Here is a 144,179-nt window from a genome sequence, read left to right as displayed (position 1 = left end):
AATATTTCTCTATTTTAACCCTAATAGAGCCGAATAATTTGGACCTTTCTCACAGGTGGGGGGTGGGGGTAGATCCCCCCGCTTCAGATCTTGGCCACCGATAGCGAGAGCGCCTCAAAATTTGCTCAGGGGTAATGCGCGATAAAATTTACAATTTTGTTTGATTAATTTGTTCCTAAATTATACTTTTTTAGGATTTTTTAATATGAAATAATTATGATAATTTATGCATAATAAAGAATTTGCTCTAATGAACTAAATAAAGCCCCAATAGCTAATTTTCTATTCACAAACCCTATGAAGGATGCAGGCTTTATATATATATATATATAAATATACTTATTTCTTTGTTTTTAGACTTGATTGATTGATTGATTGATAGCATTTATTCCATTCATCATAAAAAACAAATACAAAGCACATACAAAGTTTACATAAATTACATAAGAAAATTTCAAATATCACAATAATAAAATCTGGAAAACAGTTGAATAAAAGAAAAGAGTGTACATAATTTATAAATGAATGAGGAGGCAACTAGAAAGGGAAAGCCTTATTAGCGTTGCCACCTTAACAAAATCTGGAAAATGAATATAATTATATGATATTGTAAAATGTAAAATGTAATAAATACTGAATACCAGAAATAAACATTGAACATAAAAGGGGAAAACACAAATTATAACACAATGACAATATACATTAATAATATATCAACGATTAAAAAAAAAAAAAAAAAAAAAAAACCTGATCATACATTATTTGAATATTTACTGATAAGTTGGGTTTTATATCTCCTTTTAAAAACATTTAAAGATGGGCTAGATTTAACAAAAATTGGTAACTTGTTCCAGATAACGGGTCCTTTGTAAAAAATACAATTCTTAGCTAAGGAGGTGCGTATTTTGGGTATATGGAAGTCTGCAGATCCTCGCGTATGATAAGAATGAACATCAGCATTGTAACAAAATATTTCTGAGATATTGTTTGGAATAAAGCTTTTGAAACATAAGTACATAAAAATTGCAATTTCATATTCAGAAAAATCATAAACATTCAACAAATTTAATTGACTAAACAGCGGCTTGGTATGGGCAAGAAAATTGGCATGTGTTATAATTCTCACTGCTCTTTTTTGTAGCCGGTATAAACGTTGCATTGAGTATGAAGTACAAGAACTCCAGGCAATATTACAATATCGAAAATACGGTGAAATAATGGAATTATAAATCATTTTGAGAATCTTTTTTGGAAAAAACTTTAACTTGTTAAGGATACCTATACTTTTCGAAATTTTCATGCAGATGACATCAATGTGTTCATTAAATGATAACCTACTATCAATAGTCACACCCAGAAATTTTAAAGAAGTACATCTATTAATAATGTTATCATTCATAGAAACAACTATATTATTATAATCAATTATCTTGTTAGAAAAAATCATGTAATGAGTTTTATTAGTGTTTAAAACCAATCTATTGGAGATCAACCATGAATTTATTTTATTGATTTCGTTATTAAAATTGAGAATTAGATTTGCGATATTGTAATCACTCAAGATTATATATATTGGACTTCTTGTTTATTATTGTCTCTTTTTCCGATGAAAATCGATGCCGACTTAATTCTGATCATAAACAAGGCAAAATTTGGCCAAAACACAATTTGCATTGGATTCGCGCACGAATTCACATTCTTGAGCAATATAGGGTCTAACATAATTTCACGTAATTTCGTAACCGCGTATCCGGGCGTCACAAATTAGGTATCAAAAGTTGAACGAGACTTGAAATTAAACGTCAGCGAGGGGCTTGGTTAAAAACGAAATTGCGAGGCGGATTTATCGCGAAAAAAATGTCGAGGGGGGCTACTGATATCACATGTTGATATGTCGCGGCCCGAGAGAGTGAACTCTCATTTCCTTAGGCAATTTTATACGAGGCTAGGCACCAATGCCTTTACCACACTCACACGTACACCCACTGTACATTGCTACTGGGTACGTTTTGACACATGTCTACTAGCATCCTGCAAATCGATTCGGGGGGAAATTAATGTGTAATCTTCGGCAATTGGAAAAGAAGCGATGCCTATATATATTGGGATATAGATGACCCAGAGTCTTGATTGGTTAACTCACATTATGTGCATTCTGCGTCTGGTGATCGAGGTGATTTTAAGTACAACAGAACATTGCTGCCCACATACCCGATCAGACTAAAGCAATTCGTATCTTCCACAAATCATCAATTTTTCAAACAGCCACGGGCCAGGCGACCTTATAAACCTCTTAAATCAATTTGCCACTACTTCCAAAATTTGGTAAGAAAGCCCGTCACACGTAGACGGGGAAAGATACGTGGGTGGCCGATCGTATTCCACTGATCCAATACTGTCACAATTGTTGCAAGTAATTCTTTTGAACCGTTCTAACACAAATCACACCATCAAGTAACGAATCAGGGAAGAGTTCAAGCCGGTGGAAAAGGAACAAGCAGCGCGGAATAAGAACAAAGCGCGCCACAAGCGGATCGAATTTCAGTATCAAGTGATGCCTAATTGACGCTCTAGCTGCGAGTCGTGGCATTCGTAAAGCGTGAATGTCGGAAGGAAATACCATTGAGGCACAACATATGGCTTGATAAAGTTTCTTCGGCTCGTGAATGCCTCTGGCGCTAGTCACTTCCAATATGACATCCTGCAGAGTGTAAATGTCTCAATGGATCTGGCATTGTTCTGCCACTTCTCATGTTGGCCTTACAACGCATCTTTGACATCACACATACACGACAAAAGATACCCAAACTATCGAGATAGAACGCAATATAATAATTACTTCGATGCAAGAGCATACTTTGCAATGTTATATCACAGTTTCCTAGAGGAAATATCTAAAGCTCAACCCTTAAAGAAAATCAAGTATTGGGTAACCCCCCCCCCCTCCCTGTGGGTTTGTAGAGTGAAGCCTCAGGACAGGGAACATGGCAGTATTTGTGCTGATCGATAAGCGGCAAAATAGAGGTCAAAGATCAAATTCAAAAGTGACCCATATTGCGGTGATTATTTTGACTTTCACGTTGGCAAACGTTGCCTACAGAGTTGGTCCACTTCTTTAAACTCGATTCAATGTATAGAAATATGCAGAGGGAATTTTATATTTATCTATCAAACCTAATCTGATAAAGAATTAACTACGTGGGGTCAAGTGGGACTTTTAATTCATAGAATGACAGGTAATTGGTAGTAATCCAATTGAAGAAATTCAGTTGTGCTCGTCTTGTGAGCACGATCTGAGGCCTGTTGCAGAAAGAGTTGCGATCAAACGCATCAAATAATCTTGCGCAACTTGATTTTCAGCCAATGAAGCACCCGTAATCGGGACTTGCGCTTGATATTTTGACTCGCGTTTAAACGCAACTCTTTCTGCAACAGGCTCTAGATCTATGCGGGTGGTACATTATCATCGTTACGATCTGAAGAAAGATTTTTATTCACACTCCCCCGGTTAAAATCTGTACGATATACGTAAATAAGCAACGTTTAACGTATATTTCTACCTTAAATCACTTCTCAAATACTGAAACCAATGGTATATTGTCTCTTTGTCATACATTATAATCCTGTAAATAACAATGCATACACACTCTTGTTGTTATTGCTTCAGGGAATACACAAAATTATATTCTAATTGCTCTTGTAGAGGATCGTCTGTAACTTTAACTTGCTGAGATTAGGTGTGGGTGTGTCTTTGTAATTAACCACTTCTGGGGACATTTTTGCAATTTACCAATCAACCGGGGTCATCTCCGATCCAGATAACCATGGCAATCAATTCCCCAATTGTAGTAAACTCATGATTTGTAAAAAGAACCCTTTTGGTCGAAGTAACTACACTTGTGTATGTAAGCAATTGGAAGCGTCCCCGGTTAGCTAACAATGCCCGGTTAGCGGATTAAATCCAAATTTCGAGTGTATGGCCCGTATCCTGAAGTCGGGTTTAACTTAAACTCAGGTTTAAAGTTGTGGTTTAAGTATGGGAAGCCAAAAGTATCAAAATTTTTATTAAGTTGTATGTTTCTTATGTTTACTGTGCTCTTTCCTGATTCATCGATGGTGAAGACAATCATCTATTTATATTTATTGATAATGGAAATGGAAAATAAAACTTGAACTTAAACTTCCTACACATTTATGAATGATTTGTGAGCCGAATGAGCTGAAAGTATGATGTCTCTACTGTTATTGATTATGTAACAATTGGCTGTCCATACTTAAACCACAACTTTAAACCTGAGTTTAAGTTAAACCCCACTTCAGATTACGGGCCTATAAGATCCGCGTTTTGGCTATTAATGATAAAAGAGTCCCCGATTGTCAAATTACAAGACTTCCCATATACGTATGTGATCTCTTAATATGACTAATAATGGGCTAATCAAGATCCTGTCCTGATTTTCTTGTCATGCCTATTTGACAATTTTTCTTCTGTTTAAATTTGCTATTTTCATTGAACCCACATCACGATTTGGATGAACATGACACGCAAGAGACATGTGAGAAATTATATGACATCTCATTGTTTTAGTAGGATCTGTACGGAATGCCCTTTATACCTCGATATAAAAAAGGTCGGTGTCCCGTAAGCTTCTTCTCTACTTACCTGTGGAGATTAACCCACTTAAAACACCAAACGTGTAGCCTACCTTCAGTTCAATGTGACTCATAAAAAGAGAACCTGCGAGAAGTGGTAGGCCTATTTATTCATAAAGGTCTATAAGGACATGAACGATATTAACATCTTAACTTGGCAATATGATATAAAGGAATATCTCATATCATGAGAAATTTTGCTTTGCATATTCTCTACCAAAATTGAGTAACTAGAAATCCGTTAAAATCAACACCGTATGATGAAAAATCCGATAATGTGTGTTTATTTTTTCATCTATTCTAGTATGTGTTAGAAAATATGTATGGATTCCTTTATTTATGTATAGTATTTAGTTATTCATTTATTTATTTTTTTTCAAAATGTTGATATGCATGTGACAACGTGCAACACATCCATCATGTCCATGATACAAGCATTTTCGAAATTATTAATAGGCGCCTATTACAACATTAAAATAAAAAAAATGTTTTTTTTAAACCAAAATGCTTATGAATAAAATGTTGAAAATGGAAGCGAATTCAAAGCCAAGAATCTCTCTAGAACATCGAGGGAGCCTTTCATAAAAGGACTTGTCGGACGTTTCATCCGACAAATCCTGATTCAGCCGACAGTTACCATAGTAACAGTGCCTCTTAGCCAATCAAAATCTAGGAAATATGTCAGATCTGACAACTTGTCGGACAATATATTGATGAAACACTCCGAATATCTACTTCAAATGTATATAGAATATTCCAATTACCATGTCTCTCCAAATTCGAAATATATTTAGTATGGACTAAAATCACCAGTGCATGAGTGCGCAACCATTAATTTTATAGTAAAATGTATCAAAAACATAATTGCGCCGATAGTTTCCGATATATGACACGGGTTCGATTCCCACTTAGTGCGCTAGCGCCATTTCGTAGCCTAATGCATTAATCCTCATTACTAGGTCCCTCGGAGAGAACCTTCAGTCATCGGTCCTCTAGTTGCTTACTCTCATGCATTCATGTTTTCTTAGCAATCAGGTAAAAAAAAATAATCACCATATTGGAGTTTAAGTTTGAATGAGGTGGTTTCGCTTTTCATGGATCGCCCTGTACCATAAGGTTCTCGATGTCGTCTGCGGGCCCTCATTGCATCGTCTCCTATCGTGACGTCACATGGTGCGGTTCATTCATAAAATTGTTCTGCCTCATTTGAGCAGCTCAGGTTCTGATCGTTCCCTTCTTAAAGACTGCCGATGCGACCTACTTTTTACCCTTCCCCAAACATTTCATGAAGCAGGCTCTTATCTTGGAATGAATAATGACAATATTTGGGTTTCGCATCAGTGCAACAATAAGTTTTTGACGTATTTAGAATGTTTGAAAATATAAAAGTAGGAGGAATTATTTTTATATCTCAAGGATAGTTAATGATTATGGAAGCCAACTATCAATGTTTTAAATAGTACACTTGTTATAGCTATTGGTAATGAGGTCATTCTAATATGTAATTAATGAAAGGGTTGTCAATCTGAGCATGCTGAGTAGGTGTGGGCTACAATATGCGATTTGATGTGCTTAATCAAAATGTATCCCCATATATTCTAAAGCGGAATATTCATTTCCTTTCCTGTAGATCAGTCAAGTAACATTCAATTTCAAATTGCATTGCAATATTTCAATTGTATATATTTGGGCACCGATGTATTATTATTCTATATTGTTTGGGGCTAAATATATAATATCTCGAAAAAAAGCCCAAATATTTGAGTTAAATTAAATTCCTTATAGACATTATCACCTTGCGAATGATTTTTTTCACAAGGCAAAATCAGAATTCCACGTAAAAAAATTGTTGGGAAAGCATAACTCTCCAAGCATGTATGGTCTGAAGAGAACACAGTTAACTGTCATTCTTTTCTTCCAACCATGAAGTTCGGTTGCCTTTAAATGAGTGCTATTGCTACCACACGCCTCGTGGTATTACAAGTATTGTTGTATCAACAAGCCGTGTTGGTATCCATGGTGGTTGGGTTACTAGCTTACGACATACCAGTGCTGTCTGGAAGCTCATCTATTACTCCTTTTTCCTATCTTAGGAGCAGACATTTAAAGAAATGATTCAGCTTTGGAAACAAGCATATAATGATTCGTAAAATTTTAGTCATCCGTTCGTTTGGAGATGTGATAGTAAGAATATTTTCCTTATTAAGAGGAGCACTCATGTCCAAAAAGCACAGAAAGGTCAGGTGTTCGATTTCCATGTCAAGACTACCTTGGGGCGTTGCGGCCCAGTGGATTAGTCTCCATCCTTTGAAACAGAGAGTCGTGGGTTCGAATCCCAACCATGGTGTAATTTCCTTCAGCAAGAAATTGATCCACAATGTGCTGCATTCAACCCAGGTGAGGTAAATGAGGACCTGGCAGGAATTTATTGCTAAAGCCAGGGTAATTATGCTGTATATACTGTAAAGCGCTTAGAGACTTCTGACAAAGTAAGTGTTAAGCGCTAAATATACAACTATTATAATTATACCTAAGCATTTTGTGTACCATCTTCATGTTTCATAAAAAAATAATATTATGCTTCAGGCATGATTAGTACACTTTGTTTGTGAGCTTGTGGGTTTAAAAACTATTTGATTATTGTTATCTTATTATGCATGAATATATATAAATAGTATCGATTACTTTATTATTCAGTGTTTGCGAAAATACTTCTGTGTAGCTCATTGCATTTGAAAAGGTAATTGTATTATATTTCTAATCTTCATCTTCTCACCACGCTTCATTGGGGGTAGGTTTCTTCAACATTTGTAGTCTGACAAGTTTTCAGACTGGACAACGTCTCTTGGTTGTGATTGGCTGAAAAACGCACTGGTTACTATGGGAACTGTCGGATAGTGACAACTTGCTAAAGGTAACAACTTTGATGAAATTATACCCCAGATGTGTACATTAGCAACATAGGAAGTCTGTCATGGAGCAATCGTCGCGGTATCTGATAAGCTAAGAGGCAGCCTGTTATCTAAAAATCACCTACAGAATAGCCCCACACAAAGTGCTCCTAAAGTATCTATGTCTTTTGTTATTTCAACATTAATATACCAACTAGGTTCCTGTGTAAGTTTAAAAACAGTATTTAAAACTAAATAAACGACATCAAGCTAGTTTTTAGCGAAAGTAATTTTGTATTAGTTTCATCTTTGGATTATCTTGATAACACTGCATAATGTCATATCTGAATGGGCGTCGACAAATCTTTATGGTAAGACTGAATCAGGTGTGTTGAATCATCGCAATTATGGCGCCGCGGTGAAGAACACTGACGTCTTCTAAGATTGTGATCTAACCATTGAAACAAATACGCCGTGCTATTAATCAGAGGTCCGGAAACTTTCTAATTAATGATGCAGTATGAAGAAGGAATGGGAACTATCAAATTTGAAGACCTGGGCCCCGTTGCATTAAAATTGCCATTATACTTTACCATGGTAACTGCCATGGTAACGCTGAACAATAGCCAATATTTACCATTGGATGGCAAAGTTACCATCCCGGTAACTTTTATGCAACGGGCTCCAGAAGTGTCGTGGTGTGTCAGTTCTGTTTCCCGGCTTGCAATTAGCAGGATGTGTGTTCGGATCCCACCGCGCGATTCAAGCGTCTATAACACGAAGTATAATATGTTGCGGTTGAATCTTCAAACTCTTGTTGGAATGCATTGTGTGCGGACAAGACAGGATCCGATTACTGGGGAAATTGTAAAGCTCTAAAAGTCCTGTTGGTGTATTAAATGCTATACCTTTTTTATATAGAGTATAAAAAATATCATTATGCGGACTGATTTTATGACGTGTCACCTTTTGTTGATGAATAGTCACTCATTTATTTATGTATAGGCTTGATCAATGTCACGTAATTAAATGTCATGATTGTGACATTGTTTTTGGTTCAGATTATGGATCTTCTTTTCAAAGTGTGAAAAACTAAAAAGGGAATGTTCATAATTGCAATCTGAATTATGTGGTTGGATCTTAAAAAAAAACAACAACTTTTAGTCATGGTGGGTTAGTTTTCATTGAGAAAAAGCTATCCTAAAGTCAGAAAAAACTGAAACGTTTAACCTGTTGGTCGGTATTAAGAATTAGAGACAGTGGTGTTTCAGGTTTTGCCAAGCATTTGTTTTGTAATGGGGGAGGGGTTGCTATCCAAGCTCAGCCTGAATCAAAGGTGTGCTAAACATAGCCAACTAATTTTAACCAACGTCTTGTCTTAGAAAGAAAATGATTCCGTTTTAGTAGTCTACAGCAACAGACACCACTTATGACTCCTCAATCCTTGGTTGATGTTGAGCTTTTTCACACGCTGAATTATGAAGATAAGTGCAGTATACAAAGCACCTACTTTCGAGTCACAAGTGAAGATGAAACCGAGCTACATTTTCTTATATTTTTTTTATTTTTGGCTGACAATAATAATGGGATCTGCACGATTAGACATTATTCGGAGTGTTTCACATTCAGATATATACGATTTCCATAATATCTATAGGCTATGGACTTTATGTCATTGTTTGGAACTTCCGTGTAGGCCTAAATTTGGTGCATGGGCCTATGAAGAGATGAACATGCACTTCTGGCATGAATGAAGCACTGTTGTATCAGAGTTCTACATAATAATGAGTAATTACCTATTTCTATCAGTACTTGACTTATTAATTTTTGCATGTTGACGAATGATGTCGCCTTCCGGGGAAAACGTATATTCTGTAACCTTTGCCACTATAATCTGCATAGGAATTACATTTCAGCCACTAATTACAAATCCCAAGCCCCCCGCAAAATTTCCCCATGCCCGTCAAATCCTGTGGGATCGAGACTAGCTGCACCTTTCTGTCTGTGATGTCATAGAATGTTGCGCATCACTCGAGTACAACACAAACAGGCCGATCGTTTACAGGCGACTTAGTCTTCGGTTTCATCGTCTGCTAATATCAAGGGGCATTGGCCGTGCGGGAAATCTGCTCTCATAATCACCACTCATCAGTAAAGGTATTTAAAGAGAAAGTCCGCCCTCGAAAAGGGAAGGAGGGGGGGGGGGGGTAAAAATCACGAATTCATTCCTTAAAAATGAAGGCTACTAGTGGATAAAAAAATGCTCTTTAATTTCTGTCGTACTAACGACATAATTTTTGTATTTCAATTCCAAAAACATTTTTGAATAATCCATTTTAGTAATCATTTATTAGAACATATTTATTCAATAACAAAAGATCAGCATAGAACTGTTTTTCATCAATGACCTGATAAAAACATGAAGAACAACAAAAATCACCATATCATACATGAAAATAAAGTCCAAATCTCAGTCAAAGATAAACAATGCTTGGTAACATAAACAAACAAATATTTTTACTTAAATGATAACTAGAATAAAACTGAAATATTCAAATTATAAAAACTGAACAGTTACTAATTATAAAACTACCAATTTCACAATTTCTCATTGATAAAAAACTCAACTAAAATAGTAGTAATGAATTAATTGTGGCATTATAGGAAATATATAGAAAATCGGATGAAACAATCGATTATAACGAGAAGTTATTTCAATTAATACGCGGAAAGAGGATTAACTGGTATGTGAAGCAACGAAACTTCACTTGCAACTAGTTTGCGGATTCTTAGAAATTGACAGTCCATTGAATCATTAAAGCTTGTGTATAGTTTTGGTAAATCCACCAAAATGCACCTATCACTATTCCAATTCATTGCTAGCTAATATGAATGGATATACCCTATAACAGTTATGATGTGGAGGATATGAAATGAAAATGTGTTTTACAGGATAAATTTTGCGATTTTACATGGAAATTTAACTTGATCGGGTTACCCGATCAAATTTTTGTCTTTCAATTAAATCCTATTCCATATCATGGAATGGGCTGAAACTTTCAGGATATGTTCTTTGTCTGTAACTTTTGGATATCTAATCACTAGATTTATAAGATAAGTGCTTGAATGCCCATTTTTTTAATTTAAAACAAGCATATATATAAGATTTGAATATTTGAAATATTCTCAGAGAAGTGCAGTTGGAAAAATATCTAACGGTCTCTACGCTTCAGTAAGACTGTCATATTAGATGATATTCGATTATCAATCACATTATTGACCCTTAATACCAAAGCTATACACAGGCTTTAACACAGGATTTTATCTATGCTTTACTTCCCTGTTCTCATTTTTATTCTGATTCTTATTAAACAAAAAAGATTTTCAGTGTAGATTTCATTTTCAATTCCTTTTGATAGGGGCATGAAGACATTCATTCATTTCCTTCTTGAAAACAATATTTTGTCAATGTGCTTTAACATGCACAAGTACAATCCGAATGGATTCTTATCAGGTGTAATATGAATTAATGTAAGCAATATGTAATGACTTACCCTTACATGACATGAAGTACGGTAGTGCAATTGGTTTTGTCAACACCAACACAACAATCTGCAAGTGTTAAAGAACGTCGATGATTCAAAAGTTTACGAAGAACTTGAATTATTGAAAAAGTTTTTGATATCCTTTCCGATAACAAAAGGAAAAACAACATTGGTGGTTTTCAAGTTGCGGGTTACGCACTTCCGGTCATATTCATCTCCAGCGCATCCTCTATTCGACCGAGTTATCAAAATGAATATACTTTTTACGATGATGTATTTTCCACGTTTTGGGAACTATTAAGGACACCACAGAGCAGTCACGGTATGAAAACAAATATTGGTGTGACATCACGATGCTTTGATGACAACTCGGTGTGTTTGATGTAGCATTAAGAGTTAACGTGGGGGTACGGTATATCCTGACGAAGGTGGTATAAGTTATGGTAAGGATGTGGCTCGGAGATTTCGGGGAAATAACCCCAGTTTAATTTCAAAGCACGTTCTAATGTTTATGTTTATAAAAGGAGTAGCAAAATACACTGAGAAATGCAATTACCATTTCTCCCCTTTTTCAGAATGTTTTCCTTTATTTCTCAGTCGCTTTGCTGGCCGTCAGTAACGTGGAATTCGTTCTGTGTATATTCCTTGCTGTAATCATATATATTTGAACGCTATGTAACTGGAAATAATTGATTGCGATTAGTGATTCGACCTTCTCGTTATGCTGATGATGAAAAGCTTTTGAATATAGCGCAAATTACATATTCGCAGACACCGAGTCTTACATTCACAAAGTTGCTTGACAAGACTGGTCTAAAATTCAGATTCGTAGGTCTTAAGATTGTACAATTACAAAGTTGGCTTTGTATGGAATTTAAAAATGTTTAGCATCATTTTACATTAAAGGAAGTAAAAGGGACGGAAAGATGCATCAAAAATGAATAAAGTGACAAAAGAAAGGAAAATGAGATTTACAGCGATGACTAATTTCTGGAAAATTGAAAGAAAAACTATGAGGCTTACTATTTAGTCAAACTTGTGTGAGTAAAATAATACTTAAGGATAAGTAAAATAAACACGAGAGAGAGATAAAGAGGGGGGGGGGGGGGAGAAAATAAACACATTTTAAAATTTGAAAAAAGAGAATTTATTGAGAACGAGCTTACGTTTTCGAGGTATACCTTTTTTCGCGATGATGAGATGACCAACGACGGCGAATCGCCACCCGCGCAAGACTTAAATTGTCTGAATTCATATCTTATGAGAAATATTGAAAAGAGCAAGTTTCAACGAAAGAAAATGTTCCAAAATGCTATTATCACTGATAAGTATCTATATGTAAGATGTTCATTTAGATAAGATTATTTTCTTTCTCCTTAGGCTTAGTACTTAATAGAGCAACAACGAACTACACACCTTTCTTAACGTGACACCAGCATGATGCTGATTACTGGGGAAAATTGGGAAAAGGGAATATCATCTCCCAGCAAGGTAGCCAATAATACAATAAAAAATAGTTCCAAACTCAAAGTAATAGTAGACATGATAAATTAGAAACAATGTAAGGCACCGTACAGAAAAGTTCAAAATCGAACGATATATTCGACCTTCCTCGAGAAGAGTAAGAAAATGTACTTCTCTCCGTGCTGTTTAAGTTTTGCTCTTTTTTTACACCTTCATTTATTGTATGGCTGCGTTCTGCTCCAAATAATTCGGATGTTTTTCTTTGTCACATTTCAGTGCTAAATGTCATATAGTACATGATAGAACAACACACGTCGGGTCTTTTGTTGCTTTGTGATCCAGCTACAAAAGACGGGCAGTAAGTAAAAGATTTTTTCTTCTTACATAAACATTCAATTTGCCGCCGACTCGGAGCCGATCGAATCACTTTTCCAAGGGTACTCCCTTTTTCGGTTAAACTTTTATGAAGGAAGGATAGGAGTAGACCAATTTGTCAAAATAATTGAAGCATTAATGATCGACGTTTTGTATTATTAAACGAATTCATATTGTCGAAATATAAATTAGCTTCACTGGAACGTTCTCTATATTTGATATTCTTTTTTTTTATTATTCGTAATCACGGTAATATGCTTATATAATTAACGTGTTTTTAAAAAGTAAAAACGTACTCACTGAACGAAATTGAAAATATTGCTTTTTAAAATGTTTTTTTACTACAAGTAGGTTTGGAATGTAACCCTTTTCCTTTATATAATCTTGTTTGAAAATAAATTTATTTACTTGAAACTGGAAGAAAGAAAGAGAGAAAGGAAGAAAGGAAGGAAGAAAGAAAGAAAGAAGAAAGAAAGAAAGAAAGAAAGAAAGAAAGAAATGAAGAAATAAAGAAAGGAAGGGAGAAAGAAAGAAAAGAAAAAGAAAGAAAGAAAGAAAGAAAGAAAGAAAGAAAAAAAAGAAAGAAAGAAAGAAAGAAGGAAAGAAAGAAGGAAAGAAAGAAAGAAAGAAAGAAAGAAAGAACAGAAAGAAAGAAAGAAAGAAAGGAGAATGGAAGGGGACGATCAATGATACAGAATAAAATAAATCACGTGTCATGTAGGGCCTGAAATGAATAAGCAAGTAAAGAAATTTTAAATTAATGTCCTATGCATTGCAAGTTTTGATATAAAACGAAAAAAATGGGCAACATTGCGAAAAAGACAGGAAAGGGAACTCGAGATAGAGAATAAAGGTCTTGCAACCCGATTATAAAACGAAGTTATTTGATGTTACGTATGCAATTTACCACTAGCCTACGATCAAACACATACAAAAGGGAGACGAAGAATGTAATAATCCGAATTATGATCTTGTGTAGAAAAAAAATTACAAACACCATAAATGAATGAATGAACACAGCATGACACGCGAATGCAAATAGAAATGTAGACGAGCACATGGACTGGCGCGCGAGCCACTTCAAGCTCCGCCGAATAAATCGTCACCTTTTTGTGACGACAACGAAGGACATAATGAAGACGCCCATTGCGTAAATGAATAGTAGTTTAATCAAGAGTCTATATAAAATCGGCAGTGTGCCATAATTTCTGAATGGGATTGATCAAGGGGGAAAAACATACTATACGTAACGGCTAAGAGTGTAGCTATATTAAAAGACAATAAGTTAACTTTAGTTGCCAAATTTTCTTTCGAATTTCGGAGGGGGAAATCAATACGAATAATTTTCACGTATTCTATACATAACCTCAATTTTTATAATGTTATAATGGAGAGAGTGAGAGTCACTTTGAAATTATACAGAAGACACAGTAAATATTCAGTTCCAATAAAATAATTCAAAATGATATTGAAATGTACTTGCCCCATTTACTCATCATTGTTTGTTTATTATTGTTTTTTCGTTGATTGCAAGTCTGTAACACTATAAAGGTAATCTAATGACTAGTGCGTTTCTTTGAAAAAAGGATTGTTTGATGAAAATATATCATTAAGTTGCGTTGGTAAAAGCCCCATAAATTCATGATTCTCATCTCGTGTGTGAATAAATTTTGAGGATATATATAGATATTGTGAGACCTGGGCCTGTTGTACAAAGAGTTACGATTGATCCGATCAATCGCAACTATGGACGGCCAGCAACGTCAACATCTATTGTGCATTTTTGTTCAAAATATTTTCTAGATGTGATGTAAATTCATGCATTCATTGTTTTCTTGAAAATTCACTGCGCTTCTCTTTGCATAAAGAGGACATTGGGCAAATTTTTCGTAGAAAAAATTATGACACTGATGGATTTCCATAGAGTTACGTTGATCGGATCAATCGTAACTCTTTGTACAACAGGGCCCAGGTCAGCTACGACACCTTGTGTATTTATCTACTGTCTCTTGTCATGCTTGTCTATGAAGGTCTGTCTGGTTCTCCCCCTCTCTGCGCCGGTCTCTCTCTCTCTCTCTCTCTCCCTTCTTTCTTGCACGTACTACTTCACCCTCACCTCGCACACACATTTCTTCTGTGTTCGCCAATCCATCCTTTATCCCGTCATGCCCATGACTTCTATCTGACTCACACGCACATTGCGCAACCTCACACCAACACGCACATTCATTTAGACCTACGCACCCATCCACCCACACACGCCCTCACCCTCTCACACACTTTTTTTTTGTTTTGAATAATGTTTTTATTCTGATATCATAAACAAAAAGTTACATAACATTTCAATTTAACATTTCAAATCATACATAATACTTTACAATTCATATTTCACTTTTTCACTTACTTAATAAAATCATGAGTCATATATATCTTAAAAAACAATGAAATTTATAGTTTTACAATGTTATAATTTCAATCAATTTTAATCTTTTTTTGAGATTGTCCAAAATTATTTTTTCTGGCTTTATTTGTTGATTATTTGTCTAGCACTAGAATTTTGATATATTGTAATCTTTTAATAATATACATGTGCATTTTTACTTTGTAAATGTGATAATATGAGTCTTCGGACTTTTGTCATGTACCATTTTCACAATAAAACCAGAATTGAATGAAATCAGTTATAAAAATGCTTAAAGACCAAACTTCCCCCTCCCCCTCCCTCCCCCCGCCCCAACACACAGACAAACACACACGTATACACACACAAACAACACACCACTGCCCAGAAGATCTGCTCACACTCATCATAAATAAATCATGTTTAAAAGTACAAAACAATTCGATGAACAATTTTGAATATAACCCGCTCACGGGAGAAGCATTACATATATTGAAAGTAAATAAAGACTTACAACTTAACCTTGTCACAATTTTACTGTTTCCCATTTTTGCAAGTGCCGCCCTAATTTCCCCATTTTAATAGCTATTTTCTTTTCTTGATCCTTATATTCTAAACACACGCTCTCACGCACCCTGACACCCACACACACAGCCTCTCGAAAACACAAATACACCCACCCTCTCACACACGCTCTCACGACCCTGACACCCCCACACTCACAGCCTCTGGAAAACACACACACATCCACTCACCCTGTCACACATCCTCACGCACACAGACACACCCACACACACTCACCCTCTCGAAAACACACCCGTCCACCCACCCTCACTATTATATTTGCACACACACCATTTTCTGTCTCTCTGCACACACCACCCCTCTCCTGCCACTATTTCTCTCTCGCACGTCATTTTCGAATTAACCCTCATGCACACTCCCCCCACTAGCATACCTACGGAGGGGGGGGGGGGTAGTCTGCCCCCCCCTGACGAGCCAAAACCCATGCAAAGGACGTATCCCAACCCCCCACCCTGACGAGCTTGAAGACCTTTATTGCCCCCCTGACGAACTTGAAGACCTTTTTTTGTTTTGTTTTTGCTTGTCAAATTTTTTGGCGGACGGTTTTGCCTCCCCTGTGGAAAATCCTATGTACGCCACTGTCCCCCTTATCATATATTAGACATGTTAGACTAGTGTATAAAATCAACGTAACTTGTTCAACTGGCATCGATTTCCCTCTACCCTGAATTTCGAAGAAAATCTCCACTTAATATAAATTTTAGCTTTACTAGATTAAAAAACTACCTACTATCTATTGATCTATTTGTACATTCAGATTTCTAGAGAACAGAGATTGGATATATCACTACTATTATTATTGTTTATATGCTATGTCTATAAACCAAAACGCAATCAAGCTATAATAAGGAAATAATGCACTTTATTAATATTGACATTTCAAATGTACTTTTTTCAAAATGTTTTATACGCTCTTTTATTACCAAGAAGATAAACCTCTGATATGGGCAACGAACTATCTTTTCAGAGGGCATTTAACAATTCAGAAGCAATCCTCATTATGTAGGCCTACACCCCGCATGTATTTCTGACAATGTCTTGATTATATCACATCTTCAAAATGCAGCATTATCTTCATAAAAAGAAAATTAGTTGACATGCAGAGGAAATTTAATCCCCAAATCCAAATACTTTGCAATATTAATTTAAAATCAAGCAGAGCGCGGCCACGCCCCGGGGGCGACGCTAAATAATCGGTAAAAAATACCCATAACGTACGCGTGGTGGCGGTAAAGCATAATCATTATTGTGATCACACAGTGATCAATCTAAAAATTTGGTTTTAACTCAGGAGTTACAGAGGAGTTGGTGGAGTACTTGGTCCCTTTTCATAAAGGACTTGCAACTCTTGTAACTTTGCCTTAATGGTAAATACCATGGCAACAGGGCTCAGCTGCCAATCAAAATCATGGTTGCCATGTCAAAGTTACAACGGTTGCGACTCTTTTGAAACGAGCCCCCTGGTCTGGTTCTTGTCGGTATCTAATTTAGGGGTGGGGGTACGTGTGCTGCAAGGGGTCAAAGGGCGACTGGCCCCATAATTTTTAAGTAGTAATAAAAAGGAGGAAAAAAAGAAATGATCGAGGATATCAAAAAGAGAAGTAAGGCTAATGGCGGGCAAATTTATGACACCATTGCAATATATGACAATTTTTAAGTAAGGTGGTTTCCCCCGCCCGTCCTGTTAAACAGACGTGACACCACCCCGTACCAGACTCGCTTTTCTTAAAATACAATGTTCAAAATTTTACGCACCAATCAGCAACATGTAAATATCCTTTCCGTCTTTCTTTCTTTCTTTCCTTCTTTCTTTCCTTCTTTTTCTTTCTTTCCTTCTTTTTTTTTTCTTTCTTTCTTTCTTTCTTTTTTCTTTCTTTCTTTCTTTCTTACTTTCTTTCTTTCTTTCCTTCCTTCCTTCCTTCCTTCCTTCCTTCCTTCCTTCCTTCCTTTCTTTCTTTCTTTCTTTCTTTCTTTCTTCCTTCTTTCCTTTCTTTCTTTTTCTTTTTTTTCTTACTTTTACTCTTTGATGATCTGATAGTGAAATATTGATCACCGTGTGAGAGGTACGTAGCCATAAAGGCATCCACGATTGGTGTTTTCGACTGACAGAGTAGTGGGTCCATGATTTGGTTGAGTGATCTAGCAACCGACATGACCGATGTCATTGTTTCAACGAATCTATGACAGGAGATATAACTAATTGTAATCATGCCATTGTCTTGAGTGTAAATATGCTAAGCAAATATCAAATTCGAGTAGTCATTATACTTGATGTTGAACGGGGCATTATCGTAAATGACGTGTCAATCAACTATGTCGGGACGATTAAACCCACTACTATAATGATTCAACTCACCCTCGATTTGATCAGATCATGGTCTATGATAGGCTATTTAGCATGCCGGTTCTCAAAGTCAATGTTGTCTTGATAAGCTCAAAATGACCAGGGGTCCCGTAACACAGGGGCAACGGAACCGCAGGGGGGGGGGGCAGGGGGTGCCCCCCAAAAAAATCCCTTTTGGAAAATAAAACCCCTTTTTCAAAATGAAAATACCCTTTTTCAAAATTAAATACCCTTTTGAAGTAAAACACAATACATTTTATGTTAGAAAATCCCACATTTTTTTTGAACGCGCTTCGCGCTGTCATCATGGTTCTGTTCATTCATGGACCTATCCACAGAGGATTAGTCTATTGTTACTGGCGGTGCTGAGCATTGTCACAGCACCGCCAGTAACAATAGATAATCATCCAAGGCCAGGTCCAGGTGTTCATTGTTAAAAAAACGCAAAAAATGTCCTGTTTTCAGGTTGGAATATCACACATTTTAAGCTCGTCTTTCGCGCTCGCATCAATTATTGTTTATTAACTAAAGGTACTCTTTCTGTTCCTGGTTCCAAAGGTTTGAGCTCATGATTCGCGCTCGTAACATTTCGCGGGGATACCATTTTAACAGTAATTAGGCCCATGTCGCCCATTGACCAAAAGGCGCGTTTTCAAACTAAAGATATATTTTTGTCCAAACCGCTCGCTTGCGAAAAAAATAAAACTTAAATATATATCGTATCAATTAAAAATCACTGAATAATCTATGCTAAAATTAATTACTACAATAAAAAACTTCTTCACACAGATGATTATCTCATGGTAGAAATGCGTTTTGGCACATAATTACAATTTTTGGCTTTTCCTCCCCCGCAAAAAAACACGAAAATACGTTCCGCCACCCCTGTCGTAACACAACGTTTTGCGATTAATCTTATGCTTGATTTTCACGATAGGTTGGACATTTTTGTCAATGCAATAAATCATTAAAAAATGTCTTTAATGATTGCTAAGCTTTCTATAGCGGGCCCCAGATCAGGGTAAGTTAATGATTAGACCGATGGAATTACTCGAAGCAACAGCACAATTAAAAACCGAGACGATAAAAGATCAGACGAGTTAGTATAATAATGGTAAATCTACTATCCATTGAAAACAATCAATGATCTGTCCCATTAAAATACTATTGTACTCTGCTACTGTACTATAAATAAATGGGCCTATAGTAAATACAACGTCCCTTGGATTTTGAATTATCCATCTATATCTCATTAACAGTGTATCAATATGCTAATTGATACAAAGTAACCACTTTAACCGAAAAACAAATAGATAAACCTGTTGTATAACAATCAAACCAGGGTAAATATCGGTGCGCAAGGATTGAAATGTGGGCATGTTAAGACTCTCAAGGCTACCAAACATACGCGCCATAATTTCTCAATGACATTGAAAGTCATTGTGCTTCGTGACAATTAACAATCAAAGCAGCAGTTTCGTCCTTGACATTGGACAAACGACATGAATTTATTTGCAATTTTTCGTCAGTTCCGAAACTTAGGATGAAAATACTTTTCCGGTTCGCCCATTTTCGACAAAGACCTCTCAGCTGTGCATTGTCATTTGACGGACTTTTTCAATACATTTACTGTAATCTTTAGGCATGGTCACACCGCCCGAGCGTTGTTGGAGCGGTCGTGGAGCGGAGAGAAAAAAATCATCACCACTCGCTACCGTTCACCATTTTCGATTTCGATTGTTTTTTTTCGATTTTTTTTCGATTTTCCCCCAATTTTGTGAGCGAAATTCGACCCTCTTTCCCTACCGCTCCACGACTGCTCCAACAACGCTCGGGTGGTGTGACCAGGCCTTTAAATACGTCGTTCGTTGTGGCTTGTGGGAGCGGAACTCCCTATTCTGTAAGATCGAACACCGATACTCCCGTATGTGATTGGTGATTCCATGTTTTAAACTTAAGTGAATTTCAAATCTCCAAATTCAAAACCACTCTAAATTAGCCATCGAGGGCGTTATAGGATTTCAATACTCTGATACCTACATCATTCAATCATCCAGTACACCCATGTAGGACTATTGAGTTTGGAACCAAAGTAACGTCAGATATAAAAATTTTTTTTGTGGGGGGGGGGTTAATTTGGGTTTTAAAACTGTCATGCAGACTTCACCAATCGAATTTCAAAATGGTCGTATACTTTCCCATGCAAGGCGAGGCATCTTAAAAGAATCTTAATCCTGTCCGATTTCTTTTTATGAATGACTTGGGGTACACATTTATTTTGGGCTTTTTGGCTAATGCCCCTTAAAATATATACGATGTAAAATGTAAAACTAAGATGTAAGTTGTAAAAGTTTCGACCATGACGAAAAATACAAATGCTTATGTAATAGTTTCCACAAAATATATGATAATTTCGGTAACATAAAGTGATCGCTTCATTTTATTCTGATTTCAAGAATCGTCAGTGTAGTTATTTGATATAAACTTTCCAATGCAGCTCTCTGACTATTATTTAGCGTTCTGAAAATGTTCAGTATTTCGTCATACACACCCAACATTACTTGACGATCACCTCTAATAATTTAGGACAAAAAAAGTATGTTTGTAACGTCAAAAGAAAGCTGTGAAATATTCTGTTGATTGCCCTGTGCAACACCCGAGGAATTCTATTGATATGGAATAAACGTGGTTAAAAGATATGTTGAAATAAATACCCCCAATAAAATGAAGTGAATGAATAACAATAAATAATTAAAGTAGATGAAGCTTTTGTCTCAAATCGCATATGAAAACCGATATCTGGAGTATTCTTTTTTTAAGTACATGAATTATTTTGATTTTCATTCTTCTATTAATTTATGACGAAACTATATGGTAAATGTTCTCCTGTCTAACTAGTCTAACAATGAAATAAACAGTAGTGTACTGAAGAATTCAAAATATTTAAAAAGTCGCAGATATCTATATGTCCAGAACATTATTATCACCTTTAAATACACATGGGTAATTTGGTTTATCGATCAACTAACGCGACACCTGGTTAAATATTTGGCCTATTCCTAATTGTGCTATCGTATATTGCTGGGTATATATTATGAGAGTGTTTAAGATTGAATTTGATGTAATTAGCAATTTGGTAAACAGCGGGCCTATATGAGCCAATTTTTTTTCACTCATTCATTTCATTATATTAGATAAAATATCAGTATTAACTTTTCATGTCTTTTTAGTGAGTGTTATTCGTTGAAGATATTGAAGTTTCATTAGAAAAAAAGCAAAATAATTTTCCTCTTAACAAAATTGCACCAATTACATTGAATGTGAACCAACTTGATTTTTATCAATATTGTATCAAGAGGGATTGTAGCCCCTCCCCCGGATACACTCGGTCATGTTTTCCACGTCGATAATTCATTATCATGATCAACGTTTTGACCATGTGTGACAAAAAATGTTTAAAATATATAATTAAAAGTAATTGAAAGATGAGTAGAGTAAAGAATTACAAAACTTGCCGCCATAGTAATAGTGCTTTTTAGCGCAGCCAGTAAAGGGCACATGAGAGTAATTCAACCGCGCGCAAAGCATGCCGGACAGGCGTAAGTAAAGATCACATGACTTTATTGATTAAAATAATTCATTAACAATAGATCAAATGTTTGTATATCAAAAGAAAAACGATAGACATAATGCTATGTTCATACTCTTTCATAATCAAGGCATTTACGAAGGCTAGACTGCATTTTTGTATTTCATTTTAATCATTATTACCCACAATGCAGTTCTGGTTTTTCTGGCGATGAACTGGCCGAAATTATGGTTAGTCTTATTTCAGGCCATTTAACTTTTGATTGAGCTGGTCAAGTACCTTATTAACATATCAAGTCTTAATGTACTGTTAATTGTGACTAATGTCAGTGAATTAAAGCAAAATCTATCGAGGGATTGATTTTTAATGATTTTTTGATGAGCTATGATATAACACGTGAGTGAATGGGGGTCTGTAATACTCATGTGTGCCCTAAATATCGAGGAAGGTGGCCTAGACCTAACAAATTGTCGGACGAAAAATATTGATGAAATGCTCCCCAGAGGTCCCAAAAGCGCTTTTCCGATTGGTTAGATAGGGTTAAGTTGCGCTCGAATGCTCGATCTCTGGCATTGCGACTGATTGCAATTCTTTCTGCTGTGATCATTTTAATTATAAATATGCAAATTCGGATAAAATAGCAGCTGCTTTTCTTTTGGTCTTATGCCAAATTCACTGTAGTGTAGAATTCGTGCATATTGTCTCGCTTCGTGACGATTTTTATGTCTATTGTCTTATACTAAATTCGTTCTATTTTAGTCTTTATCATGATCTAGATTTCACGGTGTTTTCTTTGGCTGTTTCGAATCTTCCGAGAATCTTAAATGGGAACCCAACCTTGGTCACAAAATGTTGTGTGAGAAAAGAAAAATATAAGTAAAATAGAATTTAAGAATTTGAACGAAATCGGAAAAGCAATAGGAAAGTATATCTGTTTTCAAACTTAGATCACTAAGACTACGTATACTTAAAATTGTGAAAAGTGGTAGTGAACCCTAATGTTCTCATTTGCCACGTAGTTAATGATCGAGCATTTGTGGTTTTCCTTAAGGTACCTTCTTCCTTGGGGCAGTAATCATAATGTAATTCAAGAGGGATATTTTTATTCCTCATGAAAGAAAAATGTAATTTGAAGTAAAAACGTTTGAGAAAAACAAATAAATACTAGCCCTCTTACGTATTGTAGTATAGAGTAATCCTTTTAAAAAATCATAGCTTTCTTCATGTTTGTCCAGAACGGTTAAAACTTTCACCAATCCACTTTTGTTTTTTTTTCCTCTAAAAGCAATGTTTAATTTGGGATGGATTTCCCTTTAATTCTTGATTAAATTGACAACTGCGCTGTGATATCAGGGAATAAACCTTGACAAGAAAAGATTAGCAGGAAACATTCAATTCAAAGTTTAATCAATTATCTTGTACTTATCCCTAAATTGAGGTGTCTCGGTGCTTTTCATCATTGCAAACAATGTTATGAAACTTAATCGCAAATGTCACATATCTTATCTTGTACAATTATTAAGAATACCGTCGGATAAAGACGTTGGTCAATAGAAATTTTAGCCGAAAGAGCATTACAAACGTAAATTGATTGACATTTAAGCGAGAGGAATTTTTTTGTTCTTAATTTCTTTTTGAGACATCTTGATCGCTGTGGTACTTGAAATATTTTTAAATTAAAGAGACATTTTGCTATTCTATTTGCACAACTAAGCCCCAATTTTATATACATGGGACATAATATTAACTGTATCGGTATGCACCGTTTAGAATATTTTACATCGCTGACCTGGGATAAAAGGTTCCCTGGGATTTGTTTGTTTACAACACAGTGCCCCTAGACTAAGACCTTTATAGTCATGAGGGTGTCTTAAAATTCAGATCAAAGTTGATCATGGCTGTACAAACAGCTTATGAGAGGTATATAATAGTTGTGCGACCATAAGTTGAGAAAACTGGTTGATAAATGATTTTATATCTCTACTTTAATAGTTTCAACAATAGACAAGGTATGATATGTTGATATAGTTGATATGATGTGAAGAAATATAAAAGCAAAAACATTTTTCAATTTCTGGAAATATTAAGGCAATCTTCTCATCTTTTCTGGAGGAGTGTTGTCGTATGTTTTTTACAGGGCGTCCAGATCCTATCTTTAACAGATTATTTTTTTAAAATTGTACGAAATGTTCTCACCATCATCATCGTCGTCGTATTAGTCATCATCATCATCACCACCACGATAACCATTATCATTAACATCATCATCATCATCATCATCATAATCTTCACATTCTTTACGATCATCATAATCATCAATCATCATTATCATCATCATCTTCATCATCATCATCATCATCATCAATTTGCCACTTAGTCCTGTAATGTTAACATTTTTATTCCTTTCTTTAACCCAAGTGGCGAGTTGTCACACCCTAAACGTATAAATCAACCAAATATCCAATGATACTGTTTTGCATGGAGCATGGTTGCAGCTTTTTTGTTTATGATTTAGCTCTTTAATTTCAACCACTGAGTTACTCATCCCTAGCCATTGTCATGATTTTCTTTATCGAATGAACCTGTTCCCTATTTTTCATTTGCTATGACATCTGACCACGGGTTAACTCAGAACAATAGGCTTTTGTGATCTTTAAACAACGCCGATAACAATTGAGTGGCCAGGTGGCTAAAGTATTGTCATCTCCTTTTGACTTGCGTGGGACTAACCTCTACTCTTTTGTTTTACCGAATGTCTAGTCGATAAGCCGACAGCAAGGAGAATCTATCATTAATATAAAATGAATATATAAAAGGAGTATATAGGCCCTTGGTGCAAAAATGAATTACGAAACTAAAATATAATTAAATTTTGATGATTTTCAAGCGGTTGAAGAAATGCCGATGAACTATCAAAACAAGATTTTACAGAAAAAAATCCCAGAATCATTCTGTACATTGTTTCGTGCTAAAGTTTCTCTGCAATTTAACAGATCAGGTCGATTTAGGAAAGTTACAAAAAAAGTTTTATATAACAGGAAATGTGTGAGGTTTAATACCTATACTAATTCTTATCCATTTCTACACAATGCTTTGCCCACACTGTAAAAACTGCCGTGTTAAAACTGACACCAATTGGCGTTAATAGAGGACCACACCCTAAGGTGTTAAAATTGCACCCTAGAGATTAAACATAACACCAAAGAGTGTAAATGTAACAACAAAATATGTTGTAATAACACCTATAGGTGTAAAACTAACACCACCAATTTAACACCAGTGTAAAATAACTGATGTGGTCCTGTATGTACACCGGTTAACACCACAGTTTATGCTGCGCAGTAAGATTTTGAGGTGTTCCCGGGATTCTACTCTAGCAAACTTTCATGATTTTTTTTCTTTTTTTTTTGAAATGTGAAAATTTGTAACACAGTTGTCTGTTTAGATTCTTAAATTTACAATTCATAATGGGGCTATCAGCGATGCACGCCGATAACATAACACTGCAATAGACAGGTTTTCAAAGAATAATAAGTCTACTGAAATTTTGTACGATTGACCAACTCTTTTGAGACGTTTTCCCATCATTTTTTGGAATCGTGCCATATTTTGGGCTTGTTTAGTACTTTTGGCGATTGGAAAATTCATAAAGGTTTGTTCCTTTACAATAATTTTTTATTTTATCTTTGTGTTTTACGGTGGTGCCAGATTAAGACCTCAAAGTTTATCAATACGGCTATGGCCTATGCATAAGTTATTATATTAAAATGTAATAATGAATACTGTAGTTTTCCTTGTCTCACTTTTCATCTCCACGTTGTAGTATTAATACTTGTATTTCAACACATATGCATTAATTAACAAAAATACCATTCTATTTACATAAGGACGACACAACAGATTATGATTGTACTATATGTGCATGTACAAGAGAGACATCGGTTGCCCGAGGTGGAATTAGTAATAAATTTGCAAGGAGCTGGAAGCTCCTTGATATTTGGCAGAAAATCTTATTCATCTAACGTACAGTATAACCAGAACACGGAATGATTCATGAATAAAAATAATTGTTTTCAAGATTGTCTGTTTCTATGGCATAAATCTGATTTATTAACTATATTGACACTAGATATTTTAATTTGAATTTTATATTGCCAATGATTATGAAGTCCCGTGTTGATGTATGGACACTTGAGCCTTAACATCATTCGTTTCTTTTTCAAAAGGTCCATAAAAGAGGCCATCCCTGCCCCTTCGAGAGCAGACCAAGTTTTCTTATATCACATAAGACTGCCCCCTGGAGAGCAGACCAAGTTCTCTTATATCACATAAGACTGCAAAATACATAATGTTAAATTACGAAGTTGAATAACACTTTCCATTGCATCATTCATACGTCATCTTTAGTGCATTCAACTCTCATGCAAGAAATGACAACAAATCCCACGATATGAAAAAAAATAACTGGGATTGCAAGAATTATCATCGGCATCTTCTACTAGCGGTTGGTCATGTTGGTTAACCAGTACGTTTATTGTCTATCTGAATTCGAAGAAGCGGCTTTGATTAATAGGTCTGGATTTAATTCCTCGCATTGCAAGCGAGCCTTCAGCAAATAGTGTTCTTAAATTAGACCAAGTCTTTCTAACCTATCAAAGTTAGCTCGTTAATTTCGAATTAGCTTTTAATCATGATTGTTTCACGGTGTTGTTTTTTGTTTTGTTATTACAAAGAAGAGTGAAATATTGATGGGTCAGGGTGACCTTCAAAATAATTCGGTCATTCATAGTTGTATCACTTAATTAAGTTTTCAGAAACATATACTCCATCATGATTGCAACAGTGTATTCAGATAGGAATTGTGTGTTTAATGATTATACAACAGTACTTGGTTAGTTATAAAACAACATGTTATCACAATTTTCAGCAAATAATTGGTGCAAAATTAATGTTCCGATAGAGGCGTTACGTTTTGCTTGTTTAACATTTCTTGAAACTGTTTTTTATATAAAATGAGAGTAGTCATTTAAATCAATCCGGGTAGCTTTAGCCCTTAATATGATGACCATTACCAAGACCCCTAGACTCTAACCCGCCATGCTTCTATTTTGCCATTACGCCTTCTTTCGATCTCTGATGTCTATTTGTATTAACAATTTCACTTTATTGCATTCGTCATCAAAATGCACTCAACTGAAATTAAATTACATCGAATTGAAGTAATGCAATATAATTATCATGTTTTTTGTATCCTTGTTAAGTGTTAATAGGCCTTTGGCTGACCATACAAAATGCTTATTACCAATTTGTCCAGAATGTATTGACCGAGTCATATTTTGCGCGAAATAGAGGCAAAACAACAAATTTTTTTGTATGCTTCAATGCAGATAGTACTAAAAAAGGACAAAAAATGAAATGATCGACAAACCTGCTATTTGACATTGCTGAAATCCCATAATCCTTATATAAATCCAAAGAGGTAATAGAATAAAATCACTTAATAATCAAACAATACATCGTTAATATTTCTTTGTTTGTGTTACTACGTGATGCGTCATGAGTTCGGGGCGTGCGTGACGTAACAATGCTCTCTCATCACGTAAACGTCATGGGGCGCTTTGCAGGTTTCGAGGGGCAAGATATAAACTGAGTTTCTTTCCTTTTTCTTCGGAGAAATGAGAGGGGGGGGGGGCTGTGTTACAATATTTTAAATTATTCATGGACATTCCATCTTCTCTCTCTAAAACACTATTATCCTATATATCCCATATCAGCATAAACAAATAGATGATTGTGGTGCAAATAAAAGAAGATTACTGTTTTTTTTACTAAATCATATGCCCGTATTCTGAAGTCGGGTTTAACTTAAACTCAGGTTTAAAGTTGTGGTTTAAGTATGGACAGCCACTTGTTACATAATCACTTACAGTAGAGATATCAAACTTCAGCTCATTCGGCTCTCAAATCATTCATTATTGCGAAGTTAGTAGATGATTGTCTTCATCATCGATGAATCAGGAAAGAGCGCAGTAAACAAAAGAAACATACAACTTAATAAAAAATTTGATACTTTTGGCTTCCCATACTTAAACCACAACTTAATACCTGAGTTTAAGTTAAACCCGACTTCAAAATACGGGCCATTAGGTTTTATCTTTCAAGCCTTTGTGTGCTGAGCCAATTCCAAAGGGGATGATAATGGCATTCATATTCTAATATTTCATCATTCTTTAATAGTTTTCCTTAATTTGCATTTATCATTATTTTATTCTTAGTCATAATTCATTCCCTTTTAGCAATATGCTAGTGTCAATATAGCCTTATAAAATAGATCTTGAAATTATTCTTTTCGATATCATCTAAAAAAGCTAGCACTTTTTAGCCTCCATTTCCCGTTAATGCTTATGTCATCTTCTCCCTCTGCCTCTTTTATCCTCCTCTTTTCGCTCCTTGAAAATATCATCGGGGATCTTAACCATGTTAACACTCCCGATGGATATTAGGGGGTTTTCGCTTTCACGATGCACGACGAATGCAACCACACAGTAAATGCATTTAAAATGCCCGTCAAATGACAATGAACAGCTGGGAGATCTTTTGGGGAAATTTTGAACCGGGAAAGCTGACGAAATATTGCAAAATAGAGTTTACGACGAAACTGCCTTTTTGGTTAACCGATTTTCGATGAAAACTTCTCGGTTGTTCATTGTAGTGAAGGGAATTTGAACACTTTCTATGTTGTTGAATTTGTTGTGCAACATAAAGCGAATAATAAATTAAGGGTCCCCTTCTTACAAGAGTTATGATAGATCCAATCAATCGCAAATATATGGAAATCCATCCTTGCCATAATTCTTCAGAAAATTTGCACACTCTCATTAGTTAGCAGGAGAATCACACTGAATCTTCTACAGAATGATGCATGTATGATTCATTATCTGGAAAATATTTGGAATAAATTTGCATGTTAGATGCTGATATTGCTGTCCTTCCATAGTTGTAATTAACTTGATCAATCACAACTTCTTGTAAAGCCCAGGGGCGGTATTCTGAGGTCATTTTATCTTTAAAATATTTTATTTTATCTCTTAAAATGAAATTGGTATTCTGAGATGAATCTGTCAAGTACTTGGGCGTTGAGATTTCGAGTGATCTCTCCTTTGACAGACACATTGACAACATTACCAAAAAGGGAATGAAGACACTTGGCTTCTTAAGGAGAAACTTGCCCGGTAAGTCATGCTCCAAGGAAACCAAAGCTGCCTGTTACAACACACTTGTTCGGCCTATCGTGGAGTACGCAAGTTGTGTGTGGGATCCCCACACCAGCAAAGCCATTTCCAAGGCAGAATCTGTGCAACGGAGTGCAGCTCGCTATGTGATGAACAATTACTCAAGACGATGTAGCGTCACAACCATGATTGATGCGCTTCAGTGGAAGACCCTGCAACATCGTAGAGCAGTGTCAAAGCTTACTATGATGTACCGAATCACCAACCATCTGATTGACATCCCCGACGACCAGTTGGTACCGCTCAACACTCCAACCAGAGGCCACAGCAAGAGATTTCTAATCCCACGATCACGCACATCACTACTGAAGGATACGTTCTTCCCAAACACCATCCGTTTGTGGAACGGTCTACCTGAAAATGTGGTCATCTCACCATCGATCGACATCTTCAAGACACGAGTCAGAGATGTCGTCTTAAACTAACTCAAAATATGAGAACAATTTGTATATAGTGTATATGCGTTCGTTTTTGGACTTATTTTCATTGAGCTTTGCTACGAGCAACACGTTTAATTAGCCGATAGACAACCAACTGTTGTGCGACGATACTCCGTGGAGGTTTATGCACACTACTGGAAGAAGAAGAAGAAGAGATGACATTTTATCTCTCAGATAAAATCTAAAATTTTATTTTGCGTACAAATTTTATCTTGCGTATCTATGATGATACGCAACAGAGCAGTGGCAGCGCGCGTAGACATACCCATCGCGTATCTGGACATTGCAACCGGGATGATGTGCTTGCGCCCAAGTTTCTGATGGTGATATGCAAAATATAATCACGAAGGTTCTGATGGCCATACAACCGGTTATCATCCAGGCAGTGACTCAGGCTGTCAAGGTGGCTGTGACAACTGCGATAGAGCAGATGAGACCAACGCCGTTGCCATCTCACCCATCTCAACAAGTGAAGCTGGAAAATGATATCGATCGTCTAGAGCAATATGGTCGGCGGGAAAATGTACGAGTTTACGGCGTGCCGGAAACAGATGGAGAGAACACCACCGAGAAGGTAGTAGCTTTGGCGAGGAGGATCAATGTCAACATCACCGCAGACGACATCAGTGTGAGTCATCGTCTGCCCACATCAAAGCGGCGAGGACCCTCTACTCCCAGCAAGCAAGAACGACATAGGCCCATCATCGTGAAGTTTGTCAGACGGGAGCGGAAAGTTGAGCTAATGAGGAGTAAGCGACGCTTAAGAGAGAACGACCAACTCAGAGGGATCTACATCGAGGAAGACCTGACTGCCCAAAGAGCCAAGCTTTTCCACGCAATTCGAAGAGCAGAAAGCACCAAGAAAATCTGGACGATCGATGGCCGCATTCATTGCGTTGTTGCAAAGAATGGGAAGGAGGATAAATACATAGTGGAGACAGGTGATGATCTCTTCCGCCTTGGATGGACTGAAGATCAGTTAAAGAAATTCTCACTGTCAAAATAGGAATTAGCAGGTACCATTTTATCTGATGATTTGGATTTGGGTTTGAATAATAACTTCAAGATATTAGGGCTAAATGTATGTGGTCTAAAGAAAAAACTTGATCTTGGTATACTAGAGTGCTATATAAAAGATTTTGATTTTATATGTTTATCTGAAACTAGATCTCAATACATTGACCTGCCACTGATTGACTATACGATGATTTGTAAAGAGAATAATGACAAATCTTCCCCACGTCTTGGTGGACACCATGGCTTATGTATCATTTTCAAACAATGTTTGAGAAATTGTGTTGAACAACTAGATGTAAATGTTTTCAAAAGTGATTCTGTCCTTTGGCTCAAAGTGAATAAAGGTGCTTATGGCTTTGCTTTTATAATTGGTGCGGTATATATGCCACATGAAAATTCTAAATACTACGATGATGATTTATTTGAAGATATTATATATGATTTAATGAAAATTAATGGTACCCTGGGGTTGCCAGTTTGTTTGATAGGAGATTTCAATGCAAGATCAGGATCACTAATAGATTATATTGAAGATGATGACTCTACCTTTTCTGTTAATGTCATTTTGTCGGCAGATAATGCAGACATGCCCTCAACTTGTTCTTATCCACCAAGATCTAACGAAGACAAGTTTGTAAATGCTAACGGTCGCAAACTGATTAATCTATGTCAAGCTACTGACATGCACATTGTAAATGGCCGCTTTGGGCAAGATTTTGGTAAGGGTGCATTAACCTGCGCCGACGCAAGCACAGTTGACTATTGTATTGTCTCTGCAAATTTCATTGATCATATTGAAGACTTTACTGTTGATAACTTTGAAAAATGTCTGTCAGATAAACACAGTCCAATATTTGTTTCCATGAAATATGTTAAGAAAAAAATATTTCCAGAAGAGAAGAGTCATTACACCAATAACGATAATGATTCTCACTTGAAAAAGAAATATTATAAATGGAATTCAGAATTAACTCACACATTTGCAAACTCCTTAGATGAAGATGAAATAAACAAAATATTAGAAATGATAGAGGTTACTAGAAATATGCCCCAAACTAGTATTCAATCTGTCAATGATATAGTAAATCAAATAAAACAAGTATATTTTAAGGCTGCAACTCTATGTGGTATGTCACGGCAGAAAAAAACTGGCACGACTGTTACCACTGCATCTCCGAAAATGAAGCCTTGGTTTGATAAAGAATGTAAGAACTTGAGAAAGAATTTCTTAACATTAAGAAATAGAATTAAAAAATGTAGAAATGAAAATATGAAAATGGAAATGGAATTAGTTTTGAATACCTTACGCAAACAATACAAAACAGTTTTGAAGAAGAAAAAGTCAAAATATGTTTCTGACCTTCAGGACAATTTGAGGAAAGTAAAAAATAATAACATTGGCGACCTTTGGAAATATCTTAGCAAGGCGAATTCCAAGCCCAAGAATCGTTCAAATGTATCAATTGATTCTTTCAAAGATTTTTTTGAATTACTGAATAAAGGAGACGATGTTAAAAACAGACGAACTATAGATGAGGAATCAACACCTAATGAAGCAAATTGTTTCAGCCTTGAACTAAATTATCCAATTTTGGAAGAGGAGATAGAAAATCAATTAAAGAAGCTTAAAAATAACAAATCATCCGGTGATGATTTAGTATTAAATGAAATGATAAAGTATAGCAGCAAACCTATGATGAAACTGCTCACAAAGCTGTTTAACTTAATACTGGATTGTGGCAAAGTTCCCACAGACTGGACAATAGGTATCCTTTGCCCAATATACAAAAAGAAGGGTTCAGTGAATGAACCAGATAACTATCGTCCAATTACATTGTTAAGTTGCTTAGGTAAACTGTTCACATCTATTTTGAATAACCGAATTTCTTTATATTTTGATATTTGCAACCTGATGGGTGAAGAACAGGCAGGATTTCGTGAGGATTATTGTACTCTAGATCATATATTTACTCTTTACAGTCTGATAGATATTTATCTATCTCAAAAGAAAAGAATTTATTGCGCATTCATTGATTATAAGAAAGCATTCGATTCTGTAAAAAGACATTTATTGTGGTCTAAAATACTTAAGTATAACATCAATGGCAAAATTCTCAAGGTGATCCAAAATATGTATGAAAACGCAAAATCTTATGTTATGAGCAATGGACAACGGTCTGAGTTCTTTGAATGTAATATAGGAGTAAGACAGGGAGATAATCTATCTCCATTATTATTTGCAATCTTTATCAATGATTTTGACAATACATTGAGAAAAAATTGCAATGGTGTTAATTTACTTACGAATGGCCTGAAAGAAAAACTCCTCGAGAGAAATATATGTGTATATCTTAAGTTATTTACCCTATTATACGCTGATGACACCATTGTATTAGCAGAATCTGAAAATGATCTCCAAGAAGCATTAAATGCTGTCTACAAATACTGTGAAGATTGGTCGTTGAATGTAAATATACAAAAAACAAAAATTGTCGTATTCTCTCGTGGTAAGATCCGCAATTTACCCATCATTACTTTCAATAATCAACAGCTAGAGGTTGTTGATGAGTATACATATCTTGGAACAGTTTTGAATTATAATAACCGCTTTTCGAAAGCTCGGAAAAAACAAATAAGTCAAGCACAAAAAGCATTGTTCAGTTTACGTTCCAAATCAATAAAGTTGAGTTTACCAGTTGATATTGAATTAGAATTGTTTGAAAAATTGGTACTTCCGATTTTGTTATATGGAAGTGAGTTGTGGGGTCTTGAAAGTAATCTTCAAGATGTTGAAATGTTTCAAAGTCGTTATTATAAACGTCTTCTTCATGTGAGTAAATTTACTGCAAATTGCATGACATATGGAGAGGTCGGTAAACACAGTATCAAGAAACTAATTGAGTGCAGAATGTTAAACTTTTGGATTAAAATAATCGAGAGCAAAACATCAAAATTGTCCCATACTGTTTACGATATTCTGAAAATAATGTTTGATCTGAATATATATCGAAACCCGTGGCTAGTAAAAATAAAAAATACATTGGATAAATTAGGCTTATCTTACCTTTGGTTTGATAATCAGCCAATAAATCCACGGTGGTTCAAAGCAACAATTAAAACACGATTGGACGATATATACTCTCAAAATTGGCATGCTGAAATGTTTTCTAATTCACTGTGCTTAAACTATCGCATTTTCAAAGAAAATTGCAGTTGTGAATTATCTCTTCTAAAATTGCCTTTCAAATACAGAATTACTTTAACAAGATTCCGGTGTGGAAACCACCGTCTGCCAATAACATCTGGTAGATTTGCAAATATCGAGCGATCACAGAGAATATGCACTATATGTAATACATCAAAGCTGGGTGATGAATTTCATTATTTGTTCGAGTGCCCTGCATTTCTTACAGCAAGAAAGAAATATATTGATGGTTCCTATACAAGCCGTCCAAATGCATTGAAAATGTTTAAGCTTTTCAATTCTTCCAAAATGTCAACATTAATAAATTTATCAAAATTTTGTAGCATTATAATGGATAAGTTTAATAAATAAACAAATAAAATATTTATGTTAACATTTTCTATTTGAAAACACGTTCATGTATATATGTAAATAAACAATAATTAGGTAAAGGATAAATTAAATTTTAATTCTCTCTAATTTCTTAAAATAAATTTTTATCAATTTTTATGCCAAAGTCCAATATAATTATATATATAACCACGTTAAATACACATATCGGTGCCTTTGCATTGCAGTTCCAACTTTTTCAATTCTATAACACGCATTCATTCGTATTTATTTATTATCATTGTTAGTACTGTTTCTTTTAAAAATTATTGTTATTACAATCATTTGTCTTTTTGTTCTTTTCTTTTTTCTCTCTCTCTTCCCCTTTTGTTTTTCCTTCTTTTCCTATTTTGTCTCTCCTCCTTCTCTCACCAATTGATTTAGAGACACATCATTCCTTTTACTTTTACGTCTCTAAAGTAATTTCATGTAGTATTTATTCAATTACTCTGTAACATGTGATTGTATATATTTGTAAATACTTTGTAAATATAATTGAAATGATTTTGAATATGTTATGTTCTGTATGATAATATCCCCAATACCCGAATTAGGGTGACATGGGTAAATAAATCATTGTCATTGTCATTGTCATTGTCACTTTGAAGAAAAAAATAAAATAAACTTAAGAGGGTAGGGGCTATTTTATCTCCGCGACGTTGATTTCGTCAATATTTATACATGAATTAACTCCAAATATTGATATGAGAATGAAGAAAAATGATATATTCATTGAGAACAACACCTTAAAGTTATTCCTGTACAATTATGACGTATTTCATAAGACTTTTCTTGACTAATATTGTCTTTGAAACGATGCTTGAAAATATGCGAAATAGACTTAAAAAAAAGATGAGAGCATTTTCATTTTTGTTAAAAAGAAATCTCTGAAAGACGCGTAAGCGTATTGTGCAAGCGTATGTGAAGTCAATAGATTGACGCAATCTCACTTTTTTGCCACACCTCCTTGCGGAATGGATTTCCATTGGTTGAGTGATATCAGAGAGCTATAAAAGCGCGTTTCTAATTGGATATTGATTAAAAAATAGGTGTGTCTTACAGAGATAAAATGAAGATAAAATTGTTCTCAGAATACCGATTCGGAGAGATTTTAAGGGTATTTTATCTCACTGATTTTAACGGAGAAAAAAATATTTTATTTAATCTGAGATAAAATGGATCTCAGAATACCACCCCAGAACATCAAATTTTTCTCTCACACCATTACCTTATTTACTTCGCAATAAACATATCCTGATCGCCTCCCCCTCTCTTTTGTTTTTCGTCTATATACCCCCTACCAATTTTTTTTTAATTATTATTTTCTCCTCAATTTTTCAGGTAAGCGTCATTGTTACTTTCTTCTTCCAGTCTGGTACAGTACGCCACTGGCGTATTATCGTACCTTGAGACTCCTTTTGAGATAACCTATGTGAAACCGTTCCGAAAGCCATTCAAAGTAATTGAATGAGGAAAAGTGTAGGCCTAAGAGCCACGAAACCAAGTTTTATCAACCAACTACAGTATATCAATTTAATGATTGTGTAGCTGCAATGACAATAAGCATGGTAAGAAAGACTGGTAACCAGTGAAATCCACGCCCGGAGGCAAGCACTAAATTGCGCCCTCCATTTATAGGAAGTTTTGCTCCGCGGTGCACGCCGGACTCAAGAACACAGTAGATATATTGTAACTGCTGTCAAATAACAATGGACAACTAGGAGGTCTTTGTTGGAAATTGGTAAATCGAAACAGGAGTTTCGTCTTAAGTTCCGGAGTTTACGAAATATTTCAAATATGCCGTTGGTCCTGCAGAGTCCAGGGGCCGTTTCATTAAGCTGTTCGTAAGTTTATAAGAGCGACTTTAAGAACGACTGGTGATCCTTTCTTGAGCGGTCAACCGCCGCCAATGAATTTACCATTTACCACAAGAAAGGATCACCAGTCGTTCTCAAAGTCGCCCTTAACCTACGAACAGCTTTATGAAACACCCACCAATTAATTAATTCAATTCAATTCTTTTATTTCATTCCATTCAAAACATAAAACAAAGTAATCTAAAGCAATACAAATCAAGTACAATTTTATAGGGCATTCTTACTTCGTAAAACAGAAAAAAACACAGTATGATATAGAGCATATTAATGGAAATGAGGGGGATCCACTAAAAAGCAAAGCTTGCAAAGTGTGGATCCCCCTTGGAAATGAAGAAATTATAGTTGATTTATTCTTATATGCGTACATGCATGTATTACAGGAAAGAAAAGAGAACAAAAGAAATCATATTGATGCAAACATATTACTGAAATGATGCAAAGCTTTTCACACCAGGACGAAACTACCGTTTAGATTCACCAATTTTCGACAAAGACTCCCTGGTTGTTCATTGTCATAGATTATTTTCTATGTTCTTGAATCCATCATGCATCATGGAGACAGAACTCCCTACACTGGTATCAGGGGCGAGCACTCAAGTCCTAACACCTGTCAACCTTTAACGGTCTCTTTGGTCCCTTTTCTGGCTTGTGAGTCCCCTTTCTTTCCCTCCCCCTCTCATTCTCCAATAAAGAGGCGCCATGCAATGACACGTGGCTTTATAAGCCAGTGGAAGAACCATTCAACGTGGTGTAAACATATTTGCAATAAATATGGGTTTATTTAATAAAAAAGAGAAATTTATACACGTTTTAATTTGAATAAACAAACATTGGTCTTAAAAACGTCTTTACACGCTCAGTGCAGTTTAAAGACGCAAGATGGCGCCATTTATTTTGCATGGTTAGAGTACCTTAATCATGTTAATCTAGAGGTTGCTAGGCTTTGTTGCCAGTACTTGCAATCAATAGCAAATTTCAGATGCAAATTTTACAGGTGATACATCAATATCAAGCAGCAGACAATCAATATTGCAAATCTGTAATAAAATGCATGACTTTCAATTGATTTTGTGCCCGTAATTGACTTGCGATCAATGGCAAGTTTCTCGCCACTGTCAACTAAGCAGTGTCTAAACCGAATATCAGTGTCTTGTCAATCCTTGTTCACACCCATCTTATCAGTACAGTTGCTCATCGGCGTAAAGAGAATTCAACAGAGAGTATTGCATTGCCGATTGCAAAGAAAGACTAAAGCCCATTTAACAATTGAGTCTGCGAACACTTGCGACCTTTTGGTCACACGACAGGCTGGAAATGGCATCAATATCGCCATCTTCTCATATGATCGCAGAAAGGCTTTCAGACATAATTGAAACAGAGCTGTCGTACAACAAAAGCGACCAGGAAGTCGCATTTACTCAAATAACGCCCACGAGTCATGCGAGTGTGTCGCATTGTTCCAACTAAAATTCAGAATGATATTAATACTTATTACATTTTAATTAGATCGTCGTTGAATGACCCATTCGTTGTTCATCGAAAACACGCTATTTACGCCAAGTTGGGGTACCAAATGTCACCTAAGACAAAATACATCTATATAAAGAGTAGCTACATTTATATTTCTACACGAAATGACATTTGATGAATGCTATAAACTGTATGTTCCAAAGACTGAGAATCATCTTGAGGCAGCTCTTGGCTTCTTTCAGTTCGAATACGCCTCACCATCAGCTGAGGTCACTAATTGGTTAAAAGTTTTGTCGTTAGGAGTAGAGCTATTTAATTTATCATTCCCAGATGTTTAAATTACCACCACAGACAAGTGAACCGCTTTCAGGGAGGGAAATGAGGAGGCCAAGAAGAAAGGGAATAGGTCCATACGCCATCACTCCCTGCATTGGAATTATTATTTCTAGAAGGTGCATAACCTGGTGGAGGTGGTGACCCAGTTTGTTGAAAAGGTACATCCATGAACGGCTGTGGTGGTTGGGGAGGTGCAACCACCGGTGGAGCGGGTATAAAGGTTGGTATTGGAGGCGCCGTCATGGTAGGTGGAGGGGCTTCTGGTGGTGGAGGGTGTGATGGTGATTCATCAAGCGTCCAGTCGTCTGCTGCAAGTAGATCATTCCTGAAGGTTCGAGTACGAGGCGGTGGCGACGGTATTAGTGGTGGCGGTGATTCAGCAATCATCCATTCATTCGCTGCGTTTGAATTATTCATGGATGGTGGTGGAGGGGGAGGAGGTGGTACCTCAAGACCCAGCTCAGGCTCAACATCTTCTTCTTCCTCTTCGTCTTCACTAGCTGATTCGGATTCCTTTGACTTTGTCTCTTTGCTCTTCTTTGGTTTAGACTTTCCACCACTAGTTTTGGTCTTAGATCGTCTGAAAAAAGAAAACCCACGAAAACACTGACGCTAGACAACATTATACTGTATGAGATGTCTTACCACAGACTATCAAGTAAATCACTTATTATTTTAGATTTGTCCCCAATATGTCCCTCGTTATTATATGAGAGTCAAAACACGTGCATAAGTGAGTCTCATAAAACTTATAAAATTTATTTATTATTATGATTATTTTTATTTTATTTCATTTTTTTTCGGGGGGGGGGGGGTTGAGTATTTTTTCGTTCTGAGTTTTTTTGTAAAATGGAAAATGAATTAATCGAAATAAAATTGATTTAAATACCACTCGACTTAACTTTAAAAGTGGTCACATGTGGGACAGGTTAATTTGCCTTATGGCATGTCTGACATAAAAAGGTTCTTTCGTTTATCAAAACTTCTCAACAATTGCTTACGTATTCAAAAAATTAATGAAAATATGGCACATAAATGACATAAACATAATTGAATTCTGTTTTCTTGAATAGTTTTTTAAAGGTTTACGATCTGGTTACGTTGAAAAGACAGAAGCAGCAAAAACAAGTGTGATTAAGATGTGCCACTGTCAAGATACAGATATATTATACCACCCTCAAATAAAACAATTACTGATTATTTTTACTGATTGGATCTAATGTTGAAATGAAATATTTAGGCCTACCTCTGAATTACAACAACGACGGCGATCAAAATGATGACAACGATGAGACTACTAACAGCAATAATCAGGAAACCTTTTCGAAAAGCAAATGATTGAGAGAGTCAGCCGTGATATAGAAAACAAATAGGCCTAAAAGATAGTGTAAATACTCCCTACTAATATTTATCCATCATTGCGAAAGTTTCAGCCTCTCTATAATACTTTAGAACGTGAAGATGGAATAAAATGATTGAATATAAAATGGATCAATTAAAAGAGGATTACTGATACCAATCAGAATATACAGTGCGTCCTACAAAAAGCGAAGCCGAGATTCGTCGATTATTTACCAGAGCATTAGCTTAATCACAAGAACAAAGAAATAACTTATCATTGTAAAGCTTAAAATCTTTTCTTTCACGTGGTATAATCCAAAAGATATTTCATATACGCATTTAAATGTGATGAAATGACACTAAAAAAGTCACTTGGCGGGCTGTATCTGAGTTTAAAAAGGAAAATCAAATTTCTCAAAGTTCAATATCTGTCTGATTACTCAATCACAGAAAATGGTAAAAAATAAGGTTTTGTTAATTTGAAATGAAGCTTGAATTTCAATGATTTTAGAAAATGAAGAGGTTCTACAGGCAAGATATCAGACTTGTTCACCATTCCGTTTTGTTAACGATCGGCCAGGCAAAAAGGCTGTTATTAGCCAGGCGATAGCTAAGGTGGATAATCCGTAAAAGCACGTTTGTTTTATGAAATTAAGAAAATATTATCGTGATTTCTAGTAACAGAACTTTGCTATTTCTTCACCATTTTCTGTGATTCAGATATCAAATTAAAGGTCCGGGCTGAACGTATTTAGCTTTATAAATAGACCAGTTCGCAGTTACTTCATGGACAATTTAGGTCAAATGACCTTTCATTTCTTTCATTACGATAGGCAGATTTCAAAGCACGATATTACGTAAGCTTGCCTTACATAGCAGGATGAGGAAATTGAATAGACCATCAGAGAAAAATGCCGAAAAATTTCATCAAAAGCCTATTTTGTGAAAACAGTCGTTATGAATATTCATTAGGTCAGCTGATGATGTCACATCCCCACTTGTCTTTTGTATTTTATCATATGAAATCATGTTTATTCAATTTTTTTCCTCCAAGAACTAGAAAATTGGATTGGCAACTAATTTAGTGTATTAGATATTTATTGCTGTAACTTATTTCATTATAGGGAGACATATAATTCACACAAGTATGAAATAATGAAAAAAATATGATTTATGTAATAACATTAGAAAACGGAAAGTGGAGGTATCAAATCATCAGCCCACCTAATGAATATTCATGACGACTGTTTTCACGAAATATTGCTAAACTTTAAACTTCAATAACTTTATTATTTGTTATCTGATTTTGATGAAATTTTCGGCATTTTGCTCAGTTAATTCTACTCTATGTATTAAGATATAAAAATTTTATCCCGGACTATCCCTTTAAAGTCCTGCTATTATACATTTTAAACATGTGATTTTTGTTTTGAAATTCAGATACCGCCCGCCAAGTGAATTGACGAATCTCGAATCTCGGAAGATGTACTAGATTAGAGACTCAATGCTGTACAATGGTAGGCATTTGTCTATTGTTTTTATAATTAAGATATTGTAAATCGATGAATCTCGGTTTGGTTTTTTTGTATATCAATTAATTTAAATCGATTTATTTCAATTTATACTATTCTGTTCTTTTTTCTTAACTCTGCTGGATGCATGATCCAACACACCAAGCACTATTTGCAGACGTTAGAATGAAAATTAAATTGAAAAAAAATGAATTAGTTCTAAACGATCAATGAAATCCAATTTAACCAGGACGTACCTCCACCACCACCATCACTTTTGGAGTGTACTGAAAAAAAAAATGGACAGGGATAAAATGTTGTTTTAATTAACGTTTGACTCTGGCAGGTTTACTTAATAACAATACATAATAGAATTATAAGTATCATTACCCCTCGTCATTCGGGTGCGCATCATGGTCATGGCTTTCTTGCTTTTGATACGATTTCATTTCGTTTTCTGTATGTTTTGTAACATTATTCGTCATATTGCCATCCCCCCGCGAGAACCATAGAACATTTACTTTTTTTATGAAAGAAGCAGTTATCACGAGTGCCATTCTTCTTTCAATACACCACAGCAGAAGAAATTTTGATAGCTGACTGGTAAACATTTGAATTGGTTGCATGTAATGATCACGGCAGTCGAGAGTAAAATTCAGCTAAACTTTGTGTCAAGGGCAAGGCCCTGATTTCAGAAAAAGTTAAAGATTTTGTCTTGCAATTGAGACACGTTTCATTACATGGCAACTATTTCATATGGATTCATTTTGATCCATTACTATGGTCACATTATATTAAGAAAGTGATAATCTCTTACTTTTAAGCAGCACAACGTGGCGGTTGAATGTCTTGTCCCCTGATAGAATTGCGCAAACATACGTACCCTCATCGTCTGGTTCTACACGCTTGATTTCAAGATCAGTAAGGTCGACAAGCACAAAACGATCTACATATAGGAATTAATAAGAATTGTGTTTTGATGTTGCGTGAACATGTTTCTACGACTATATACAAAGTAGAATACAAATATTGGGTATAATGACTCTCTGAAATCACGTTAATTTCGTGTGGTATTCCTAAGGGATCTGTTTAGGAACCAACCTTATTCGAGTAATAATTCTAACAATGATCGTGTAAATTTATCATGATAATTAAATAATGATTATTGGTTATTTATTGGAAATTGATAATCATGATTTACGATTATTTGCGGATGACTCGCATTTGTTTTATACATTTAATTATGACCAATTATTGATAAAGTGTCCCTTCTCTATTATGAGAGTGTGGCAATTATTCTTCCTCGTCAAATTAGTCAATTCGTTCAGAAATTAACCTTACAAGCCGGGGATTTGCAAGTTGCAACTGTGATTGAAGTGGGATAGTGGTTAAGAAAAATGTACCAGACCTCTTCATCTGGAATAATCGTACTTACCATTCATTTCAATGGGTTGCTCATTCTTTGACCAAACGACCTTTGACCCAGGATGATCTTCCACGAATCGGTTTCCAAGGCAACTAATGACCACGCCTTTTCCTACGTCCGCCTCGAATTCACTGATCGCTGTATTATCTGGAATGTATAACAATGGGATATTATCAATGCTTTGTTTTGGCAATATGATCGGATATCTTTTCTGATACAAGGTTACATTGCCATGTACAATGGCCAAATCGACAATGTTCTGTACAAATCATGTCGAGAACATCATAATTATGGAGTAACATAGCGTTCGCAGATTTATATTAGCTCGGATTCTGAACTGGGGTTTGAATTAAGCCTTAGATTAAAAATGGACCTAGGTCTATGGTTTAAAGTTGGGGTTTTTATATATGGCAAAAAGAAGCTGCTGTAAACTGCTTATCTAAAAAAAAGAGCCCATGGACATGATGGAGTAAATAAGAGAGTCAAAAGGGGCCTAAGCTTTCGATCCTAGCAGAATCTTCTTCGGAGGCAAAATGGTCATTTTGCCTCCGAAGAAGATTCTGCTAGGATCGAAAGCTTAGGCCCCTTTTGACTCTCGTTTTTATATATGGACAGCGAATTAGGTTACAAAACAGTACGTATCCCATTTATTAACTCATCTGATGCTTATATTGTTCAAAATATTTTTGTCTGCGAATGAAAACTTTTTTGAGGCTCCCCATAATTTTAGCACAGAGTTAGACCTTAGTCTAATTAGGTTAACCTGACTTTAGAATAGAGGCCATTGTCAAAATGTCATCCATGCTGTTTTGGAAATCGTCTCTAATTACGAAACTCACCTTCACAGAGTTCATCAGCGTAACAGTCTTCCGCATCAACATCTTCACCGATGCAACTGCTGGAAGTACACTCCCGATAACGCATGCGCACACCAGTCCCACAAGTGACCGTACACGACTCCCAGCTGTTCCAAGCCCCCCAGTCGGTCCCACCTCCTCCTTCACCACCGCCTTCATCTTTTGCTATATTTTCTCCCCCTCCTTCTCTCGATTGTGCCCGGTTCATGGTAGGCGTATTGGCCCTTCCAATGTTTCCTGGTTAACGTAAAATGATAATAATAGACATGGATGAAAACGAATACTAAAACATGAAATTTCCTCAAGAGTATCAGACCAAATGATGAGTGGTTTAACTGAGCAACTTGTATTCAGAAAAATATAATCATGTTTATTATCATCTATACAAGCGCTATAATGCTTATTTTCAGGCCTGCTGGAGAAGGGGTACTTAACTTTCCTGCATTTCACACGTGAGACTATAGGTTTGTAACGATCACCTTTAACGATCTTAACTGAGGAGGGAAGGGTGGGGAATCGTTGCCCTATAAACTTATGTTAACATCATATATTACCAATCTCATATTTCATCCATTCAATTCAATTGAAGTTGAGGTACATGAAAAATACAGTGAAGAATATGCCAAAATAAGTCATTTCCAGTGTCTCATAAAACAGAATTCAAGAATCGGGTACCATGGCAAGTTCTTATTTTAGGGGATTAGACAAAAGTTAAATGTAATATTTTCAGATAAATGATAAGGATGCCGACAAGCCGTGACCTTTTAAGACTTTTCTAGTAAATTTTCTCTTCACCTTTTTTTTATCATGCTCCCACCCCTCCGTACAGGGTTACCCTTCGATCGACTGTAATCAAGCAAAAATAATGCGAACCTTGACTCGAGCCCGATCTGGAACCTTGACTCGAACCCGAACGCAAACCCTGACTCAATCTGGAAGGCGAACCTTGACTAGAATCGGATCTAGAACCTTGACTTGAACCGGACGGTAAACCTTGATTAGAACCGAATCTAGAACCTTGACTCGAATCCAAACGCGAACCTTGATTTGAACCGGAAGGTAAAACTTGACTCGAACCAGAACTAGAACCTTGACGCGAGCCTGAACGGGAAGCTGACTGACAAGGCTGAGATTCGCAGTCGCTGAAGTCCATGTACTCCCCGACGCAGCCAACAGCCAGGGATTGATCAGGGCCTTCACATTGGCGCCAACGTGATCGGGTGCCTTTGCCGCAGGTTGCGGTACAAGTTGACCAATCATTCCAAGTTGACCAAGCCTTGACATCCGGTTTACTGCTGGATTGTTGAGGAGGGTTGTTCTTCTGTTGCACATTGGACTTGTCTGTTCTACCAGGGGCGGCACCCGCCCCTGTCCTTTGCATGGAAAGTGACCCACCTTGCCCTCCACAAGACGTTGAACTGCATGAGCTGGTATCTTTGTATTCACCCCTGCATCCCAAAGTATACTCCTTTGATTTTTCATATTGACATATCCGATATCGTTCTCGAGTGCCATCGTCACAATTGCATTCAGACCATTCCTTCCAGGGTGTCCATTCGACGCCAGCTACAACAATTGAAGATAAATACGTTAATTGATTACTTGTCAAGTTAATCCCTTTGATTCGGATATCACACTAGTGTATTCATTGATGACATATCGTCAGTTGGGGATCTAATGGCTCTTTTGAGCTATGGCTACATTCGTCCAAAAGTCATGGCCAACGTACGTAAAAATTTGTGTGATACAGGATTCGGGATGGAGCCAGGATTGGTATACAATGGCTGATCTAGCGGGATTAGACAATACTTTGGCCTGGTCCACTATTTTGCACAGACAAAAGCATCAGCCACTGACAGAGGAAATACTTGGGAAATCAAAAAGATTTCGAGGACTCCTCGACAATTTTTTTAAAAATAGTTCAAAATCTTGAAAGACCAGGGGAGTGTTTCACTCGTCGAAAACTTTATCTGACAAGTCAGGTTTTATCTGACAGTCACCATAACATTGCATCTCAACTAATCAAACTGAAGGAAAGTGTTAAAGAAATGTTAAAGAAAAGCCCCCCCCCCCTTCTGACCTTGAATGCAATAGTCTTGGGTTTCATTCCTCCATGACAGGAATCAAGTATCTACGTAAAAAATTGAACCCCAATTGGTAAGAAGTATGAGATGAATTATTAATTTATGTATAATGATTGTCTACTATGATATTTTGATACTGTAGTATGGCATCAGAAATACTGACCGATAGGGTCAATAATGATGAATCAACTTTATACATTTTTCTTCTTTCTATTTTTTTCTTCTTTACTTGAGGATAATTGCTTCTACCCTCACCCCTTATTATTTCTTCGCAGGGTTTCAAGTAGCAGGGTTCTAGCTCTTTGTAACCATTAGGGTCACCACATTCCTCTTGTCTCCTGTATTCATCCCCGGCCATACACTCCCGCCAACGGTCCCTTTCACCGGGACCGCATTTTTTGTCGCACTTTAGCCACGTCTCCCACTCCGTCCATTGAGCCTTTTCTGAAAAGAGATGATGTGTTTTGAAAAAAACTTATGTGTACACGTTAATCAAGACAGAACTCAGCTCCTGTAGTTTGCACCGTTTACTACTAACCATAATGGAACCCTTCATTTTTCTTTCATTTTTGGAAGGCCTGGAGGGGTTGCCCCCCAAAAACATGTCGACAAAGGGTCTTGAAGTCATATACATGTAAGTCCTAGCAAAACCTCGAAAAGTTGATGGGATAATTTGAAGCTCCAGGGCCCCGTTGCATCAAAGTTACCATTATGGTAAATATGCTATCCAATGCTAACTTGCATGGAATCCTAGATTTTGATTGGCTGTTGATCATCGTTTCCATGGTAGTTACCATTGGATGGCAAAGCTACCGCAATAGTAACTTTTATGCAACGGGGTCCGGAACACCTTTTTTATACCATCCTCATAATTGCAATTAGCCGAAGTATGCGATTCTTAGTGGGTTTCACACCCCTTCCCCGTGTCCAAACGATAAAAGTCAACTTACCTATGAGAAGAAACCTACACAAATGGGGTTTAGTGAATGATAACCTATTTTCGCATTGTGGAATGTGGGAAGATATCCACCACGCTTTCATTTCTTGTGACTTGAATAAAACTTTTTTTGAAAATTTAAAAGAACTGACTAAAAAAATATTTCATAAAGATTTAAAAATCAATTATAAAATTTTGTTTAAACATGAAGTAGACGAAAATTTGGTTTACTTCTGACCATTGCACTTTGGTGCATTCACAAATTCATTGTTTAAAGAAACATCTGGAAAAAAAGGAAAATAATATGAAATTTATATTCTTAATGAAAATGAAAGTAGAGTAGAAATGAAAGCTCTGTACAGACAAAATATGCTTATTTACCCAGAGAAATTACCAAACACGTATGAAACTCAGTAAATGTTTTTTTTTTCACTTTATGTCTTCAATATGTAATATCTTATGTAAGATTATCGGATGATTGCATAACTATGTAATTGTTTTGTATCGATATAATTTGTCAAAATGTCCTGTCATCTCATGTATGTTCATTTGTAAAATGTGTTATGTTGCGATAGTTTACATATATCCTCTAATTGGAGGCAAAAAATATTAAAAGTCATCTTACTCTTTTTAACAGCAGGCTGAGGTTTCCATACGTGAGGTTTAGGCTTACAGTTCGGATCTCCGCAATCACCATACTGGATGTCGCCACCGACACACTCCGCAATTCCGAGCTCCTTGCCAGCTTTATCAAGGCATGTACGGTATCGCTCTTTAGTACCCCCTGCACACGTGGTGCTGCATGTAAACCAAGGCGCCCATGGTGTCCATGTACCCATGAAGACCTTTTTCGGCTTCGCTTCAAGAAAGAGAGAAGGAGAAAAAAGAAGTCTTTATTGAATTGAATTTATTACCAAATATCACGGTCAGGTACAATAACAAGGAATAGTACATCACACATAAACAAAACATTTGGTAATTGGAGCTAACATAATAGCAAGATGCTAATCGGGGTTAGCCCCAAATAATGTCATTATCATAGTTTAAACAATCAAATTAACTCAATCTCAATATTGTACATCAAATTAAACACTAATTCTACTATTACTGTTGCAGAAAGATTCCATCATTTTCAGTGAACATATTTACACTATTTACAAGAAAAAAAATCTTAATTATTCACAAAATCTTTATATAGAATTATTTGATCAGGCAGGATTTTACCATACCAAATTAATTATAATCTTCTAGTAGCATTGATTTTAATAATTTGCTAAATGTCTTACGACTGGGATGTTTCTAATATTGGCAGATGATTCCATAAAGTAGGACCAGAAAATGAAATTGATTGTTTTCCCAAACTGGTATTATTTTTGTCAAGATTAACATTTCGCTTTTCTCTATTTCTTGTATTGTAAGGATGGTCTATAAATGAAAAATAATCAATAAAACTATGTGGCAACCGATTATTAATTAAATCGTGCATAAATACTCCTATCAAATATTGATATTGTTTGAAAATATCGAGAATATTTAGATCATAAAATAAAGGAGCAGAGTGATAAGTATGATGGTTGATCGTCATTATTCAATTCATCAGGACAAAAGAAGCATACACTTTACTTAGTCAAACGTTTGGTCCAGTTCTAATTGTAAGTCTGCTTATCCATTCCACATTTGTAAAAGATACACTGTAAAAACACTTATTAAAATTTTAAGCACGTTGTTCAGGCCCGTTTAAACATTTTAAACAACTGTTCAAACTATAAAAAAAAGTTTTTAAAAAATTCAAACAATTACTAAAAAGTTAAATAACTTATTGATAGAGTGACAGGCTTAAACAATGTGCTTTTTTTACTGTGTACGGAATGTTTATTTGCCGGATATCAATGAATCTCTTTTTTGGCCCATGTATAATGTCATTGATTTACTAATATAAATACATGTAGGATAAAATGGAAAAAAAATTGTACGTCGACAAAGGCATACGCTTGCGAAATCGTCCTTATTTTGCAGCCCCTCGCGGTTTTCCTATGTTCTAGTACTTTGGAAAGCGAGTTAAATGCAAAAACAAAATATAAATTCTCCATAACAAAACTTCCAAGAACAATATTCAATATAATATAGATTAGTTCAATTATTGAGTCAGACGGCAAACCCGGGCCTCAAACCCATTGTAACATACACCTTGTTGGTGCAAGAACACCCTACACTACAAAAACTCCGGTGTTAATTTAACACCAGCCCGGAATCTATATATGTCCACACCAGAGAAGTGTTAAACAAAGACCAGTTCATTTTGGTTTAACACCAGAAAGGTGTTTATACAACACGAATTTGTATTAAAACAGCATCGGTTTGATTCCAAACTGGGGTTGTTTCAATACTTCTCTGCATTCTAAAAAATGAAGTGCTAATTCAGCTCTTAAAGAGCGTGTACACTCTAAAAAATGAAGTGCAGTCACTATACACGCTCTTTAAGAGCTAAATTAGCACTTCATTTTCTAGAGTGTATAATGACTGCACTTCGGATGAGTGCTGATTTTTCTCGTTCAAATTTGAACTAGACAAATCAGCACTCCGAAGTGCAGTCACTATACACGCTCTTTAAGAGCTAAATTAGCACTTCATTTTCTAGAGTGTATAATGACTGCACTTTGGAGTGCTGATTTTTCTCGTTCAAATTTGAACTAGACAAATTAGCACTCCGAAGTGCAGTCACTATACACGCTCTTTAAGAGCTAAATAAGCACTTCATTTTCTAGAGTGTATAATGACTGCACTTCGGAGTGCTGATTTTTCTCGTTCAAATTTGAACTAGACAAATCAGCACTCCGAAGTGCAGTCCCTATACACGCTCTTTAAGAGCTAAATTAGCACTTCATTTTCTAGAGTGTATAATGACTGCACTTCGGATGAGTGCTGATTTTTCTCGTTCAAATTTGAACTAGACAAATCAGCACTCCGAAGTGCAGTCACTATACACGCTCTTTAAGAGCTAAATTAGCACTTCATTTTCTAGAGTGTATAATGACTGCACTTCGGAGTGCTGATTTTTTTCGTTCAAATTTGAACTAGACAAATTTGAAACTTGCACAGGATATTCAGTGATACTTGATTACTCTTATGTCCAAGTTTCAAAAGTCAGATCAATAAACTTGCGAAGTTATAATGGTAATTCAACAGATACCCCCATTATGGCCAAAGTTCATTGACCTTTGACCTTGGTCATGTGACCTAAAATGTGCACATGATGTTCAGTGATACTTGATTACTCTTATGTCCAAGTTTTATGAACTAGACCAACATACTTTCAAAGTTATGATGGTAATTCAACAGATAACCCCAAATTGGCCAAAGTTTATTGACCCTAAATGACCTTTGACCATGATAATGTGACCTGAAACTTGCACAGGATGTTCAGTGATACTTGATTACTATTATGTCCAAGTTTCATGAATCAGATCCAAAAACTTTTAAAGTTTTGATTGTAATTCAACAGATAACCCAAAATCGGCCAAATTTCATTGACCCTAAATGACCTTTGACCTTGGTCATGTGACGTGAAACTCAGGCAGGATGTTTGGTGATACTTGATTAACCTTATGTCCAAGTTTAATGAACTAGGTCCATATATTTTCTAAGTTATGATGACATTTCAAAAACTTAACCTCAGGTTAAGATTTTGATGTTGATTCCCCCAACATGGTATAAGTTCATTGACCCTAAATGACCTTTGACCTTGGTCATGTGACATGAAACTCAAATAGGATGTTCAGTAATACTTGATTAACCTTATGGCCAAGTTTCATGAACTAGGTCCATATACTTTCTAAGTTATGATGTCATTTCAAAAACTTAACCTCAGGTTAAGATTTGATGTTGACGCCGCCGCCGCCGTCGGAAAAGCGGCGCCTATAGTCTCACTCTGCTATGCAGGTGAGACAAAAACCGACTCTGACGTAATGAGGTCTAAATCGATATGACTTACGTTTTTGTCCGGGGCATAACTGGGTGTTGCATTTTCGATCTTCAACATCGTGAGCTCCACAATCATGATAGGCAACCTCGGCATGGGGAGGTCTCATTTTGTGACATATGCGTTTTCGATACATCTTTCCCCCTCCGCATGTTCTGCCGCATGGCGTCCATGGATCCCACTGGCCCCAAAATATGTCGTCTGTGTTTCGGAATGAAAAAAATTACACCAACCTTATTCGCAAGCGCGATTTGAAAGACTAAGGATTTTATCATCACCCTAATCGAAGTCAACATTTCTCCTGTGTCTCGCTTGCTAATCCAAACAACCAGCAATCATATTCTGACAAACTAAACGAAATACTTAAGACTGAATGTAGCCAATGTTAATGGAGTAGGCTTAATATTTAGAATACCCGTTTAATGAAGGACTTGCGACTGTTCTTACTTTGCCAACTTTGCCTTTATGGCAACTTCCGTGGTAACCTTGATTGTGATTGGCTGCTGAGCCAAGTTTCCTTGGTAGTTGTCATTATGGCAAAGTTACAACAGTTGCAAATCCTTTATGAAACGGGCCCCTGATCTTCGCTATGCGAGGAACGCCCTTAAACAACTAAGTATCACTATGACGTTACTTAAGAACGCCTGCACCCTCCCCTCAGCTCCATCAATCTGAAATTAACAACTTGGTTTTGTTCCAATGGGATACAATTTAAAAAATTTGCTAGCCGTAGGGGTGTAGAACTTGAATAAAAGTGGTTAGGACGGCTCCCTTCTTCTTCGAGTAATCAAGTCTCACTAACAGTAAGATATCATATTTCAGCTCAGTTGGCTCTGAAATCATTCATAATTATCCAGGAAGTATAAATAGATACTTTTCTTCACCACTGAAGAAGCAGGAAAGAGCACGGTAAACATAAGAAACATACAACTTAATACAAATTTTGACACTTTTGGCTTCCCATAATATTAGCACAGAGTTAGACCACGGTGACGGTCTAACCGGACTTCGGGTGCATAAATACAGAAGGAAAGTACATGCAGAACATCCAGTTGCCTACACACCTATCTTTTTAAACCTAGATGTTTCGGGCTCTTCTTTCATCTTTGGACAGCTGGGTATCCCGCAAGGCTCAATTTCCACGTGTTTACCACGGCAACCCACGGCCATCCGCTGTCCATACTCGTTGCAATCGCGGTAGCGGAGCCTCTGGCTGCATTTGCCAGGGCAGTGCGACCACTCTTGCCAGTCTTGCCAGTCCCTGAAGCCTTCTATCTGGGGAGCTATCGGAAGAATAATACATTATACGCACGAGGAAATGAAATGTAAGTGTGCACCCTAAATGCCTGCATGCAAAACTACTGAGGTCACAAAGAGAGGGGGTGTATTCGTGCAAACTCGGTAAAAAGGGTGTTAAAAGTGCCTCCTTTTAGCCCGTTTTGTATCTGTAAAGATGCAATTTCGCCCCTTTCGTGGTGCACTCATAGGCCTATTTTGAGTTCAAAATATGATGGAAATTCGTATCCTACCTTACGGATGCAACTGTGCACCATTAAATGGTGCAAAATAAAGGTAACTCACAGTTAAAGGTGTGAAATTTGCTGTCCAGGGTTCCGTAACACAAAGATTAGCGATCAATCGCTAAACGAACTGACCAATCAATATCAATGTTACACGCGCATTTGGTTTAAAATACTGACCAGGAACCAATCAGTGTTGTTCTTTCATATTTGCAATCCATCGCTAATCTTTGTGTTACGGAGCCCAGAAGGAGCTCACACAGTTTCATTACCAAATTGTAAAAAAATGCACCTACTTGGGTGACACGACATTTGCTCCTGTAAGAATAATTGCTCCGGGCCTTATAGGATTTCGTCTAAGATGTCGGTTAGGGTTGCAATGGGATATTATATTAGGTTTAGAGTTGGGTTGTTCATTCGGTTAGTGTGTATGATTTAAAACGGAGCAATTGTCGCTGGAGCAAAAGTGGAACCCCCGTTCCTTAGTGTGTATGCCTGCATTATGCTTGATCATCTGCATATTAAATTATGCCAGATATTACTAATTTTTCCATAGGTCGATGGCCAGGGTGAATTCATTAGGGAATATTTAGTCACATGACAACGTAACCTTCGGTCGGCCTATTATTTGAATACTATTGCATCATGAATAATCATAGCATAATCATACAAAACAGAAGAGAAACTAAAAAAAAACCAAATTATATACTGAGGTAATTAAGAGCTGACGTTTGCGACATTGCTCAAAGACGTCTCGTTCACATTTTTATTTTGCTCATAAATATTCCAGAAAATTATTGAATTACCTGATTTGTTTTTATTATTAAAATTGAAATTATTGGTTAGTGATCTCAAATTACAGGATGGAGATGATCGAGGTTTTAGGGGCGGAGATTGATGGGGCCGCTCCGATATTCTTGTTAACCTTTCATGAATACTTTATGAGGTTTCGCAATCGTGGTTAATTGCAGATTGGTCGAACGCCATCTGGTCCAATGCCCATATCGTCAACATTGTTTGGCCAATGAGGAGTTCGTCCAATTACCATTTAGTCTATAATCGTTCCCTTTCCGGGTACTGTTCCAATTGGTTTTCGACGAAAAGTTTTTGACCTAAACAGTTATTGAACGAAATGGTTAGTGGAAATATGGTCAGTAGACCGTATTTGACAAACGATCCAATCGAATACTAGAGACAGTGCCTTGGACTAAACTGCGATATTATCCACATGATACGGCATTTTAGCAATCACTTTTCAGACGCGTTCTTTAACGCAGATAATCTTTTGTCAAAGGCTCTTTGACAAAGCAGCCTTCGTCGAAAATCGGTGAATCGAAACAGCAGTTTCCCCCTGGACTCTGCACATCATACGCAATTTTTTTTTGTGCGGTCCGAAAACTTAAGAGGAAGTGCTCTCCCGGTCCACCAACATTATAATGTCGATCTGTCCGTTTGTGATTTGACGGACATTTTCAATAGACTCTGAACGTTGCAAAAAGTGTGTGCGAAGCGGATGGTACATGTAAATACGTTGATACATTCAACATCAATCCAATACTTACGGCCCTGTGTTGGACACGGTTCTCCCTCACACTTTGACGTCCTTTCACCTTCACCGCGACATCCAGATGTAATGGCCGTACCTAGATGAGTCTCTGCCGTGAAGAAAATGGTGAAGGTATAGATGAGGCATGAGATCACAATGATCTAAGTGCTGGACGATAACTTTTTCATTAGTGGTGTAAGCATAGTAATCACCGGGTGTAAGCATTCTTTCGTTCATAATTTCCACAAATCCAATGGTCTATAATATATATATATTCTGCACTCCGGCTAAACTTAACCATGGTTGTACATCTGAATATCTTGAATGGATATTTTCGATTTAATTCAATTCATTTCAATTCAAGACTTTATTCCAGACAAAACTGCATAAGCAAAGGTCCATATAAACAAATATCATAGTATACATGAAGACATACATACAGAGATAAAACTAGATTGAACAAAGAACAGATAATTACGTATAGAGAGTAGAACAAGGTATGGTATAGGATATTACCTTTCTAACAATAGAAAGTTGTGGCATACAGTTGGTTTTCAGATGTCATTATATTGAATACTACAATATGAAATTCTATTATTGGAAACTGTCGGCCAATGACGTCCACAGAAAGCCAATTTGTTTTTGAATGATACACCCTGAAGCAACGTCGAACCGAAAGACTATACCATGACCTGAATTGGACACTGTGGATATACCAGACTATACAGGTATATATTAGACCCACAATTCGGGGTAATATTCTTCTTTTTCTTCTAAAATCTGCAAAGGGCTCTGCATCCTATCTCGAAGATGGGACTAATTTAGGAAATACATGTGATATCTCCCTCAAAGGCCAGTCAACACTATGATTATGTTGATTGACCTTGACAGGGATACAATAAGATTGTAAACATTGCTATAATATATGCTAGTATTACTTCTTAGGCACATACGACGTGAGTATTTATTTCCTCTGCCACATGTCTTATCACAAGTGCTCCACTGGTACCATGCCTCCCACGAGGGGATGGATGAAACGGCTGTAACAAATAATAAATAATATAACAAAAGAATGAAGCGTTAATAATTATTACCTCTATGCGGCATTTTGGGGGAAAAAAAGATATTTGCCTCGCTAAAATGATTAAATCAACTCAAAAAATATTAATTGCCGGTAATCTTCGGGAGACGTCATCAAACATGCATGAGTTTTCCTCACTAGACGCAAATTGCCCTCGTCAGGACTCGGACAATAGGACTCTGGCAATATGAGACCATTTTGGGAATTATATGTGGTAGCTATATAAGATGGGGGAGGGGGTGTCCGGACCTTATAAAATTTTGATTCCTTCTTTTTTGTCTTTGGATTGAACAAGAATATGAATTCAATAGTTGTAATCTTCTTCACTTTTGTCCTCTATAATATTTTGCCCCACATTCTGTACTAAACATTTAGGCTCCGTAACACCAAGGTTTGCGATGAATAGCAAATATTATGAAAGAACCGCACTGATTGGTCCCTGGTCAGTATTGTAAACATAATGCGCTTGTAACATTGAATTGAATTGAATTTATTACCAAATATTACTGTCAGGTACAATTACAAGGAATAGTACATCACATATAAACAAAACATTTGGTAATTGGAGCTAACATAATAGCAAGATGCTAATCGAGGTTAGCCCCAAATAATGTCATTATCATAGTTTAAACAATAAATTTAACTAAATCTCAATATTGTACAACAAATTCAATACTAATTCTACTTATTACTGTTGCAGAAAGTTTCGATCATTTTCAGTGAACATATTTACACTATTTACAAGAGAGAAAAAATCTTAATTATTCACAAAATCTTTACACAGAATTATTTGTTTTCAGGCATCTTCCAGTAGCATTAATTTTAACGATTTGCTAAATGTCTTTGTTTCTAATATTACTTGGCAGGAGAATAGGAGATTCCATAAAGTAGGACCAGAAAATTAAATTGATTGTTTTCCCAAATTGGTATTATTTTTCTCAAGATTTACATTTCGCTTTTCTCTATTTCTTGTATTGTAAGGATGATCTATAAATGAAAAATAATCAATAAAACTATGTGGCAACCGATTATTAATTAAATCGTGCATAGATACTGATATCAAATATTGGTAGTGTTTGAAAATATCGAGAATATTTAGATCATGAAATAACATTCATATTTCAACTCTTTAGAGTGAGACCTTTCCAATGATATAAAACTTGTTAGGGATAACTCTTTTCAGACAAAATTTCACATCACATTTTTCGGGTAAATATGTAACAATGTTTGATTTACCTTGCCTTTAGTTGCATAAATACACTTGCAAACACAAACCAGTACATTAAATTTGCTGTGGTTATTATGAATACAAAATTATTTCATTTGACTTAATCGTGTTAATTTCATGATTAACATTAATTGATTATGAATTCTAATTAGCTTGATTAGGTATCCTTTAAACTTAAAAGTTCAAATTTGACCCACGTATGATTAAAGAATAAGCCAGCGAGCCCAAAACTATTACATATTTAAGTACTGTGATGTTACATATTTAGTTTCTTAATGAAATAAAAATATCATGCTCCCCTCGTCTACCACCATGCAAAAAATGGCCAACTGATGTTACATAATTGATAATTACTGGTAAATGAGGTAATTTCAGGCCATATTTCTTTTTCGTTCAAGTAATTGGTATAAGGATTCCCCTTTTGTGACAGAAAATATTTGGTAAATTCCCCCATGTCGGCGCGGTCTCCCAAGTCTGCGCATCCGCGTATCTGCGCGATTATAGTTAAAGAAGATAAGCAACGAGCACGAACTTTACGCATGCAATACATAGACAGGTATTCATTAAAAAAAATCTGACCCAAAATGGTGGAAAAATAATGAATTCATGGCATTTCATGTAATGACCTCAAAATTCAGCCTTTGTCATGAAAATCCCCGAATCGTGTGCAAAGTGAATGAGTGCGCAGACATGGGGTATCATGTTTTTTTCAATCTGAAAATGACTGCCCGAGGTTTTTTTTTTTCAAGAAAATCTTATGATTTCTTTCATTTTTTAAAGAGAAATTTGGTACACTTACTCTTAATGATATGTAAAGAACACTATTTTGTGAAATAACAAGAAATTCATGTTAAATCTTAACTCAAATTGTTACATTGTAGGTGCGCAGACTTGGGGCCCACCATCATAACCATGTAGCACATCTATTTCAAGTCTTATATCATTATTTCTGTGCTTGTCGTGCAAATGTAACGATACCACCAATTTGCGGGCCCAACATTAAACGCATGGCAATTATACTATAGAAAAATATCATGGGGGAATGTGGCGTAATTGATTAGAAGTTAAATAGAACTGAAAAGAAGAGAAAATGACGATAAGTAACACAAGCCAATGCAATTTACCATACTTAAAATTTATCAAAGAACTTCCCTCTACATGTAGGTTTAAGATCTTTCGGGGTTTTTCTTTAAAGATTAGACTCTACACTCTTTCATAATATGGATGGTAAAATTGGCCAGAATGAACGGTCAATGAAAATTATTTTGAAAGTATTGGTAAATTTACAATGAAACAGTTTCAATGTCAATTAAAGATTAGGCCAAGAAAGAGTACCTTGAGGACATCTTCGAACGAAACAGTCGGCGGTCTCCACTTCATCATCTTCATCTCCACACCCGTGCGAAGCTCTGCCTGAAACATCGGCACATTGTCGACTTCGCAGCCGGTTACCGATACCACATAATGCATTACAAGGAGACCAATGACTCCACTCACTCCATTGTGAATAATAGGCTATGGTGGCGGTCAGGAACAAAGCTAGAAAATCATGAGAAAAGAGAACCCTCAGAATGAATGACGATTTTCCAGAAGAACAAAAAAGCATGGTCTACGTGTGCAAAAAGGCAATAAAATCATTTCAACTCTTCACAAAAAAGCACCCCTCAGTTTAAAATGGGATCTATATCTAGACGTCTATTTGTGAAATGAATGATATGGACATTCTTCAATGGAACGTCCACCCCCCATCGTTCACACAGCGGGTAATTTCAGTCCGGTGTTGCCATTGGTGATAGAAGCACAAATTGGATTGCTTCCCTAGCTCCAAAACCTATTCTGATGTTGGAAAACTGAGCCAGATCACATTATTGACACCTCTACAATAAGTGAGAGACTTTTCAGAGCCATCTTTATTTCATGTTTGGTTTAGTACTCGTGTAGTAACTAACCTAACACCAACGCCAAAATGTCAACACTGAACTGGAAATCACCAATAAACATTCTTAATCAACGTCTTTACCTTCAACGTAGACAAGAAGCACACATCTCTGACCACATGTCATCTGGGTTTCTTAAATAAGGAGTCTATTACACAAGTCCGGACGCAGTTATCTCAAGAAGATGTGAACATAGCAGACATTTGTAAAACGTTAATAAATTAATTCTCTTCCGAATAATCGATTGTCCTTTCATATTTTGTCACATTGTCTAGTATCTTAACAGTCCAAATAACATTAAAAACAGCATAACTTAGTTTTCGCGCCTTTTTTGTGTCCAATTTTTGTTGGCGCACGATCTCACGTGTACGTGTAGCTTGGCAACGCGCAGTTATGCAGTGCATTATCACGTGACTTGAAAGTTGTGACATCATAATACGCTAAAGATCGCTTCATGTTTTTAGGACAGGTGGGTGGGATTTGACAGGAGCCTGAGAAAATGACGTCAGCCTTATTCTTACATTGGTTCCTCAGGTTCCGTCCGCCTATCCACATAACATTCTTCGTCTTTTTCTTTTTAGAAAACTCTCTAATGAAAGTTTCATTGTATAAAAACCACTGTACTATTGAAAATAATAACTAGTGAAAATAAAAAGAGATTTGAGCAGGGTCTCGTACAAGTATATTCTGATGGATTTGTGTCCGAACTGTAAAGCTATACTGCAAAAATTCGGTGTTGATTTAACACCAGCCCGGAATCTATATATGTTCACACAGAAAAGTATTGAAACAACACCAGTTTGGAATCAAACCAATGCTAGTTTAATACTAAATGGTGTTGTATAAACACCTATCTGGTGTTAGACCAAAACGAAACTGGTGTTGTTCAACACTTTTCTGGCGTGGACATAATAGATTCCAGGCTGGTGTTAAATCAACACCATGGTTTATATTATGGTCAAATTGCGTTTTTGTGACACAGAGGTCTACAATAATAAAACCTTAATCGCCCAAGTTGAGGGGAACGGACCGTACTTGAAAGTAGTTCATTTATGAAATTCCGCACTAAGCTAATATGGGCTAATGGTTAAGGCGTGTCGTGATTGCCATATCTTACATACGGGAGTACTTTGCATCATTGTCAAAGACCTGGGGCCCATTTCATAAAGGACTTGCAACTGTTGTAACTTTGCCATGATGGCAACTACCATAGAAACCTTGATTCTGATTGGCTGCTGAGCCAAGTTACCATGGTAGTTGCCATTATAGCAAAGTATAACAAACTGAAATCTATCAGTAAGATAACTCCTAAACCATTGTAAAGCTGTCCCTCTGATACCGTAATTTGATAGCTTACATAACAGTATTTCATGATCTATTGTGTCAAACGCTTTTGAGAAGTCAAGGAATAATCCTACAGTATGATCAGAATTATCAAAAGAAGTAGATATTTTATTTATTAATGTCAATATAGCATGAGTTGTATTATGTTTTTCTCTAAAACCAAATTGATTATCACATATAATACTATATTTCTTAAGGAAAGCAACTGTCCTTTTATAAATGATCCTTTCAAGAATTTTTGAGAACGAAGTTAACAAAGATATTGGGCGATAATTACTAGTAATTAATTGGTCCCCCTTCTTGAAAGTTACAACAGTTGCAAGTCCTTTATGAAATGGGCCCCTGCATTAATTTTAACGCTTGAAAAGAGTCTACATTTAAACAGTTTCAGGTCACTTATTATTTCAAACTTGTGAAACTTACAACTGTGGATTCATCTGTGGGTTCAATTCCTGAAATATCCTGAAATATAATCTGTTACAATTCCATACAACAATGAACAATAGGGGAAACAATGTTATGTCAGATTTTTACTATATTAGGTACATTTATTTCTGACATCAAGCGACAAATATATATTTATTTTCATCACTTATGCTCTTTACTGTGAACAATAAAAAGTATCATTGATATGCTGAGATATCTTAAAAAATAGGTGAAATACGTCAATTACAAACTTGTAAAAAATGTACATATATTTTTATTCAAAGCGTAGCTACAAGGGAAGGTTGCATTTTGACAGAAAATTATCTTTTTATGGATAAGCAAACAAAATTTGTTCTCATCATCATCATCTGCAGCAGCAGCAATGTCATCTTTACAAATCATCACCTTCAACATTATGAACAACATCACCGCCATTACCAAGTCCCAACACCAATCGTGAAATCATAGTCGTAAAATATAAATAAATTTGAATAATCCTCACCTGGGGTCCGTTGCAGAAAGAGTTGCGTTTAAACGCAAGTCAAAAAATCAATCGCAAGTCCCAAATGCGCGCTGTTGATTGGTTGAAAATCAAGTTGCGCATGATTTTTAGAGTTGTGATTGATATCAACTCTTTCTGCAACGGGCCCCAGCACCAACAGCCCCTCAATACATTGATTATCATTTTGTTATCATCATTTTCGTCATTACCATCATATAGGCCCCGTATCAATATTTATGTGAAAGGTGATAAAGTGAAAGTGAATAATATTATCCAGAGAGAGCCATGGTTTTATGGACCCGTTGCTTGAAGAGTATAGCGCTTAAATTCTGGGCGATTCCACAAAAGATTTACTTTCTTGTGCATCCGACCCACATTTTTCTCAATTTTTACTTTACTTCATGAACTGACCAAGCCATGATCACTAATCTTGAGAGCATTACAGACTGTCAAAAGAACAAAAAATCAGAAACAGAATACATGGAATATATAAAGGTCCCACATATATGGGGTTCGGACGTACATGGAATTACCCCTCTACAACACACACACAAAAAAAAAACAGAACAATTAATTACACAAATTCGAGATTAACCATCTTTCAGTCGACTTGCGGACTTGTATAAGCTTAATTATTAATGTTATTGGCAAAGGAATATTTTAAGAGAAAGAAAGAACTAAGGTTCATTATTAACAATTTTGACAATTGTGATGATAGATAATGACATGAATATATTTTTAAGTCATAGGGTGCAAGAGATTAGTGCTGGCTATCAGTAGTGGGGATGTCAGACATGTTTGGGTTAAAATACAGAACCTAATGCGGATAAAAAATGGGAAAAATTCAATCCGTCTTACAATGTACAAGATGAGAGCTAGTAAGACGCAATCAGGTGAAAGTAAGCACTGCGTGTGTCCGTTATAATTACAGCGTCACTGAGTATCTGCTAGAGTTTTATGTCAATAAATATCTGCTACAGTTTCAATGTCACAATGTCCAAGTAAATTATTAGAATGATCATGGGGGCACTGGCGGAGGCCAAGATGGATACGTGTAGGTCCATACGACTCCTTTCGCTGAATTCGAGTTGTTCATAGAACGGCGTCGCAACTCAATTGCATTCTTCAGGGCGTCCATCGGATCGACAGGGATGCTCTTTCGGGGTGGCGGAGGGGTTGGTCGTAGACCTTGATTGGGTGCTGATGGTGGTCCGGGTGGCAACGGTGGTCCAGGTGGTGGAGGAGTGTCATAGGGCAGAGGTGGTCCAGGTGGAGGTGGGGGTCCTGGGGGAGGTGGAGGACCAGTAGGTGGTGGGGGTCCAGGGGATGCGGGTGGGGCCCCTGGTATTGGAGGGCCTGGTGGTTGGGGAGGTGGACCAGGAGGTGGCGGTGGTGGCGCTGCTGCTGGTGGGGGTGGTGGTGGTGGTGCAGCTGGTGGCGCCGGTGGCGGAGGTGCGGATGGCGGTGGTGGCGGCGGCGGAGGTGCTGCTACTGATGGTGGTGTTTGGGGCGGTGGAGGTGGTGAGGCTGCGGATGGTGGCGGTGATGGTGGTGGGGGTGGACTTCTATCAGGCATTGATGATAAGGATTCAGCATCATCCTCCAACACGTCTTCCTCTTCGAACTCCACCGCATTCTTTTCTCCGATTCTCATCGACGTCTTTGAATCTTTTATATTTGAGTTGTTCTTCGACTTGGAAGCACTCGCTTTAGTCTTTTTGGTGGATTTCGACTTCTTTTTTTTAATCTTTTTACCTTTCGGCGCTCCGGATTTATTGGCAGACCGCCTGAAATATCAAAAAGTAGAGATAAGTTTTCCAAGGATCAATTAACATGTTTTACCTGATGATGCAACTATTCCAATTCATGTATCAGCTAGATAGAAATAGTGCACCTAATGTCCTACAAAAGAAATTTATGAGAAACAATAGTTTACATTCATATAATACGAGACAATCAAATGACTATCACTTACCTAAAAGTAAAACAGTATTTTCTAGCAAAACTGTATTTTTCACAGGACCAAAACTCTGGAATTCTCTGGACAGAGAAATGAAAGAGACAGCTAATCTTATACGATTTAAATTACTCATCAAAAAATTTCTACTGAATTCTTATTGATTCAATCAAATATTTGTGAACTTCATACTTATCCACGGTAGTATTGATTATTTTTTGAAGTCAATATTTAATTTTGTATATAGTGTAAATACATTGTGTTACAGTGTTTATATCTATATAATTTTATAGAATTTTGCTGATTATTTTACTCTATTTGTGTTTTGATAGGGGGTCTACATTTTACAAGCTCTGCTTTTTAGTAGGCCCCTCCACTTTTTTTTCCATTTCATTGCTACGTTTCAATCCTGCATATGTTATGCATTTTTTCATTGTAAACATGATTACGAAATGTACTTTGATGATTGTGGAATATGAACATATCAATCAAAAATGAAATGACAATGTGAAAACACTAAGCGGCATGACAGAGTGCAGAGAGGGCGAAAGGTTAAATAATGAACCTAAGTCTGTACTTACCCATATATTTACATTTTAAATTTCCTTATAAATGAAAATGTACAGATGGATTTGAAAGGATCATTTATAAAAGGACAGTTGCTTTCCTTAAGAAATATAGTATTATATGTGATAATCAATTTGGTTTTAGAGAAAAACATAATACAACTCATGCTATATTGACATTAATAAATAAAATATCTACTTCTTTTGATAATTCTGATAATACTGTAGGATTATTCCTTGACTTCTCAAAAGCGTTTGACACAATAGATCATGAAATACTGTTATGTAAGCTATCAAATTACGGTATCAGAGGGACAGCTTTACAATGGTTTAGGAGTTATCTTACTGATAGAATTCAGTTTGTTACAGTAAATGAATCAGAATCTCCAACAAGGCCAGTTACCTGTGGAATTCCACAAGGTAGTATTCTTGGCTCCTAGTTATTTATACTTTATGTTATGATATGAAAAATTAATCTCATGTTCTCTCATTTATTCTCTTTGCTGATGATTCCAATATTTTCTATACACACCATGATCCACATGTACTTGTGAGCACTATGAATACAGAATTTAAAAAAAGTAACAAACTGGATTAAAGCCAACAAATTGTCACTGAATCTGCAAAAAACGAATTATATGCTTTTTAGTCATTCATTGAAACATCTACCGCATCAAATACTTTTAGATAATACTGAAATCAAAGAAGTGCAAACAACAAAATTTTTAGGTCTTACTATTGATAACAAGCTTACGTGGAATGCTCATATCAACAATACTTGCAAAACTGTGTCAAGAAATATTGGAGTCATCAATAAGCTTAAATACGTTCTACCAGCACAGGCGCTATCCATGTTGTTGTATTGTGCATTAATTCTACCATATCTTAATTATGGAATTCTGGCATGGGGTGATGCCTCTCAAACGAGACTAAATAAAGTCTTGCTACTTCAGAAAAAAGTACTGAGAATAATATGCAATATGTCCTTTAGAGCTCATACGGATGAATTGTTTCGTCAGAAACGTATCCTTAAAATCAATGACCTGTACCGCTTGCAACTATTCCAATTCATGTATCAGCTAGATAGAAATAGTGTACCTAATGTCCTACAAAAGAAATTTATGAGAAACAATACTTTACATTCATATAATACGAGACAATCAAATGACTATCACTTACCTAAAAGTAAAACAGTATTTTCTAGCAAAACTGTATTTTTCACAGGACCAAAACATTCTCTGGACAGAGAAATGAAAGAGGCAGCTAATCTTATACGATTTAAATTACTCATCAAAAAATTTCTCCTGAATTCTTATTGATTCAATCAAATATTTGTGAACTTCATACTTATCCACGGTAGTATTGATTATTTTTTAAAGTCAATATTTAATTTTGTATATAGTGTAAATACATTTGTGTTACAGTGTTTATATCTATATAATTTCATAGAATTTTGCTGATTATTTTACTCTATTGTATCATATTACCCCTGTATAAAGTTTTGATAGGGGGTCTACATTTTACAAGCTCTGCTTTTTAGTAGGCCCCTCCACTTTTTTCATTTCATTGCTACGTTTCAATCCTGCATATGTTATGCATTTTTTTCATTGTAAACATGATTACGAAATGTAATTTGATGATTGTGGAATATGAATATATCAATAAATAAAATGAATAGATAAATATGCCAATGTATATACCGCCCCTTTTCCTCCCTCTGTCTATTCGAGGTCCCTTTATCATAATCTGAGTCAACAGAAAACGTATGTTTTTGCTGTGTGACAGGTACACCCTAAGGAAGGGGAAAAGGGTTCAGCTTTACACAACTTGACTGTGCAGACTATTGCCACTCAATAGGCATGATAGGTTCAACGCCAGTTTTTTAGATATGTGTCTTTGCATCTTTCAAAACAAATTTCCAGCCCATTAGAGGTGCTTCGCTCAAAATATCTAAGTGTATACAGGATTATTAAGTTCATGACATTACCATGATTACGGTCTATTACTCTGCTCAGACCATAACTGTGATGTCAATCAGTTCAGGTGTCCGTTTTTATGAATACTTACAAACTACGGTAACTTTGCCATTATAATAATTACCACGGAAACTGACGCTGCGATTGGCTTCTGAGCCAATTAATCAATGTTGTTATTACGATTGCAAAGTTACCAAAGCTGTAGCTCTTCATAAAACGACCCCCTGCAGCTGTTGTCTTTATACTGACCTCTGATAGATGATAATTATGCCGATCAAAATGAGGGTTGCCAGGGGAATACAAGCCGGAATAATGATATCCATCAAAGATTCTGGTTTGAAAATAGCAATATTCGCAGAATTAGAAGTTATCATGAAAATCACTGTCAAAGGAACCTTATTCCTCACGATGTTATCGAAACCATCCATGCGATACCTAATGTGATTACGAGACGTTGGTATATGAGGTTTATTTCAAGAATATTTTTTTAAGACTGATGTATAAAATACATGACCTAAGGGTATCGTTAATCTCGGGTGCAACTTTGCAAAGAAAAATGATAATTCGTGTATGACTTTTCCACATTTTATTGGCTATATGATTTTTTTCAAAACGTTGAACTCAATTATAGTCTTTAATCAAATAATTTATGCTGTCAATTGTAACTTCAAACCAATACAATCGTTCATTTTAGTCTTATCCTGTGTCGTTAAAGATATAGAAGAGATTATTAGAACTTACCAACACTTTCACCTTTTACAGAGTTAACTGAAAACAAGTATATAATTTGAAGGAATGATAAATTATTAGGCATTAGAATTATGACATAGGTTATACACACGAATCACAAAAATCAACAAGCGTTATAGATTCCAACGTTTGGGAATATTTTTATTCAATAAATATGTTATATTTAACTTAAAAAAAAAAATTTGCAGGCAATTTACACAATCATGAACAGCATAGAAGTCCTCTGTATTTCAAATAGAGAAGGTACATTCATCAGTGTTGGTTCGCTGTCTGAAGGAGTGGGCAAATTTTCCCTTTCTTGGCAAAAGGAAGTGTGTTTGTCGCGATGATCACAACAATGAGCAAATAAATAATATGCAAATAAGAATTTTACATCCTTTTGCCCCTTAACATATTAACATTAAAAAGAGATGTCTCTTTGTCGAGTATCCTTACTTTTCAGTAGTACTACATGGCGTGTAAAAGTATTGTCTCCTGACTCCACTGCGCATGTGTAGATGCCTTCATCCTCGGCTTGCACTTGTTTGATTTCAAGATCCGCGAGGTTCTTTAACATGAAACGATCTGTTTAAAGGAGGAAAGAATGTGATGTGAGACCGCGACGATATTCCCTCAACAACCGTGTGTATGTGAAAACTTGTTTGAAATTTGTTGATGTAAAAACGCAATGTCTTTTTAAATATTTTCTTCTTCCGCTTTCCAAAGACGTATAACGAATCATAAAACGAGCAAATGCAATGAACAAGACGAAGGGAAGAATGTTGCGATCACATTGTTTCTTTTCTTTTAATGAACCATGAAAAATTAACAACATTGGTCTTTTAAGAAATGTCTGTCATTTCTTCTTCTTCTTTTCCCAAAGTCGTACTAAATCATCAACCGAATACTTACAGTAAACATAATGAAGACCGAATGCTGCGAACATTTTTTTGTTCCTTTTCATAAACGTGTTAACATCTACATCGGTCTTCAAAACTTCCCATAATTCGATAGATAAATTTGACGTCATAATTAAGGACGTCTCCCCTATCAAGGAGACTGGCGGCACCCCTGGCGAAACCACCAGAAGCAGGATACTCACCATTTAGCTTAATCGGTTCCTCGTTCTTTGACCAAACAACTTTTGATCCCGGATGATCTTCAACAAAGTAGTTGCCATAGCAACTGATGACGGCCCCCTTCCCGACCTCTGCTTGTAATTCGCTGATAGCAGTTCCATCTACACACGATGTAAGAAATGTTTCATTATGGTTGATGGTGAGAAATCCATGGTTTATTAAATCTGATAAGCAGTGAAACTATTTGAAACGACGAAGTGCAATTTTTTTCATTCCATTAAAGATCGAATATAAGGAATAGACGGATGCGAGATAGGGAAATGAAAAAGAAATGAGTGGAAAATGGAACCACAATAAAGCAAAGATACAAGTGAAATAACACGTAAGTTTTTTAATAGAGTATACGAACTTTGGCAATTTTTAAATAGGATTTTCCCCTTTTTTGTTTTTATCAAAATATCTTTTCTCAAAATAACTAAGAAGATGAACATTTTGCAATCCATCATAAATTAATTCAATATTTCATCTGATATTGTTTTCATATGAAAACAATATCGGATTTTCAGTTGGTCTCATCTATTGTTTATCCTTTTTCCCCCATTCGTTTATTACACTCACTTGTACTATATAATTGGAATAATTTGAATGGAATGTTTGTTTTATTCATAAAAAAAGAGAAAAGTACCAACCTTCACAAAGTTGATCTGCAAAACACTCTTCGGACTCAACATCGTCGCCATGGCAATCATCGGCTGAACAATGCCGAGTACGCATGCGCACACCCATTCCACACGTGACTGTGCAGGGTTCCCAGTCTCCCCAAGCGCTCCATCCATCTTCTCCTTCTCCCCTTTCCGCTTCACCTGTTTGTCCACCTCTAGCAGCAACATCTTCTCGCTGTTCTGCTGTTTGTATGCTGCCTCCTGCAGATTCTGTATATCAAAAGAAGTAACAGAGTCTCTCAATGACACAATTTTTGTGTTGTTTATCGGAAAGGAAGTTGACCGGATGTTTTCGACAGCACTTAATACCTTTTATTAATCAGGCTTCATTAATGTTGTTGTTTTATCAGGCCAAACATGTACTTTGTTTAGAACATGACAAAGAACCTTACCATAGGCCTTACCCACTCTGGGAGCTGCGTGTGCTTCAGGCGGTTGCCCAGAGACATCACACCGACCGGGGTCACACCGCTCCGTCTCTTCGACAACCATCGTCGACGTGGCGCACTGGGCTTCCTTTCCACTGATACATGTTCGGGTTCTCTTCTTGTGCCGATCGGCACACGAACAGGCTTGCCACTCAGACCACTTGTTGTAAATTGAGGTTACGTCTATAGATGGTGCTTTCGGTTTGGGTTGCGGCCCTAGGAAGAAGTAGAGTAAGAGAAGGGAGAGGTATATTGCTCCATTGTTTACCAAGGAAAGTTCAGCCATATATTTTTTTCTCTGTGGTGCAATGTTTGCAATGTTGTCTAAGTCAGTTAGTGATAAGAACTATTGCTTTGTTCAATAACAGTCAGAACGAGCTAAACAAGTTCTAACAAAAATTTAGTATATAATGGAAACGAATCAAGAAGAGTGAATACAAAAACTGAACCTACTAGATATTGTAGAAGACTTGCAGGGTTGTGTGCCACATTGATTGTTGTCCGTGTATTGTCCCTGGCAGCCCATAGCAAGTTTTTTATTAGTGTCCATGCATTCTCGCCATCGGAGACTAGTGCCACCCCCACAACTGGCGCTGCATTTACCCCACTTGCTCCACGTCGTCCACGAGACGGCACTAGTTCCCGTTCCCGACTTTGAGTTTGATGTACAAGGCGGAGACGCACAAGTACTAGATTCAACGTATTCTCCCTTGCAGCCAGATGAAGGTTTTTTCATAGCATCGGTACATTCTCGGCGCCGGGAACGACTGCCACTGCCACAACTAGCGCTGCATTTCGCCCATGCACTCCAGTTCGACCAAGAGACGGCATTACTCCGTGTAACTGAGGTTGAGACCAATCTACAAGGCGCAGACAAACAGCTACTGGATTCCAAGTTATTCCCACTGCAGCCCGTTGTAGGTTTTTTGTTGGCATCGGTGCATTCTCGACGTCGGGAGCGGCTGCCGCTGCCACAACTTACGCTGCATTTCGCCCATGCACTCCAGTTCGACCAAGAGACGGCATTACTCCGTGTAACTGAGGTTGAGACCAATCTACAAGGCGCAGACGAACAGCTACTGGATTCCAAGTGATTTCCACTGCAGCCCGTTGTAGGTTTTTTGTTGGCATCGGTGCATTCTCGACGTCGGGAGCGGCTGCCGCTGCCACAACTTACGCTGCATTTTGTCCATTCGCCCCAGGTTGACCAAACAGCGATCCGGACGCTGGCAACGCTGACTGGCTTATTTTCTTTCTCTGGAAACCATAAACAAAACGGAACATGTATCAAATAATTGCTCCCGCCTTTCAGAAATTTCCGAAACAATTTGTTTTAAAGGAAAATTTATACTGTAGCCCAACAAATCAGAAAGTCGACTTCAATGCGCGAGCCTATTTAGTTTGAAATCATGAAATCGGCGAGTGATAATCAATTCAAGTTGATCATTACTGAAACAACACGAGTCTGTTCTGAATGGACAATCTTTATTTCGACACGATATAATATTGTACTGAATTACCTAGTCACAATTCTGTATATTTACAATCATCAGGACAGAAACAGCATCTACTAAAAATCAGGGGTGGTATTCTGAGGTCATTTTATCTTTAAAATATTTTATTTTATCTCTTAAAATGAAATTGGTATTTTGAGATGAGATTTTATCTCGCATATAAAATTTTAGATTTTATCTTGCGTATAAATTTTATCTTGCGTATCTACAGATGATACGCAACAGAACAATGCCTGCGTACACATACCCATAGCGTATCTGGCCATTGCAACGCAGATTATGTGCTTGCGCCCAAGATACTTTGAAGAAAAAATAAAATAAACTTAAAAGAGGGTAGAGGCTATTTTATCTCTGCGACGTTGATTTCACCAGTATTTCTAGGTGAATTAACCCCAAATGGTGACATGAAAATGACGAAAAATTATATATTTATTGAGAATAACACCTTAACGTTGTTCCTGTACAATCAGAGAGTATTTCATAAGACTTTTCTTGACTAATATTGTCTTTGAAATGATGCTTGAAAAGATGCGATATAGACTTCGAAGAAAGATGAGAGTATTGTCCTTTTAGTTAAAAAGAAATCTCCGTAAAGACGCGCAAGCGTATAGTGCAAGCGTATTTGAAGTCAATAAATTGACGCAATCTCACCCCTTTGCCACACCTCCTGGCGGAATGGATTTTAATTGGTTGAGTGATATGAGAGAGCTATGAAAGCGCGTTTCTAATTGGATATTGATTAAAAAATAGGTGTGTCTTACAGAGATAAAATGAAGATAAAATGGTTCTCAGAATACCAATTCGGAGAGATTTTAAGGGTATTTTATCTCACTGATTTTAACGGAGATAAAATATTTTATTTTATCTGAGATAAAATGGATCTCAGAATACCACCCCTGGGCAATTGGCTCAAAAAAATAGCAGCCTGCTAATGTTCGGCCAAATCAGATTCTTCATTCAATAATCTAATTATCATTCGTTCCAATTACCAATCATTTTGAACTATGAATTCCATGCTAGGCGCAACTTCAAAGTTAAAGCATGGATTGTTGGTGTAATATACGTACATGTGTTATTTTTGCATCATCGAATTGTTGGCCTAGATTAGTGGGTTATGTACATGAACAGCGAATTTTGATCACTATCATAGTGTATAATATGGTGTAATGTAATATATTATAATATCGTTTCTTAATACTTGGGCAAGGTTGACTAATCCTGCAAATTTTCAGACGCCGGGTCTTTTCCTCCCTGGGATCTGCATAGTTACAACCCGTGGACGGATATCCCTGAAGCATACATGTCCTCTCCTGGAACGACTCTCCTGTTTGACCTCCGCACGTCTTGGTGCACTCCGTCCAAGAGCCCCACTGTGTCCAAGAAGGACGATCCGCGTCTGAAAATAAATATAATCAAAGACTTACATTAATTCCAAGACAAAGGGTGGGAGTGAGCAGTCAGAGATAGTACCTTGATGAAAACCATCTGTTTTCTTTTGTTTTCTTTTAGCTCTAAATTGTTGTAAGTCCCTCGTTCAATTAAACCTTATACAGGTATAGACCTCTTTGGAATTCCTTGGAACATTTCATGAATGGACATTTGGGTATTGTGTACAACAATCCAACCAGGCATGCCAGGCGAGCATTTTCGCTGCACGTTGTCCGATCTGACATCTTTCCTAGATTGTGATTGGCTGAGAGCCACTGTTACTATGGTGACTGTCGGATAAAACAGGATTTAAGGGACGAAACGTCCGACATACCCTTTCATGAAACATTCCCCAGGTGCTTCGCTCCTCGACCAGCCAAACAATGTGAAGGAAAATTTGATAGCCATGCAGGTTTGACAACTTGTAGTGGCAAGAACTATCTTTATCTCGCCTGAATCCTATCATGGTTTTAACCCTCAATAGACTGGGCTATTTCAACGCCTAAAAAGACTGGGGGGGGGGGGGGGGGCTGATTCAGCCCCCCCTTATGATCTCGGCCGTTGATCGCGCGATCGCGACGAAAATTGGCACACGCATTACCCATGGCATTATCTACAAAACTATAACATCAAATTCCGCTAAGATCTCATGTCTCATTAATTATGCTAATTTATGCGTAAAATCATAAGTTTGCTCTAATTAATAAAATAATGCCCCTGAAATGCTAATTTTTGTTTCACATACTCTAGATAGGCATCTGATCAAATTGATTTTAAAAAAATTTTAAAATCAAATTTATTTTCTTATGTATTCTATTGTTTTCTAAATTTCTTATGTATTTCTTTGTTTTTCGACTTTTTGTTTTTTATTGTTTTTTCAATGGAAATTGTCGGGGACTTTATTTTGACCATAAACAAGATAAAATCAATTGATTTTAAGCAGTAAAAGGAAAAATAATGAAACATTTATGAATTTTGGCTAAGAACACTATTTGCATTGGATTTGTACACAAATTCACGTTTTTGAGTAATTTTGGGTCTGCATGCACTTACGAAATGTTGCGTAATTTTGGAACCGCGTACCCGGGGGTCACAATTTTGGTCTCAAAAGTTGTGCGAGACTTGAAAGTAAAAAGTCAGCGAGCGACGCGGTCAAAAAAATTTGCGCAGCGGATTTATCGCGAAAAATGTCGAGGGGGGGGGGCTGAATCAGCCCCCCCGAGTCTTTTTATGGTTTTAGCATCCGAGTACGCAACGGGTAATTTTTTTTTCCATTTTTGTACTTAAATTGAAATAATTTTCATTTTTATTTTAAGCATGAACCGTGAGGGTAACTTCTTCACAATAATACGAGATGTATTTTACAAAGCTTATATGGTAATGGAAAGATAAAGATACAGGCAAAGACATGTTAACGGTTACCAACCTAAGAATTTGCACGCTGGCACACGGCAGTTCCGAGTTTGGCCACTTGGAACACCATTGCAACCTTCGGTTTTCTTTCCATCTTTTACACAATACCGCCAGCGCCATCTTTTTGACATGTTCCCACATGTCATGTGACATGTTGTCCATTGAGACCAGCCGCCCCATGCTACACCCGGAGCTGTTGGCGACAACATGAAAAGAAAATGGTTGATTATTGAAATGCAATCATTATAACATACTATACATGATGGCAAAGTATTTGATAAAGCTAACATAACAGTAACATGCCCATCGAGCTTAGCCCCTAGAAAATGAATATGATATAATGCAAATGATTATAAATAACTAACCATAACTTAAAATTGATTATATCAGTCATATTCTGGAGGAGTATATAAAACAGCCTCTTTTATAATCTTGTTAGATAGTTTTTTGGCCAGAAATAAGTCAGAGATGACACCCTAACATCCTATGCTTTCTTATAAAGTCATTGCATGCATGCCGAACCTAGATTGGGGTCAATTTAATTTGATCTCTTCCAGGTCTTCATAATCAAAGACACTATGTTTCGACTGTCAATGGTAACGATGTGCAGATTCAGTTGTTGATAGTCGGAGGCGGAAGACTCATTCACTTAATTTTAGGGTGGGGGGGGAGATAGGCCTAGTCTACCTGACCTTGAGACACCCCCTCCTTCTCCGTCCCGATACAATGACGCGCACAAGCATGATACTTACGAACTCCGTGTTGGCAGGGGTACAGGTTACAATCTCTGACGCGGAAATCATCTCCGTCACAGTTCCGACCTAACGAATTGCCCTTCATGCATGTTCGGTTGGCTGACTGCAAGCCCGGTCCACACGTAGCGCTACAGGAGGCCCATGGGGCCCACTGAGTCCACGTCCCAATTTGTCCTGTTACGTGCAATTCAAAAGAATTTCGAATTTTCAATTAAATTTTAAGATCTTCAATAAGAGAGAAAAAATAATAATTGAAAACGTATATTGATATCAAAGTGTGCCGACATACAGGGAATTCCCCCCTCCAGTATTTCTTTTATTTTGTTTGCAATAGATTTCTTGGAGCCTTTTCATACTGGACAGTAATATCTTTGTCAATGAGATAGCGAACACGGTAACATTACTCATTCAACATCCAATCAAAATTAAGATTCTCATGGTGAACGGCAAATTCTCCATTAATTCACCATTTGACATAGGTATATGAAATTTGATGACAACACACCCTCATTGTTTGCTTCCGTCCCTCTTTCAGCAGACGAGAAGCCAATGATCGTCTTATTGCCAAGTCGGGTAAACTAGTCAGTGGTTAATTTGTCGAAAATTGGTAAATCAAAGCAAAAGTTTCGTCCTGGAATCTGGGAAAAACAAGATATTTGCAATTTTCCATCATCTCCCAAACTAAGGACAACACTGCTCATCTTGGTTCACTTTTTGTTCTAGAAAGATCCCCTAGCTGTTCTTTGTCATTATTTTGACGGGCCTTTTCAATAGATTGACTGTGTTCTTGAATCCGCCTTGCGTCCAGGAGCGCAAACTCTCTAATTATCTTTAATGACCGATCGACGCGTCAACCGGGCAATAGGGAGTTTTGCCAATCACCTCGCAGATGACTTCTGGGAGGCAGAGAATCTGTTGTCAAAGCCCTTCATGACAAAGCAGTCTTTTCCGTGTTTAAATGTGATCGGCTTTTGGTTCAGAACCAAAAGCCGATACAGAATCGGCTTTTTTTGTTGCAGCATGTGCACGGTGTTTGTCGAAAATCGGTGAATCAAAACAGCAGTGTCGTCCTGGACTCTGGACAAACGACATATTACTTGTAATTTTTCGTCCGGTCCGAATTTTTGGACGATCTGCTGTCCCGTTCCACCAAACTTCAACAAAACCTCTCAGCTGTCCCATGTGATTTGACTTGCATTTTCAATGGATTTACCACGTTGCAGAATCCGTCCCATTTGTTGTAATGACCCTACTGTGCATGAGTATACCCACCCCCTCCCCCGTCTATCCAGAGCTAGCCGTCAGAGGCGACACTAACTTGTTATATTACTTGTAATTTTTCGTCCGGTCCGAATTTTCGGACGATCTGCTGTCCCGGTCCACCAAACTTTCAACAAAAATTGACGAGTGGCGACCCTACTGTGCATGAGTATACCCCCCCCTCCCCCGTCTATCCAGAGCTAGCCGTCAGAGGCGACACTAACTTGACATATTACTTGTAATTTTTCGCCCGGTCCGAATTTTCGGACGATCTGCTGTCCCGGTCCAACAAACTTTCAACAAAAACCTCTCAGCTGTCCCATGTGATTTGACTTGCATTTTCAATGGATTTACCACGTTGCAGAATCCGTCCCAGTTGTTGTAATGAAAAAAAACTCCCTAAAAGTTAACGAGTGGCGACCCTACTGTGCATGAGTTACCCCCCCCCCCCTCCCCCGTCTATCCAGAGCTAGCCGTCAGAGGCGACACTAACTTGTTTCTTCTAGCGTGCAAGGACCAGCGTGGCAGCTCCGTTCTTCCCTTTCAGATACCTTCGATGGTGTTCCGTTTGGACCACATTTTTTAGAATATTGATAAGTCCTGAGAAGCAGGTCTTTCTGACAGACGCGTTTCCGCCACTGCGTTCCATAACTGCCACATTGGACGTCACAATGCGCCCACCCTTGCCATCCAGTCCAGCCAGTCTTGAAAACGGTGCCGGGCGGCGCAGTCGGGGGTGGTCGGATTTGTGACGCGGGAACGTATCTCTTTGGATTTTTAAGGCGATACGCCAATCTTTCCGCCTGGCTCTCTGTAAAAAGACAAGATAATTACAACACGAAATGAAATTTCAATAGACCTCATATTCTGATTTTGATACCTCTTCAGCATGAAGTGAGTTTTGAGAAGGTAAATAACGTTTGAAAATACTAATATGTGTAGGGTGAGGTAGAGCCAGATAAAAATCAATCATTGCATGTTAATAAACACTAACTATTCAGGTTGATTTATTCAATATTAGAGTTATTGTTGTCTTTATGATTATCATTATTCTTATTATCATGATCATGTTTATTAACATTATTGCTATTAATATGATTATGATTAATATTCTTATTACAGTTTCTCAGTGTACAGATGGGGAAGGAGGGCGCCCCCTCACACACATAAATTTAATAGAAATATTATTTTCTGAATATTATGTCAAAATCTATCGAAAAGTTTGTTTTTTTATACTAAAATGGCAATTTAGCCCAAAAATTTAGAGGGGGGGGGGTCCACCTGAAATTTTGGGATGGACACAGGTAAAAAATTTGACAAGCCTAAAAAAAAGGGGCTATCAACAAAAAATATTTAGGGGGGACTGTCCCCCACTTAAATTTAGCTGCTGGATGATTATGGTTTATTTGGTATGGTAAAATACTGCTTCAAAACAAATAATTCTAAATAAAGATTTTGTGAAAAATTCAGAATTTTTTTTCTTGTAAATAGTGTAAATATGTTCACTGAAAATGGTCGAAATTTTCTGCAACAGTAATAAGTAGAATTAGTACTGAATTTGATGTACAATATTGATATTTAGTTAAAGTTATTGTTTAAAGTATGATAATTACATTTTTTGGGGGCTTACCTAGATTAGCATCTTGCTATTATGTTAGCTCCAATTACCAAAATGTTTTGTTTATATATGATGTACTATTCCTTGTAATTGTACCTGACAGTGATATTTGGTAATAAATTCAATTCAGTTCAATCAATTCAATATTTTTCGCAATTTGTCATGTCGACTATAGAGTGACCGCAATATCAGTCATTGTAAATGTACAAGCCAGGATAAAAGTCCTACAAGTCTTACAGACTACGAAGTTCTCTTGACGTCCATGCTCTCAGTCACCCACCTTTTATAACAAAGATTACACTATTGGAGATCGTGCCCTATAGTACTGCACCCAAACTCTGGAATAGTCTTCCTTCCTCAATAAGAAATACATTATCTATAACCTTCTTAAAAGCTAAACTAAAAATCTTCCTTTTTCAAGAGAGTATTAATAATTAAGTCACTTTTTGTTATATATAATTTGTAGAGATAGTAGGCTTCCCTTTTCCAGTCATTATAACTTAATGGTACTTTCGTGTATTTATCTTGTTAACTATTTTACCTTTTATTTTTTGTAATGCGCAGTTGAGTATATTCAAATACAAATTGCGCAAAATAAAAATGTACAATTCTTTATTATTATTAAATCACCAGCTTAGAAAATGACAAAGCCATGCTTTCCATGCATATACGTACTGAACATTAATGCAAGAAGGCATCGTTGGTTGAAGCAGTCAGAAATTTCCACCTTCTCCTTCTCGTCTCCGCATCCGTCTGCTTCTCTTCCCATCACATCCTGGCACGATCGATATCGCTTGGTAGTGCCTACCCCGCAGGAGGCGCTGCAAGGCATCCATTGGCCCCACTCACTCCATCGGGAATAGTAGGCCGTGGAGCAAATGACCATTGCTGGAGGGATGTAGAAATCAACATAATCATTACAGTGGCCCCGGCCCTGGAACGGTTTTGAAAGTAGGTGGGGAGGGGGGGGGGGGGGGGGGGAATGGCACCCACCGGCAACGTTATATAACAGTTATTGTATTTGCTAACTGTACATGGCAACATCCAATCAAAGTCAAATATTCTATGGAAGTTATCGTTAATGGATGGCAACCTCCAGCCTGACACTGAACGTTGCGAGCCTGCAGACATCTGAAGTCAGGGTACAAGATGGGAATTACAATATGACGAGACTCAGCAAGAGATTAAACAACATTGTGCTGCACTCGACCCAGGCGAGGTGAATGGGTGCCCGGTAGAAAGAATTTCCTCGAATGATCGAATGCCCGATCATGGTAGCCGTGCTAAAGCTGGGGTTATCAAGGGCGTTACACAGTAAAAACGATGTTAAAGATTTTACACAACGCTGTTTACTATATGAACCTTACAGTATTTGTTTAACCGTCAAAACAATCATGCTTAATTTATTGAAGATTAGATATTGAAAATTAAACTTTGTTGCTTAAGATTTAAACACTTGTTGAAGCCGTTTAAACAATTACTGTAAGGTTCATACAGTAAACAGCGTTGTATAATCTTTTTTTACTGTGTACCTGTGGTGCACTGGGTGCCCTTTCCTCTCCCGCTTTGGCGGAGGAGCTTCGACACTGGCAAGCAAAACAAAATTTGTACCCCTTCTTTTGCTGTCAACATCTGATTTTCTAAATTATTTAGTTCCACCTCTTTAAAGGGGAAGTTCACCCTGACAAAAAGTTTATTGTAAAAATAGCAACAAAAAAATAATAAAAAATATTGCCGAAGATTTGAGAAAAATTCATCAAATAATTAAAAAGTTATTAGAATTTAAATGATTTGATTTGTGACGTCATATGCGAGCAGCATTCCTACATAGCGAATGGTAAAAAATCAATGAAATGTCATTTTCTCAGAAAATTGAAAATGGTTTTCACTGTAACTTTTGTATATCAATAGACAAATCATTTCACACCCGATCATGAAAAGAAAACAAAATTAAGTCATCACGAACCATACAAAATTTGAAATTCTTACATTTTACATTACATAACACACGGGGCGGCTGCTCGTTTATGACGTCACAAATCCAAAATTTTGAACTCTAATAACTTTCTTACTCTTTAACGGATTTTCCTCAAACCTTCACCAATATTTTTTACTATTTTATCTGCTATTTTTACAACAAGTTTTCTTCAGGGTGAACTTCCCCTTTAAGATGTGCACCCTCATACCACTTTAGTTCCACATTTGGTTCCACCTTTCCATGTTCAAACCAGCCAACGCCCTTGGTAATAATAACATTATCATGTTAAGCAGGGCCAGTTGGGAGAACAGTTTTTTTTTACTTGAAGTGGCTACCTTGTGTGTAAAATATGACGTTATTGTTATTATTTTTATTATCAGTTCTTATTGTTCATTATTGTTTATATTTTTGTTGTTGTTATTATCATTATTATTATTTTATCATTATCATCATTATTTTTAATATGAGGTTTATGTTATTCCGATATTGGTAAAGCGATGTACCCACTGTCCTCGAACTCAGGGATTTAAATGGTTTTACATTACAATGGATCTGTCGCTGTATAATTAATGAATTCTTGTTGAGTGCCTTTATTTTCAGACTTGCTAATCGTATATAAATATACCTGGTGTCTGCCGGTTCTAGCCAATGGAAAGACGCACAAAGTATGCAAAGTTCACATCTACGATAGATCGTCTTGATCTACATCCGGGTGGGTGTTTCATGAAGCTGTTCTAAATCTACGAGCGACTTTACAAACGATCGCTGAACTTTTCTTGGGGTTAATAATGCGCGACAAATTTTCCTTGGTGTGAATTTAACTCCTATAACGGGACCTTAGATAGGCCTAGCGCAGGCCATCTTAACTTTGAAACCTACAGTGCATTCTCGATCTCCATGCAGCCGAATTCCGGGGAGAGTTTTGTCAAAATTTTTGTCCGACAAAACATAGTTTTCAGATCTGACAACTTTCCTTAATTTTGATTGGCTGAGAAGCGCTGTCACTATGGTAACTGTCGGATATAACCTATATCATTTCATGAAACGCTCTTAGACTAGATCTAATTCGAATTGGGGTTATCAAAATTTATAACTTGTGATATCAAAAATTTAATATAACTAATCCCTTTCTTGTGTCATGAAAAAATTAGATAAAAAAATAGATCAAAGTTAACGTATGAATTAGATCCTATGTCTGCGCACCTTACAGTCTAACCAAGATTAATCATGCCTATATATTTTTTATTTCACAAAAAATGATTTGATAATGTTTTTATATTCTTATACCGTAAGGGCACTAGTATTCAACCCGTTTGGAGAGTTTCCTCAAATGTATAGAAACATAGAATTTACCTGAATTTCAGACCCGTCTTATTTCTAAGAGCAAATGCTGGTTATTCTTTTTCCGTTATTTTTTTCTTCAACCAGTCGACTGTGTGCGCGGGCGATCGAATTATACGGCGACGGTTTTTTGCACTAGTATTCAACCTAGCGATGAAAGATGGTCCTGTCTCTCAATCTGCCCTTGTCCCATCTGACTATGGACTAGACCATTTGAGATGAGACCAAACAGGGAATTAATCAAAGCCAGAGACTTACATAGATCTAGATCTAATTTACCAAAACCCTTTTGAGATTTGCTATATCTATCCTCACTAGGTTGAATACTAGTGCAATTCAGTGCAAAAGGCCATCGGCGCATAATTCGATCCTACGCGCATACAGTCGACAGATTGATAAAGAAAATACCGACAACAGATTACCCTGGAAATAACAAAGGTATGAAATTAAGATAGTTTCCATATTTCTAAATATTTTTGGAAATATGTCAAAATCTTTGAATTATGCTAGGTTGAATACTAGTGCCCTTACGGTATATAAGTGAACCAAAAATCTCAGAAATTTTTTAAGAAATATATTATTTTTGGTGAAAAAAACAAACCTCGGCCAGTCATTTTTAGATTGAACACAAGACTTTTCATGAGAAAAGCTGCATTTCATTTTATGGCGTCGCATTAATTGCCAAGATTTTCATTACTTTTCAACCCTTTTGATTCGTATTTGAGTCATATTTTCTAATGAATATCTTTCTATAATGAAAAATAATGGCAGACCGCCGTTTCTGACACCATTGAGAAAATATAAATCTAGACCCTCCAATGAAACTTTTGCTGAAATAAAGTCTTCCTAGGCTAACGACACCTTCAGGTTTAATGCAAAATGCGGAGTTGCAAGTGAAATTAAGGTCACAAAATCAGTCACAAATCTGGAAATTAATTGCAAATCCACACATGATTGATTGGTCTGCTTCTTGAAACTAGTGAAAATAAATTTAGTAAAGTTACAAGTGATATAGATTAGCAGCATAAATATGCAATGGATTGCAAATATTTTCTTGCAACAACCCCGTATTGTAGAGCGGATTAGCCGAACAATTGTGCAAATTATGACTAAAGCATGAAACTTTCACAAGTATTAGTATATGCCGTAAGATTTATTTTAAAGATGGGAGGTAAATCTAAAAATGCCATTTTCGGCCGTTGCCATGGCAACGGAATAATTTCTCAAAAATGACATACATTCCCATGTAAATGGTAAATAAACATGATATAGATGAATAAAATGATAATTTTCAAGCTTCCAATTGAATATATATAAAATTTAGAAACATTCAAAATCAACAAGATAGTTCCAATTGGTCTGTTGCCATGGCAACGGCTTGTTTTTCCCCAGAAAAATAAAAATTTTGATTAAAAAAAACGTAGAATATGATTTATCTTTAATTTCCCCTAATTTTACAGTGTTAAACAAAGATATTTTGGTTGCTAGATGTATAAATTATATCTCAAGCCATTGCCATGGCAACCAAATAACAACTAATTTACAAAAATAACATGGTTGACAAGACAATGGGCAGGTGGAAAAATCAACTGGAATTGACTTAATCTGTATGCTTTAGTTTTGACCCCCTCATTTGAACCAAAAATACAGAAAGTGTTCTGCAGGAGTTCTTTATAAAGATAAAACTTTATGTTGCATTGGTAATGCTTCAATTAAATTTAAAAAAAAAACAATGTTGCAAAGATCCTGTTGCCATGGCAACAGCTTATTTCCCTCTAGAAAGGTAAAAATATTGATAAAAATGTAGAATACATGTATGATCATCAGTCCATTTTCAATCATTTTTGAGGTACTAATCGGGATATGCTTGTGACTAAATTTATAAATATAACATCTTAAGTCATTGCCATGGCAACCAGATAACATCTAATTAAAAACAACAACAACAGGGATGACAAGGTTATGGAAAGGTGAAAAGTACAATAAAAAATAACTTATATGTACATGCATAAGGTTTGACCTATTCAATTGATTTAGGGGAAATAATACAGTGAGTGTTCTGCATGAACTAATTGGAATGATACAGATTGATGTTGCCTTGGTAATACTTGAATTAAATAAAAAGAAACAATGTTGCAAAGATCCCGTTGCCATGGCAACAGCTTATTTCCCTCTAGAAAGGTAAAAATATTGATAAAAATGTAGAATACATGTATGATCATCATTCCATTTTCAATAATTTTGAGGTACTAATCGGGATATGCTTGTGACTAAATTTATAAATATAACATCTTAAGTCATTGCCATGGCAACCAGATAACATCTAATTAAAAACAACAACAACAGGGATGACAAGGTTATGGAAAGGTGAAAAGTACAATAAAAATTAACTTATATATACATGCATAAGGTTTGACCTAATCAATTAATTTAGGGGAAATAATACAGTGAGTGTTCTGCATGAACTAATTGGAATGATGCAGATTGATGTTGCCTTGGTAATACTTTTTTTCAAGGATAAAGATCAAAGTTGTAAATGGTCTGTTGCCATAGCAACGGATCATTTAGTACCAATTTTTATTAAAAAAGGACTATAGAATCTTATTTTTCTTGCATTTCCCCTAATCTTAGTGTGTTAAACATCGATATGTTTGATGCAAAATGTTTAAATAACATCTAAAGCTATTGACATGACAACCAAATAATATCTAATTTCCAAAAATATTAATTTGGATGACAATATCATATAAGTTTTGAACAAAAATTACAGTGAGTGTTCTGCATTAGTACAATAGCATGATAAACTGATGCTGCTTTGGTAATGGTTGAACTTAATGACATCAATGTTTGCAAATGTGTGTTCGGTTGCCATGGCAACGGATCATTTTTTTCTCCAAAAAAGACCATCTTTGATTAAAAAAATACCTAGTAGAATCTTATAGTTCATTTATTTCCTCTAAAGTTAGTTGCCAAAGATACGCGTACATTTTTGTTGTTAAATGTATAAATAACATATTGAGGCATTAATATTGCAATAACATAACATTTAATTTACCCCAAAAAACTATAGCTGACAAAATAATGGACAGACAGAAAATACAATAAAATTAACTTAATATGCGCAAGATTGGACCTGCTCTTTTACATGTAATTTTGAACAAGAGTTACTTTAAGTGTTATGCATTGTTTCATTAGGTTGACAAAAATACTTTTGGTAATGCTTGAACATAATGATGAATATCAATGTTGCAAATGGCTCCAGAAAAGTACAAATTTTAATAAAAATATGTTTATTTATTTCTTTTTTCCCCTTTTTAGGGGGGTGCTGAACATAAAAATGCTAAATGATAAGCACAATCTTGTTTCATTATACATGGCATCGAAATAAGACCTACAAAAATCGTATCAGAGTTTTGTGGGCTCAAATAAATGCCCGAACTCGATGCTGGACAATTTCGTTCAAAGTATTCGCAGGCGGCCATTTTGAAGAAAGCGTCTTGGGGTGATATGTGTTTTAAAGCTGTTCATCATATCAATATATAAGGGGATTATAGGGGTTGATAACTCAAAATCTTAGGTCTATGTAAGGAGTCGACATGGTCTTGATATCCAAATCAAGGTAAATACAGTAAATCATCTTTTACATGGAGATCATTGAAATCATGCCTTGTCTGACTGTTTTAGCATACTTGGCTTGAAATATGATAGCAAAGCACTATTAAGCATCATCTGCCAGGATACGCCTATTTCCTGCATATAAATATCAGAAAATTGTTACTTTTTTGAAATTCCCAACATTTTTTTAAATTCCTGAATATTGCCAAAAATTAAAAAAATTCCCACAAAAGTCAACCCTTCTCCCCCAAAAAAAAAAATCATTACTAAAAAAAATAAAGAGAAAGTGAAAGAGAGATGGATGAAATATTATTTTACGAATAATGTACCCAAAATGAAAAAAAATGAAATTTTTTGCTCTGTCGCTGGCTCGGTGAGAACATTTTAAAGTAAATTTTGCTCGATACGTCATATCTGGCCCCCTCAAAATTACACTGCTGATTTTGACGAAGAAAATTTTGTAATACTGTGATAATTTTTAAAGTTACGTATGAATCTATTCAACACGAAGTTTAATCTATTCACTGGTTATTTTACATGAAAAGTAGACTGGTCAAATACGATAAAAAAAATACCCTTACTGGTTGAAAGGTTAAAAATAATTTAAGCACTAAAGGGTGTTCCAAGATGGTGCCCTCACTGGCTGCCGTGAGCTAAAAATCCACAATTTATCCATTACTTGATAAAATGGCTTTAATTTGGTTTCTATTCATTGGTTTTAAGGATCAAATAGTACATTTGGCCAAATACAGGGACAGCCAGTGGTTTGGAATGTCCAAAAATCCAAGATGGCTTCGAAAAATTGAATCTAGAATGGTTGCTGATACCTAAAGCGTACATAGCTCATTTCATATTGGCCTAGAGGATGATATATTGGTGTCTAAATCATTGGTTTCAAGAGTCTAATAATATTAGGACAAGTTACAATGACAATCAGGTGTGTTCGAAAATCCAATATGGCTTCCAAAAACTATTCTAAAACGGTTGCTGATACTTGAAAATGGAATAGCTCCTTTTATATTCACTTGTGAGATATGATTTTGGTGTTGAAACCATAGCTTCAAGAGTCAAATAATAAATTAGGACATAGTTTGTTCAATATCTGTCTGGGGAATATGATTTGTTATTTCAAGGGTCAATACATAAGGACAAGCTACACGGATAGTCAGTGGTCTAGTATGTCCACATTTCCAAGATGGCTTACAAAAAAGTTTTGTAAAACCATGTCTAATGTTATTTCAAATAAACATTGGTTGTTCAATATCTGTCTGGGGAATATTATGTTGCTGTCTAACTTAGTTTAAAGGGTGGTGTAATGAATTAAGACAAGTTACAAGGACAGTCATTGGTCTGATATGTAAAAAAAACGCAAGGTGACTTACAAAAATGGGGTCTTAAATTGACGGTTTTTAATAAGATTTGACGTAGCTCATTCTATATCCGTCTGTGAGATGTGATTCTGGTGTCTAAACCATAGTTACAAGAGTCAAATAATAAATTAGGACATAGTTTGTTCAATATCTGTCTGGGGAATATGATTTTGATGTCTCAACCATTATCATAAAACCGTTTTTTGATGCATTAGAACAAGTTACAAGGACAATCAATGGAGTGATATGTTAAAAATCCAAGATGGCCTCCAAAATGGGGTCTAAATTGACTGTTGTTACTTCAAAATGGACATATAGTTCATTAATAATACACATTGGGGATATGATTTTGGTGTCTACACAAGTGTTTCAATGGTCAACTAATACTGTACATTGTGTCTAGTTGAATAGACAGTCAGGCGTCAGTACTGTGTCCAAAAATTCAAAGATTGTTTCAAAAATGGGGGTTTTAATGTTACTTAAAAGTGGACATAGTACATTAAAATACACATTGGGATGTTGTTTTGGTGTCTACACTAAGATTTCAAGGATCAAATGATACGTTGGGACTGGTTACAATGATGTATAATTGTCCATTTTGCCTGAAAATCCAAGATGGCTTCCAAAAAATTTTAAGCAACAGGCTCCAATTCAATAGACTCCGATTGTTTGAAGCCATATTCGATGTTGGATCATACTGGATTACTGACTGTCCTTGTGTCCTTGTGAATTGTTCCAATGTTCATGATGTATTTACTGACTTTAAAAACCATGATTTAGATATCAAAATAATATGCACTTGGCAGATATTACACGAAATATGTCTATTTGTTAGTAACAGGGGCTATTCTATATTCCATTTTTGGAAGCCACCTAGGATTTGTGGACATACTTGACCACTAACTGTTCTTGTAACTTGTCCTTATGTATAGTTTGACACATTTCACTATGGCATAAACTTATTCCAGGAAATTAAACAAACTACGTTGTTTAATGCAGCAACAGCAATTTTAGACTCCATTTTCAAAGCCATCTTGGATTTCTTTTAAAATACAGGACAACTGACTGTCCGTGTAACTTGTCATAATGTATTACTTGACCATTGAAACCATGGTCTAGACACAAAATCATATAATTATCCCAGACGGATATGAAGTGAGCTATGTCCATTTATATATCAACAGCCATTTTAAACTCCATTTTTGGAAGCCGTCTCAAGGTCTTGGACACATCAGACCACTACAGTTTTTCTAATCAAAACTGGTACTTTTCTTGGGAAAATGAGCAGTTGCTATGGCAACAGATCATTTGCAACGTTGATATTTATCATTGAATTCAAGTATTACCAAGGCATCATCAATGTTTATCATTCTAATTAGTTCATGCAGAACACTCATTGTATTGTTTCCCCTAGATTGAGGTCAAACCTTATGCATGCACATTAAGTGAATTTTCACCTGTCCATAGTCTCCATACCCTTGTCATCCATGTTGTTTTTGAAAAAAAATAGATGTTATCTGGTTGCCATGGCAATGGCTTAAGATGTTATATTTATAAATCTAGTCACAAACATATCTTGATCAGTACCTTAAAATAATTGAAAATGGAAAGATGATCATACATGTCTGTATTCTACATTCTTATCAATATTTTTACCTTTCTACAGGGAAATAAGCTGTTGCCATGGCAACGAGCCCTTTGCAACATTTTTAAAAGAATTTAATTCAAGCGTAACCAAGGACACATAATTTTTTTATCTTTCTAAAGAACTCCTGCAGAACTCATTCTGTACTTTATGTTCAAATGAGGGGTTCAAAACTTAAGCATACACAGATTAATTCTGATTGTATTTTCCACCTGTCCATTGTGTTGTCAACCATGTTTTTTTTTCAAATTAGATGTAATTTGGTTGCCATGACAATGGCTTCAGATATTATTTGTATGTTAACAGCAAACATATCAATTCTTATCACAAAATTAGGAGGAAAGGAAAGAAAAAATCAGAGTCTATAGTCATTTTTCTAATTAAAACTAGTACTTTTCTTGGGTAAATGAGCCGTTGCTATGGCAACAGGTCATTTGCAACATTGATATTTATCGTTGAATTCAAGTATTACTAAGGCAACATCAATGTTGGACATTGTAATTAGTTCATGCAGAACACTCACTTTATTATTTCCCCTAAATTAATTGAGTAGGTCAAACCTTATGCATAAAAGTTATTTTCATTGTATTTTTCACCTATCCATAACCTTGTCATCCCTGTTGTTGTTGTTGTTTTAATTGAATGTTATCTGGTTGCCATGGCAATGACTTAAGATGTTTTATATATATATAAATTTAGTCACAAACATATCTCGATTAGTACCTTAAAATTATTGAAACTGGAATGATGATCATACATGTATTATACATTTTTTATCAATATTTTTACCTTTCTAGAGGGAAATAAGCTGTTGCCATGGCAACGGGTTCTTTGCAATATTGTTTCTTTTTATTTAATTCAAGTATCACCAAGGCAACATCAATCTGCATCATTCCAATTAGTTCATGCAGAACACTCACTGTATTATTTCCCCTTAATTAATTGAGTAGGTCAAACCTTATGCATGTACATGTAAGTTAATTTTTATTGTACTTTTCACCTTTCCATAACCTTGTCATCCCTGTTGTTGTTGTTGTTTTTAATAAGATGTTATCTAGTTGCCATGGCAATGACTTAAGATGTTATATTTATAAATTTAGTCACAAGCATATCTCGATTAGTACCTCAAAAATGATTGAAAATGGACTGATGATCATACATGTATTCTACATTTTTATAAATGTTTGTATGATGGTGGGCCCCAAGTCTGCGCACCTAACAATTTGAGCTAAGATTTAACATGAATTTCTTCTTATTTCACAAAATCTTTCAGTTGATAATGTTCCTTACATTATAATGAGTTAGTGTGCCAAATATCTCATAAAAATTTAAAATAAATATATGATTTTCTTGGAAAAAACCTTGGGCAGTCATTTTCAGATTGAAAAAAAAAATGGTACCCCATGTCTGCGCACTCATTCACTTTGCACACGATTCGGGGATTTTGATGACAAAAGGCTGCATTTTGAGACCGTCACATGAAATGCTCTGAATTCATCATTTTTCCACCATTTTGAGTCGGATTTTTTTATGAATACCTGTCTATGCATTGAATGTGCAAAGTTCGTGCTCGTTGCGTATATTCTTTTACTAGAATCGCGCAGATACGCGGGTGCGCAGACTTGGGAGACCGCGCAGACATGGGAGAACTGACCATACCTTTCTAGAGGGAAATAAGCTGTTGCCATGGCAACGGGATCTTTGCAACATTGTTTTTTTTTATTTAAGCCAAGCGTTACCAAGGCAACATAAAGTTTTATCTTTATAAAGAACTCCTGCAGAACACTTTCTGTATTTTTGGTTCAAATGAGGGGGTCAAAACTAAAGCATACAGATTAAGTCAATTCCAGTTGATTTTTCCACCTGCCCATTGTCTTGTCAACCATGTTATTTTTGTAAATTAGTTGTTATTTGGTTGCCATGGCAATGGCTTGAGATATAATTTATACATCTAGCAACCAAAATATCTTTGTTTAACACTGTAAAATTAGGGGAAATTAAAGATAAATCATATTCTACAACGTTTTTTTAATCAGAATTTTTATTTTTCTGGGGAAAAACAAGCCGTTGCCATGGCAACGGACCAATTGGAACTATCTTGTTGATTTTGAATGTTTCTAAATTTTATATATATTCAATTGGAAGCTTGAAAATTATCATTTTATTCATCTATATCATGTTTATTTACCATTTACATGGGAATGTATGTCATTTTTGAGAAATTATTCCGTTGCCATGGCAACGGCCGAAAATGGCATTTTTAAATTTACCTCCCATCTTTAAAATAAATCTTACGGCATATACTAATACTTGTGAAAGTTTCATGCTTTAGTCAAAATTTGCACAATTCTTGTGATTTTTGGAGCTTATCCGCTCTACTAGTAGAATTCTTACCTTGGATACTAATCAATATGAACACCAGCCGTCTTCTGAATTCTTGCATCAGGGCGGTCGCCTCGAAACCTATCAAAACATAAGCCGCTTGTAAGCAAACATATTCCTTAAAGTGGAAACTCTGTTTTGTTTCAAACAGTTGCCTTGCCTTACATGACACGAATAGACATGTAGATCGTTCTCAACCAAAGAATAGCCCTAAAAAAAGCTTTGGTCAATTTTTTTGAAAAATCAGACAAACCTTTCTTTCGAATCTAATTCCAAATTGCAAAATATATATTTTTTCGTCATCGCGCAATTGCGTATAGAGCTCAAGCTTTGTTGCGCGGTAACGCGTAGTTGATGAATAAGCGCTTATATGTGGAGCACCCAAAGACGTTATGCGCAGGCGCGAACTCTGTTTGTGATGTCATCGGGAATGGAATCCACATGACAACAGCTCCTCAACATTTCCACCGATGTCATGGATGTCGGGCTCTCATTGTAGTGTACCAGGCTAATCATGATAATCCGATATGCTCAAAATGTTTCGGCCCGGTAATAGTTTCGGTGATATCAGTGCGTCCCAGAAAAAAAGGAAACCGTAACTCAGTGTAATTTTTAATATTCGTATTTGCTTCATTAAAATGAATATGTGGTATGGAGCCATAAAGTTCCATTTATTTTTACTCAGCCATGCATGCATTATGAATTTTATTAAGAAGGGACGAAGTATATCCTTTTAATGATGGTAAGTGGTGCTACCAAATTTCCATTTGCACGAGCAAACTACGATTTTCAATTGAGTTTTTCTGACTTTTCATGCTATCTCTATTCAGAAAGCAAATTTCATGACTTAAATGTCATTGTTTTTCCTTTTTAATTATAGACTTGTGTAATTATTGATGCATATTCAAGTAATAAACTTTTTTTCCTGATAGACAGCAGTAAAATCCAGAAAACTCATCGTAGTTTGCTCGTGCAAATTGAAATCATTGGTAGCACATTTTCCATTGTTCTAACCTAGTCATTCCTGCACTGCGAACATTGAGATGGGCTTCAAATGGAAAAGGGGATGAATATTTTCATTGATGTGCATTTAATGATTATTCATGGGAAAAATTACACCGAATTACGGTTTCTATATGGATCGATTAACCTACTGAGGTTGTCAATATTAACAGATATAAATGCATTCAAATCAAATCTAGAGAAGGCATTGAAAACCAAGTTTAGCCGTTTCGGCCAGACACAGAATTCCCAAAACTCGTCCAAACCAACACATGTACATTGTAAAATTTATTGCTGCGTTTAATTGAGGACAAGTTCAAAGAAGATACAGAGGGGCGAATAAGTATTCTGCACTTGCCCAACATCAATGCAAATCAAGGTATTTTTTCTGGGACGCACTGTATAGGACTGTCGACATGGTGGGAGGGTTTTATGAAGGAAGTTGTTATCATGGGAAATGGTTCTCAACTAGTCTAGGAAAGATGTCATCAGATCCGACAAAAATGTTGATTCTTCCTACGTGAAAGGACTTATAGGACCTTAAATTATCCGGCAAGTTCCACTTTACTCGACAGTATACCAAAGTGATATTACTCTCGTATCAGCCAATTATTATTGAGGCAAATGGAGGCAATAGAAAAATGGGGGGGGGGCATACAAAGTTTTCGAAATTTTGGTTGGGGATCCTAGTAACTGCACCCCCTCCCTGAGGAGCTCAAATTCTTGTCTCTGGAGTAATTTTATTGGATAAAACACTGAAAAAAAAATCCTATGAAATAAAAAAAGAAATCTAAAATGAAAATCTAAATTGATTGGAGGTCTGATGCAAAAGAAAAAATAATTTATTTCAATTAATTTATCATGCTTTTTTAAATTTCCTTTTGAAAAATGATTTATAAATAAATATCATTTACCTTATCAAAGATATATCTTTTACTGAGAAAATTTGCAAACGTTTTTGTTTTGTCAACATATTGGCCAACACGAGACTAGCATGATTTTGGCGATTGCTCCGTCTAAATTACAAGAACTCTGGATGCAATGGTTGTGGTTTGGGCCCCCGTAACACCGAAAGCTAATCGATTGTTGTTGGGACCGATTGCATTGAGTTTTATATGATCAACTTAATGTAAGCTACGTGATCAGTCGATAAACTTTCAGTGTTATGGGGCCCTTGGGAGCGTTTCATCAATATTTTTGCCCGACAAGTTCCCTAATTCTGGGGAGCGTTTCATCAATATTTTCATCCGACAAGTTGTCAGATCTGACATCTTTCCATGATTTTGATTGGCTGAGAGGCATTGTTCCTATGGTAACTGTCGGATAAAACGTCTGACAAGTCCTTTCATGAAACACCCCCTGATCGGTTGACAGGTATATACTATTACTATGGTAATTGTCAGATAAAACAAGACTTGTCGGATAAAAGAAACGCTCCCCAGGTGACAAATATACATGTATATTCTTTCGATAACTACTTTGTGTCCAAGCTTTTTTAAGGCATTAGAGACATAAATTAGCTATTGCGCTGCAAAAAAATAACAAAGGATCAACCAAAAACCACAACAAGCACTAATAATTATACTTATAATTAACATCAAAGCCGAAGCATCCAGATTTTCACGTCACTGCCTCATCCTGGAAAATTGCTACATGTAGCCCATAGTTCACCCATTCCTGGGTCGGCCTATTGATGCTCTAGGTTGTTTACTGATCACAACAGCTGAGCATCCACACGGAAACTGTAATCACAAATCTGCGAAAGATACACATTTTTTTCACCACTCCCTTTAAAAAACAATATTCCGTGAGTTATGATTAACCCACGAATTCGAAAATGTACGTAAGTTACGTAACACACTCGACTTTTTTTCAGGGTGCAAGAAATTAAAAGGCACTGGATATCATGAGCCCATCAGAAAAGACTTTGGGCCGGTGCCTTAATAATTTATTTCTCATAATTATGCATGCTGTCATTTATCCCCTACCCATCAAAAAATTGTCTTGTTCATTTTTTGTTTTCTTTGCCTTTCGGGGGGGGGGGGGTCTAAAATGGCTTTCTCTGAAAGACTGCGACGGCACATCACAGCAAAGCGCAAGAGCTCTCATTCTTATTTTGTCAATTTGAAGCCTCAGTCGGTCGGCCTGCCGAATTTATTTTCTGTCTGTTATGTTCTTACATCTCTGTGGTTATGTCGTAATTTCAACTCTCATTTAAGTGATAAAATGAGCCTGTTTGGAAAGAAACGTAAGTCATATGCCTTCTTGTAGTTTCTAGTTGCCACAACATTCTTGATATTTTGAGCTGAATGCGAATTGGTAGCTTTTATCTTACTTTCCTCTGTGTCACCGTCTAATTTGTTTCATAACGGTCCCACACGCTGAATTATTAGTTGGTAAAATTATGGTTTAATAATAGTTAAGAAAAAAGTCGAGCGGCTGATCAAAAAGTCTTCATGTGCGTCATGGATCATGTGGATTGGAGAGGTTGATCTAGATTATGAATTTAATGAAGTTTGGATATTTATATATACAGTACATATTAAAAAAGGGACAGTTTTGAATTTTTGAAAAGTCTGTAAATTTTTTTTTTCAAATTTATTGGTCTCAATCACTCTAGGCGACACCGCAATACTTACCCGTGTTAAGAAACTGGGACTCCACTCACGCGCATTTGGGCCGCCCTAGCTTAGAACTAAGCTTTCTTTCCGTAAAAAAAAATTATTCTTATGATTAAATAAATATTAATTAATACATGAATACTGTTAAATCGGTACTCACCGGTTCTCTTCTTGAATTTTCTGCCAATTTCCCACGCTGCTGGCTGCAATTCCGCGGTAAATTTCGTCGCCATAGAGAGCTGTTCATGCAACGTTATTTATAAATGGAGCGCCCTTTACGAGAGTTGTTAATGCCGCGGAGAAATCGTTAGGCATTTTGGCCTGTGTTCAAGGCGTAGCTGTTCTATTTTTTTTTATAAAATTATGTGTGAGATCGAAATCTCAGCGAGTAAACACTCTTCCAATATGGAAGAGTGTATACTCGCTGTGATATGATCCCGATAGGGAGGCGCAACACCCCCACCCACATGGGCGCAAACCCCAGGGCCGGGGGACATGTCCCCTCACCCAAAATAGTAGGGGGCACATTATGAAATGTCCCCCTACTATTTTTGGTCATGTCGTTCAAATTCGAAATGTATTTTGGAAGAGACGATCTTACTTTAAGCATGCCCCCTTTTTTTTGCTTGTTTGCTTGTCAAATTTTTCGGTGGGTCAAGATGACCTTCTTTAGAGGGTGATAAACCTTCTTTTTTTGTTTGTTTTTTGCTTGTCAAATTTTCCAGCCCCTGGTCCCCCTACCTTTGGGGAGAGATTTCCGCCCTTGCAAGTAGACATATACTCTTGATATTGTTTGCGAATCTGCACGGGCGTCGATCGAGGGCTGGGGATGAGGAAAAGCGGTGAGACGAGAAAAAAAAATAGAACTTAGAAGGGGAAAGGCGACAGAAAAAAAGTGAACGAAAGAAAAATTAATGGAAAATAAAAGGGAAGAGTAAATAGGGAGAAATGTGATGGGTAAAATAAATTATGGGAAAAGAGGACAGAAAAAAAGTGAACGAAAGAAAAATTAATGGAAAATAAAAGGGAGGAGAAAATAGGAGAAATGTGATGGGTAAACAAAATTATGGGGAAAGATTCTGGACGCACTATTCATGTTTTATCATGAAAAGGATAAGTTATTTATCCGCGAGCAGACACTTTTTGATATTGTGATCTGAAACTGTATAATGATTTAAATAGAGAACAATCTGCGTATCTGAATTAACGTGTGTTTTAGATTTCGACCTAGAATTTGGGTATTCTAAGTAACTTTCTTATCATGAAAATCAATAAAGAGAGCGCAAAGCGCGAGCTAAAAATATATGATATAACAAAGGGTGAATTTAAGCTCTGTAATGCAAACACTTTGTGGGAAAATTGTGAATTGTGATGGATCACAGTTAAAAAAGAGCTGATGTATTTTATTTTTATTACTTTGAGTTTTTACATAGGACCGGAACATGCTATGAGGGCATTATGTCATCATATGAAATTGATGACCATCTTCCTATTTCTCTCGCATGGGAGCGCGAAATGTGTTAATTTTATGGCCTGAAAACTGGACATTTAAAGCACTTTGTAATTATGCATAATTAAGAGGCATTATATATCTATCAATGCGAGCAGAAATCGCGAGTCGAAGTTTTTGATAAACTGTCATCAAATTAGTTTGATTTAGAATTAATATTGGGATATACATAACCGACTAATCCAAATGCTATAGCGTGCGGCGCTAGCTGATACGTTTTAACAATCTGACCTGAATAGGGAACTTTTTGAGAACTTTATGGAATACAGGAAAATAATACGTACCTGAAAATTCAAATTTTGCGAGCGCGCAGCGCAAGCAGAAAATGATAATGTTCAGATGATATCACAGACATTTTTACAGAGCACTTTTTAAAAATCAATTTGTAAATGAAACAAAATAATGAAAGTTCAATTTCCCAGCTGAAATATGTTTTGTATAATGACTTCAAAGTTTGATTTTTCAAGCTCCATATTGAGCAAGATATGCAAATACCCTAAAAGACAATAAGGCGCGAAGCGCGAGCGAAAATTTTTTATCCTAACAAATAGATTTAAAAAAAAAATTATTTTCAGAGTCTTCCCCTAATGTTATTTCATTTAATCATGTTCCTCCTCTTATGTTTGCCTTTCTTCTTTTTTCCTCTCTTTTCCCTTCCTTTTCTTTTTTCCTTTCTTTTTTTTTCTTTTTTTGCTCCGCCAATAGGGGGGCCCGGGCCCCTCGGCCCCCCTGGATCCGCCTATGTTAGCGGTTGTAGGTATAAATCGCGCTCTAACGCTCTAAAACTGTGTTCTTTATCAAAAAGCTGTCTTTCATATTCATTTTGTTCGCAAAAGAATATAAAGTTAATTTCAATCATTGTATATAGTTATCCTGTTTATGATAAAAATACTTAGAAATTGGGTTAGGTTAGGGTTATCAAATTATCAGGGCAGAAAATATATATTTTTTTCTCATTTTGCGCGTCGAGCTGGCACTATTTGATCTGTGTTATTATGTTTTTGATGACATTCATTGTATTCACAACAATAATTATTAAACATTGCGCACGCGCCGTGCGCCGCATGAATTATGTAGATCAGGTGAATAACTTACCGCTACACACGAGCAGTTGCTCTATATATTCTATGTAATATAATATATAGAGCAACTGCCCATTTTTAATGGTCCATAATATACCCACTTTCTTCTTTTTTTGGAACGAGTATGAATTTATCTACTGATATACTGAATGTACAATAAAAGTCATTATCATGTATTTCTTGGCATTTCATTTACTTTTTTTACCATAATTATATCACACAGCTGTTCGCATAGGCCTACGCCGTCACAAATAACAAAACAAAATCTCACTTTTTTTCTTTTTTGGTGGGGGATAGATTTTCCATACGCATACGTACAATTTTTCAAATTATTTTTTTCTGCTATTTTCATAATAAACTTTAAATGATTTCGCCTTTGCACTATTATTTTTTTAAAGACAAAATTACATCATCATCATATCATCGTCACCAACTTCATTCTCATCTTTATCACCACTACCACCATCATTATTATCATCATCATCATCATCATCACCGCCACCATCACCACCACTATCATCTTCACCAAGATAAATCCTGCTTTTTTTCCTTCCTATTTTCCTCTTTTTAGAGGGCACACCACCACGCCCCCTTACTGGATATCCGCCTCTAACGTTTGTTGTTGTATATAAGTTGGCGGATGCCTCATGAAATGAAATAATATAAAATAAGGAAAGGGAAACTAATTAGAAAAAGGACTGAGGAGAAGAAAAAAGAAAGCCAAACAAACAAGAAAAAACAATATCAAAATTTTGTTGTAAAGTCTTCTACGTCAGTTTAATAATTATGTTTTCAATGAAATGAGAACATAAAAAAATGAAACAAGTAAGATGGGCTATACATCGTAGCAAAGAAATAGAGGGAAGCTCCGAGACAATAAAAAGGGTGAGAAAAAGAAAAGACTTTGAAATACTCACAACACGAGCATAATAAAAAAATTGGAATAAGCAAGGACAAGTAGCTGAGGGACACCCCCCCCCCCCTCTCTCTCTAGTTATTTATGTATCAAACTCGCATACACAAGAATTTCTTACTAATCAAAATATTGCGAGCAAAAAGCACGAGCTGACATTTTTTTAAATATTCAAAACTGATAGAGAGACACATTTTAAACAATTCATGAATCATAATAATTATACAACTAGCTTACCAATCGAATCATTCGATTGCGACAAATGATCTGAGAATTAATGCTTTTAGGAATTCATTAAATTAAAGCAAAGTATCTCAACATTAAAATAATTAAGGCGGGCGCAAGGTATCAGCTACTACACCGATAATTTTTTTTTTGACATTTGAAGTATTTTCGGTAATCATGAAAAAGATCGGATATTTCATGAAAGCTCAAATCCCGAAGAGCGGAATATTTTTATTAATTGACTTTTTAAAAAATGTTCTAAGCCCCATTTAATATTTGATTATAAGTCGATGCATTAAAAGCTGAAAAAATAAAGTATTTTGTGTTCCTCTATCATAATTGTCTTTCTCTTTAACCCTGGTTCTTTTTTTCTGGGGGGAAGCATTTTGGTTAAAAAAAGAGAAAAAAGATAATTGCTGGCTTGTGGACGCCCGGTGTGGACGGTGGTAGGGACACCCCCCCCCCGTAGTTACGCCAATATGGGACCAAATGATCCTAAATGTCCGAGGCGAAACTTGTGCAATCAAACGTTATTTCTGAATAAATTAAAGCTTGCGCTGTTCAACTTCAATCTCTTTCAGCTAAATTTGCGATGAACGCTGCGTTATGAAATATATAATTATCAACATCTGGCGAAAAGAATAACCGACCGATCACCTGACGAGAACGCGTATACGTGATCTGCATATCAGGTCCGATCGAGAGTCAGAAGTGAAGGACAACTGCCAAGAAAATCAGGAAAAAGTCGTCAAAATGTAAGTTCCCCTTCATTTCTTTCAATTTTTTGTTTCTTATTGAAGCATTAATGTATCATTAAAGCAAAATTTCAACAAAAGCCTCAAATTTAGCTAGTACTTTTGTTGAAATTACAATAAATTTAGATCCACATAAATCTCTAACCCAATTTTAGCACTGATGTCGCCTATGAGGTCCATACATGTAATGTTTGGACCTCATTGGTACTAGGAGTGGTCTCAATGATGCTCTGAAATCTTATCTTTGAAACGCTGTTGAGAAAAGTAAATTTTGTTCATGCTTGAGTGAACACGGGACGTTTTTTCAGGGGTTCAAAAAGAGGCGCCAAAATGACGGCAATGAGAAATTTGATCATCATAATTCATACTTCTTCATTTCTTGCTTATCATGCAGACTTCCTTTTCATTATCTTTGTCATAATTTTCGAATTATGCTGTAAAATTTCATTTACAAATTTTGTTATCCATTTACATTAATTATTTTGTTTCTTTTACTTTTGAATTTTCCTTAACAAGTATGAAAAGAAGCCCTTTGTCAACAAAAGCAAGAAGATTTGCATCATTAATTGGGAGAACTTGTAATTATGTAAAATAAATTATGTTTATGGTAGGCCTACCTTTAAAAGACATGAATCCTATTTTCAAGGGGTTATTGATTCCTTGGCGAAGTTTAATTATGTGCTTGATAGGACAAACAGGAAAGGATTCATGTCTTTCAATGGCAATGGTGTATTGAGTCAATTTTGAAGGAGCTAGATATGGCATCGGGTAAAATGTATTAAAAAGTTGTGAGCGAGCAAAGCGAACAGGCAATTATTACCACTTTGTTATCTAAATTTCAAATTTTGTGATAGATTTTGACATATTTCTATCTTTCCTTTTATTTCCTTTCCACATTTTTTTTGTCATGATTTTTTTATGGGGCAATTGGGGTGGTCGACCCCCCAAAAAAAAGTCCCCAAAACAGGCAATTATTAACCACTTTGTTATCTAAATTTCAAATTTTGTGATAGATTTTGACATATTTCTATCTTTCCTTTTATTTCCTTTCCACATTTTTTTTGTCATGATTTTTTTATGGGGCGATTGGGGTGGTCGACCCCCCCAAAAAGTCCCCAAAAAGAAAAAAAAAGAAAGAAAAGAAAAAGGGAAGGGAGGAAATGGAAAAAGGTATCTTTTTGGTTTTTGTCTCACCTGCATAGCAGAGAGGCGCCGCTTTTCCGACGGCGGCGGCGGCGTCAACATCAAATCTTAACCTGAGGTTAAGTTTTTGAAATGACATAATAACTTAGAAAGTATATGGACCTAGTTCATGAAACTTGGCCATAAGGTTAATCAAGTATTACTGAACATCCTATGAGAGTTTCATGTCACATGACCAAGGTCAAAGGTCATTTAGGGTCAATGAACTTAGACCATGTTGGAGGAATCAACATCAAAATCTTAACCTGAGGTTAAGTTTTTGAAATGTCATCATAACTTAGAAAATATATGGACCTAGTTCATGAAACTTGGACATAAGGTTAATCAAGTATCACTGAACATCCTGCATGAGTTTCACGTCACATGACCAAGGTCAAAGGTCATTTAGGGTCAATGAACTTTGGCCAAATTGGGGGTATCTGTTGAATTCCCATCATAACTTTGAATATTTATGGATCTGATTCATGAAACTTGGACATAATAGTAATCAAGCATCACTGAACATTTTGTGCAAGTTTCAGGTCTCATGATTAAGGTCAAAGGTCATTTAAGGTCAATGAACTTTGGCCGAATCAGGGGTATCTGTTGAATTACCATCATAACTTTGAAAGTTTATTGGTCTAGTTCGTTAAACTTGGACATTAGAGTAATCAAGTATCACTGAACATCCTGTGCGCATTTCAGGTCACATGACCAAAGTCAAAGGTCAATGAACTTTGGCCGAATTGGGTGTATCCGTTGAATTACCATCATAACTTAAAAATTTTATGGATCTGATTCATGAAACTTGTACATAAGAGTAATCTAGTATCACTGAACATCCTGTGCGAGTTTCAGGTCACATGATCAAGGTCAACGGTCATTTAAGGTCAATGAACTTTGGCCATGTTGGGGTTTTTTGTTGAATAACCATCATATCTCTAAGTTTATTGGTCTAGTTCATAAAAAGTGGACATAAGAGTAACCATGTATCACTGAACATCTTGTGCGAGTTAGAGTAGTTTTCAAAGTCAGCACTGCTGCTATATTGAACCGCGTGATGCAGGTGAGATGGCCAGAGGCATTCCACTTGTTTTCCTTTTTATTCTTAATTTTTTTTCTTAAAAGTGAAACTCCTTTACTCTTGCTCTGAATTTATACATATGCTTCCGCGCTGCGCGCGGTTAAATGACAATATTGAAGATCTCTATTGTTTCCCCCACCCTTTGTCTATCTAAACCCTGTTTTTCCACATCAGCTACATTTGTTTCTTGCCAGTTAAAGTTCAAATGTATGCATTATGGCGTGGAATTAGAGTAAGGTTAGGCCAAAGTATGTGAAGTAATCTATTTTTTTTAAATTGATTGTGCAACTTCTGGTCTGGTTGGCTCTGGGTGGGTATATATTTTTATCAATTTCTGCCATCACTTCCATAAAGTCAGCTTCTCCGCTTTTCAGCTCATTACTAAACGACCATAATTTGGGGGGCAAACAGGTTCCTAAATTAAAAAGAGGAAGGTATAACATTCTTGTCATATTAAATAAAAAAGTACAATATCTTTTTATCAAATTCTATTAAACTTCATGTCATTTCCCTGCACGTTCATCTCCTGTCCTATTTTGCGCCCTCAGTTTGAAATTTTGAATGACACGTAACTGACGTAAGTTTATAATTCAAAATGAAGCGCTTCAGGATAAGTCAAAGAAATAATTAAAGGCATCCTTTTTTTATCTAATTTCAATAAATCCCAGAACTTTCAACTTTTTGCGCACCATTTTCCTTGTAATGAAGTTCTAGAAAATAAATTGAATTAGAGCCGATGGGGGTATTGGAGATATCTGCATTTGATGAAACGTCCGCCCTTTGAAATTTCAGAATTGAATTGCTCTGGGCGGGGAGGAATATCTTCTGCCCGGCATACACACTTCTTCTCCACTGTTTTGCGAGTTAAAGATATGCACTGTTGCTAAATTGTTTGTAATAAATTCTGATATTTCCTAGGGAACTATTCAATATGTCTTTGAGAACACACTTTTCTCGGGATCCTTATCATGGTAAAAAAATTGACGAAACACTTTAGCTTCCACACTTCGCGCTGGGTTATTACTTTTTTAATTTCCTCCATTGTATTCCTTTTTTGTGCGTTCACAATCACTTTTAAAACAAGGTTCAAAGTCAGAATATAGTCAACTGAATTGGAGCTGATATACTACAGACATGAGAGACGGCTCCTTTTCATTTTAATTTATGAAACATCGAAAGCTTTGCACTTCGCTGGGGAGGGGGAAACTCCCCCTCCCTGCACCCACCCCCTAGAGAGCGCGCTTCACGCGCTCTGTAAGTGTTGGCACGCTTCGCGTGCATTTACCGTCCCCTCCAAAATGAAATCCTGGCTACGCGGTTGATGATGTTCAATTGCCGTAATAATCAATATAATGATTGTGGGCATTAACAGAAAGACAGCACAATATTAGATTTCTTCAGTACTTAGACTAGCTTGCTCATTGCTTAGATTATGTTATGGATTTATGCTTGTAATTTGGTTCTTAAACTCAAGTTTGATGTCATTTGGGTTGTTTGACATGTGCAAGTAGATCTATATTCAGTCACTGATTTTCTAGGGACATCAGAAATGCAGTGTTTTAAGATGCAACTATTAAACAAGAAAAAGAAAATATTATGTCTGGTCCCTAGATTAAGCGGTTTTACTAATTTCAGTTTGGGATGCTTGGTTGATGTACATGTAGATCTGTAATTACCGGTAACTGTTTCATATATCATACTGCGGATTTATAAGTTGCCATTTTTTGTTTTGTTTTTTGGGGGTTATGCATTGTACATTTTATTATTTTTTTTCTTGTCATTTTAAGTAGTATTATGTCTTTATGTTTCTACAGTGCACTCATGACAACCTGTGCTTTTAGAGTTATCACCTCCATATTATTGTAAATTTTATGTCCTAATTTTCGTAAATAATGCTTTTGGAAGAAATGTTTATTATACCTTGGATGTAGGCATTAAAAGTTAATAACTTATTTGCCTCTCGATGACTTCTCATAAAGAATTCCGAACACTTATTTGTTAAATTGAATTGTATTGAATTGCAGTCAGAATCGAGTACATGTAGCTCAATCCCCATCTACGTGTAGATCTATGCTGCAGCAAACACTTCTAAACTTATGCATTCACTCGACTCGATACAACGATTTTGGGTCGTACTTTGGGTGATGCTCTGCTTATAATATGCTTATAAAAGTTTATCTGACATCAGTATCAACCATATCAACATGTTTTTTTATTAAGTTTTAGTGGAGGGGACTTATATACGTACATGAATCCTTGCCACGACATAATTTCCTTCTGCAAGAAATTGATCCATGTTGTTTCTGCACTCCACCGAGGTTCCTGATAAGGATGGCAGGAATTATTCTGTAAAATGCTTGCACTTGTGCACTGTGAAAGGATTGCCGGGCCAAAGCCAATGGTAGTAACATCCCAAGTCCCTTTGAAAGTGAGTAGAGATGTTAAATTGTACTTGATATGTGCTGTACAAGAACAATTTATCATTTTACCGGTATTATCATTATTCATTTTTATGTATTAGGTCAAGATGAAGTGGAGGCCGCAAGGCAAATGGCTATCAAGCTGACCCTTAGCAAAGAAGTAGCATCTTCTATCAAAAAGGTAATAGATTTTGAAATTTCATGTAATCAAATGATAATAGGAGGGGGGGTATCATAAAGCTCTTTGCGAGTCATACACAACTGTATGAAAAACTCAGGAGAACAAGGTCTTGGGTGGTTGTTCAGATTCTCTTCAAATTTTGTTTTGATCAGTCAGGTTTCAGGTTAAAATTAACTGAAAGAATACTGATATAACAATTTGGATGATGGCAAACCTTTAATTTGCTTTAAGGACACGGCACACCTTCTGATTGGTCCGGGACCCAATTTTGGAATGCAACATAGAAGAAATTGATTTGAGTTTCAAATCTTTATAGCCAATCGAACAATAGACCAGTTCGTAGTTACTTCATGGGCAATTTTGGTCAAATGACCTTTCATTTCTTTCATCATGATAGGCAGATTTCAAAGCAAGATACTACGTAAGCTTTCCTTACATAGCAGGATGAAGAAATTGAATAGACGAGGTGACTAGAATAGCACACCTATGAACACTTAATGAAGGTATTTGTTGCATTCCTACTTTGAATGCATATCTTAGCATGTTGCACAATGTACTTCTTGACGAACTGTGAAATACCAGTCGTTCGTGGAAGCATTGTTGTTTTTTGTGGATGTAAATAAAAATGACAATTCAAAAGAATATATGAATAATCAAGACATCAAAGTTGGTGCTTATCTCATTAGATTTTAAAGCACCATGTCACTTTAGTACAAATGACCTTCTTCTGATCATGCGTAGAATCTTTTGATCATGCGCAGAAAGGAACTACGAACTGGCTTACTGCTGTGACATCATTACGACTACATACATGTATTAGATTCGCTTTTATTCTGATGATAGGTACATGTATCTGTACAATGATTTAGAACATTACACAGTAAGAAAAATCCATTTATCAATATTGGCATCAATTTCTACTGTACGTTGCATTCCAAAATTGGGTCCCGGACCAATCAGGTGTGCTGTGTCCTTAAAGCATTATGCACCTTTGAAGTTGGCTCTTATAAAGCAATTTTCTCTAAAATGGTCTCATTCTATAAGGAATGCTTGAAAGCATATTTTGAGATTATGAACTTACACTGTATGTCATAATGTGAGCTTATCTGACATGGAATGATTCAAGACTTGTATAATAAATCAGTATATATGTACACTTGTCAATAAAGTGTATGTTAATTGCCCAGTTTTGCATGCAGATTGCCTATCATTTGATCATTAATCAATATGCCTATCATGGTGACACAACATTTGCTCCTGGGACACTTCCTCCAGTCTTAATATAGGCTCAGGGGGCAAACGGTTAGAGTTATAATTGTATTAGAGTTTTTGCTTCAGAATATTTCAAGAAATTTTAGGGTTAAGGTTTTATGTTTGGTTTTAATGTGCAGATCGAAGCAATTGTCACCGAACCAAATGTCATGGAAGCGCATTTTGTGCATACAATGTATTGTACATATTGATGGATATTCATTTTGATTATATAACTTTTAACAATGATACGTTTAACTTCATGCTTCAATTTCTTTCCTTTTTTTTCTCCTATACATTCTCCAGCTGCAGCGAGACCACATTAGTCTTGATTCAGCCATCAGAAGGTATGTCATTCTGTTTTTTATAATAGTTGTACAGTGATAGACCATTGCAAGAGTTGTAACAAATAGTGGTAAATCTACGTGTCTGTGAATTAAACATATAGAGTGCATGATTTTATGTTCAAGAATTTTATTGTTCTGCAGTCTTCAAATCATTTGTAAAAATAAAATGATTAGGATTATAAAAGGGAAATTCCCTCTGAGTATACTACAAGGGTGGAGGGAGTTGGATAAGGGTTACGCTTGATGCTATAAAAACAGGTTGCACACGAATTCAAGAAATGTGTGCACAACCTGCCTGAATAACTCTGTAGGACCCTGTGTCTGTCGGAAATATGTTTATTTGTCATAGGGTCAAGCCTTAAATTTTTATTAATGGCAAAGCGAGACCACTTCTCTTTAAAGACACATGTGTATAGTATGTGTACAACACTAAAGCACTAATTGAAAAAACAAGAATTAAGACACTCATAATCCTAGTTGCCAATGACAGGGGGACATTGAGGCTAGTCACTACGATATACTGACCATGGCCTTCGATGGTCATAGATTAATGTAATCCCTAGAAGTTTTGAGGGACGATCACCCCTTCACATCCCCTTTTTGTTGATTATCCAAAGAATACCAAAATAAATCAAACGTTATCAATTCCTTATACATTGTTTATGTTCAACAGTGGTGACACAGCAAACAGATTCTGCAATGTGATGGAAGCCATCCTCCTCCATGAGTTGAAAGATTCGTACTCTTCTAAGGTGAGATACCTGGGCCGCGTCTTAAGGCGACCGCACACCTTATGATTGGTCTGCGACTCAATATTAGGATAAAACCTAGTAGAATTTGATGCTAATATTGAGACTTGGAATATCTTCATGTGTAATGTTGGAAATCATTGTACGAATACCTATGTTCAAATCTGTGTCTATGCTATCATCCTTCTTAGAATAAAAGCAAACTTGATATCTAGTCATAATGACGTCATAGCAGTCATATGATTGGCTACGATTTGAAACTGATTTGGCCTTTACTCCAAAATAAAGGCTTGCAATCTTTCAAAATGGTTATATTAGTATTCTTTCAATTAATTTTAGCCTCAAATAAAATGATATGTTCCATTTACATTTAAAAAAAATGAGCAAAGTGCGATGTGTTCCAAAATTGGATCGCGAACAGTCGTAAGGTGTGCGGTGGCCTTTACAAGGAGTTGCAATTGATCCGATCAACCACAACTGGAAAGCCAGCAACACCAACATTTAAATGCATATTTACAAGTTTCAAATGTTATATAGATACTCATGCATTCACCCTTATCCTGACCATTCCATGTACTTCCTCTTTGTTAACAAAGAACATTGTGCAAATTTTCAGAATGAAAAATTATGATAATGATGGCTTTCCATATAGTTTATTCACAACTCTTTGTAAGAAAATTAAGAGGCTTTTATAGGAGATTATAATTTGTTTAACAAATTTTCGGCATTACTCCTATTTGTTTAAGATCAGTATGCTCGATCTGTAATGAAAATCATAAGATCAGTATGCTCGATCTGTATGAAAATCATAAATCATAAGTCAGAAAAAATTGGAACCAGTGGGATTCGAACCTGCCATCTACTGCTTTCCGGGCAGCGACTCAACCACCAGGCTATTCTGGTTCACGGTTAAGCCACGATGAACTGGAATTCAAATACCCTTGATCCTCTTCTTTCTGACTCATTACTATTCAAATGCCGTCCGCCGTGGACAATAGATAGTAAATTAAGAGGCTTTTATAGGAGATTATAATTTGTTTAACAAATTTTCGGCATTACTCCTATTTGTTTAAGATCAGTATGCTCGATCTGTAATGAAAATCATAAGATCAGTATGCTCGATCTGTATGAAAATCATAAATCATAAGTCAGAAAAAATTGGAACCAGTGGGATTCGAACCTGCCATCTACTGCTTTCCGGGCAGCGACTCAACCACCAGGCTATTCTGGTTCACGGTTAAGCCACGATGAACTGGAATTCAAATACCCTTGATCCTCTTCTTTCTGACTCATTTCTGACTCATTACTATTCATTTCATTACAGATCGAGCATACTGATCTTAAACAAATAGGAGTAATGCCGAAAATTTGTTAAACACAACTCTTTGTAAGACGGGATGCTGATGATTATATCATTATTAAATCTGTCTATAAAGTTACGCACAACTGTATACTCGACTGGAACATGTTCTTAGGTGCTAAGTCAGCGAGGGATATATGCCGATTAGCACAAGTAATGGGCACCGGTCATGATTATAAAGGTCATCCATGACTGTCGCATTGCATTTATGTTACACAGCCCAGAAGGTGTGCTAGACTTTCTCAATTTGCAAGTAAAGTGATGTGAATTGAACAGATCAAATAGAATTAAATAGTGGTAAGCAAAATACACCAAAAATGCCACCAAAATGGATGAAAAATAATACAAAAAGTTATGGTATATTTCTTATGAATTTTTAAACTGTCTGTAGTTGATGATGCATGCAGAATTTCGACTGCATGTGTCTGTTCCTCCATGTACATGCATGTACAGAAAATTAACATACCTATCATATCACATTGTAAAATATTTAGTAAGTCAGTTTCTGATCATTATGATACTTTGTTACCAAGCTGTTATGAATACGATAAGTAGCTTTCCATTGTCAAATGTGTCATTGACATGGCATCTACTCTTCTAATCCTCAGTATTGCTAGTAATTGTCTTTAAGGAAATGATCATATCCCTTTCAGAAGAATGGGAGATTAAAGTTGATCTTGGGGATTAGGGGATGTATAATTTTGTGAGTTAAAGGTCAAGTCCACCTCAGAAAAATGTTGATTTGATTCAATAGAGAAAAATCAGACAAGACGATGCTGAAAATTTCATCAAAATCGGATGAAAAATAAGAAAGTTATGACATTTCAAAGTTTTGCTTATTTTTAAAAAAATAGTTAAACGAGCCAGTTACATCCAAATGAGAGAGTCAATGATGTCACTCACTCACTATTTCTTTTGTTTTTTATTGTTTGAATTGTACAATATTTCAATTTTTACGAATTTGATGATTAGGACCTCCTTGCCAGAAGCACAAAATGTTGAAATAATGGAATTCCATGTGTTCAGGGAGGAATGAAACTTCATTTGACATAACAATGACGAGAAAATCAAAATATTTCATATAATAAAATAAAAAAGAAATAGTGAGTGAGTGATGTCATCAGTTCCCTCATTTGCATACAGACCGAGAGGTGCATATAACTGTTTTGTGAAATGAAGCGAAAATTTAAAATGTCATAACTTCCTTATTTTACATCTGATTTTTATGAAATTTTCAGTGTTATGCTTGTTGATTTTTTCTCTTTTTATTCAAATCAAGTTTTTGTTGGGGTGGACTTGTCCTTTAATGATTCAATGCAGTCCAAATAGTATTGTACATGTACAGGATAAGGTTGAGTTGATTGAATAAATTTCTTCACTAGAAAAAATATGATACTAAATATCTTAGAATTTGACTCCAGTGATTAGATATCAGTTTGATTTGTAGCGTTATTAATTACACAACACATTTTAGCTCTCAGAGAGAGAAAAGAAAGTGGTAGTTTAAGAAGTAAAATGAAGAAAGTATATGGTTGAGTAAGTTTCATCAAGGAATATTTTTAAAATTATTCAATTTTCAAACGTTTCAATTTAGTGTTGCCACATACGGGAAGTTCTTAATATGTATTGCCTTTGATTTGTTGATGATTTTTTTACAGAAAAGTTTAAGCATAATAAGGTTTGATTAAATATTGAATTTACAGTCTGTGGAAGTCATAATAGCAAGCTGCTAATATCATGTTACATGATAAAAACAAACATTAAAGAAAATCATCACTCTTTCATTAAAATCATTATTCCTTGATGCATTTTTGCCAAACCTTGAACACATTCCTCTCATTTTTCTTATTTCATTGAAACCTTATTGATACCTTTAAAGGGAAAAAATGAAATCACCCTGACAAAAACTTTATTGTTAAAATAGCAGAAAAAATGATTAAAGGACATTGGGGGAGGTTTGAGGAAAATCCATCAAAGATTTAAAAATTTATTAGAATTTGATTTGTTTTTTTTAAATGAATATGCAAGCAGCTTCCCAATATATACATGTATATCGTGTGATAAAAAACAAAGAAATGTCAGTGTAAAAAAAATTGACAATCTTTTTGATTGTACCTTCACTATATCAACAGACAAAAATCACCCCTGCCCTCGATAAGAAAATAGTCATGAACCATTGGAAAAAAAAATTATGCATTTTACTTTACTGTACATAACATGTGGGGCAGCTGCTTGCATACATGTATAACATCACAAATTTAGAAAAATTGAATTCTAATAATTTTCATAATCCTTGATGGATTTTCCTCAAACCTCCACCAATATTTGAATTGGATACAGTGTATATCTCCCCTTTTAATAATCACAATACATCTGTCTCTCTTTTCAGACATTTTGGCCATTTCTGATGAAGTTTACTCACAGAGATGTCATTGAACAGATTAAAGAATTATCTTTCATTAAAACTGAAGTTGGATTTTGTAGGGTAAGTTTTCAAGGTCTTTTGGTTTGTTTCTTCTGGTGATTTGGTAACCTTGACAAATACATATGCTACATGACCCAATGACATGCTGTCAAAACATGTACAACTGTATTTACATGTAGTCAGATTTTTTTGAAAATGTATTTGTCTTGCTTCATTCGTTTGCATTTTGTGAGATGAAGCTCTGAAAATCAATTAAAAACAATTTTCATATACTGTTTAATATGAATGTTGTAAAAGTTTGCAACTGACCTTAATTGCTAATTGCATGTACATGTAATTTCTCCTTTAAAAAATGCAATGTTACACATTATGTACTATATTTCATTTGACCTTAATGGCACTTTAAGGCCTGGTCCCACTGGCCAACGGACACAAGACGTATTCATAACGGATGCAGCGGACAAGCAAAATTTCCATCAGTTTTCATCTGCTCTAGACAATGGAAATGAACAATGAAATCACAGTGGACTGATGCTTGATGGCTTGATGAATATGTATGTAGAGCGTATGAAACACGTATGTATGCAAAGAGTGCAAAACGAATACATAACGTTTCCCAACGGATGGCAAGATTCTTTTCCGTTTTATATCCTCTCTGCATCCGTTAGTGCAGTGGGACTGGGCCTTTAGTGTGATGATGACAACAATCATTTGTAAACTTTCATATTCTTGTTTCTGTATTTCTATTTATCAGAAGAATTTTCTACATGTAAATCTAAAAATGTAACAAAATCACTGAAGTAAAAAAAAATCAAACAAGTAAAATAGAGTGATTATTCACAGTGCATTATAATGTCCAAGGTTAGATTTTAGATCTTTGTGCATACATATTTGACTAGTTCTAAAGATCAAGGATAAGGCTGTGATATGTATGTGCAGTTTATGTGATACAGGCTTGGACAAAGTGACTTGTTCATGTCACTGTACTCGTGTGTAATGAATGACCTTTTCCTCTGAATAGAATTGGATAGTATATTAACTGATTCAATTGTTTTATGACATTTCTAAGCAAACATGGCCAATTAAAGATGAATTATCCTTGAGTTAAGTTGGATGTTTGTATTAATGATGCATGATGTCTGCCCTCTAGTAGTTAGGGCTAAGTAGATTAGTTGAGCTTGTCCTTCAAATACAGGCAATAAAAAAGAAGAAGCAAAGTGGATTGCATGCAGAAAAAAAGTTTATTTCCAAAACGTTCAGTCTTGAGTGGAGCACATCGTAAGATGGAATAGCCACTATTTCAGTGTATTGCAAGCGGTATTATATTGTAGTTTTTTCTTCAAACCTTGTAAGTATTCTAATGGCTTTTTTTCTCATCTTATGACATGTTTAAATTCATGTTGGAGTAAAAGGAAGTGATTCTTTTTTCTTAATGATGGATATAGTTTTATGGTATTTAATTGCTCCAGCAACAACAATGTTTTGATACTGATTTTGCGGCGAAAAGGAGGAATAAATACAAAACTAAAAACGTTTGTATTTAAATCAAATTCAGGGAATAATTTTGCTACAAATTTGAATAGCATTTTTGGTCATAAGAGAAAAGCTCTCATCTACATGTAAGTAATGTAACTCTCTGTATAACAGAGCTCAGGGGCCAGTCTTTCAAAGAGTTGCGATTGATCCGATCAATCATAGCTATGGAAAGCCAGCAAAGTCAATATATAAAATGCATGTTTGTTCCACAAATTTTCTAGATATGAATGAATATCTATCAATTCCTTGGTTTCTTGACAATTTGGTGTGTTCTCCTTTGTTTACAAATAACATATTGCAAACTTCCTGTAGAAAAAAAATCATGATACTGATGGATTTCCATAGAGTTACGATTGATTGGATCAATTATAACTCTATGTTAGATGGGGCCCAGATGTCAGGTTAGTTTCCCTTTTACAGCTTGTTCACTTTCACTGTTTGTTTCTTACCTTCTCAGGCTTGGGTACGACTGGCTCTTAACGACTGTTTAATGGAGAGTTACATGTCAGCCATCCTCCGGGATAGCAAGGCCATCAGACAATACTACGGACGCAACTCATTCCTTAGGGATCCCGAGCAACCATTTATCATCACAAACTACCTACAGGGTAGGTTGAGGGTGACACAGCATTTGCTCCTACGACAATTGCTCCTGGCTGTATTTCATCTAAGATATAGGGTTAGGGTTGCAATAGAGAGTTATGTTAGGTTTACTAGGGTTAGTGTACATGTCAGATAGAATATAGGCCTAGTATTAAATCCAGGGTTGAAGTTGTTCATTCTATTAATGTGTGGAATTTACTTCGGAGCAATTGTCGCCGGAGCAAATGTCATGGAACTAGGTTGAGACTTCTATTGGTTTGCTGTACATCAGTATATCAGGCCACTAATAAGTGATAAGCATTTATTTAGTGTTATTGTCATTACAATTTTAAAAGTCATTGAAAAAGTTAATTGTAAGGTTGTGTAATGTTGTGTTTTGATTGACCCGCTCTCTCTGTTCTGCCTGTGATGTGTCTGTCTCTTTCTCTGTCTCTCTCTCTCTTTCTCTTTGTCTGTCTGTCTCTCTCCAAAAAAAGGAAAGAAAGGCAACAGAGGAAACTAGTATCATCATTTTCAAATGCTATTTTCCTGAAGAAATGTTGTACACCTTACCCCCCTCCTCAGGTACACTAGTGTTGCTGAGAAAAATTTCCTTTATTCTCTCATTATCTCTCTCCATAAATACTTCAAACACATTCATTACATATCCTGCTCACTTCCAGTTTTAATCATACATTTTCCCTTTTCTATTCACATGTATACATTCCAGGTCTAGGCAATTTTTCCTTTCAGCTCTCGCACAACTCAACTCTACTTAATGTTTGGGGTGCAGCGCCCTCTATGTTGAAGGGTTCCTGGACTCCGCCTGGTGACAACAAGGCAAATGAAACAACTTCTCCAAGACCTTCAACAGGTATTCTTTACTCATTTTGAAGGATGTTTAAAAAAATTGCCGCTGAAAGATAGTAGTTGCAGCAAACATCGCTTAAACGAGAAAGGCTGTGAAGTCAAGATTAATTGTCTCTATATCTTTGTGGATTTAGAATTGGTACAGTACTAATATTGAATGCCCAACATAGCCACACCCAAAGTATGCAATAAACACACCACTCATTACAATATGCAGATGCTCCCAACAGGTTTAATACAACAGTTACAACTTTGAAATTGATTACAATTGTGTATTTGTGGAATAGGGTGTGACTAAATTCTAATTGATTACAACTTTTTGTAAGATTGGTCCTTAGATTGTTAAAGGGGAAGTTCACCCTGAAGAAAACTTTGTTGTAAAAATAGCAGAAAAAATAGTAAAAACTATTGGTGAAGGTTTGAGGAAAATCCGTTAAAGAATAAGAAAGTTATTGGAGTTCATAATTTGTGACGTCATAAACAAGCAGCTGCTTCATGTGTTATGTAATATAAAATGCATGAATTTCAATTTTTTTCATGGTTCCTGATGACTTAATTATGTTTTCTATTCATGATCGTGTGTGAAATGATTTGTCTATTGATCTACAATAGGTACAGTGAAAAACATTTTTAATTTTCTGAGAAAATGACATTTCATTGATTTTTTACCATTCGCTATGTAGGAATGCTGCTCGCATATGACGTCACAAATTAAATAATTGAAATTCTAATAACTTTTTAAATATATGATGAATTTTTCTCAAACCTTCGTCAATATTTTTTATTATTTTTTCTGCTATTTTTACAATAAACTTTTTGTCAGGGTGAACTTCCCCTTTAAATATCTATAGAGCTTTTAAATTGGGAAGTAGGAGAATTTAGACTCGTAACTTAATCCCATTTTGTGGTTAATTTGTTTTTGTTTAATACAAGAGTGCATTGTTAGGAAGACTATTCAGCAATAATGAAACATTATAATATGCAAAGTATAGTTTGTTCCTGAATATTTCGGACTAGTCTAGCTCATGTTAAAATCTGTCTTTGTGTTTGGCAGCAAAAAACATGTTGGAATTTATTTTATATAGTCTGTGATATGAGTACTTGATTCTAGACTACAACCTCAATAGTGGGTGGGGGGGGGGGGTAAAGGGCATTAAGATGAGAACAGTTTATGAAATAAATACACTGTAGAAGTGGTTTCCATCTCTTTTGTTCCCTTACATGTATTTATATTTTCCAAAGATCTAACAGCATCATTTCAAGTGACCAATCCATTGACTCCATCAGCACCAAGCTTCAACATCCCAGATGGTGCTCTTCAGGTGACTCCCAACAGTTCCGTTGACATGCCATACCACGTCGGAAGCTTCCATGAGAGCGAGATGAGCACCAACTTACTACGCAGCCTGGATGAAGAGGAGAGGGGAACGACAAGGGATGTGCCTACCAAGTCAAATCAGACGATTGAAGAAGGGCCATCAGTGGTCTTAGAAGAGTCGGAAGACTTTGAGGACAGTATCGTGATCCATATGTCACCTACTGAGAATACACCAACCCAAGGAGAGGGTAAAGCTTCGGTTGATGGCACAAATACAGGACATTCTGTTGCCCAGAGCATGAAGGCTCATCCGTCTCTTCCGAGGAATCCCTTTGAGGATGATCTTGAGGACGATGATCAAGGGATTGTCTTTGATCCTGTTGTACAAACCGAACATGTGTCCACAGTGTCAAAGGAGCACTCGGACACACCTAAGTATCCTGATGAGGAAAGTGGACTTGCACCAAAGAAGCAACTTCATCAAGAAGCAGAAGACCCTTCACTTTATTCTGACAATCTCAAGAAAGACACAACTCAACCAACGAAAATCAGAAAGGACGATCTTGATGATAACAACCCGTTCTTCAGAGCTGTTGGAAGCAATGATGTCAGGAACTCAGATGATTGTGTAAAGAAACCTAGGATACCATCCCTGAAGGAGGAACTTGATGCAGCAGAGGGAGGGATGTTTGTTTATAGATCCAACATTGAATATTACAATGAAGAGGATGATGGTGAGGATGAGGAAGATGACTACGAGGGTGCTGGTGGGACAAGAGTGGAGCCAAAAGTGCAATCAGAACAGGACAGTGCTAGGACACCTGCTAGGACACCTGAAACAAAAGTCAAGGAGTTGGATGATCAAGGGATAGGTGACGATGACATGAAGGGAGGAGCTCCAAGTGGAGGTGATGATGGAAAAGGGAGGGAAGAGCTGACAAGTTCCTATGGTAACAGCCTTGGAAGACACAGAGGCTGGTCTTCTGAGTTCCACAGACCAACATCTATGATGGCTGAAGACGCTCCGGATGGATACACAAGGCAAGGTACATGGAGTAAATAATGTTTTCAGTCACAAGATGAGTAGCATGATAATGGTTAAGATTTCACAATATGATTATTCTGAATATAACAGTGATAGGATCATGAGAAAAATGATGGCGGTAGAGACGAAGGTGGTGATTGTGGTGGTGATGTGGAGGAGGAGGATGATGATGATGGTGACGATGATGATGATATGATAGTGAAGATGAGTGATGACCGGGAGGATTCATGTACGCACATAATAATTTCAATTACAACATTTTAATGTAAATGATGTTGTGAAGAAAATATAAAGACAGGAGAGAAGAAGAGAGATGAAGAAGATAAAGGAGGTACAGTAGATCATTTCAATACTAGGAAATATTCTGAAAACAATGTTTGAATAAAAAAAAGCAATGATAAATACATGTGGGTGCTTTTGAAATAATGTTTTTGTTATCCTTGTAAAGATCAAAATGTATAATTATTCAGCTCTTTTATCCTAAGTACTGTATATAAATGTATATATAAGTAGAAGAAAAGTTCAGTTTTTTTGCATTTGATTTATTTATATATTTATAATTCATATATAGGCCAACATTCAAAACCATTTCCAAGTGCTTCTTAATATTTTCATTGAAATTGCTTGATATTTCTTGTCACACATACATCACGGAGGGGAAACTGAAACTGTTAAAGTGCTTTGATGCACTTATGTCTCATAATGTAATAATTCTTATATTTCTTTCTCTCTCTGCCTTTCTTGCATTCTCTCTCTCTATCTCTCTATCTTGCTCTCTTTATATCTCTCCTTTTTTTATATCTGCCTCTGTGTCTTTGTGTCTGTCTGTCTCTCTCTCTCTCTCATTGCCTCTCTCTCTACGTAATTGTCCTCTTCTGCAGAGAGTTACCAAACCTTACTGAAGAACTACATGGACACCACAGACAAGGCCATCACGCCTGTCAGTAGTAACCTTTCAACTTTGACCTGGCCAACCAGTGACACATCAGGCAAAGTTGCCTCTACAGCACATACTATGAAGGTATTTGTATTTTGTGTTATTTGGGAATGAAACATGCCCAGAAGGTTAGCCAAGACTGGATGCATTCATGCACACTAAACATTTCAATGAGCTCTTCTAGTCTAAATACTCACATATACACTTTTTTATTCACCACATTTTGCGCAGTACTTCGAATCACAATGCATGTACTTCCTCAACTCTTTATATGCTTCAACAAATTCGTCGCACGCATCACAAACCGTCCTCTCTGCACAGATACAGTGCGCTATTGCGCCTCGCAATTTCACCACGAACCATCCTCTCTGTTACAATGCCCACTGTGGCGTAAATAATTCACTTCAAGAAAATGTAAAGATACGGGATGAAAATTTGGAACCTGAACTATCGAACAAAGACACTTGTAAATAATTTGCTCTCCTTGTAGGTGCACTTATTGCTGGTTTTGAAAAACCTTTTTTTTAAATGAGTTCTCTGCAAAACTAACTTTCGCATCAAAGTGCGCAGAGAGGACGGTTCGTGGTGCGTGCGACGAATTATGAAAATGCCATAGTCTTTTCATTTGTTAAAGATTCAGTAAGATGCTACATGTAACTCATATCCATGTATTTATACTGACTTGTAGTCTGTACACATAGTATATGCTTGGTACATCGTACATATATGCTACGATATTTAACAACTCTCTTGTCCCCACTATTGTGTGATACATGTATGTTACGAACGCCACGATTGACTTTCCATAACTGATCACAAGAAGCTTTGAACTAATAACATTTTTCCTACGATAAGTACGATTGCCAGGACTGATCGGATACGATCTGAAACTATCACTACAATCACTCTACGATTGAGATCACTGTTTTCATTTGTGATGCAAATCTCGACTGTGGGAACTAAATTTTATCTTACGTGCATTATTTGTTTGATATTATATGCCATATTTATAAATAGCCTCTCTGCGTGTATTAGTCAATTAGCAGGTTTAGTACTACATCATATAAATCCCCATTCTATTAATATTCAGGAATGAGGTTGAGCATATTAATTTTCATTGGTGTCCCAGTTTCAGATCCCAAGTATGACGTATACATTTAAACACTTTTATCTCTTCTCGTGATTCAGTTTATGCTTCTGTTTATAAACTACAGTGTACTTGTATATTGAAGTCTCATTAAAACTCTTGAAGATGGGATGTATACTATCAAAATGATAGATTAAGTATGTGGTACCACTCATGCGAGCCCTACATCACAAGCATAGAACAAGTGATTATATTTAGAATTTACAATTGATCGCAGTCATTCATTAAAATATTAAATCCTTCTGTATAACCTACTTGTACAGTGAAGTATCATTAAAACTCTTTAAGCTGTGTACTTAGACTTTCAAGATGATAGATTATGGATGCGTCACCACTCACTAGAGCCTTGCATCACAAGCACGTAGTTATTGATGACATTCTTAATTTTACAATTGATTACGTGTATAATGAATAATGCAGTTATTCATTTTACCGGTCCTTCAGTCAATCGCTAAGTTTTGTTTTACAGGACCCAGGTGTGGGAAATTTTCTAAGAAGTGTTTGCACCTATGAACATGGAAATAGAAAGTGATGAAATGCATTTGGGTTAGTACTGTGATGGATATTTGTATATAAATGCAGAGTAAATTGAAAGATACCCACACTTTTCTTGTCAACCTGTGTTCAACATGATGTTTAGTCTACCATCTTTCATGTTAGAATTTTTCTTCTCCAAAGTGAGTGATATTTTATTATTTTGCAGAATTGAAGAAGAAAATAATGTTCCAGAGGGATTGACTTTGAGTCTGTTCACTTACATGTGAATTTCTCAAGATTTTTAGTATGCAATTTTTTTTGGAAACTTGAGCTTGAGTATCAGACTATTATCTTGACTCGATATGGACCCCTTCTGAAACAAGTGCATATTTTACTGTACATTTATATGCTTTGAAATTCTCACTTCTATAAAGATGATTTCTTGCATCACGTCATGATCACTTGCCAGACATAATTTGATAGTTAATTTATTTTATGTTGCTTCATTGATAAAATTCTTTGCATCAAAGAGTTTATTTTTTAAGACTTTTAACAATTACATCAAAGAGAGTTTTTTTAAATTTAATTTAAAAACTATTCAGGACTTTACCTATACCTTCAATTTATTTGGTGCTTCCCCAAAAATGTGTGAATTAATTTTCAGATTTTGCAATGAATTTTGTATTCAGGGCATGCTAAAAAGAATATTAATGTACAAATGTTATGTATTCCACTTTTTAACTACATGTAATGGGAATTATTAAGTGATGGAGATTCTGATTTATCGTCAGCATCTGAGGACATACCCCATTCATTTGTAAAGTTATGCATAACTTTACAAAAAAACTTGTGGAACAGCCATTTGGACAACTTAATTTGATTTAAGTGAGGAAAGCATGAGAAAAATTTCATGAATTGTCTTTGAATTACTGCATTTTGTAGAGACTTTTCTTTATGTACGTGTACATGTATTTTCTCATGCTTGATGCCTTCTCCTTTCCATCACTTCTATTGTCAACTGTCTCCAAATACGTAAACCTTGGTCGATTTAAAGAAATATTGTTTATCAAACTATATTGATCACATTTGTGCTCTAATCTTTATATACTTTGTGTTATTATGCAAAATGAGTAAGTTTGATTGCTGTGTAATATTTTCAATTAATTTTCAGAATAATTTGTCATCTGGCGGTTGGCTATGCCAACTTTGAACATAATCATACCTAATATAAACATACATTTACATGTACATAACAATTGCTACCAGTCTGATTTACAACTGGGATTGGTTTTTTTTTTCATTCATACAGTATGTTTTAATAAAACAGCATGCATGTTTCTTTCAAGGTGGGAAAACTGATCATACATGTATATACAGTGCATCCCAGAAAACAAGGAAACTGGGATTCCCATGTCTTTTTTCTTCAAAGACAACAAATTATGATATTTCATTAATATAATCATACAATTTGATTATTCCTCTGTATTTTGATACCAAATATGAGATAAACTCTTCATGCATTAATGAGCAATACATGTTTTAAATTTGAATGTCAAAATCAGTTTGCGCAGAAAAACTGGACAAGGCTGGTTCGTGATATGACAACATAGTTTATTTGATAATTGGCTCATTAGCATTTGTTTTGTATGCTTTAGTGAGTTTCTCTGACTGATCCCCAAAATGAGAGTGGATTCAAATTCAAAAGTGAGTTTCTGCGCAGATCGCTTCTGATATGCCTCATTATTTGTCATTTGTAATCTGCCATCCATGAACCATGTGCTAAGCTGTTGGTCTCAAATTAAAGATAAAATTCAACTCTTACCATAAGTATCAAATTTATAGTAAAAACATATTTAATTATTGTAAAATTTTGTTTCTGAAAACGGGTTTCTTTTTTGTAGGATGCACTATATATCAGTACTTCACTCACCATGATGCCTTTTTTTCTGTTTTCATTCATCATTTTCCTGATTTTCCTTTGGATTTTGAAATCATTCCCTTCAGCAGAATTGTGAAATTTATCTCAAAAAACGTATTTCTTTTGTTGTGGGACGCAGAGTATATATTTAATCACCATGAATTTTTTTTCTGTTTTCATCCATCATCACAATCAGCAGACTTCCGCACCATCTTCTCCACAACCCGCTGATTTTCCTTTGGATTTTGAAATCATCCCCTTCAGCAGCTCACCGGCATCCAAACATGCCGACTCGGTAATTTCATTTTCTTTCTCGAGACTTCAGACAGTCATCCTTTTATGACATCCAAGCCCCTTCCTTTCGTTTGTTCACACAATGAAATATTTAACAAACACTTCCCGTGTATCGATTGTGTTTCCATGTATTTCTATTATTTCTTTTTATTTTTCATGAATAATATATTCTTACATTTACATTTTCTGCATAGAGTTTTTTTTTATGTTCAAGAAAGTTTATAGTGAAACTAACCCAAAGGAAAAGGTTTATGAAAAAAACCAGATAGATTATAGGCAAGAAATATTTTATGAATATCTAATATTCTATCATTCTATATTCTATATTCTATACTTTCACAGAATGTTCCATCTTATTTGGTAGTTTAACTATTTAACTGTAACATTATGTTAATCTGCCCTGCTTGCGTCAGTAATGTGACCATGTCCTGGGCTCTCTTTTATTCTGTAAATGTATATGTATTGCTGTCATTCTTACACTGTTCCTTTATTGCTTTTTGCACAATAAAGTGATGCAAACAACCTATTGGGCTTTCAAATTTGCTATGTAGGTCATGTCATTCTGGTGTAGGGTAGGGGCAATGGGCTCTTTCCCCTTCCTTTTTTTATGAAACATGAACAAATCACTTAGTTATGATCTGTTTATTATAAAAGGCAGGGAGATATATTCAAATCTAAAGTAATTATTTTTTTCTTTGTTTATACTGTTGGTTTTTAGCGCACACAGGACCTTCTATCTGGAGTGACAACCATCGCCAATGAGAAGGGTCTGGACTCTCAGAACTACCAATGCAAAGGCTGCACTAGGCCAGTAGGGATTAGTGAGTAATTCCCTTAAAGACCTTGATATTTTGATACTGATCTTTATGAAAATACATATATAATTTATTAATTCAATAATGTTCAAACATTTATAAATCATAACAAAACAAGTCTTAGGGAGTGTTGCAAGAAAATATATGCAATCAGTTGGAAATTATCTGTTGCAAATTTACAATCGATAGATGATTTTTGACTGTAGAAAAATCAGATTACACTGCTTGTTTCAAGAAGTAGATTAGCGTTCAATTTTAAACCTGCGATTAATAAAAAAAGTTATGATTGATTTAGGACCGAAAAATAGACTTGCAATCGATGGTAGGTTTCTTCCTATGCACTATTAGAAAAATTATGCATGCATTTATACATACAACATCAGATAGATATGGGACCAAGGGGGTGTTGCAAGAAAATATTTGCAATCAATGGCAAATATTCTGTTGCAATTTATGATTGATTGATCACTTTTAACTTTAGCAAATCCAATTAACACCTCTAGTTTCATGGGGCAGTTTAGCAATCAATTACAAAGTTGCAATTAATTGCACAGCATATGCTGGATTTCAGGAAGGAAAATTGACTTGCAATTTTTCGCAAGTTTCTTGCAATGCCCCTAAGAGATAGTGATAATTGGCCTGATCCCATTGTAATACTTATGCAGAATTATAAACAGATGTAAAATATAAACATGTACAGTTTTCACATACCGATACATATGTGACTCACGGATACCAGCAGCAATAGTAGAAATATATGCTTAGTAGTCATATAAGTCAGAGCGGTGTTGGCTCAGTCGGTAACGCGTCTGCCCGTCGAACGAGTTAGAGTCCGTTGTGTGTAAACATCTCTCCCATGTTTCATAGATGCAGGCTATGTTACAATGGAAAACACTCCGTCCCTCGGATAGGACGTTAAATGGAGGCCCCGTGTAGAGGAGAGTCACCACCTTTGCACGTTAAGAACCCACTGCACTATTTGTATAAGAGTAGGGGGAAACTCCGGTGTAGTGGTCTACCTGCATTCCCCCCAATCAGTTATATCGGGAGGAGAGACCTGCGGGTCATAGTGATTCAGGTCGCTTTTCGCCTCCCAGGCACAGGTGACGCCAAAACAAATAACAATAAGAGGAGTGGGAAAGGAAGGGCAGTAGAAGAAGAAAATTAGATGGAGAAGGGAAAGGAGCATACAGGCAAGGAAGGGAGGAAGGTTGGAACAGGATGGAGCAGAGAAAAAATACATAAACTAAAGGCGATTTCCCAACCAAATCTTTAAGAAAATAGTCAACATTGTATTCAACATTAGAAATATTCCTGAATAGCTGCAGAAGCAGTCAAATTTCTTATTGGCTGCTATCCTTTTAGTATAATGTATATGTTACTTTTTGATACACATGTCATTTTGTACTATTTTTATTGATGCTTTTATACTGAAGAAAAATAAATTGAATTGAATGGAATTAAATTGAATTGAAAAATCGCTTTTATCGTACAGAAAATATTTCACAGGGGGTAAGAGTTGTTGTAATTACTTGTGTATACTTCATGATTTTGTTGTCACCATTAGTCTATTAAATCTTTGCTATGTGTCCTGTTTTACTGGAATGATGGATTTATCCCTTTAATATTCTTATCATTACAGTCTATGGGAAAGCAAAGGTGTGTGGATACGATGGATGTTACTATTGCTATGAATGTCATATCGATGAGGAAGCTGTCATTCCAGCAAGAATATTGTACAGCTGGGATTTCAGGAAACAAAAAGGTAATTTTACTGGGGTATATTAGGTGGTGAATGGGGGTACAAGAACCATGCAATTATTTTTTTTTTTTTATTTTTTGGGCCACATACATGTATGTGGTTTGTGCTAATGACAGTGAAACCATATTGATGGAGTATTGGATGTTTTTTGGGTGTAAAGATATTGAGCTGATTGAATGAATATGGGATATTGGCCTTATTTTTTCCCTCACCTTTGGTTGCATGTTATTAAAGTACCTGTAATTTGCATTTGCACTTTGTGATATTATGCAAATACATGTAACTTCCAGTGAATGCTGGTGTACATGTATGTAATAGAACACAATGTGAATGGAAATTGATTAGCTATAATAGTGTTCTGTTCAACAACTATTACTTTTTTATGCAAGGCAATGTCAAAAGGTAGGTTTGAGTGATATTGTGAATACATAAACGGGATCATTTTGTAGGGTGTAGAAGTAGTGTAGTTGAAGTAGTAGTAGTCGTAAGTAGTAGTAGTAGTAGTAGTAGTAGTAGTAGTAGTAGTAGTAGTAGTAGTAGTAGTAGTAGTAGTAGTAGTACGTAGTAGTAGTAGTAGTAGTAGTAGTAGTAGTAGTAGTAGTAGTAGTAGTAGTAGTAGTAGTAGTATTAGTAGTATTAGTAGTAGTAGTAGTAGTAGTAGTAGTAGTAGTAGTAGTAGTAGTAGTAGTAGTAGCAGTAAAAATAGTAGTACCATTATTATAATCATTATTATAATCATTATTATTATGTTATTTGTTGCAGTTGCCAAGCACACCAAGAGTTTCTTGCAGCAGATTGAGGCTATGCCATTGATAGATATAGCTGAAACCAACCCATCACTCTACAAAGCTGTTCCAGAACTAGAAGAAGTCAAGGTGTGTTATACATAAATGTTGACTGATGGGGGGGGGGGTCATAGTTGAAACTATTGCCCAGGGTGATGTAGGTGATGTCCTAAGGTGAAGTCAAGGGCTTTGATAGAAGTTCTGGGCCTCATCTTACAAAGAGTTACGATTGATCCAATCAATTGCAACTGTATAGAAATCCATGAGTGTCATAATTCTTTTCTACAGGAAATTTGCCCAATGTCCTTTGTAAACAAAGAGAAGCACATTGAATTTTCAAGAAAACTATGAATGCATAAAATATACATCATAGTTAGAAAACATTTTGAACAAACATGCATTATAGATAATTATAATAATTAGACTAATATCGCGCCAAATCCACTCTGTAGAGTGCTCAAGGCGCTAGACGTTGACGTTGCTGGCCATCCATAGTTGCGATTGATCAAATCAATTGCAACTCTTTGTAAGACTGGGCCCAGGAGTACAGAGAAGTCATAGTAAAACTCATTTGTTTTATTTGTAAACTTTTTTTAATAGAATATTTGACGAGGGGGGTAAAAAGAAATGAAAAAGATTCACAAACTTTATTTTATTCACTTGCATGCATATGTTGTCCTTGTCTCTCTTACTAATGGCGCTGTCACACCTTGGCGTTTTAGACAGCGTATGCCCGACGTATGAGGAATTTGGCGAATACACTGGCGTACGTCGAATACGTTACGGGTAAGTTTTGCATACGTTAAGAGTACGCTAAAACACGCTGGTATACGTCGTCATACGGCGAGGTCGTCGAAAAATTTTGTGCAAGCACAAAATTTTCGACGTATGCCAGCGTATGGCTCATACGTCCCGCATACGCGAGCCATAAGTTGTAGGCAAGTTACGCGATCGTTGATACACGTTGACACACGTTACTCGTAAGTTACTCATAAGTCGATGTACGTCGAGATAATGTCCAGCGTACCCTAAAACTTCTAACCTATGAGTAACGTGCTTTGAACGTATGTGTAACTTAACTCCAACGTATATTGACGTATGAAGACGTGCTCCGGACGACCACAAAACTTACTGAACGTGTTTATAACTTACAGCTACCGTATAATGGCGTATTGACAACGTTTATAGGAATTGGTATATAAAGGTGGGGTTCACAAGAGGAACTCATGTCTTCTTGATGTCCCAGGCAATGGCGTTTTCTCGAAGGAATTCGCACATGAGCTGCTCCTCTTGGACATCAAGACAAAACTGTGTCTTCTTTTAGGCTACGACACCTGTTCGTCAGTGATACGCTGCCGCACGCTATGCGTAAGTTAGGCTATCGTAGGGCATAAGTTGTGTACGCCAGCAATACGCTAAGCATTCGTTGGAATACGTTACTTATAAGTTAACGAAGCGTTCGATATAAGTTACTAATACGTTATGTATACGTCCAACTGGTTATGAATACGCTAAGTATACGTCCAGAGTTGGGAAAAAAAATCAAAGTTCACCGTATGCCGACGTTTTAGAGAAATTTTGATACGTTGGGCATACACTGTCTAAAACGCCAAGGTGTGACACTACCATAAGAAGGCAGATTTTAATCATCCCAGGGATCTCACTACACTGTCAGTAGCTAGAAGGGTTTATAGTTAATGCTATACTGCCAGTTTTTTCATTTTCCAATCTTAGGGGAAGTTTCCCTATATTTCCTTGATTGGTGGTTTATACTTTCGTCTTTCAAGCAGAGGGTTGTGGTCTGAATTCCAGCCATGGTGTTCTTTGCCTTTCTTTCAGTGAGAATGTTTAAAAGGGGTACTCCAGGCTTCAAACAATATAATTTGAACGGATGGAGTACAATCAGACCAAAAAAGCACTGAAAATTTCATCAATATCGGACAAGGAATAACAGAGTTATGAGATGCTAAAATATTTTCATTATTTTGGTAAAGCAGTTCTATGCACATCCTCATGAATATGTAATGAGCCAGCTGATGATTTCAAATCCCTACTAATTCTTTTTATATGAAATTATATTTTATTCAAATTTTGTCTTCCAAGAATAAAAAAAAAATGGATTGACTCATGATTGAAGTTTACTCTATTTTATTAACATTTTCAGCCTGGAGTACATTATTTGAGATTGAACTCCGAAATCAGGTAGTTGAGATCGATTTTAACTTCAATTTGAAAATGATTTATGCAACCAATCTATGATTGGGATTCATTAGAATATTAGACCCAGAAGTATCAACCTGGGTTGAGGATACATTGAATGTATTTGTAAGTAATTTCATGGTTTTAATATTTGTATTCGACAGGGTGTCCGTATGCAACTCAAGTACTTGAAAGCCTATTTGTTCACCTGTAAGCAGTCCGTAGCAGAAGAACTGAAGAAGAGGGTGTGGCCAAGGGAATACATGCTAGACCATGTTCATCTATACTCCATGCTGGTGAGTTTCAGATGATGATGATGATGATGATGATAAGGATGTTGATGGTGATGGTGATGATGTTGATGATGGTGATTATGACGATGATGATTGTAATGATGATGACTGAAATAACAATGATGATGGTGATGATGATAGAGATGATGGTGTTGATGTTCATGATATTGATGATGATGGTGGTGATGATGATGATGATGTTGATGATGGTGATTATGACGATGGTGATTGTGATGATGACGGAAATAGCAATGATGATGATAGTGATGATGGTGATGATGATTATGATGATGATGATGGTGATGATGGTAATGATGATGATGGTGATGATGATGATGGTAATGATGATGATGATGATGGTAATAATGATGATGGTGATGACGATGGTGGTGATGATGATGATGATGCTAATGGTAATGGTGATGGTTATGATGATGATGAGGTTGGTAATGATGATGGTGGAAGTAGTGATGGTGTCACAGTGATGGAATCAATGATGAAGGCTGTGATGAATACAACAACTCATTGATATTTTTCTTCAGCTATTATTGTTCCTATGAAAAATAAATGAAACACTCTAGGGTTTGTGTATTTCATAGTGTGAACAAACTACTGAATATTTGCTTTAATATAACACTTTCCATCATATTGTGCTTGGTAAACATCTCTATCTTCTTTCAGGAAAGCGATGATTACCGCTAGCACTGTCACTTCTCGAATGTTAATTAGAGCAGCTTTATATGAAACACTGCCCAATCTCATTTATTTTCCAACAGGACTTCAATCAAGTACAGACTGGGACCCTCTCACCCATCCTGAGGAAAGTAGTTGTATTTGCCGTCAAGCACGTCCAGCAGTGCGCCCTCTGTAGTCAGAAAGGGTTTATCTGTGAAATCTGTGAGAACAGCAAAATCATCTATCCCTTTGATACAGATCTTACTGTTCAGGTAAGCTGCAATTTTGTTATCAGTATTAGTTTTAGGAAAGTTTGATTGTCGATTTTACATGATACAGATCTTTTGAATAAAAGACCATCACACATGTTATGACTGGTCTATTATTCACTTGGGAAAAAAATGCTAAAAATTGCTTATTTTCTGAATACAGTGGACTGCATAATAATACCTCCCATAAATTAAAAAAAAATCATCTAACAAAAGTATATGAATATTTTTTTTAAATCAAACATATTCAACCAAGAAAGATTCACCTGTATAAACATACAGAATTATTTTTTTTCATAAAGTTTTGAATAACTACTTGAATGCTGATAACAAGAAATTTATTATTTGCAATTGTTTCATTAGGAGTAAAGACTTGATTTGCATTAAGCAATAGCAGGACTGCCAACATTTATATAATACTGACTGGCCTGAGGGGAACATCTAATATATTGCCTGCAATACATTCATATTGGCCTGAGTCATTATAAAAGGGCAATATGTCTTATTTTCCACGAAAGAAAAGCCAGTCAATATCTTTATTATTCAAATCAGACATCGAGAATGAAAATTATGTAAATTTTCATGTTGAGCAGACTGGGCCTCTGAACTTTGTAACGTAATTGAAACAATGCGCCCTTTGACTTGGGATGCAGTATCCAGCATTGTCTCAACTTGATTAACATTATGACATACACGTAGCACTGCGCGGTTCAATAGGACACGTTTACGGATGCAAAGAATACACGGATGTTAGCTCTGCCTTATTGCCCGCTACATTTCCACGCATTTTCTCATTGACTTTCCTGAGCGGGCAATAAATTGGGTCCATGGAGAAACAATTGGAATCTTATTGACCGCCCATTTGATCACAGTCATAAGCAAGCAATAATGTATTAAAGTTGCCCTGCTCAGATGTCTGATACAGATAATAATTCAAATGAATAAACAGTCCTAATCATGTGGCGCAAATTTTTCTGCTCAATGTCGGGTGTGTTGCCCTTACTATTTTTTATTAAGACATGTTTAGCATTCTTAGATTTTAACATTGAGAACTTTGAGAAAGTGTTGAAAAACTATATCAGTTTTACACCCATACACACAACCTATACCCTGGCCTGCCCCATCCCACCACACGAATACATACATGTACATGGGCTGAATTATTTTTTATCTTAAATAAATGGAAAAACAGGAGTGTTCCTCTTTTTGGTTGATAAAAAATCTTAAAAATGGGGTAACTCCTGGAAAATAGAAGTTGGCAGGCCTGCCATGGCCATTCATACAATGCAGTAAAAGAATATTTCATGACTTGATAATGATCTGCCATATCTGAGTCATAATTGGTGATTTCAAGTATGGTGTTCGTGTTGAGAGCGTGAAAAGGCTGCTGAACCGAGCCCCAACACCGAGCTGGGTTCAGAGGAGTGATACCGATCGCGTTATCGATATCCTATGACGTCACGCCTCTGCACTGCGCTGCTGATCATCTCAACTTTACGCGAGAAATTCTCGACGACGAAAGTGAAATCGGGAAGAAATTGCAGTAAAATCTCATCGTACAGAAGGCACAGGTTAAAATCACTGCAATAATCAGAAAGCATAAACATTATTTTTCATTAAAATGTGTAAAACTCTAATGATTTGCGCTCATCTTAACTGTAATAGATAATTTTATGGGGGTGTTTCATCGTATTTGCCTCCTGTTCATGAACTACAGTTCATCAACACCAACACTGAACTTGAAATCATGATTTTCCCAATCCCTGTTGGTCGGTGTTGGTGAATAGGGAAATTGCACATAGGTCGTCAACACCAGCTGTAATGCTAGGTTCAGCAGACGACATTCAACACCAGAGCTCAACACAAACTGCCAGAAATACGTCATATTTTCCGAGGTCAATCCCAACACCAGCCTGATTTCAAGTACGATGTTGTAGCTGGTGTTGGTGTTGTCCCAGATTTCAACACCGTACTCGAAATCACCCAATGTTGTGTTCCTTGTAATAAGAATCCTTATAATTTCTAATTTTTTTTATCACAGTGCGACAGATGCAAGTCGGTGTACCATAAAGCATGCAAGACGGAGATGAAACCGTGCCCGAAGTGTGTGCGAAGGAAAGTTAGGAAGACCCAAGCCGACCAGAGCACAAGCCAAGCAAACTTTGTCTCTCCTTTCACCTGATGGGGGTAGGCAGGGAAGAGGACTACAGCCCTGTGTCACAAAGATTTGCAATCAATCACAACACGGCAGTTGCCTAGCTATCAGCATCGTTGTTGCATAGGTATTTCATTCAACATTATCACCGTCACCAATCAGGATCGCTGTGCAGAATTTGCAATTGATTGCAGAGTTTTGTGTCACCGGGCCCAGCTCATGCCAGGTGTTGCCTTTCAATCTCATACCACATTGTTGCCTTTCTGACTGGCCCTTTATCCATCAGCCACAGACCTTTTATGCCTCCTAAATGGCAGGAATATTCTTTATACTGAATGAACCCCCAGAAAACAACAACATTGCAAGCCTGTGTTTCATACACCTTAACAATGTATCAACATAGCAAAATGCAGGATCATATTATGTACTGAGTCTATAGGATACGAGGTGAGCAAAAATGAATGTGTTGAAGACATGATTTTCAACCTTCCCTTTTTTTGGGGGGGGGGTGATAAAAGCTAAGGAAAAAAAAAATGATGCTATGGGCTTGTCTTTGCTATTTGCGCAATCCTTTCTAACTCATAAAGTTGTAAAGTTAATATGTATACCGTTTCATAAGCACGATTGGCATGACACATCTCATTGCACAATATTTTATAGTTGCAGAAAGGTTTGCTATGTGTTTAATAGTCTCTGTTAAAATACTCCACACAAATGTACTGACACACTTCATATTATTTAGTGGGGGCATCGTGGCCTAGTGGTTGGGACTCTTGTCTTTCAGTCAGAGGGACGTGGGTTCAAATCCTAGCCATGGCATGTTTTCTTTCAGCAAGAAATTCACCAACATACATTTTATGCTTTAGCGCCGATACGGCCCCTCAGCTAAGTATCAAAGCATGTTTGGATATATGCACATGGTAACTGCGCTATACATAGTAAATATTATTGTTATTATGTCATTTCTCATTTATTCAATATATGCATTAATTGTATATTGAGGGCCTTGCTTGGGGGCAATATTTGCCTTGAATAGTAGGAATCAAATCCAAAAGGCTTGCATGTTTAGTTGGGTGCTCTTTCTACATGGGGAAACATAAATGTACGTGTATACAACACCTATATAAAAGATGTACATTGTAGCATTGCAGCATGGAGCCATATCATCTGTATCACATATACCTTTTGTCAAACATTCAATATCATATCTCATTTTTGTGTCTTGTTGTCAAAGCCTAATATCTTAGTTCATCCCTTGATGGTGTAATCGCCACTTGGTCTACACCCACTGTCTATATTCCATTTGGTCTAATTATCATTTAGGCCATGTACCACTTTGTCTAATTACATGTAAATCTCCAGTTAGGCTATACACATTTGGTCTAGTTTGACTTTTTTAGGTTTTAAATTTCATTTGACAAAGTACAAAAAAATTGTATGAATAAGTGCACCAAGGGGAAATTACACTATCTGGGTGTTAGGTTAAATGGTAGTGTGTCCATTAGACCAAATGATTGTTAGACCAAGTGGCAATTGAACCGAATCATTAGTAGACCAATAGCCGCGATGGAGTTAGACGGTCTCCTCATAAACCAAGTGATTTTAAATCCTTGATATTGCTTCTCTCTTATCTTTCTCACATTGACATGGAGTCTTGATAAATTTGTCAGTCATTCAGGTTTTAAATCTCGTTTAGTCCCCGACTACAGGGGTGGCCAGATTCACTTGTCCCTCCACTTTACTCCAATTGATGCATCCTTCTGCCTCAACACAACCCTCTTACTCTTCCAAACCCAACATCTACAATAAAACCTTAAGATTTTAGGAAGTTTTGTATCCCTGAAAAAGACGTGTGTCTAATGTAAAAATTTTGGACTTCAAAATAAACTGTTGGAACAAAGTACAATGCATTACCACTTTGCCTCATTAATCTATGTCCAACACGCGGAATGTAATATCGTTTTATATATACATGTATATATATAAGTAAGGGTACTGATTTTGCAATTGTCTCAATATACTAGATATTTCTGGTGGTCAATGAAACCTGTTGTCTCGATAAGAAGGTACAGCAAAGGTAATTTAATAAACATTGCTGACATACATGAAACTGTTTCCTATTTAAAAGACTTCTTGATGACAAGGTGTATTGATTTCTTCTATAAAAAAAGAAAGCTGATCTATTAATTATAACAAGTACTTAATCCTCCACCCAAAAAGGGAAAGAACATTAGATTTGGTAATTTCTTCCCAGCGATTTATATTGGCCCGTATTCTGATAGCAGGTTAAAGTTAAACTCAGGTTTATAAAGTTGTGGTTCAAGTATGAATAGCCAAAAGTATCAATTTTTTTATTAAGTTGTATGTTATGTTTACTGTGCTCTTTCCTGATTCATTGATGGTGAAGACAATCATTTATCTATACTTCCTAGACAATTATGAATACCGTACCGTAATTTGAAAGCCAAATGAGCTGAAGTATGATATCTCTACTGTTAGTGATTTATGTAACAATTGGCTATCCAATAAACCACAACTTTAAACCCGAGTTTCAGTTAGACCTTGCTATCAGAATACGGGCCTTTTTTTTTAGTTTTCGACTGGTTATTATTAGAACAATAATTTTGTTTCTTTTTCTTTCATTTTATTTTTATTATATGCAAGGTGCAATATATTTTACTTAAGGGTACAATTTATGCTGTTTGACTTGTATTATTTTTGTCATTCATTATGATTTATTATGTATCTAATGTAGTTAAGGCACAAGTCTCGTCATTAAGTGGCAATCCTGTTATATAGGTGCTATCTGTTTATCACGCATTCCCCATGACATGTGATAATGGTATTGGAATGCCAATTAAAGGTTTCGATGGGTAGGCGCCATCGCACACTTAACGACCTGACTGGTCTGAGATTGAGTGAGGGGAGATGAATTGCAAGGAAGTAGTAAGCCTTGACACAGCACAACTTGCGTTCCAACTAGTCAGCGACTCACGTATGCGCTTTTTGCCATAGCATGTGTGAAAATGACACTACTGTGTATGCGCATTGCATATCATGTAAAGGTTGGTATTTAAGTGCGTTTGCTTTCAAATTGACTGGAAGTTTGAATGAGCTTGCGATCCAGTTGTAAGGATTTGACATGTCAAATCCTTTTGATTTTCCTTGTGATTTATCTCTGACCGGTCTGCAACTCTCAAGCTGACAAGAGCCGTGACGTCATATTTCCCTTAATTCAGTCGCAGACTAGTCGGGTTATTAAGTGTAGGGTGGCCTTAAAATGTAGCTCTTACTGTTGACAAGGGCATAAATGTTATTCTATTGTTTGCTTTGCAATTGCCTAGTGCATCATTGGTGGAAAAGCTTTCTATTTCTTTACTTTCATTGAAATGTGCATTTATATTCAAGTTCAACAAACTCTGAAGGAATATCATAGAAACCAAGGAGGCAAAGTGGAAATTCACCAATACACAAATTTATGTGTGTATCATGTTGTTACCCAAAAATGTGGAAACCAGGGGCCCCGTTTCATAAAGAGTGACAACTGTTGTAACTGCCATTTTGGCAACTACCATGGTAACATGGCTCAGCAGCCAATCAGAATCAAGGTTTCCATGGTAGTTGCCATAATGGCAAAGTTACAACAGTTGCAACTCTTTATGAAACTGGCCCCAGGTTGTGTTATTTTCAAAACTATGACAAATTAATGAATAATACAGTGTATACTGCAGTTTCTTTTACATACACTTTATTTATAATATCTGTGCACTGCATGCAAATATTTATCAGGGTATTTCCTTTTACGTAGAAAGAATGAAAAAGAGTTCTAAGAAATTGAAAGTGCTCATTTGTGTTTAAATGTACAACTCCATGATTACTTAAAAATGGTGAAGGGGTTTTCCTGAAATAAATTCTAATTAATTTGTCAATGTATGTACTTTATATCAAGCAGATGTATATTATGAAAGTAAGTTAAGCAGATATTATATGATCATACTGTCATTTTCAGTATTAAATTTATATCATTAAAATATCTTTGTGTCATTATGTATCTTTGTGGAATTAGAAAAACATCTTTCCATAAATCTCAGAATAAAGTATGGGAATGCCATATGTCAGTCAGAAATTTTTAACTAAAAGTCGATGAAGGGAGCTACATGTGGGATTGAATTGATCTTTTTAGTTTGAGCACTCCTCTTTCAACCTCAAGTTTTCCAAGTGGATACTTCTCTCTCTCTTCTGTCCTCTCTCCCTCGTTCCCCCTCTCTTCTTTCCTTTCTCTCCTTTTCTATCTTTCTCTCTCTCTACTGCTATAAAAGCTTAACATGATTATTATATTGTCAGAGCTGCCAAGAAGTATGGATTTTCTGTATTTAGTTTATGTGTTGTCCTATGGTATTTCTTTGAAAATACTGATTTCCATACCAAAATACTGATTTCTTAAGTTTTATGTGTTCTCCTATGGGATTTCTTTGAAAATACCAATTTCCAAGGTTTCAGTTTTATGTGTTGTCCTATGGTATTTCTTTGAAAATACTGATTCCATACCAAAATACTGATTTCTGAAGTTTTACTTCAATGTGTTGTCCTATGGTATTTCTTTGAAAATGCTGATTTTCATACCAAAATACTGATTTCTAAGGTCTTAGTTTTATGTGTTGTCCTATGGTATTTCTTTGAAAATGCTGATTTCTTCACCAAAATAATGATTTCTAAAGTTTTACTTCAATGTGTTGTCCTATGGTATTTCTTTGAAAATGCTGATTTTCATACCAAAATACTGATTTCTAAGGTCTTAGTTTTATGTGTTGTCCTATGGTATTTCTTTGAAAATGCTGATTTCTTCACCAAAATAATGATTTTCAGCTTTGAGCATTCTGAAAAGTTCCTGTTCAGATTGGCAGCTCTGGATTGTAGTTTTTCCTTTTTACAAAATGGTTCTCCTCTGTCTCTCTTTCTCTCACACTCTGAAGTTCCCTTGTCAAAACCTTTACTCCCAGCCCTCTATCCCAAAAGTAAATCAGTCAGACTGCAGGTCCCAAGAAAGTGGCTTCTTTCATCCAAGTGATATTCATGACTTGAGATGTTTTGCATATTTAATGAGCTTGTTGCGGACCAAAACACCTCTTTTCATTCGGTCATTGCTGCTAAAATTGTGCATAGAATTTCATGAAATTGGTACCATTGTAAAGAAGGAGAATCATTCTTTCATGTCATGTGTTTGGATTTATTCAAAGATTTTGTAATATAGGTTAAAATTTTGATCTAAAATATGCTACAAAATAAATATTTTCACCTGACAAAAGCTGCTATTTTCACACTTTATTTTTGTTTGAGCCCAAATGATTTTTATATCATGATAAAGCTGAATATGTATGCTTTAAAATGATATAGGTTTCAAAATAAGAATTGGTTTAATCAGGTCAAGATCACACTTTTCATTTGCCAAGTACATAAAGTAGTTTGAAAACAAGAATACTGCACTCTGATTGGTCAAAGAGACCACACAATGGCAAATTCCAACGGTCCCAGTGCCTGGGTTCGTGGGAAGGTCACACTTCCCATGTGGTAATCTCCTCAAATACCCCGCGCCTGTTGTTCTGTGAACCTTATCCAGCCAATCAGAACTCTGGATTTCATGCAAGTACAAAATTTCAGAAATCTCGTCTTGTACCTTGGTGGGAAAAGTGTGATCTTGACCCGATTAAAAGGTGCCGCATATCAAGAGTGGCATTGTGAGAAAGTACAGAAGTTCAGCTTTATGGTGATATAGATATCATTGAGGCTCAAAATAAAAAGTTTTGCACAATTTGCAAAAGAAAACAGAGGAAGAAAATTCAGTTTTGAGGCACATTTTCAGGCCAGAAATTTACTTATTTAACAAAATATTGTATACAAAATAAATGACCAATATGAAAGAGTAACTTTTACTCTATCTGATGGTGCAATAATATTTCATTTAACTTGAAGTTAAAACAGGTAAATTCTTAGAGAAAGAAAATCTCACGAATCACGAGATTTTGCAAGGAGGAGGATTCAGCCACGAGATGATTTGGATGAATCTGGCCTTTTTGCTCATTAGCATAGGGACCTGCGGTCTGACTGTAAATACAATGGCCTGTACTCGGGTTTAAATTAAACCCTGGTTTAAAGTTGTGGTTCTAAGGAGAGCCAATTGGGGCACAAATCCTTATTTTATCTTATTACCATCCAATTTATTAACTCATGTGACACCAAATTGTTCATAATTGTCTGGGAATGATTACTGATTCAGAAGTATTTTGAAGCATTTTTCCTCATAATGAACGCAAAAGGAAACAAATGAGTAAACATAAGAAATATACAATATAAACATTTTTTTTTTTTTTTTTTGGGGGGGGGCTTCCCATAATTTTATCACAGAGTTAGACTGTGGTCTAGTTAAACCCAACTTCAGAATACAGGCCAATGGGCATATTTGAACAACTGATATGACACTATTTACAAAGAAATCTATTTGCGACATAACAAAATATATGACTTAATCTTTTTTTCCTCCAAAATTAATAATTTAATTCCAACATTATTTATACAAGACTAATTATGCTGAAATATAAGATACATATTATACTAGTCCTCTATATGTTTTAGTAAAATAAATTTTCTTATTACCAAGTCACCACCATATCAATGATAGAATGTGATAGATATTTGTAAAGTTTAAAAAAATTCTTTGACCAAAAATATACTGGATATTTCCATCCAAACAACTAAAAAAGCACAACCTGACATTACTTATTTCAGATTCTAAACAAAATCATACTTTCCATTTTGTAAAAAAAAAAAATTGACCAAAAAAAATTCTGAAATTAACATAAAGGTGCACACTCTTGAAAGCAGTTTTACAAAGGTCTGGAAGAAAATATAAGTAAAAATAATTTTGACAAAAAAAAATCTGCAATGCTTTTATTTCCACTTCAATTTATACCATTACATGTAATATAGTAAAGATTTCAGCACAGTTCTATTTTTTTCATTTAAGAACAAAAGAGTCACACACGAATGAAGGGAATTCATTTGGTCACTGGATGAAAAACTGAAAACAAATTTCAACATAGAATGTGGAGCATGATTTTCAAAGACAACCTCAAAATTATATCATTGTAAAAAATATTGCACAGCCTGACTAAAAACAATATTTACATTTATGAGAATCACCTAAATGTGACGGAAAAGCAAGAATTCTTGAGATTCGATAAACACCTTACAGAGTACGAACACAAAATAGACATTAAAAAAAAACATTCAAAACAGTAGTTTGTCATTTCGTATGATGGAATTACTCTCAACATTTTGAAATTGAATTTTGAAAATTTGTTGATTCTCTCTTCTGTGCAGTACTGACAAGTGGAACAAAGTACATTGTATGTAGATATTTGATTTGTTTCAGTGCAAGCATCAATTTCTACTTCTTGTGGCACAGAACACAAACATGAATGAAATCTAATAAAAAATAAAGCTAAATATGCTAGAGAAAAATGAAAACGATATGGCAGGAATTCACCAAAAACAGTCTAAATTTTGCACAGAAATATGCAGGCAAATTTCTCTCCCACCTCCTGAATGCTAGTAACAGCATATCCGGCTTGTCGGCTAGTGCTAAATAATCGCATGCATGCAAGGACTTTAGTACTAGCGCATGTAGCAGATGTCAGCTTTTTCCAATAAAGCATTGCTAATATTGGCCTGTCTGCTGCATCCGTTAGATGGTGCACAGTGTTGTGAATTTTCTGAATTTTGAATCCACCGAATCGTCATCATATCATCATGGATCTGAATCTGGTTCATTTATGTAACTGTGAAATCCTGAAATCTTAACTGGAAATGACCACACTGAAGCTCACCAACACAGATAAGCACATGTGGGACAAGGTATTATCATTACTTAGAAAAAGACTCAATATCTTGCCAGAATGCCATGCTTATTTTTTCCATTTCTTATCAATTTACGCACATTTTTTTAACTGAATCCATTTGGCACACATTTTCCTTTATTCATACAAACATGTGAAAACAGTCGGATGGTCATTTCATTGGGTTCTGTTTGAACTCATTTTACTTTAGATTGATACCACGACTGACATTTATTCTAATATTACCAGAATTGCTCCATATTCCCGAAACCATTGAAGAACAGTGTTCATCATTTTCCTTTCGACCTGTTATGTTTGAAATGAACTTCAAACATATTTCTTCTCTCCTTCCCACACGTCCCATTTTATTTTCTTCTTTATCTATATCTTCAAAAAGTCATGAAGGTGACAGGGGCCGCGGAACTGGGGGGGGGGGGCTTCAGCCCCTCCACTTTTTTTCAAAACCGTGTACAAAAACGTAAAAATGACGATATGATTGTGATTTTTAGCATGGTCAGCAGAGCTACCAAGTCTCACGCATTATGCGTGAGACTCGAGCATTTTGGACTCTTGTTCATCCCCTCAAATCTCTGTCTCACGCAACTATCACAGCCAATCCCCATATACATTGTACACAATGTCTGTGATCTCACTCAGATTCACAGAAAATCTCATGCATAGCTGGTCTTTGAACTTGGCATCTCTGGGTCAGCCCCCCCCACTTTGAAAACCGTTCCGCGGCCCCTGGGTGGGGATCACCACTTTGGCAGCGTAAATTCCACTCACAGAGTCACATACAAACAAATAAAGAACCCTCACCTCCTAACCCTACCCTAACTTAACCCTCACCTTACCTCATCTCACCCCATCCTCCCAAGCTTCACCTTTTCATAAATTCATAATTTCAACAGCCCACATCAATCTGAGTTCTTCCATTTCACAAAGACTTGTAATAATGACAAATGCAAAAATAGTTTCTAAAACAAATTTACAACCAGCCAATCAGATTGATGGATTTCAGTAGCTTTTAACTGCTATTACATATTTGTTTTATTACAAAAAGGTTTATGAAATGAGCCCCTGATATGGCACTTGGTGGCTCCTCCAAATCTCTTATTACATGTACCTCTCTCCTTCGCACACCTCTCATTTTGATTTCCTCCATAAAGATACTCTGTATAAAAAATTAGGAATTGGGGCCCACCATTTGTCGCTTTAAATACCAGTCATTCATACGTAACTGTACAAACAGGAGACTGTTTCATAGCTGATTGTAAATTAAGACTTTAAGAACGACTGGTGATCCTTTCTTGTAAATGATATTGACCATTAAATGTTCATTGGTGATTATTTAGAGCATAAGAAAGGTTAAACCGTTGTTCTTAAAGTCGCTCTTAGCTTTATACAACCTACATGAAACACCCACCAGATTTATCACCCCCCCCCACAGTTCCTCACTTGACCCTTGACCCTCTTGGCCTGAAAGCAAATCCAACAACACATTTCAATCTGAAAGAAGACTGAGTGGATCCTCCCCCACCTCAATTTCCTCTCTTTTTCTCACACCACCTCTGTTCATTTCCTCTGTATCTATCCTTCCTTCATCTTCCATCCTACCATCCCTCAATCCCCCACCCCCTTCTCCTCCTCGAGTAGATTCATCTTCTGATGACGCTCCCTTCCTTGTCTGGTTGTCATCATCCTTGCAGCTACTGTTGTCGGCTGCTGTTGGTCCAACTGAAGGGCCCCCTCTATTCTGCGAAACCTTTTCTGGAGAGCAGGAGGCGGCTACATTCTCGGCAAGCGTCTTGGGCTTAGATTCTGTGATCTACACGGAAAAATCAGGCATTTGAAAGGGAAAAAAACATTTTCAAGTTCCATTATAATATTCAAATCATAAACATATTCATTTTCAATTCATGCACAGAAATGTCTCACTGGCTTTTAATACATGTACAAACTTTGTAAGAAGAAAGAAAAGTCATGGAATAAGGCCATTTGAACAAAAAAAAATCCAAACAAAAGGACACACAAGGATTTCTTTTAAATGAAAATAAAGGTATTGAGGTTTAATGAGACATCAAATAAACAAGGCTAAGATGAAATTTTATGTATCATTTGAAGCCTACACAAACCTCATCCGGTGAATGACCTTTTGACCCTGTCAATTTAGAGAGGGCAAGGTCCATCGCCGACCCACTCTTCGGCAGAAGAAGATCGCTTGCATCGAACTTGACAGCCAGGGGCTCCTGGTCCTCGCTGGTCTTTTCTGTATCTTTGGTTTTGGGCTTGGTAAGATCGGAGAGGTTTCCAGAGGTAGGACTGTCTTTGGTTTCCAAGCCAACGTAATCTAGGATGGTGGATATCTTGCCTGAGTAGTCCAAGTGACCTGTGACCTTATAGGTCATTGAAAAGTTGTGGAAAAATGTTAAAACTCACAAATTCATTCGGTTTAAGCTTTCTTAAATCAAATATTCATCTACAGCAAAGCAATTCCATATTGTACATCAGATTGTTTTTCTCCATTCTTACTCCACTTCACAAAATGCCAGAATCATTATCATCAAGCATTACAAATTTTCATAAGAACTAGGAAACAGAGACAAATCAGCGTGGCAAGGTATGATGTGTAAGGAGTCGACGCAATATTTTACGGATTTGCCTATCAAGCTCTGCATAACAGTGCGATCTAATATTGAAAAAGCAGAACATCAAAGCTACATGTAGAATCAATATTTGAGGATTTTTGTCAGTTTGCCATAGAAAGATATTGAAAAATTGCCAATATTTTCCTTCTTGTGTGTTTTAGAAGCAATAAATGTAACCAGGAAAGAAAGGCAGAGCCCTTGCAATGGAAAGCATAAGAGATTTATCATTATTTAGTACTAATATGAAATGTGAAATGTAAAGTGACCGCAAACACCATTTTAATTCAATCTCATAATAATAATATGCAACATTTATAGAGCACTTAATACAAATGTTTTTAAGCGCTATGCTCTATTACTCAGGCTTATCCCATACACTAGCACTTGTTATATCAATCTCCCCAGGAGATTTGGTAAATGATATTTCAGTCATAGATATCTTCAAAGTATCTGCACAAATTACAATCTTCTTTTCCTGGGTGTTTTTCATCCATATGAACAATATTAAATAAAACATGATTCAAAGTTCAGTATCTTTTTTAAATACATGTAGGACCTTTGGAACATATAATAGCCTATACTATTACATGTAGGTCAAACTAAATTACAAGGTTACAATTTGACCACTGAACCACTAACCACATCAGTAAGATCCACATTGACCATCCGTCTGTTGTCCCATCTGACCGGTTCTAAACCTGCGATATCACTGACCTGCATGGATGCCGTCCTGTACACAAACTGTAATAACCAATCACCCCTGAAAAAAAAAAAAATAAATAAATGAATAGAAGTTTATACTATACATGTAGGTGACACCATGATAATTTCCTTTGGGGGCCTACTGGTAAATGTTTCCTTGTTATTTCTTAATTAAATAAGTGGGGGAAATATGGGTCAGGGAAAAAAAAACACAGGGGGATTAGGCAATGTTGCAGATTAAGGCAGTAAGTTGTGGAAAGTGTATGGGTTACATGACATAGATCTCTCATTTTCTTCCTCTTTTTTTACTCCTTTTCCACTTTTTTTGGTCAAATCTATGAGTTAACAAATATGGGTACTGTTTCACAAAAGACTATCCATGGCTGGTTCAGTGCAGTCACAGTTACAGGCATCTCTAAGCCAACCAAGTCCATGGACTTCAATTTTGTTATAAATATGTGAAAAGTAATTTTCATTGAGATCAGGCTATGTATTGAAAATCCACAATTTATTGTTCGAAATAGACATGAAATGAAATACTCCGAAAATTTGCTTTGCCCAATTGATCGTGGGCCCGGCAGCCACGGTGCAGCGCCAGATCGACGAGGCTGTATCCTTTTAATCGTTGAATGCCAAACAGGGTAGCAGCAACTCCCATCTTTTAACGTCTAAAGGTCTGACGCGGCCGGGGTTTGAACCCTGACCTCCCGGTTGTGAGACGGACGCTCTACCAACAGAGCCAAGCCCAACACACTGTATTACAGTGAAATGTACGTTAGTTCAATTTTACTTTAATAGAGTTTCCAATAGTTGACTACTGACCTGCAAAAGCCATTCACAATATGCCCAGCTACAACTCTGGCAAAAGGCCTCCATTGCGCAACAGACGATGTGACTGGCGCCCCCAAGAGGTAGACATCTTGTACAATTCCTTCACTGCCCTTGCGTACAGAGAGCTCTTTCAGACAAAAGAATATGACCCTTGCCCCCATGCTAAAGCCCACCAAAGTCACTGGACGTTTACCTTGTTGCCTCGACAACAGAACCTGCATATTAAATTACAAGAGAAAATATTGGTCATTAGAAAAGCACATCACCTACAATTATCGTTATCAACAATTAACAAAAATTTCCTGATATAGCAGTGACCACGAAACTTCTGGTAGCTCAAATGTAGAAAAGTATACTGCAAGAGGGATAACACAAGTAGCAAGTTCCATGATGTTTACCCCTTGACTTGAAATGTATTTTAGAGTATTATATAACTAATCTCACCGACCTCAAATCAACTTTGTCCTTTGACCCTTATTTAGTAGAACTCAGGTACATGCATCACATAATTTAAACAGTCATTTTTAAATGAGCAAGCAACAATATAAAAACTGAACATTGTTTTATCCATAATCCTTGAACTTTTAGCAGAAAACTGTGTTACATACTACTATAAGTAACATTTGATAGCAAATTACATGTCATGTCATAATATTATACCCTTTCCAAAGTCAGCGAGGGTAAAATTTCACCAATAAAACATCAGTAATTAAGACTAAGAGCATGAGCCTCAACCTCTCAAGGTCACTTGTCACCTTAAAGCCTTCAAACTAAGTTACTCCAAACTTAAGGTAACTTGTCAGAAGCTTTCCTGCATTCCCCATTGTTTTGTTTGTGATGATGAGTGAGAATGATAGGACGCTTGTAGGATCTCCTGCAAAAGACGCGGTTCTAACTTATAAAAAGGCACCGTTCTCACTACCGTCCTAAAACTAGATTACTGGAAACAAGTTCAATATGTAATGAGAACCATCAAAGCGATCTTCCACACCGGTTCAGAAAACCACCTCGCAATATAGTTTTGAAGATCACTTTGCCTTGTTAAACTTGTTTTAGCGTAAGGGAGGACACAACCGTTCTTCAGGAAGCGATCTAAGCACATTTTGAGCACGCTACTCCACAAACTGTGTGTATAATCTACACTGCGGTCTGGAATTTTGCACAAAAAGTGTCACCCCCCCTAAAAGAGCGTTCCCACAGCAAAAAGACCACTTTATGTGAAGTGGGTTTGAAAACCACTTTCGACGGATCAAATGGGAACGCTAGCAAGGCGATCTTCCAAACTAGTTTCCTGAACCTGATTCCAGTAAAAAAAGTTTAAGAAAGTATAATGAGAATGGTGTCTATGAAACATGGGAACGCTAACAAAGCAATCTTCCAAACTGGTTTCCTGAACCTGTTTCCATTAAAAAAGTTTTAGGAAGTATAATGAGAATGGTGTCTATGAAACATGGGAACGCTAACAAAGCGATCTTCCAAACTGGTTTCCTGAACCTGTTTCCAGTAAAAAAGTTTTAGGAAGTATAATGAGAATGGTGTCTATGAAACATGGGAACGCTAACAAAGCGATCTTCCAAACTGGTTTCCTGAACCTGTTTCCAGTAAAAAAGTTTTAGGAAGTATAATGAGAATGGTGTCTATGCAAGCACTAGAATTTTTTCTCACCTCTGCTAGCTGCTTGCCTGCTTCACTTGCCCTACTAGTAGCAATGCTCCATGGATTATCAATTGAATTTGAAATGGCAGCATACGCTGCTGCTGGTAGGGCTATGGCTGCAAGCAGACCTGTTTTCATGAAAACAAGAAATTAGTGATACAGTATCTTAAAGATGAATTCCAGTTTTAGCAACGATCTCAAAATGACTTTTGACAGAATCTAATATAATGACCACAAGTGTCTGATTGTATGAATAAAAAATATGTAATAATAATAATAATACAATATAGGATATTTATATTGCGCACATATCGACCTTGTTAGGTGCTCAAGGCGCTCCTATATTACCCGGCTACGCTAGGCGTTCATAGCGCACACAGCTTCCTAAGGAATAAATTCCTACCGGTACCCATTTACCTCACCTGGGTTGAGTGCAGCACATTGTGGATCAGTTTCTTGCTGAGGGAAATTACGCCATGGCTGGGATTCGCACCCACGACCCTCTGTTTCAAAGTCCAAAGACTAATCCACTGGGCCACAACGCTCCACATATGTGCCTAAAGATTCTGGAAGAAATTGTGTAATTGCTAAGAATTAGCAAAATAAGCGCTGATTCGGTCACATCCGTCAGGTCTTTATTCCAGTAATAATACACTGTCCCACATGTGCCTATCTGTATTGGTGATCTTCAGCTTGAACATTTTTCAGCAAAGATTTCAACATTTCAAAAAGTTCAGTTTATGTAACTGTACCAGATCTAGATTCTTGATGACATTCTGACAATTAAGACTGATTTTACAGACTTTCTCATGAAATCAGTGTTTACTGCAACTACTGGCATTTTTCTTTAAAGTGAAAAATGTGGCTGTAAAGCACCAGTAATTTGTTTCATTTTTTTTCATTTGGCAGCGGGGGGGGGGGGGGGGGGGGGTGCTGTTTCACAAACAGCTATTAAGCATGACTTGGAGTCATGCTTAAATGCAGACGTGCACATGGCTTGTCACGCTCGTAATCTTATTAATACGCAGTAGCATGCATACTCTAAAAGAGAAATGCTAGTAGTTGCAGTAAACACTGATTTCATGAAAAAGGCTGTAAACCAGGCTTAATTGTCAGTATATCATCGAGGATCTAGATCTGGTACAGTTACATAAACTGAACTTTGTGAAATCTTGACATCTATGCTGAAAAATGTTCACACTGTCCCACGCACACGTGGGACAGTTTATTATTATTGCTTTGAATGTCGGCCCGACGCTTGACCCAAATCCTATGATTATTTGCTGATTTCTCAGCAATTACACGATTTCTTCCAGAATCCTTTGGCACGTATGTTTTATTTATACAAACAGACACTTTGGTGATCATTTCATTGGATTCTGTACGAACTCATTTTGATATCGTTACCACAACTAGCATTTACCTTTAACATGATTTGCGACTCTCAGTCACACTTAACACTTAGTGAAACACCCCCCTGGACTTGTAATGTAAACATCCTCTATTCATTTTCCCCTTGTGTATTCTCTTATACACTTTTTTGTTGAAATGCAGAATAAATTAATAATGATAATATTTATTTCTTTCTCCCTTGATGTCACATCCATTGGGTGTTTCAAAAAGCTTATTTTTAAGCTATTTTCTCATTTAAACCGGGCTACCTTTGGTAAGCAATACAAATTTTCTCTTGATTATAAAGAATCAAATGTTTGATGCTTGCTTGTAAATTAGTTTCTCTTGCTTTATATACGGTTTTTAATCAAGAATGAAATGAATGCATATTGAATTTAATATTAATAACTAGGATTAAAAGAGAAAGCAGCTTGCAATACATTCACACTGGCATACGCTGGCTAAAATATCAGGAGTCCATTGCAGAAAGAGTTGCATTTGCAAGTCAAAAAATAAATCACAAGTCCCAAATGCGCGCTGTTGATTGGTTGAAAATAAAGTTGCGCAAGATTTTTAGAGTTGCGATTGATTTCAACTCTTTCTGCACTGAGCCCCAAGTGGGCGTTTCATAAAGCTGTTTGTAAGTCACAAGCAACCTTGCGATGACTGGTGACATTCCTTAGGAACTAAATCAACACCAACTGATGGAAATCTGGTGTGTATAATTTACCACAAGAAAGGATTCCCAGTCATAAGTAAAGTTGCTCATACCTTACACACAGCTTTAAGAAACACCCTCCAAGCTGTAGCTGACACTTCACTCTACATGAATTATGATAGGCAATCCATACCTGAAAGAACAGTGTATTTGAGAGCTTCTTTGGCGGCCATAGTCATGACTGTGTCAAGAATATACTCCAGTGCTTCACCGAGCTCTATCAAGTATTTTGATTCCCACTTCAAGCAGTAGATCTCATTGCAGGTCGCAACACACCGCCAAGGTACGGTGAAGTTATCTGCAGAAACAAAAGTGAAGAAAGAATAGTCTAATAACATTACTACTCGAGATAAAAACACAGTTTTTGGTGTTTAAGTGACCTTTACTTTCAGATTCTCTAATTCGCTCATTCTCATGAAGATGGCAAGAACAAACTTGTTGAAATATCTTGTTTTGGGTACTCCTTTTCAGGAACAAATGTGCCCACACAGGAATAGGCTTAATGGGAAACCATTAAGCCTAAAAAGACCTGTACATAAATCGTGATAACTTTTTTGCGCATGAAGCGTTCGCGCCACCATTTCATGACTTTTTCTCTTGAATTTTGCGCAACTTTTGATACCAAATTTGTATACCCCCATGCCGCGGTTGCGGAGTTACGTAACATTTTTGTATCACATGTCACGTAAGAAATTGAAATTTGTATTCGTTTGTGTGTAAAGTGTATGGTATTTGAATGAATGTTATACACATTGTTTTCTAACTACATTTTTATTTGTTTCTTTCTATATTATGTCACTTGTGAATTCAAGTAGCAGTTCTAGGATATGAAAATAATGAAAAACATTGCATAAAAAAATAAAGAAATACATAAGAAATGCAAAATAAAGAAATACATAAGAAATTAAAATCAAAGAAAAACATAAGAAAAGTAGTGCAAGATACCAGAATCGCTTGCACAACTATATTCTTGGGTGCAAGAAACACTGAATAGACAAGTAATGTCACACTTTAGTTGATTATGCTATAATTGATATTGAATAAGTTATATATTACACAAACCCAAAATATATCTAGAATACTCAAGAATTTGCAAACAGGAATTTATGGACCGCAATAAGTACCAAAATATGAAAAATTCTATTTTTTGATAAAAATTTGCATATTCGCATAATTAATTATGAATATAATTTGCATAAATTATGTGATATCTCCTATGCTTTGTTTTCACCAGCTAGTGTACATGTAACACATCACTTGTGTATCTTCCAAGATTGCTTTGGCTCATTGCAAGAGAGTGTAATGCAATAAAACATGCAAATGTTGTATTTCTCTACATAACGTGTGCAGAGTACTTATTTGCATAAGCATATCTAATAATTCAAGCACGAAATAACACAATTACATGATAAACAACCTCTTCTTACAGCTGAAAACCTTGAAACAGGAATTTATGGACCGCAATAGGTACCAAAGTATGAAAAATTCATTTTTTTGATAAAAATTTGCATATTCGCATAATTAATTATGCATATATTAAAAAATACAATGAATATCAGTATTTTGACTATGTTTACTTTTAGAGGACATGACAAAGGATGTGTGTGCCAATTTGGTTGCGATCGGACGACCAACGGCCAAGATCTTAGGGGGGGCCCAAAAGGCCCCCCCCCCCCCCAGTTTTTCTAGCCTCCAAAATAGCCCAGTCTTTTTAGGGTTAAGCCTCCACACTACACAAAACTAATTCAAAATGGTTCAACCTGCTAACTTCGAAATTCTAACAGCCAATTATCAGAATTTCCTACGGACGACAACAACTTAATGTGATCTTTAATTCTACTTTCCACTACCACAGGAAATTTCAGTCCCAACATTCTCTACATGACCCTTGACTTTCCATGATCTCTACTGAATGCAACTAACCTAGATGTTTTTTCTGCAGCCAACCAGAGACGGCAACGGTTACATGGAGATCCCTCCCTTCTGTCAAAGCAGTGAATTCAAACTCTTCCACCTCCCCGACTCGCTTCTTCATTTTGTATCCTACATGAAAGACAATATATTGTGTGAATAAAATCAACAAATCTATTTACATTTTAACAGAGAGTAATTGGATTATTAACCACAAGTCTGCTCCTGGAAACAAAATAAAGACTGGATGTTCCACTTACTCACGGGTATCAATCTTAAAAAACAATTTTACAGTTAAGATTTTAAGGTTGGAAGGGGGGGTATTTTGGTAGGAGAGGGGATTTTTGGTTTGTTTGTTTTTTACCTTTTAAGCATTGTTGGAAATATTGAATGAACAATTTCAGGAGAAAATGAAATTCCAGTAAGTTTGAAGTACTATGGAAAATAGTAAAAAAATCATGGAAACAATAGCAGTTGGCATCTCTGTAGACCTTTTAACATCCTGGATTCTGTCGTTCCTAGACTTTATACAGGGACAATCTGACTTTAATGAGTAGTTAAAGGGGTATCCAACCCCAATACAAACTTGTTTTAAGAGGAAAAGGGAAATCAGACAAGTCGATAGGTGAAAGTTTGAAAAATAACGGACAAACAATAAAGAAGATATTAATTTTTGAAAGTTGTAAATATTGGTAATCACTAAACCCATGAAGACTTCAAATTGGCCGCATATGTGATGTCATAGTGATGTCAGTCTTCCATGTTCTCCAATACATGAAATGGCTAAAATGTCACTATTTTCAACAGGTTTACTTCAAATGATATTTTTCTTTCAAAAGGACATAAAACAATATACATGTACATGTACTACCTGGCTTATACTTAGATTACTGCCCC

General features: G+C 36.1%; 5 protein-coding genes across 7 annotated transcripts in view; 1 reads left to right on the top strand and 4 right to left on the bottom strand.

Moving 5' to 3' along the window:
- Nucleotides 1–37,880: 37,880 nt before the first annotated feature.
- On the bottom strand, nt 37,881–54,161 carry LOC121427915 (SCO-spondin-like). The gene is made up of 12 exons (XM_041624489.1): nt 54,149–54,161; nt 53,071–53,163; nt 51,053–51,271; nt 46,635–46,868; nt 45,328–45,516; nt 43,862–44,554; nt 42,971–43,225; nt 42,141–42,278; nt 41,523–41,651; nt 40,963–40,992; nt 39,100–39,172; nt 37,881–38,433 (listed from the first exon to the last, which is right to left on the bottom strand). The coding sequence occupies exons 1-12, from the start codon at nt 54,159–54,161 to the stop codon at nt 37,884–37,886; spliced, it is 2,616 nt and encodes an 871-aa protein (XP_041480423.1). The 3' UTR covers nt 37,881–37,883.
- A 5,604-nt stretch (nt 54,162–59,765) lies between these two features.
- LOC121427912 (formin-like protein 5) lies at nt 59,766–64,499 on the bottom strand. Its single transcript, XM_041624488.1, has 2 exons — nt 64,321–64,499; nt 59,766–61,359 (listed from the first exon to the last, which is right to left on the bottom strand). The coding sequence occupies exons 1-2, from the start codon at nt 64,497–64,499 to the stop codon at nt 60,591–60,593; spliced, it is 948 nt and encodes a 315-aa protein (XP_041480422.1). The 3' UTR covers nt 59,766–60,590.
- Nucleotides 64,500–64,801: 302 nt separating this feature from the next.
- On the bottom strand, nt 64,802–75,884 carry LOC121427911 (A disintegrin and metalloproteinase with thrombospondin motifs adt-1-like). Its single transcript, XM_041624487.1, has 11 exons — nt 75,693–75,884; nt 73,893–74,210; nt 72,137–72,313; nt 71,398–71,577; nt 69,742–69,939; nt 67,483–68,286; nt 66,994–67,245; nt 66,569–66,811; nt 65,903–66,040; nt 65,257–65,385; nt 64,802–64,839 (listed from the first exon to the last, which is right to left on the bottom strand). Exons 1-11 carry the CDS (start codon nt 75,847–75,849, stop codon nt 64,802–64,804), a joined length of 2,634 nt encoding a protein of 877 aa, XP_041480421.1. The 5' UTR covers nt 75,850–75,884.
- A 14,624-nt stretch (nt 75,885–90,508) lies between these two features.
- Nucleotides 90,509–127,941, top strand: LOC121427500 (pleckstrin homology domain-containing family M member 1-like). 3 transcript variants are annotated; one of them, XM_041623924.1, is made up of 16 exons: nt 90,509–90,598; nt 100,244–100,323; nt 101,881–101,921; nt 102,595–102,673; nt 106,420–106,515; nt 108,449–108,599; nt 109,304–109,447; nt 110,686–111,807; nt 112,688–112,827; nt 116,485–116,580; nt 117,298–117,400; nt 119,037–119,159; nt 119,919–120,031; nt 122,305–122,436; nt 123,210–123,380; nt 125,419–127,941. In XM_041623924.1, exons 1-16 carry the CDS (start codon nt 90,577–90,579, stop codon nt 125,557–125,559), a joined length of 2,754 nt encoding a protein of 917 aa, XP_041479858.1. In that variant the 5' UTR covers nt 90,509–90,576; the 3' UTR covers nt 125,560–127,941. The 3 variants fall into 3 exon arrangements, with proteins under 3 accessions (XP_041479858.1, XP_041479857.1, XP_041479859.1); XM_041623923.1 differs by having other exon boundaries at nt 116,482–116,580; XM_041623925.1 differs by lacking the exon at nt 116,485–116,580.
- A 6,941-nt stretch (nt 127,942–134,882) lies between these two features.
- The window catches only part of LOC121427667 (transmembrane and coiled-coil domain-containing protein 4-like), a 21,265-nt gene continuing 11,968 nt past the window's right edge, over nt 134,883–144,179 (bottom strand). Inside the window, exons 7-13 of the mRNA XM_041624181.1 lie at nt 143,295–143,414; nt 141,505–141,669; nt 139,271–139,389; nt 137,597–137,820; nt 136,712–136,832; nt 135,560–135,820; nt 134,883–135,252 (exon numbers count right to left, since the gene is read on the bottom strand). Of these exons, the coding sequence (XP_041480115.1) occupies nt 134,929–135,252; nt 135,560–135,820; nt 136,712–136,832; nt 137,597–137,820; nt 139,271–139,389; nt 141,505–141,669; nt 143,295–143,414 (1,334 nt within the window). The 3' untranslated portion in view covers nt 134,883–134,928. The remainder of the gene's footprint in view (nt 135,253–135,559; nt 135,821–136,711; nt 136,833–137,596; nt 137,821–139,270; nt 139,390–141,504; nt 141,670–143,294; nt 143,415–144,179) is intronic.

The sequence above is a fragment of the Lytechinus variegatus genome, chromosome 14, assembly GCF_018143015.1.
Source record: "Lytechinus variegatus isolate NC3 chromosome 14, Lvar_3.0, whole genome shotgun sequence".
Taxonomy (NCBI): domain Eukaryota; kingdom Metazoa; phylum Echinodermata; class Echinoidea; order Temnopleuroida; family Toxopneustidae; genus Lytechinus; species Lytechinus variegatus.
This window is presented reverse-complemented; position numbering and strand designations above follow the sequence as displayed.

Coding starts and splice junctions, on each gene's coding strand:
- LOC121427915 (XM_041624489.1), bottom strand. Junction 43,226..43,861: donor CAGATCGGGCTCGAGTCAAG/GTTCGCATTATT, acceptor TACGTTAACCAG/GAAACATTGGAAGGGCCAAT. Junction 42,279..42,970: donor CGCTGATGAACTCTGTGAAG/GTGAGTTTCGTA, acceptor TATACATTCCAG/ATAATACAGCGATCAGTGAA.
- LOC121427912 (XM_041624488.1), bottom strand. CDS start 64,499: ATGGATGGTTTCGATAACATCGTGAGGAATAAGGTTCCTTTGACAGTG. Junction 61,360..64,320: donor ATAATTATCATCTATCAGAG/GTCAGTATAAAG, acceptor TTGATATTTCAG/GCGGTCTGCCAATAAATCCG.
- LOC121427911 (XM_041624487.1), bottom strand. CDS start 75,849: ATGCCTTGCAGCGCCTCCTGCGGGGTAGGCACTACCAAGCGATATCGA. Junction 67,246..67,482: donor CAAGTCTTCTACAATATCTA/GTAGGTTCAGTT, acceptor ACTTCTTCCTAG/GGCCGCAACCCAAACCGAAA. Junction 66,812..66,993: donor CAGAGTGGGTAAGGCCTATG/GTAAGGTTCTTT, acceptor TTTGATATACAG/AATCTGCAGGAGGCAGCATA.
- LOC121427500 (XM_041623923.1), top strand. CDS start 90,577: ATGAGCCTGTTTGGAAAGAAAC. Junction 108,600..109,303: donor CATCACAAACTACCTACAGG/GTAGGTTGAGGG, acceptor TATACATTCCAG/GTCTAGGCAATTTTTCCTTT. Junction 112,828..116,481: donor CTACAGCACATACTATGAAG/GTATTTGTATTT, acceptor CATCACAATCAG/CAGACTTCCGCACCATCTTC.